Source organism: Larus michahellis, chromosome 6 (genome assembly GCF_964199755.1).
Source record: "Larus michahellis chromosome 6, bLarMic1.1, whole genome shotgun sequence".
Lineage (NCBI taxonomy): Eukaryota > Metazoa > Chordata > Aves > Charadriiformes > Laridae > Larus > Larus michahellis.
Genome location: NC_133901.1, coordinates 32,822,091 through 32,923,974, shown reverse-complemented (window position 1 = coordinate 32,923,974; position 101,884 = coordinate 32,822,091). Strand labels below are relative to the sequence as shown.

The 101,884-nt window shown below is 45.0% G+C and overlaps 1 protein-coding gene and 1 pseudogene across 12 annotated transcripts; one reads left to right on the top strand and one right to left on the bottom strand.

Annotated features, from left to right (window-relative positions):
* Positions 1–6,691: 6,691 nt before the first annotated feature.
* Positions 6,692–83,149, bottom strand: RNLS (renalase, FAD dependent amine oxidase). Of its 12 annotated transcripts, none has more exons than XR_012587613.1 (8): positions 82,960–83,149; positions 82,771–82,876; positions 81,645–81,787; positions 80,282–80,443; positions 24,713–24,886; positions 20,702–20,870; positions 12,003–12,178; positions 6,692–6,974 (listed from the first exon to the last, which is right to left on the bottom strand). XR_012587613.1 is itself a non-coding variant. In XM_074591687.1 (7 exons), exons 1-7 carry the CDS (start codon positions 83,069–83,071, stop codon positions 6,822–6,824), a joined length of 1,026 nt encoding a protein of 341 aa, XP_074447788.1. In that variant the 5' UTR covers positions 83,072–83,149; the 3' UTR covers positions 6,692–6,821. The 12 variants fall into 12 exon arrangements, 5 of the variants coding, with proteins under 5 accessions (XP_074447788.1, XP_074447789.1, XP_074447792.1 ...); XR_012587614.1 differs by having other exon boundaries at positions 80,282–80,440; positions 82,960–83,097; XR_012587608.1 differs by lacking the exon at positions 6,692–6,974 and adding an exon at positions 20,082–20,453 and having other exon boundaries at positions 12,055–12,178.
* Positions 83,150–91,470: 8,321 nt separating this feature from the next.
* Positions 91,471–101,335, top strand: LOC141745364 (lipase member K-like; annotated as a pseudogene).
* Positions 101,336–101,884: the final 549 nt, after the last annotated feature.

The following is a 101,884-nucleotide window of genomic DNA, read 5'->3' as shown; positions in this document are numbered from 1 at the left end:
CATTTGCCCAGGCACTTGCAGAGCCCTTCGGTGCCAGGGCTCAGTCTGCAGGCGAGGTCGTCAGCGATGGCCCAGACACGACTGCGCAATTTGAGTAGTGCGTGGTCAGGTTCCTCTTCTTTGCGCTATTTCAGAGAGGAACGCATCTCAGGGTCGGTATCGCACGCCACGCTGGTGCTGCTGCTCAGCCAAAGTCTGCTTTTCAGCTGGTGCTGTACCAGCATAACGTCGTCCCTCTGTCAAGAAGCCCAGTCACAGTGGAGGATGGGGATGCCCCAACTGGCCCAGACACAGCCTCAAGCAACCGGCTGTAGCTGTGCATTGGCCCTGCTGGGAGCAAGGTTGGACCAGAGACCTCCACGCCCTCCTCCTCAGTCACTCGTGCCTTCTAGAAGAGCAAAATACGACGATGCTGGCACATCCCAAGGGCAGCAAGATCTCCAGCAAATCCTGCCCTCTGGGAAACCACATCTTGCTCCCATGTCTTTGGCCGCAGGGATGTTTCACAGCTTGGTGCTATGGAAACCCACCATGTATTTTCAGCTGGGCAGCACCTCCCATCTGCAGCTGACTTTTACAGTTTTGTTTTTTTTTTTTTTTAAAAAAAAAACAACCCGAAACTAAAATAACTTCTTAATTTATCTTCATACACGTGCACAAAAACATGTCCCAGATCCTGGGGAGACATGTGGCTTGTGAATCGATGTGAGACGAGGAGCTGGGCACCTGTCTCCTCTCCCTAGCGCTTTCTGCAAATGGGCTGAAATTCCTCCAAACGGCACTAAATGCACCAAGAGGTGTGCAGGTGATTTTATAGGTCCGGCAGAGTTATTCCAGCCAACCGCCACAATGTGTTGTGTGCAGGCTGGGCCATAACAAGACATCCTCTCTGCAGCCTGGCCCAGGGGCAGACACAGCCCTGCTGTGGATGAAGAGGTTCAGAAGGGGTTGCCTCCCCTGCAGCAAGTATGACATGGGGACACATCCATTGGACACAGCAGAGTCCTGGCCTTCAGCTACAAAGGACGGCCGCAGCTTCTCACCCCGGAGCTCACCTAGAGGTAGTTCAGCCTAGAGCTGAACGTTTTCCCACATGGCACCACAACTCGTGCGGTGAGCATCTGCTCCCAACACCTTCCTTGCCTTGGGAAGGGAGCGGTCTCTGAAGCCCCTGGGACACAAGACCAGCAGATCTGTCCTTGTTGGGGCTGCAGATGTCACACTGGGGGTGATGAGAGCTATTTTAGCACGTCATTAATAGCACCTTTTGGAGCCAAGCTTTGCGGCTCTGAGGGGCTCCCAGCAGAGTCCTGTGGCTTCCTATGGCACTTGGTTTCTAAAAGGCTTTTCTCCACTTTACAGCACTTTTACTCCATCTCAGGGATCTGCAAACAGGGTCAGATGCCAGGAGTGGACAGAGAGCAGCCAGGATCGGATCCTCACTCACAGGGCTCTAATCCCATGCCAAAGGGATGCCCCTCAGGAGGAGAGGGTGCGCCATGACTTCAAGCCCATCTCCGCCAGGGCCTCCTCCAAAATTTGTAATGGGATAGGATATGATAGGTCTGTCTTAGAACCCGTGGCACGGTGGCAACAGCACAGACACATCCCACCTGCTGGGTGGAAAAGCACCAAACACCTCCTTGCTTATGCCAAGATTTCAGTCGGTACTGCATTCAAAAACACCTCTGCAAGAGCAGCACATGGATGCACACGGTGGTCAGTTCAGGCATCTCCTAGAAGAAGGAATAAAGGGCTGCAAAGATCACCAAGGACGGTCTGCCAGGGGAAGGGGTGGCAGAGTACGGGTCCAACAGCTCGGTACAGCAAGCTTGGCTTTCTCAAATGCATTTGATTGAGGATCACGTGACAGCTGTGAGATGAAAATGGCCTTGCATGGTGCTACTGAGGCAAATGTTGGGTGGATCACACCTGGCTGAGCCACAGGTCTCACAACACTTCTGTTAGCGGGAGATGTCAAAGTGCAGTCGTGACCACCAAGCCTTCCTTCCTGCCAACACCTGGCCTGCTATTTGGTCGATAATATAAAATTCTTCCTGGTGAAACAGGCAGCTGATGCCAGTTGTTGGTGGGACACTAACTAACAAGGAAGAATTGCTGTTAGAGACTTGAAGGTACAGTTAAATGCTCAGAGATCAGCGAAATGCATCTCATGCAGCTGCATCTATTGTAAAAACCGTGACTCCACTAGACGCCATCAGCCAGCCCTGCAGAGTGATGTCCACTGGGTGGAAGTTAGCACAACCGTGAGTCAAAAGGCCTTGTGCGTTTATGGCTTTGTCTTTCTGTGCGATGAGGAAGACAATACTATCACCATCGGAGCACTGAAATGCTTTAATTCAACTTTGGGCATTAGCTGTGGCTCGTGACATATAGGAGATCAAATGCAGCTGTCACCCCTGTCTGGGAACAAGGAGATATGGGTTGTAACTGATGGATCTGCGACTCAATTGAAAATTATGTCACCCAGGGAAAAACCCAGGAAATCGGAAATCAACCAGACAAATATCTTCTGTTGCCATTCTCTTGGATATAGTGGCCTCTCTGAAATATCACCACTCATTACTCGCTTTGCGTGGGAAAGTTAAAACCATCATCTCCAGGCTCACGTCCAGAAAATCAGATATCACCACAGAGACCCTTAAGTGCCCACTGTCTGGAGCACGTCCAGAGAAACACGAACTTTTCTATTCCACCTTAAAAAATAAAGTCTTTTTTGTTTAAATTGTCTTAATCTGGGAGGAAGATATAGGAAAGAGGCATTTTGATAGACTTTCATGATACACGGATGCCCCATCCCTGGAGGTGTTCAAGGCCGGGTTGGACGGGGCTTGGAGCAACCTGGTCCGGTGGGAGGTGTCCCTGCCCAGGGCAGGGGGTTGGCACTGGCTGAACTTTCAGGTCCCTTCCAACCGGAACCATTCTGTGATTCTACAAAATGGGGAAGGACAGGAGCAACTGGAGGCTCACTGTGGTGTATGTTTGAAAACCTCTGAATCAAAAATCTCAGGATTCGAAAAATCTCTGAATCTGTGATTTCCTTATGATTGAGTATTTTGAGGTCTCATAATGACCAAAGCTGTAAGATTGCTGAGAGGACGGGGTCAGAGACATCTCCATTTATCTGTCACTTGTGGTATTGAAGGTTGTTGCTGATCTAAGGCCCCTGTGAGAGTATCAAGACTCTTCGGAGCACGCTTGTTTCCAAGGTGGTGAGAGGAATGACACAGCATTAAGTCAAAAATGCCTCATTTTCAGTCTGTCACACAGTTTCAGGATTTACCTTTATTTGGATGTTTAGTGGTTTGGCTTGCTTCCATTCAAAATTGAAGGAAGGGGGAGGAAATGCAAATTTTAGCATGTTTTAATTCAAAATCCCTCTTTGAAGAAAGGAGCAGAGTGCAAAGAGTGAAGATGAGGAAAACAGCGCAAGCGAAGAATCTGGAAAGATCCCTTAAAGTCACAGCCTGCTCCTTCACCCTTGCGGGAAAAGGACCCACATCCTTCTCTGTGCGCTAAGGCCGAGCTTGGATGAAGGCAGGGATGGGTCCCTGGAAACCATCACCACAGGTGCAGTACCTGTTGACCCACCTGCCATGGTGACATCTTCCACGGGAACCGACAACCCAGCAGGAAACTCTTGTGTACGCTTCAGCAGTCCCTTGGGGACTGACCCCCACAGGACAGCCAAGCCTGGATGGAAGCTGAGGAGTGCATAGGACAAAATGAGGCTTGCTTGGTTTTGTATGCCATCCTCCATGGGGTACAGCTCTTGGATCAAGGTTTTCCAACACTGCGACGTAAAACCTTCTTTCAGCTGTCTCTTTGCTTGCTCTTGAGCTCGGGATAAATAAAGCCAATATTTGCTTGATTTATTCCATGACTGTGCGGCTCTTCATGGCTACCTTGATCCGTGGAAGACCTCGCAAAAGATGCGCGCACGTACATGACCACCAATCTTCCCTGTTTCTGTACAACACAGAGGGATTGAAACCCGAGGGCTGGGAGATGGTTGGTTCAAACACAGTAACAACACCTCGTATTAAACTCAAGGACCTCATGGAAAGAAGAAAAAATTAACCAACAAAGTCCCATGGTATCATGAAATATCCTTCAAAGATGTTTTTTAAAATTAACTTAAGTTCTGAAGTTCTTAGTCTCACTTACAATACTGCATTAGAAACACAACAGTAAATTACAGCATTCAGTTGCTGCGAATACAAGGTGTCAGATTTTTGTGAAATGTAGGGGTATAAGAAAAAGAGACTGAACTGTACTTCTCTAATGGTTAAAATTCTGTGTGCTAAAACCAGCATTTTTTTTATTTTTAGTGCTCTAGTAGAGAGAGGTACTAAACTTGTGACATGTGATTTAAGAGGAAGGGCAAGCTAAAATCAAATTTAGAATAAATAAATGATTTCCCGGTTAATTTCTGAGTAATTTCAAAATTGACTTCACAGAAATACCGTTTACTAGGTTAGAAACACTTGAAACTGTGACAGGTAGTATTTTCAACACAATTAGACTTGCTGTTTATTTTTTTAGTATTTCAAATCAAATTCCTTTTTCATGGGCAGTGGGATTGAGTGCACCCTCAGCAAGTTTGCTGATGACACCAAGCTGCGTGGAACGGTTGACACGCTGGAGGGAAGGGATGCCATCCAGAGGGACCGGGACAGGCTGGAGAGGTGCGCCCGCGCGATCCTCACGAAGTTCAACCAGGTCATGGCAATCCCAGGCACAAATACAGGTTGGGTGGAGAAAGGCTTGAGAGCAGCCCTGAGGAGAAGGACTTGGGGGTGCTGGTGGATGAGAAGCTCAACATGAGCAGGCAATGTGCGCTTGCAGCCCAGAAAGCCAACCACATCCTGGGCTGCATCAAAAGAAGCGTGGCCAGCAGGTCAAGGGAGGTGATTCTGTCCCTCTACTCCGCTCTGGTGAGACCCCACCTGGAGTCCTGCGTCCAGCTCTGGAGTCCTCAGCACAAGAAGGACATGGACATGTTGGAGCGGGACCAGCAGAAGCCAACAAAGACGATCCGAGGGCTGGAGCCCCTCTGCTGCGAGGACAGGCTGAGAGAGTTGGGGTTGTTCAGCCTGGAGAAGAGAAGGCTCCGGGGAGACCTTAGAGCCCCTTCCAGTCCCTAAAAGGGCTACAGGAAAGCTGAGGAGGGACTCTGGATCAGGGAGTGGAGCCATAGGATGAGGGGGAACGGTTTTAAACTGAAAGAGGGGAGATTTAGATTGGATATTAGGAAGAAATTCTTTGCTGTGAAGGTGGTGAGCCCCTGGACCAGGGTGCCCAGAGAAGCTGTGGCTGCCCCATCCCTGGAGGGGTTCAAGGCCAGGTTGGACGGGGCTTGGAGCAACCTGGTCTGGTGGGAGGTGTCCCTGCCCAGGGCAGGGGGTGGCACTGGCTGATCTTTAAGGTCCCTTCCAACCCGAACCATTCTGTGATTCTATGATTCACTCACACTTGTGTTTATATCCTTCCCTGGACCCGCCCCTCTATTTCTAGACCTGTTTTGCCAAAATATACAGCTGTCTAGAACTCACCTCACTTTCAGATTGGCTGTTTACTTTAAATGAGTTTTTATGGTGGTGGTGATGTAACCCTAAGCCTGAAATGTCAGCACAGTTTTCTTACTAACACACTGCCATGGACCTCACTTCAAGAAATTCTTTTCCCTCCTTCATCTTGGCATTTGCCAGGCAAAGCAGCTAAACCACCTTCCGTATTGGCTGCTCCTACCCCAATTCCTCCACCACCTGGAAGGAGGAAAGGGCTGCTCCTTGTTCAGGAGGCCCTGGACGAGCAGAGAGCCATAATGCACCGGTGACTCCCTAACCTGGCACATAATGAACTATTTCAAGTGCATCCACTTTCCTTGCGAATCTGCTTTACTGTGTTAAACTCATGTTACGGCCCAGATGGCGATGTCTACTCCCAAGATGACTTTGGGATAGCAGCCCTATAGCTATGAGAAACACACACACCTTCTCTTTCACCTTCTCTCCATTCTTTCATGAGCACAGCTGGGATGATGCTGCTTAGACCACACCCAGGACAGGCACCATGTTTCAGTGGCACGTTACTGCCAGTAATATCAAGCTCTTAAATGAGCTCTTCCAGCAATGTGCAACCAGGGCTCCAGAAAACTGTGGGCTAAGAAAGCTGATTGGCAGACAACTACTATCTGTCACTTAAAAGTTGTCCGTGACTGGAGACACGGTTAGGCCTTGAGTCGATATGGTTAGACCTCGCATAGGCCATCAACTTGAGAAGCATAGCAAGGTATGCCCCATCACTGATTCCCCATGGCCAACACAATAACCATGACCAGGGCGGATCTGCACCAGAAGAAATGACCACATGTATGCATGAAAGCGCTGGGATCAATTGTGCATGTCCCTTCTGTCACTTCCAGAGCTCCAAATGCTCAGCCAAGGGGCTCTGCAGCTCCGTGGGGTTTTGTGTGGCTTCAAGTCAGGCTCCTCTCGTTGACATAATTTTCATGGGCTGTAAAAGTATCAGGAGACCTGGCAAGACTGCTGGAGCTCAGTGCCTCCGACTAGAGCCAGAAAAAGCTTTACTTCAAGCAAAGTAACCACTCACAGCACAGATCCTGGAAAATTCAATTCAATCCCATCCCAAAAATTATTACAGCACACCAGTAGATCTTCCTTTATTTATTTTTGCAAGATAGAGGCCAGTGAGGATAACACTAAACTAGAATTCAATCCATCATAGTAAAATTCATCATAAATCTCAACTATGTTTAGCAGCTGACTTCGAAATTGCTATAAATGAGACTTCACAGCCTCTGCAAGACTTAGAGCAGAATCTATGCAGCCATCAAAGTTGGAACAAGTAAATCCATCGCCCCCACAAATCAGGAGAGGTTGAGTATGAAGAATCATTTGTCCTGGAGAATTGGGTACAGCTTTTGTAACCTGAAAAAAAAAAAGCATAGGGGCAGATGGCAAAGAACGTGTTTTATTTACCTCAATCTCACACCAGAAAGGTCCGCATTCCTGACAAACATGCCTTCATACGAAGCACCCCTCCCATCCCAAATTGTAGGTCCAAGCATTAATGATCAAAGGTCTTCTGGAGTAAAATAATTAGAATAAACCTTTCCTATATGTGGAAATTTAGAAACTTTACAGCCCCATCTTGTCTCATTCTCAGCCCGCCTCAGCAGGGCTGACCCTGGATAGATGAGGCACGGAGATCTCTAAGCCAAAAGGTATGAAGATACACGATCTCACATCAGCAAAGGTGGGCTTGCAAAAACCCCCCAGATATGCAACCGTTCAACAAAGGAAAGGGAGCTTGCCGTTTCCAAGAACCTGCGACATGATTGAGTTGACCAGGTGACCTTCCTGGATGGGAAGGGAGGTAGACTTCAGAGTAACTACTGGCCTCTTCTCCCAGGTGAATAATGACAGGACCAGAGGAAATGGTCTGAAGTTGCGGCAGGGGAGGTTTAGATTAGACATTAGGAAGAATTACTTTACTGAAAGAGTGGTCAGGCACTGGAACAGCCTGCCCGGGGAGGTGGTTGTGTCACCATCCCTAGAGGTGTTTAAGAAACGTCTAGATGTGGCGCTTCAGGGCATGCTCTAGTGGCAGAGATTGTAGGCATTGTTTTTTGTGTGTGTGTGTGTGTCTGGTTGGACTCGATGATCTCAAAGGTCCTTTCCAACCATGAAGATTCTGTGATTCTATGATTCTATGATGACCTGCCCATGCTTCATGCTGCTGTGCAGGCCTTGGGACAATCCACCCTGTCTCCAGTTCTGCTATGCTGCTCTCCTTTTTCATCTGAATAGCACAACAGGTTTTAGACACTGCTAGAGATACAATCAACACTTTCTCTGTAGAGTAGCATGGGACAAGTTCTGAATAAGGTTGCTTTGATAAATATTTAATGTCATTCTCAATGTACGCATTGTACTAATTTTAAATGCAGTTTTCCTAGCATTATACCCTCAATTAAACTTGTATCTGTGGAGTGGCAGCTCTTGAGCAGTTGTGTGTAACATTTTTAAGAGTGAATGGACTTTGCTTTGGACAGTGCCTGTTAACCTGAAGCTACCTGGTTAGCTTGACAAAGACAAACAAGACAAGACAAACAGCAGAGTAAAAGCACACAGCGTTTGTGTTTTCAACACGCTTGGCTGGGTCACGTGTTCTTCTAGCCGGTTTAAACCCTACGTACAAAGGCTGAGTGTCCATGTGGTACTAAATCAGTGCATCCCAGAGCAGCGCCAGTGAATCTCAGAACAGAGATAAGGCAGCAGCAGCAGCCCTGGCCTAAAGGTAAACACGAGGGCAAGGCAGACTCAGGCAGAAGGCATCAAAAAGACAAGAAGATGCAGGACAGCTCAATGATGAAGTGATCGGAGGGGGAAGGTGGGAAGAAATAGTCTGAGAAAAGGAATGATAAAACAAGACCCGTAAGGATGAAATGTTGAAAACGAGGAAAAAAATATCTAGGAAGCCAGAGAGAGAGAGAGAGAGAGAGAAGAGAAAAGAAAAGCAGAAGCACAGCAGTAGAGCAGTAATCGAGATCACACCAAAAAGATCATAAAGCAGGATACCGAGAGTACAATTTTCTTTCGATCATTTCTTGACTTTCTGCCTTTGGTCCAAAGATATGTTTCGGATTCCTGTGCAGTAAACGGTTACTGCATCCCACTGTGCGACTGTCAGCTTCAGAGAACGAGACCTGAAGTTCAAGGCACCTTGTTCAGTCCAGGGGATTTTTCCATGGACTCAAATGCACATTCAGCTAGCCACCGCTATGCCATTATCTGCCATTTTTAAGTATGGATCAGCTGCAAAACACCCACATTTATGTTTCTGGCTGCATTTTGTGTTACTGGCACGTTAGCATCTCTTTAAAGGAGGTAATTATCTGAAATGAATTTGAAGCCAGTTGCCACCCACTCTCTGTTATTCAACTTAAGAGCAGTCTAGCCGAGTATGGTAAGTCCAGACAGAGATCATCTTTCTCAGACTAATTTTAGGTCAGTACTTAATTTATTCCTAATTTTTTCTTACAGATCAAGGTCACTGAGCATAAAACAATGAAGAAATGTTTAGCAGAACAAGGCTTTTTGAGTGTCCCTCCTTCTTGACCACCCCATGTTTATTTGATGCTGGCTGTACCAAACGGCTTCTGGTTTGTCCTACTGATGGCGGGATCAGTAATCTCACACCTCAGCCTGCATCTTTTCGCCTGTGTCAAGACTGCGTGCTCAGCGTAGTAAAGGCCCTCGCTCTAGACATAGTGACTGAGGAAAGGAATGATCCTGCCCCTTCTTCAAAGTTCTTCTGAAGGGGCTGCCCACCATAAATTCCAAATTACCCTTGGCTATATGGCGCTGCCTGTTGGATCTCCATCCATGAAGGCTTCAAGACTCAGCTAGACAAAGCCGTGGCTGAGGTCACCTAATGCTGGCAACAATTCTGCTTTGAGCAACAGGTTGGACTAGAGACCTGAAGGGGTCCTCTCTGAGGTCCCCTCTGAAGAGGTCCAATTTCTATCATCCTGTCTTTTCCCCGTATCCCTTATACATATGGAGTGACTCTGAGAGAGAGACGTGATGGGTTGTGAAGCTGTTGGCCCCGATTGCTAATAGTGTCTTATCGTAATTAAAGCAGAGGATCCAGAATTGCAGCCCTGCTGCTAAGTAGTATCAGTAGAAGTTTGGAAGTCCTAATCCCTCATCCGCCATGGATAATTGTAATGTCTGCATTTTAATCCCAGGATTGTGTTTGGCCATGTGAAGGATGTTACAGGCAGATTTAATTAACAAGTAGGATAAACCCCGTCTAAAACAGTCAGGGAAAGGATGCGCCCATCTTATCAGTTCCCTTTGCTTCTGCCGCAACAGCTTGTTAGAATTGAAAGTAAAGATAGCTTTAAGAGAAAGAGGGAGCTCTGTCCCAGATATTTAATTTAGGTAGTGATTATTTTATAGGGTGGCAATAGAGATCTCTTTATTGAGATAACGGATCTGACCTACACTGACTTATTTGTAATCTAAGGCATATTGACATTCATCCGCCAAATTAAAGACTGGTGATAATTCCTCCTGTGACACAGCCATGAAGCACAAGCGGCTGCTGAAGTCAGCAGTTTTGGTTAGTAGCAGCACGGTTGATAGCAGGCAACGGAGGCAGGAGAAGAAAGCAGGGAGAGCTGTAAATCGTACAGTGGTTTAAGAAAATAACAGAGCATCATCCAGCAGTATGATGTCTGAATGTAATTTTTAAATAGGGGGAAACAGGAGGCACACCTAGTGATTTAGGAAGACAACCATTTCGAAGCAATTGTGGAAAATAAGAGTTCATTCCTGCAGTCACTGTTCCGGCTACCTCTGAAAGAGGAAGCAATAAGTACAAGGTTATATGAAATCCTGTATGGCCATAATTTTGCCAGGATTCAAAAAGCATAGCTGTTTGATTGAATGCAATTGAGACTTTTTTTTTTTCAATAGTAAGAAATTAACTGCTGTTCTTGTCTTTTCCTTTATTCACGTTTTCTTGGTGAAATAAATCAGAATGGGCCATATACGATGCACATAGTTAAACGTCACCTTCGGCACTATGCTAAAAGTGTGAGTAGTGCAAGGAAAAGGCATACTAAGCCCTTTTCTTGCACACATAAACAAAGCAGCTGAATTTGACAAATTTGATGATAAAGCTCTGTGATAGCAGCAGTATCTAGGGTGTATTAATTCTGTTTAAAAACACTTCTTCCTTTGTTTTGTGAGCCCTTTCCAGAGCTGGCCAACCAGGTGACTGTCTGTTGGAGGCAGATCCAGTTCTTCTCCCTATGACCTGCAGCTCTTCTGCTCGCAAGCAGTTTGAAGCAGAAAGGTAACAGATAATGCAGACGACCAGATAATGCAAAGACCAGAAGTCACAACCAGAAAAGGATGCCTTAACAGTGATAACCGTACAGAGACAGCGTTACCAGCGAAAAAAAAACCCTGAACTGATAAAGAGGAACATATAAAACATACCACGATTTTTGTACAAGTCATCAGAAACATTAAAACCTATGTCAAAGTCATTTTATATACAACAACTGAGAACAAAGACTGTGCCCCGGGAAGTGATTTGCAAACTACCAATACCTAACTCGCAGACAAATAAACTTCCTGCTAATGAGACCAGGTTCCTCAACTGGATGCAGATCAAGGGGTAGGAGCAGACTTCACAACAGTCATCGCCAGTAACTTTTCCAGACTTCATAGAAGGAAAAATTTTTAGGGGACTGGTTCAAGTAAATATTTTGCATCAACTTCCACATTCAATTTCACCAATGTGATTTCACTTAAGAGGCTTTGGGTAAACATGTAGATACACTCCAATACTTTAGGAAATTGCCAACAATTTCCTTGGGTTTTTAAAAGAAGTCTGTAAAATATACACATTGTGCTATTATTACCCTTAGGCAGTTTACTTCAAAATATTTTTCGCATAATATACCGTTAAATAGAACTGGGGCAAATCAAATAATAACAATTAATACGTCTGAGTGCAAGAACTTCTGCTACTCTGTGGTAGGGTGGGAATTTTGCTAATAATATCACAGAGTTTTGGACACAGAAGAGACAGATTGAGTCACATTTTTAAATACCAGTGCAAATCTCACTGAATGTGGGATTTACTTCCTTCCTGTGCGCTGCTCCTGTCCCTACTTACCAAGAGTGCTCACCACTGAGCCAGGTCCGCTATGTAAAAAGATGACTAGAAATAATCTGGCTGCGGTTGACCAGCCTTGGATGCTGCTCACGGCTACGTGGAGGAACGTATTAGGGATATTGAGCAACTATCCTCTTTCCTCTTGCTGCCCGAGGATGAAAACCACTGGGCCATATGATGCCCTGTTTCTTGCGATACATCGCAAGCCTGTACTACGGCATTGCCCCAGCAGCACCCTCCCACCGCAGGCTACCTACCTGAGAGTATCTCCATTTCTGACACTTGATGCTGGCTGGTGTAGGTAGGGATGGCACAATCCTCTCCAGGTGACTGAGAATTAACTGCTGCACCTCTGCGGGGTCTGAATCCAGGTACTCGCTTCCAAACGCCACTGTCGTGTGAACTACAACTGAGGGCCCAATTTCAGGAGACTCTGAAATAAAGAAGAGAGATGCTTCTGAAAGATTACTCATTATTACTTGCCTTCCCTGCATACTGACAATTGTGCCTCTAGCCTAGGAGTCACTAAGAACGAAAATATCTGTGGCACCACCCTGTTCTTCCAGCTGGAAAAAACACAAGGAGTAACAACACAAGTTGTTCACAAGAGGCACAGTGAAGAAATCCAGGCTTTTTGCAAAATTCGTGACAGTTTTCCCATTGCAATAATCCTAGCTCCACACATGTCTCCTAAAGGAACCTCAAGGCATTCCCACACCCCATAAGAAGCAGCTGGAAGGACCAGGGAATATACTGGAAGCAAACTCTTCCCCTTTTTCCTCCCATAAATTTTGACAGGCAACCACCTGGCACTTGCGGCCAACTGGCAAAAGAGAACAAGAAGAAACACGTCAAACTGCTTTGTAGGCATTTTTCCAGACAGGTCTACAAGTAGTAACAATTGGTGTCCCTACAACCACAGGGCACTCGGAGGCATGTGGTCACAGCCACCCACCTGCAAGGTCTCGCTTGGGTGGTGGTTGTGGAAGTGAGGATTCCAAAAGGGCTATGCTTGCAGCTGGGACTCATGTTATTACCACCGACATTGGTGAAGGGGAAACCCTTTACCAAAGGCTGAAGTTCACCCAGCCCCGTGGTAAGATTAAGGTATTGGATGATGCACATTTATTTTTTTGGGATGGAAGACTATTCTTGGCAATGGAACGGCTCTGTCCCTGCTGGCAGGGACTGATCCCCAGGGGCTCGGTGCTCCACTCACAGACGAAGGCACGTGAAGTCCTTCTGAGGGCAGATGCCAGATGTAAAACAAAGAAATTGCAGTCACAGACACCGCAAGCCTGATGCATGCAAGCCACCACACCGACAATGGCACGGCTTTGCCAGCAAGCCACCTCCTCTGTCTGAGCAGCCAGAGGAGCACGGGCAGCCGGGTCACCACAGCCAATTTGCTCACCCACCTACATCACACTAATTTATATTCTTTCTCCCCTGCGCATTCGAAATGTGTGGCCCCTTAAGGGGACCATCTCTGCAACACAGAAATATGAAAGACTTGGGACATGAAATCATCAGGAGATAAAAATCATCTTTAAGGCGAAGGACAAAAAAAGAAGAGTGCTTGTTGCATTACTGTGAAAAACATCTGCTCCCTCTATAATTGGCTGCATATTGGCCACGCAACAGCGTTTACATAGTTGAAAGGCTAGAACAAAACTAATACTTTACATTTCTGGAGGGGAAGAAGGGGAACAGAAGCCAGGGCAGGTTAGCTTGAGAAATCACCACTTCCTTTTGGTCTGCACAAGTGAACTCAACTTAAATTTTGCTGCTCTAGCAACTTCCAGGAAATCAATGTGCAGTCGCCTACATGCATGTTTTGGGGAGCGTGAACCTTCAGTACAACTTCTGTCCTCAGGCAAACATGTGTGAGTGAGCAAAACTCAAAACAAGAGTTTGTCCCTTAAAAATCAACTACGCTGCAGTGCCAGGGGAAGAACTGAAGGCAGCTCAAGTGCTGATGTTCATGCCAGCAGATTTGGAAATGGCCAAGCTTCATTACAGCTAGGGCTGGTTGGAGGTACTCTACAGCAAGGGACTTCTGTCCCCGATGGCATGTTGGCTTGTCACCTTACAGACTTGGTCTGGACAGCCAACAACCAGCAGCCAGAGAATTAGCCTAGAATAGAGAATTTTCAGGCTCAGTGACTGCCCTGTGCCAAGGCGCAATGAGGACCCAGCAGATCCTTGTGTGAGTTGGTCCTGCTAGGGCTGTTCCAGAACGAGCAGGATGCAAGATGCAAGAACACAACCTGGGTACTGCTATATTTCAGCTGAGCGCTCAAACTCACCAAGCTGGTCGTTAAATTAAGCTATTCCCTCTCTCTCCATTAACTAGAAATTCCCTCTTTTGGAGGAAGAAAGCCCTTTCTGGGTAAACTCTTGTTTGAATTAGCACATTTCTAGAAAAATATTTTTGTTTTAGCAAATGAGCAGTTTACGACCAAGGAATCCACAAAGAAAGAGGGAGCTGAACACTTTGTGACCAGTTCTGGCTGTTAGGTACCAAGCTTGATAGAAATCTTTCTCTCTGCTGTGCTGGTGAAGAGATCTCTAGCTCCAGCTCCTCCAGATGGAGATACCCTTTGAGAAGATGACAAATTCCAGCTTTCCAAAGACCACCAAAATGCCTTTCTTTGATAAGCTTTCTGTCCTGGGATGATCACTTCAGAATACGCTACTGAGGTACAGCAATACCAAGTCCTCACACCCACAGCAAGCATGAAAGCAATGGCTTTAACTTTAGTAGGAAGGATGCCTTCACTGAGTCTCTTTCTTGGGTAGGCCAGCTCAGTCAACCCTTGCTCTCGAGAACTGGGAAAATGTGGCAAAAAGGGTGGGAAGATGTTTCCTGCTTGTGATAAGGAACACACCCTGACAGGCCACATCTGAAGGCTGCTGCCTTTTCTTCAAGTTCTCCTTTTCTAAGTAAGGCATTCCTAAGAGCAGAAGATCGCTCACTTCAGTCCCTGGGCTGGGCTCGCAAGCTCTGTTTTCAGCGCTTTTCCCGGGTGATTTCCTGAAGGGTCCAGAAACCTTGAGTTCAGTTCCTATTTCCATCTGAGGTGCTGATTTTGCTTTCTTGTGTCTTGGACTTGAAAGTAAACCTTAGCCATCAGGGATGGACAGGTCCAAGATATCCATCTGACGTTGATCTGGGATTAGGGCAAGGCAGATCTGGGGATGAAGACTGTAGAGTGAAACAACGACCACTCTTGTCTAGAAGCAGAGGCTCAGCCAAAGGGGCTGTCTTCTTCCCTGAGCTCTGATGAACTCATTGCCTGAGTCTAACATCCAGCCTCAGCCCCATCTTCCTGAGATTCCTCCTGCCACCCCCAAGCCTGGTTTCAAAGGCTAGCGCAGGACATATCTCTGTTCACATCAGCTTTCCCAACCGTCTGGAAAAATGTCAGAAACGCTACTCAGTCTCTCCTTCCCATTTTGGGGGAGAAACCAGGTATTCTGACATCTCTACTTAAAGACCGCCAGGGACAGAAGACCAAGTGGGGAAGCCTATTAGGTACCTTGGGATTTACTACAGTTTATGTGGTATTTTGGCAAATTCTTCCACCTAAACTCAGCAAAAAGGCTCATTAAAACACATCTAAGCATTTTAATAAAATAAATATTCATTGCTTGCTCTGACTTGTTATAGCGAATGATTCTTAGACAGGGGCGCCTTCTTTCAAATCTCTCATCTCTTCCATAGCATGTACAAAACAAGTTTCAGGAGAACAGGCAGTTTGTTGAGTTTTTAATTCCTCCTTTGAGCTACTGATAGCTTGGAGAGCTTCCAGAGGCCACTGAGTCACAGCCTTCCAGTACTGAAATATGCAGCCTGCAAGGATCAAGTTTAGCCTCAAGCCCTTTTCTTTCTTCTGCAAAAATACTGGCTAAGAGAGGAGCTTAAAATAGATTTTTCCCTGAAAGCAATGGGGGTATCTCAGCCTTGACGTGCAGTGGATGAACGACAGGAGTAAAACCGTCATTTTCCTCCCAACACGTTTAGATCAGGCTGCAACAGCTATCTTAAAAATGAGGGCTTCTGGCAGGGCTTCTCCTGAGATTTTAACTTCCTTTATTTGTGGCAAGGACGCAAGCCATCCACGGCTGTGCTAGCAGATGACGAAGTAGCACGGGAGATGTGGCGAGCCCGGGAATGCTCAGCAATGCAAAGGGGTAACGATCTGAGGGTGAATGGAAGCAGCATAAAAGCTTTCATCCGCTCCCAGTTCCCCCCCCTCCCCCACCTCTAATCCCAGCTGCACGGCAATTAATCCGATCAGTTGATGTGGTGGAAGGCATAAGATGCTGGGTAGATCAGAGCTGGAATGGGAAGGCAGAGTTGGCTGTAGCTTATACCTACTTAATGAGCAAGGGGCCGCCCTGCCAGGGTTGGCAGCGTCCTCAGCATCCACAGTCGCCGAGGGACCCCGCTGAAAACCTACGAGCAGTGAGCTTGTGCCTGGCTCTCACTCCTCTGGCCAGCCCGTGCCGCAGCGCTGGAGCAGCGACGTGGGCTGCAGGGGCTTGGTGCTTGCCCCCCGTCCCCTCCGGTCTGCCTCCGTTCATTCGCACCAGGAGGAAGGGCAGCTTTTTGTGCCGAGACTCGTTTGAGGCTGCAGCCAGGGAGGGAAGCGCCAGCATCACCTTGTGCAGCAAAGGCAGTTTGGCGGAGGCGGTTTGTGTGCGAGGTTCAGGCTCTCCTCTTCCCCATGGCACAGGGAAGATGCAATACTGTAACTGCAGGTTTCCTTTGCGCCTGTGTTAAGTTTTTCCTTGCTTTACTGTTTATTTCTTTTGCTCTGCTGCATCCCACAGGACCCACACAGGGCCAACACAGGCAGATAGCTGATGCAAAGTGATGAATATGAGGATAAACACACTCCTTTCAAGACTTGTTTTGCTTCCACGTAAACAGAAAAGAACTGCGTGATCTTTGGTGTACCGCCCCATCCAGCCCAGTGTCCCGTCCGTGACAGGGATGGTGTCGCAGGAGCCGCAACATCCCTGCCTGGCTTGGCAGCAGCGGCTGGGGCCGCGCGGACTCTGCAGACCACCCTCCTTGGGATGTCTCGACTAGCATCACTATCTACACGCAGCTGTTCTGAGCAGCCTGCAAGATGAACAAATCCCAGGTTTTTTTGCCTCAAAGACAAAGTACAAAGTTCCACCAGTTCCCCGGAGACAAGTCTACTCCATAAAGACATTATGGGAAACGCTGAAGCGCTTCAGACCAAAGTCTGGCTGCGCTGTCAATCTGATCAGTAGTGTCTTCCCCTCTTAGCGAGTCTGAAACCACACGCGGAAAAAGAAAATGGATGAATTGAAAACACAGGCGATTAAATAACTGCGGAATTACGTAAGTGGGAAATTGAAAAGTGAGGATCTAACTGCATTTTCCACATCCTACAGGGAAGGCGACAGAGATGACAGACCCAGAATCTTTCTTAGAAGTTCAAAGCAACAGGACAAGAGCCAATGGGTACAACTGCAATGAGAGAAAATTCCAGTTGGACACGAGGATACAGCCCCTTCCCATGTCAGCGGGGTGTCCCTAGAACGGGGCCCTGAGTGGTGGGGGTTCTCCATTCTTGGGGACTGCTCCGACTCGCCTGGACACCTGCTGTAGCTGCGACATTTGCTCTGCTGGGAGCTGGGTCAGGCCAGAGACCCCCACCCCAGTGCCTCCAGCTGGAGCCTGGTAGGTTTGTATAAACCCATGAAAACAGACGAGGAAGACCTCCAACACTGAGCAGTGTGAAGTACAAGCTGTCACAGGCAGAGGACACATCAGCTGTCCGGAAGGGCTGTCAAGGACAGAAAGCATGAAAGCAATCAGAGCTCACCATACCCTGCACTTTGGCCAGTTATAACCATAAATTAAGCACTAGCAAAGTCTCCTCATGTTGAATTCTCTGGGGAAACTGGATCTGGACCTACAATCTGGGAATGGGGGGAAAGGCGTTTAGATTGTGAGCAGGAGAAGGCAGCCATCAGTTCCGTAATGTTTCAGGACTGTCTCAACACTCATCGTTAATGCCCAGCTGGAGGAATCACACAGACTGTGTAAAGAAAAAGAAGGACAGACTGCTGTCAGTGAGAATTTGTGCGGGATTAAGCCTCTTAGGAGTATTATCTTCCAGAAAAAGGATGGGGCTAATAAAAGATGCTCCAGAGAAGAACACGGAGAACAGAGACCAGGGCCTGTTCCCCAGCACAGTGGCTTGTGGCTCAAGAGCATCTGGCATCAGAAAGGTGGCTCCTAGCTTTGAATAACACATTGAGTGTGGAATGATAAGATGGAAGAGCAGGGTGTCCTGGGTGAAGCTACTCAGCAAAGCTGCTCAGGCTGCCGTCACTATTATGGTCGGATAAGAAGACTTGAGGGCAAAGTCCTTGACACACTCTGTACTGCAGGACAGTGACAACATGAACAGCCCATGGTGTCAAGTCCTCCTTCTGCCCTGAGAAGTTCTCATTTGATATTAAGGCTGTAAAGCCAGATCCTGTGGTGGCCATGTCCTCCTTACCATCAGCCTCAGGGAAGGAAGGGGACAGAGAGATTACTAAAGTATAAACATCTCAATAAAACAAAATATAACTTCTCAGAGAAAGCCCACAGCGGATTATCTGTCCACCAAAATCTTCTCCCTTGCAAAATGCAAATGCTATTTTTCTCTAGTGATTCTCTGCCAAGGTCAGGGTTCAGAGTCCCTAACTCAAAAGAAATTTTACAGAGTAGCTGCAAACCCTGGGATCCACGGAGGTCTGAAGTTTCCCGAGGAGCGAGAACACCATCGGAGCCTAAAAGTCATGGGATTCGTTTGACAAATGTTCAGGACGGTATCTATCACGTTCCGGGAGGGTGACAAGTTGAAAAGTAACTGTGGGAGGAACTGGCAGGTGATGTGGATTTCAAGGTGCCAGGAAGGGGACAGAGTACAGTGCTCCTGGGACTATACTAATGGCAGAAGGTACCCTAACAAGGACCCATCCACCCTTCAACACTGCCCATGTGGCTGGCAGCGGAGACTTGGCAGAGGTGGGCAGAAGCAGCTATAGCTTCTCCTACTACCCTTGAGAAAGCAGAAGCCAACTGGATTTGCCCAAACAATAATACTCTAGGAGAGAAAAACTTGTCTGAGGGCCATCATGGAGCACACCTTCCAGTTGCTCAGTTGAAAGGCTTTGAAGCAAGAAACTCTGTACTGTGAGGGACACGGTGCCCACTGAGGCGCCAAGGACAGGGTGTTCAGAGAGGCGGATCAGCCTCGGCCTTAGAAGTGGTTGCGCTGGTCTAAGACTGAGGCACATTTGTGGAGAAGCATCGGCTGCAATCTGCACGCCCTGGAAGTGCCCTGTGGATCACAGGCTCTGCCAAGCCTGTAAATCCACCAGCCCTTGGGAGAATGAGATCTACTTTGATAAAGACACCAAAGTAAGTCGCCAAGACCCGCAGATCGGTTTGCAGGCTCCATAGATACGTACACAAAGGGCCCACAAAGGCTGCCGAAAGAGAAGTCAACACGCAGGTCTCATAAAACTGTACCTACAATGAAGAGTGATTCAGTTTACTACACCTAGCAAATGAGCAAGAGAGATGGAGGCTCGCTTTCAAAATGCCACGCTGCTATTTAGCGGTTATCCTCAGAAGTTCCCATGGTTCGTAAGGTCCCGTATTCTCCCTGGAATAAAATCTGCTCTACGTCAAAAGGCACATTTTGGAAGCGTCTGTGTAAAGAACAGCACTAACTTTTTTTATATTCAGAAACTCAGCATTTCATTAGTCTTACAGACAGTTTCTGATCAGTCTTCTACAAGGCAGGCAGGGCAGGTAGGGTATCACAAAGCAACTGGCCACGTAATAAGGCGAAAACCTAAATAACTCTTTAACACTTTCATCTTCCTAAAAATTCTTATTTCGATACCGAGCAGGTAAGGGAACCTATATTTTAAAATTAAAAAGGATCCTCAAGCATTAAACTGACCCTGAAAACCTGTAAAACGAATCTTCTCTTTAAATTATGTAACCTTGCAATCCTGAAGCAAAAGAAGGGAACCACGTCCATTTTTGCGTGTCATCTATCTTTAGTCCTCCAGAATGCAAAGAGAGGCAAAGAAAGCAGCGTTACAGAAATGAGGCTTGAAATAATTTATACTGAAGAATTCCCACCATCCCCCCGACCAGTCATAAATATGGATGGGGTGTTTAAGGCAGCCAATCACACAAATATTTAATATTCAGACATACTGTGCAGGGAATTCAACATACACTTCTTGGGGGCTCTTCCTTACGTAACGTTCAAGCGCATTACCTCCACGGACAGAGATGCAACTTTATGAACGGCAGTTGAGATCCTCAGCTGCTGCAAAAAGCCTTCCTTCTCAGAGGCTCACCATCCTCCAGATTACATTGGTAACGGCAGTATCAAAGAAACAGCTTTATTACTGATTCTTCTGCACAAAGCAGCAGGGAAACAGCCATCGTCCATAGTTACTGGTAAGGAACTAGGCTGTGTCATGATGAAGCCAGCTAATGGTAGCATGTTGTGCCACAGAGAAGAGCTGCCAGGGACTCCCTGGGTGCTGGTGCCTTCCCCAGCAGGCTCAGCCGTGCGTGGCTCAGGCTCGCGACCTCCTCGCCACCACAGTGAGGGTTAGTCCATCGCAGAATAACGTATTCCTCTCTAGCAGTGTAAACAAAGACAAAACTCTGAGAAGTCATGCTGTCTCACCCACCTGGACCACCAGAAAGATGGCACGGTCACCTGGCTTGTTCCCCGTTACAGAAGCACACGGGACATGCCGATGAGAGTTACGTCGAATACAAACTTATGATCTAAAGAATATCATTACACTATAATGTCTGAAGAACCAGCAACCCTTGAGCAGTCTGCATGAAGGGAAAACAAAAGGAGAGAGGACGCTGCCATACCTCCTAGCAAGAAGAGGCTTTACGAGTTTGCACGTGCCGTGTGGCAAGCGCGCTGCAAAGCTTGTCCCGCCACAGCGAAGCGCAAGCCGCCCTTCGGGAAGCGTGCGGCTCCAAGAGCAAGCAAAGGCTGGGATTTCTGGGAATTGCAGACTGCAGCTCACTGGCTCTGCTAACAAACAATACATAATAACGATATTACTCATACAGTATTATATATATAGGTATATATACTATTATAACAAACAATAAATAATAACAAATAATACAACCAGGCCGTTCCAGGTATTTCACTGGTAAAATGTGAAAATTGCATAAGAAAGAGAGTTTTACATCTCTGCTTTACTAAATGAGTCAAAGCAGGGATTACTACCTCTCATACAGAAGGAAAGGACAATTTGGACTTTCAAGACTTTACCTTTTGGCCTTTGAGAGCTCGACTACTTCCTTTTTTTATATAGATGTAGCTATTCTTTGTATAATGACGTGTTTGACAAACAGTCCCTTATCAGAAAGCCAGAGTTATTTCCATTGGATCTCTATAGTTCAGTGCTGTTTACTAAAACGTTACCATCTGAGGTGGTAACAAGGGTTAGATAAACCTCCATTAATCGTGGATATATAAAAGTAGGTGTAGAAACACCAGAAAAATAAATGGCATAGAGGAGGAACGGTGGTAGCAGGACCGTTCAGGTATTAACTGGAGAAGGTGATGGCTTTTGGGGAAGGATGACTGTCCTGAAAGATGTCAGTTGCTTCACTCAGGAGGCCCAACATAAGCCTTAGCCTGAGCATTTCTGCTTTCTCTCTCTGGATGCTTACCATTTTCTTCAGAGGAATCGGGATCAGTCCAGGTGGAAGAATGGAAGAATGAGGAGTGAGCGGAGCATGGTGTTAAAATACCAGCAGTGGCACCCCAAAAAAGCAGACAGCAAACAAGGGACAACGAGGTGTGCTGCTGTGCCTCCCACTGAAATGTTCTGGAGGTCAGTCAGAAGCACAGAAAGGAAAATACAAATGCAAAATACTTACATACATGCTAAAACAAACAAAAAGGAACTTTACATTTGAGTATTTTGGCCACAGTACCGTATACGCACAAATAAATTTCACACTCCAGCCCCCTTGCCTATGTTGTCTTGAAGTATTTCTGTGCACGTGTCTCTGTTATCAGCAGAGCCATCCACGTCCTTGAAGAAAGGTGAATTACTTGGTGGCCACTTTTGATTTTTATACTTCTGCACGCCAGCATTACTGAACACGACACAGGCGTGCTTTCCAACCCTGCTGTGCTCAGCTCGAGCGCTCGCAGCCAGAAACACTGCTCCAGCTAACGCATACTGCTTTCTCCCTAGCGCTGCTTTTCCTGGAACAAAGCGCAAATCCACAAAATGCAAGTTCACCGGCAAAGACGGCGCAGTCAAGGCGGCTGGTTGACCGTTTATGTGTCACAAGGAAGGCCCTACCAGAGAGAAATCATCTTCAGTCGCCTGGCCCGCTGCTTGTTCCAGCCCTAGGAAGGTATACAATTTGTTCTCCTTGGAAAAATCTGCTCATATAAACAGATCTCTCTCACAATATGAGGGGAATTACAGTGAGAAAGGTATGTGTCAACATTGATGCTCTGGTAGTTTCTATGTATTTGTTAACAATATGCCCCAAATTATATGCCTTCCATTTGGTTAAATTGCATTTGGAGACAGCAAAGACACCATGCTTTATTATTTGATAATTCAACGATAAGTCCATATTCATGGTTCTCAGTGCTGGCGCTTTGAGAGCACACACGCAAGCAGGCGAGGAAAGGATGGGTGAACTTCTCCCTCGGGCTACGTCCTCTTCTGCACAGCTAGAATCAGGCAGCTGGGGTGGACAATACCAGTAGGTGCTATTAACTGTCAAGTACTTACCATTAAACACAATGACAGCAGTGCTATCTTAGATGCAAGAAAATCTCCAGCTGCATATTGTCAGTAATGAGGAGACAATGCCAGAGGAAAAAAAAATAATCACTCTGTATTTGGCTTTCCTTACACTCTTTTTTTTACATGTTCACTATTGGTCCCTGCTGGAGGAAGCATATCAGGGTGGATGCATCTTTGTTTTGGCCAGTGCGGTCATTCTTTTGTTTTATTTTCCCTCTTTTCAGACCAACAGGCTAAATACTTAGGAGGAATAACAAAATTTGGCTTCCACAGTGGTGAGTTGATTCATCTCTTCTGCTCCTTTGCTCACAGCATAAACTGCTGTTTCTGGAGGCAATTCAAGAACCATTGCTACCCAGCCGGCTTTTGTAGCAAAGAAGGGTATATTTGAAAGAGCTGACTTGAACTGTACTATCACCACAACGAGGAAGAGCTCAAGGTCCTGTGTCTGACACAGGACGACCCCATGCTTCAGTCTGGCAGAGCAACATACCTTTCCGAAAAGATGCCGCCGGGTTATGGTGGATCCACCATTGAATATAAGCCAGCAGTGCAAAGGTGTCTCACATCACATCGGGGTCTTGAGAACATGATCTAATGTTGCAGCTGGATCTAATGTCAAACCTTGCATGGGGGTAGGACCAGATGACCTCCAGTGGTCCCTTCCAACCGGAATGACTGTGAACCTAATTGGTGAAGGCAGACAATGGAACAGGAGGCAACGTCCACAGGCTGAGCTTTGGGAAGTTCAGACCGTAGATGAAGAAACGCTGCTTCCCCCAGTGGAGGTGCAGCCCTCGGACAGGTCACCAGCGATGTGGGGGTTCTCCATCCTGTTTTTTTAAAAAGCTCAGCTAGACAAGGCCCGGCTGCCCCCGACTTGTGTTAGCACAGCCTGCCGTGAGCAGGAGCTGGAGCAGAGATCTTCAGAGGTCCCGGCCACCAGTGCCACTGTTACACTGGGACAGTCCCTCACGATAGCTTATTAGATTAAACTGCACGTTCGTGGTGTAAGGGAGGGAAGGCACGCCCAACCTTACGGCTGTTTTCTAGCATGGTGATGGCACGTAGATATAAGGGCAAGGTTTGCAATGCCCTGCCCGGCAGGTACTAACATCACTGGTTTCTGCAGACTGCAGGCAGGACACAATGAACCCCAACGGAACAAGGAAGACTAGAAACAGAAGTCTCCCAGGTCTAAATCTGAACGTGCTTTAGCGCAGTGGATTTGGTGTTGCTTTATAATTATGTATTAGGCAGTGGCTGATTACGAAAATCCTTCCTTCTTTTGTGACAGTGAGTCATAGAGCTTTGTAGGTCACCACAAAGGTGGGTAGGTTTTTACCCCCGCTTCATGGATGTGGTTAAACCTGGCCATCGTTGCGACGTGAGCAAGTAACAGAATCAGGAAGCATTTTCAGCCCCTAACGCACTTGATTAAACTCAAATGTGAGCAGTTTTTCTTGAGCTTTTCTATGCCAACGCACTCTTGGTATATGAAATACATTTAATAAATAAAACATCTACTTACTCGACTGCCATCTTCCAGAAACAGATGAGAAGTGTCTGCCTTGCGGGATGTTCTCCAAGCTTTACTGAGCAGCCGTACTATGTGCAGCCATTTCAAGGATTTTCCACGATTATAAAAGCACATTGGCTAACTTTGAATTAGACCGAACAGCCTCAATTATATAACTCATTACTACTTCCAAGCATGCTTAGTGGAAAGAACAGGAGTTGTAAAGTAATGGATGATGGGAGATAAATTGGCATGTGTATGAATCAATGTTTAAACAAAGGAACTCCAGCTCTTTCTTGGAATAGCAACATTTTGATGTCTGAAATCCCCTGACACCAGTTTCATAAATGCAGTAACATAAACCATGTGCTGGGTGGTGATTTTCTGAGGACCGTTCTGCTTTCATTGTGTATTTTATTACAGGCCAAATGTGACATTAAATGCTATCCGCTGCGGCTTGGAGTTAAATACTTGCTCTGTTCAGAATAGCAACACTCAATTAAACAGCATTTTTCATGATCTACACCCTCTATTGTCACTGTGTTTAAGGGAAATAATGGGAGCACTGACCTATATTGCGTTTCTTATTATCGATGGAGATGAAGCGTATGCAGGGATTATCGGTGATGTACTGTGCAGCCCAGGGGACATCAATCCGTGTACCAGCTTCATAGAAAAGTCCCAGAGCGTAGCGGGAGGAGTAGCTCACAGATTCCAGTTGCTGCTTTTGACTTTCATTAATTACTGCAGAAAAAAAAATAAAAAGAAAAGAAAAGAAAAGAAAAGAAAAGAAAAGAAAAAAAGAAAAATCAGACAATCCCTCTTCTCTCAGAACATTAAATGTGTGAATGTTATGGTTAAGCTGATTATTCCTTCCAGAAAATGACCGGACTGCTAAAACTAAGAATTTAATATTGAGCCTCGTGCTTTGTAATATTTTTTTCTGGGACACCTCTTCATGAAGTTTTAATGGTGCATTATGTAGAGTACGTCCTTCACATGCAACCCTCCCCCATCTTGGTTTATCTCCCAGTTCTCCGCTAGTTGCCTCTGACTTGTAACTTCGATGACTGGTGACTTTTTTCCGAATCTTTTCTCAAAGGGTGAATAAACGGGAATAAGAGGCTTGGGTTGCCTCTAATACATCAATTAAATGAATGTACGACTCCAAAATGAAACCCCGAATGACTTCACATATCAACAAAATGAACGTAGGGACTCCGGGCTCTCGGGGAAAATAGCCCTGCAGCTTTCGTATTGCAATTCAAGTGGGTGAAGAAAACTCTGCACTCTGGCACACAAAGGGTTTGTAGTGAAGTTCACCTCCTCCAGCTGAAGGTATTCCAAAGCAGTTTAGAAAATTTCAGAGCAAATATGAATCCATTCCACCCTATGATTAACTCTTCTATCTTCTCATTACAGTGAGATCTGCTTTTTGCCTCGATTCTATAATCTTCATGAAAAGCTGCACAAAGTAGCATTAGCCCCACTATGCATTCAAATACTAATTCATCTCATGCCCAAGAGAATTTCGACAGTTTGACTCATCGTGGAGTTAGGCACCACATCACTCTGCTACCGAATGGATGGCCAACACTTCTGTGAGTTGGAGAAGGATGTGCAAAGACAAAATCACAGCAGTCTCCCGCCTGTATGTGAAACCGCACACTCTGTTGAGCTTGTTTGGAGATCTGATATTGCAAGGCACAGAACGACAATCGAGTTGCTTCATCTTATGCAAGATTCAGCCAGCACAATGAACGTCTTGTATGAAGAAAGGAGCAGCTGATGTCCACCATGGCACTTCCCACAGGCAGCAGGCCAGGTGTCGAGTGGTATCTTCAGGACTTCTGTAGAAGTCCTGTCCCAACACAGACCAGCCCTATGCATGGGGCAGGCGGGGACAGCTCTCCATGTAGGTAAGAGGCCGGGCATCATAGCAATGAAAGCCAACCAGCCTGTCATGAGAGCATCCAGCAGGTCAAAAGAAGGTATTATTCCCCTTGAGTGAGGCCATGTCTGGACACTTTGTGCAGTTTATCGTGTCCCCCCAGTGCAAGAGAGATGACAACAACAAACGGGATAAAGTCCTGTGCAGTGTCACTAACATGGTCAACTAAAGGGGGGTCTCCATTCCCGGTGACTGCCCTGACTGACCCGGACACAGCCTCGAAGAACTTGCTGCAGCTGCAGTGTCGGACCTGCTGGGAGCAGTGTTAGGCTAGAGACCCCCACCCTGGTGCCTCCAGATGGAGTTGGTGGGACTGGGCGATTCTGCGTGCCATACCCACGCCACAGCCAACTCCATGCAACTACAAGTAACATGCTTCAAAGAAAAACGCTGGTGTGATTGACCTCGCTGTCATGACTAATGCTCAGAACTTGCAAGCAGGACGGCTTCATCACACACCCACTCCACCAGCACATGTTCCCTCCCCAGGAGCCAATATTTCCTACTATGCCAACGCAAGACTCTAGGAACCAGGGCTATAAATCAAACCTCTGTGCATGGTGCCATGATGCAGGCACTCCTGAGTCACACAGAGCCGGCCAGGGGCAGGGGTCCAGCAGCACCGGCAGAGCGTTTTCCAGCAGGATGCACATTTGAGAGCATATCCAGCCATGCTGAGAAGTCCTTGCAACAGCTGCCACTAAACCTGTAGAGCCTACATACCACTGGTCTGCATCAAGGTCCATTCCCACCACCACTACTGACATACTCCTCTCTCAAACGGCATCAAGGCTACCTGTGTTCGGAGTCTATTTACATGCAGAGGACAATGAGCAGGGAAGAATGTCATTCTTGAGCCAATCCTGGTGTCACCCCAGCTCTTACCAACCTGTGGGTGACTATTTCAGCAAGTCTGTGCAGGTCTACAGATGCCAAGTTCAAACTCCTTGTCATGACTTGTCCATTCTGGCAACATTTCCATGTGGCCTCCCAAAATGTGCAGGGACACAATTTCATAGAATCATAGAACGGTTCGGGTTGGAAAGGACCTTAAAGATCATCCAGTTCCAACCCCCCTGCCCTGGGCAGGGACACCTCCCACTAGATCAGGTTGCTCAGAGCCCCATCCAGCCTGGCCTTAAAAACTTCCAGGGATGGGGCTTCCACCACCTCTCTGGGCAACCTGTGCCACTGTCTCACCACCCTCATGGTGAAGAACTTCTTTCTAACGTCCAGTCTGAATCGTCCCATCTCTAGCTTTAATCCATTCCCTCTAGTCCTACCATTACCCGACATCCTAAAAAGTCCCTCACCAACTTTCTTGTAGGCCCCCTTAATTTATGTTCCTATTCAGTGCTCTCCTAAGTGAAGTTCCTGGCTGGTCTCCCCCACCCCACCATGACCTCCACACCCACACCAGCCTTCCCTAACCACCAGCACACCAGAGGATCACAAGTCAGATTCCATCTCAAATCACATCAGATAAACCTTGAAATGCCCCCGAGAAAAATCCTCACAAATTTTAACGCAAATATGCTGGGGAACAGAGAAATACGGAGGGCAGAAAGAAACACTGATCAACCCACGAAAACTGGGGAAAGGAAAGGAGGAGAAATAAGGCATCTGGCACTTGGGTGGTAGTGGGGGAGCTGCCTGACAGAGGAAGCCAGAGGACAGAGCTGCCCAGGAGGGTAGGTCTGGCTGAGCACAATGAGGTTTGAAGAAGGTCCCTTTCCCTATGCAGTCCAATGCTCCCTCTGAGAACGTGCTGAGGGGGCCCACCTGCCTCTCACCTTGCCCCTCCACCTAGATCTTTCCAAGGAGGATCCACTCGCTCTCCATGGACCTCAGCAACTTCTCTAAGTGATGGGTAAAAGACCCCTCGACCCTCTGCTGTCACCTTCCTTGGCAAAGCTGCCTCCATGTAAGTTATGGCGCTTTAGGGTTCCCCTTCCTTATACAGCTGGTCTGTGACCAAGACCCTGTAATGAAGAAGGCTGTTGGTATGCTACTGCCTTGAATGGGCTTCTGCAGCACACATACATGGAAGAACATGGAAGATGTCTATGGAAGAACACCCCATACAACGTGCTCCAAGAAAACCAGACAGCAGTGGTTGCAAGAGCTGCTCTTCAAGGTCATTTCTTCTTGCTTCACACTGAGCACATACCAGCTGAGGAACCGGTGGCTCCCATCTTGCCCCAGGACTCCAGACGTGGTGCAGAGCACCTGTCTGCGCGTATGCCGCCTGGCCAGCTGACTCCAAAAGCCACAGTGCGCACAGACCTTGCCTGGGGTCACTCTGCCTTCCTCCGGGCCAGGCTGCTCCCTTGGGGCCCAGGGCTCCTGGGTGCAAAGGCCTCCGTGCTAAACCTCCATCACAGCCTGGCAGGGTGGCTGCCCCAGGCTGCGGCAGGGCGCTTGCTTTCATCCCAGCTTTTCGTGCTGTTGAAAGGTTTTGCGTTGACCTGGGCACTGGCAATGCTCTCTCATCTCTGTGAGTCTCCCGCCGGCTGTCATCTCCATCCTCCTCCATCCTTCCCCTCTTCCACAGCTTCTCTCCAGCTCCAGCTTCTGCAGCCCCCAGGACTGGCAGATTTCGGCAGTGTGGCACAACAGCTTGGCAAAGCCTACAACAAGGAGGGGGAGGGAGGGGATTAAGCAGGGCCACGGGGCAGGCTGGAGGACTGCTCCAGAGGAAAGGATGCCAGCGTGAGAGGACCTCGCGCATCCCACCCTGCTGGAAATGTTCCCTGGCCCGTGCTAACTCCCTGCTCAAGCCGTGAATTTAACAGCACAGGCACACGGTGCCAGCATTCAGGAACTGCCTCGGGGGTTCTTTACTGCCAAGTTGAAACAGCGACATTAGCGATTTCAGTCAGCAGTGCTTGTCCCAGTTCCTCCTCCTGGCAGACCACAAGAGCCCAGACAGGGAACAGAGCTGCTGCTAAACGCACACCGCACGGCAGAGGGGACAGATCTCATCCAGAAACCTCCCTCTGCTCTTTCAGGTAAGGACTCTGCACAGCTGGTTTGTGAGATGCCCGTCACCACCAGACCCCCTTCTTACAGCTATGATAAATCATCACAATGTATTATACATTCCTGCTGTGCTTCAAAAGAATATAAAAGGCCTGTAAACATGCAAATAAATATGAAGCTGGAATATCCCATCCCAACCGCTACTCTCTGTCCAGGTTACTTTGGCAACTCATTTGCCCTTGGGGAAAAATCAGGGCTGGAAGGGAACCTGCAGGGTGGAAGCAGAGGGGCAGCGCGGCCACGCTAGCCACCCCACATGCAAACGCACTGGACCGGTGGCCGGCCTCAAGGCTTGAGGCAGCTGCAACAGGTCACTGGGGGCCGCGTCTGGGCAAGTCAGAGCATCCCCCACCACTCGGGGTCCCCTCCCAGGGATGTTGTTTCCTTGGGGCCGGCCGGAGTTTCCCCGTACTGCAGCTGTACCGGTGTCTCTGGTCTCTTGGTGACCATAACATAAACCAGAAATGACTAATACCCATTGTCCCAAACACTCAGGTCTACAGCTCAAAATTTAAAAGTCTATTAATTCAATTACTGATACACGTTTGCTAACCAATTTGCTTAATTACTGCTTAGGTTTTTTAAAAACAATGTCTAGGGTTCACTGGATTCCAAACTGCTGCAAATTTACAAAACCGAGGAGGTTTTTATAGCTTGAGAAGACAGGCAATAAAGCAATGTCAAGTTTGAACTCCAGCAATAAAAAAGCTGAACTGTATGCAAAAACAATGCTAGGAGTTGTAAGACTGAGGTTTTTCCCCTGCTCCATCCATTATGTGTTTTAGCGAGGCCAACAAGTTGATCTAAGGACATGAAGAGAGCCTTCATTTTGAATTTCCATACTCTTATTGGTTTAAATGAAAACCAGACTGTTGTTTTAATGTTGTGTATGAAACCACAAAATAACTATTAATTTTTCCCCTTCCAACAAAAACGGTTAAGCTGATTTTAATAACATTTTGGAAAAAAAAACCCAGCTTTCAGACCATGGAATTGTCCAGCGTACAAGAAGCAGCCATAGCGATATTTTTAAAGCGACGCACGAAGACATGAAAACCTTGCATTTTCCACTGAAAAACTCAGCTACAGCTGCGCTGTGAACGCTGCTGAAGTAAACGTCCTCTGGAGATTTCATCACATCAAAGCAAGGGGCATGTATACTTTATTTGCTGTTTCTCTAGACACTGACAGCGGAGCGGATTACTTATCTGCAACACTCAATAAATATAGTAAGGGCCTTTTATCTACTGTTCCAGGACTTTAATGTCACCTCGCTGCCTCACTCACGCTGTGGGAAGGAGAGGACCCAGAGATACCATTAGGGCCAGCAAGAGAGAGGAGAGCCAAGGCTTCGGCTGGCAGGCTAGGAGCACAGGCACCACGCCATGCAGGAGTCCAGGACCGAGCCCAGCCTACCATCGCAGAGGCCAGGGAGGCAAAAATAAACCCAGCTGCTCTGACGGCCAAGAACCGACGAGGACAATCGAGGTTTAACCCTGGCTGTTTAGTCATTTGCCAGTCTGCAGAACGGCACCGCAGGAAGACCTGGATCATTCGCCACCAGCTTGTGGCAGTTGTCAGAGGCTCTGGTGAGGACTGGACTTGCAACTGCAATTTTGAGCAAGCCGAGATGACAGAGAGACACAGGTCAGTTTGGCAGATGAGATATTAGGCAGAAATTTTTCACTGTGCGAGTGGTGAGCCCCTGGCCCATGTTGCCCAGAGAAGCTGCGGCTGCCCCATCCCTGGAGGGGTTCAAGGCCAGGTTGGATGGGGCTTGGAGCAGCCTGGTCTGGTGGGAGGTGTCCCTGCCCAGGGCAGGGGGTGGCACTGGATGAGCTTTAAGGTCCCTTCCAACCCAAACCTTCCTACGATTCTGTGGTAACTGAAGCAGATAGGTTACCCGTAACTTCACACAAAGTCCCAGGTCGCAGCTGCTGGGGCAGGGAGAAACCACATTCAGAACTGCAGGGAAAAGCAGACGCTACAACATGAGATGCATTTAAAATAATACCTCTTTTGGAAAGTTTTGCTATTCCTAATTCAGTACTTCTAAAAGCTTGTGGATACTTACCTCCCTATCAAGTCAACACATGATTTCAAAGCTCGGCTGGGATGCTTGTATCCAGCTCTTGCATGCACACAAGGATGTGTGGGCAAACTTGGGTAAACGAATTGAGATCCTAGTTTGGAAGACCCTCAGGGATGAGAGGGAAAACACTCTTATTTTGTTTCACCACCCAGCCTTGCTGGGTGGCACAGAGGATGTTGCGTTCTGACAATGAGAAGCTCCGAAGAAGATAACAAACAGATACAGTTTGTGATATCACACACAGCTATTGCCGGGTACGTTCGAAATCGCTTACTAGGTATGGCCGAGGTAATTGTAAATCTAGAGACATTACCAGCCATCGAAAAATCTAGAAATCAAATCTAGAGACATTACCAGCACTAAGAAAAAAACTACAGCAGTACTTTTAAGGAATGACAGTGCAACTAAAGCAGCAAAATACAAGGACGCTGGACTTCTAGTTTTTTCCTTTTAGGAAAAGATCGCTCTCTTTAGTCTTCACTTCTTTTACTCGAAACTCCTTATTCTCCTAATAATCCAACAGCTTGAGTTTTGGTGGGAATAGTCTGGCTTGAGCTTTGTGAGTTTTCCAGAGTATCCTCCCGATTCAGCGTTAACCCCTGCTCAGTGTGGGCCTGCTTTCAGCACTTTCTTAAGCCATTCGCAGTCAGCAGGTCAGACCCAGGTGTGTCTGATGGGACTAGTGGTTTCTGCTCAGCGCAACAGTCCTGCTGGGGCTGTAAGAAACCGGGAAAAAGGAAAATACTCTGAAGGATGCTGTGATTTGTATCAAGGGATGAAACAGCCCCCTGTATCCATCCACAAGGACTACAGGAAGGAAAAGGTGCTTCTACAGGTACCCTCTGCCCGAGTTTTAGCAAGCAAAAACTGCAGCTGAAGCTTTGCCAGCGACCGTGTCTCATGCAGTGCCTCAGTACCAGCTCCCGCTCTGACCTGTTTGCAAAGAAAATATCCCCTTCATCTCTTGAAAGGCTCAGCAGCAAGGTTGAACAGCGAGATGCTCCCGCATCCCAGGAGGAGAACGGCTACCGTTTGCCACTGCCCAGCCACCCCCAGTTTTCAGGACCTTAGCCTCCTCTCCTGGAAACAAAACCAGTCCTGCCCAGCTCCTAGTCCCCACCTGCCACGGGGTGGCACAAAGAGAAATAAAATGTCCTGCCCGTTTCCTGTTGTTCTCTCTCCCACCTTCCAGAAAATTTTGTCAGACGTATGGATTTAAGAAAACCTGACGAATTTACAGAGGATCTTGGCAGGTGTGGCTTATTTTCCAGCAGATGGATAAGCCGGTGCACAAGCCCCACCGTAATTCCCTTGCACTCAACTCAGCCGTTGACTAGGAAGGTCTCTCTCCACTCTCTTCATTTTTTCCATACTTTATTTCTGTGTCCATGTGCTTCTTCCACAGCTGTGCCCTCAATAACCCTGACACTGACACTATCCCCCAAAAGGTTTTGTTATTTCCTTTGAATTGCTTTGCTTACAATTTTACTTGCAGCATCTGACTTACTGATACACTGGCAGCAAATCTAAATGGCGTCAATCAGAGGTTGTCAGTGACACAGTAATTTTAAGTGGTTCACGATCACCACCGTTTTAAAAGTTAAAAAGGAAACTCTGTGGTCAAACGGCAACAAAGGTATTTTTAGCCCGGGTATCAAGTTAAGAGATTTTAATAAGATGCTCACCCATCAGAATAAGCAGCTCAGCTAAGTACCTGGAAGCACAGTTTATTGTCACAGCTAACAGAGTGCTGCCATAGGTTTGTTCGGGAGATGAATTGTCAGGACGGCAAATTATCAGAACCTTCACACAACGAAGCCTCCTTGCATAGCAACTGCTTCTTCCTCGGCAAGCTTGCAGAAACCTTTCCTACTGCACTCCGGAGCAAGAAGCTGCTGCCCCGAGCTCTCTAGTTGAGCGGTGACAAAGGACAGACGTTTCAGGCAACCTGACCCTGCAGAGTCTTCAACGCTGACACCATGCCATGACGCTGGCCCTCTGCCACCGCGCTGACCGTTTCAAGATGCAGGCTGTTCCTGCTTTTCTGCCTTTGCGTAGGAGGGAGCAGAGGTTATGAGAAAGGCTTCGTTTTTAAGTTCAGCTCCCTTATCAAACAGCTCGAGGTTTTTTTTCAAAAAGGCAGCACTGAAATGCAACCACGCCTATATTTCATTTTCTTATTATGCTCGGCTTTTGTTTGAATAATGCTGTTTGGGTCCCACGCAATGCTCACTCCTGTGTGTATGCAACGTCCACAACAACTTAAATAACTACTTCAAATCCCTGCGGTCCTGGCTGACTTGGCAGAAAGCTTCTTTAGATAGAGTCTGTGGCACGTGAAGGAAAGGCACATTTAGAAATGCAGATGATTAGAGTGGAAAAAAAAAGATGCTGGGGGAAAAAAAGACAGCACAAGTAAGTTTTTATGAAGCTCCTAATGATTTTGAGAACTAAGCTTGAGCACCTGTCTACCAGCTGCTCTTGACAAGATGATCAGCAATCCACTCACTGTTAAACTAAAACCTCCATCAATTTTCACCAGAAACGTTTACGTTAATCTCCTACAGCGCCACACACTGTGTTCAAGGCAACTCTTGCTATCAGCAGAGAAACGAGAACTGTGCTGTTCCTAGGACAAAGCCGGCCCAAGGGCAGAGTACCACCAGCTGCTGTCTCCTGTAGGAAGGGCAGGTGAGAAGAGAGGAGGAATGAGGAACCAGGGGAGATGCTCCACGGGATCGTTGCCAAACATGCAGACCATGCTGGAGCTGCTGCGCGAACATTCATTTCATGCTACGGCAAGGGCTGGACTCAGAGCGCTGATGCATTCGGGTCCGTGCACCCTGGCGCCGTCCCAAAGGCCAAGCCCGGTGCCTGCCTCCTCCAGCCCAAACTGGCAGAGATCTTGTGTTTTTGCTGCAGGAGACTGGTATGGGAGCACGCTGCAAAACTATCTTTGCTTTCTCTCCCTTTCAATTGATCCCTGGTATACCTACTTATACACTCGGGTCATACTTTTTACCAAAAAAAATCCCTGACCCAAAGCAATGATCTTTTTTGTTGCTTTTATTATATAATTCCATTTTTAAATGTAACAACCCCCTAGCCTCCTTCTCCACTTCCATAGCCGATTTGTGACCTGTACGCTGTACTACGCAGAGCTGAGGAGCTCCACACTGTTCTCTTCAGCCTGTAGGCTCAGCGCCTAATTTGCAGGTGGATTTAATGTGGATCTTTACATCAGATTCATCTGCATTAACGGGGATAATAACTTTTCACCCTCGTTACGTGGGTGACTGTGTTGTGAGAGCAGAAGCTGACTCTAACCAAAAATCGAGTCATTTCCTCAGTGATGCCGCTGGAAGCAAGGCAGCCCCTGAAGACGTGTACGATGACAGCACACGGCATTTTAGTCTCCTGGACCTGCAGCATATGGGATGCCCACACACAACACACCACGGGAATGCCGCTCACTGCGGTTTATTGTGTCTACGGTTTTGCTTCAAGATTAATGACATCTTCATTTAAAATACGAACCTCTGCTAAGCTTCCACCCTGGGAAGAACAGGTTATGACATTTATAAGCAAGTAAAAATAAAGGGGAAGACAATAACTGATTTTTTACAATCCAAACTCTTCCTACAGCTACGTCATCACCTGCCTGGGGAAAGAAAGCTAGTCTTGTAATGGTTCAAAGTGCCCATATTTTAGCTGGGTCGTTTCTGCCCGTTTTGCCTGGGAGGGAGCAGTGATAAATACCTCTGTGGAACCGGCAGGACAGACTGACTCCTTCCGGCAAGGAACAAAAGATAGCTAGGATTTTCCAGGAGGTTTTGGACATGCTTGGAAATCAAGAGTCACTTAGGAAGAACCCCAGGAAATCAGTCAATAAAGTCCAAATAAAAAATATAATATATATATGCACTCCAGTTCTACTTTGTAATCATTTTAGGTAATGACATAGAATATACACATGCCATCATGTAACTCTTATTAGCGCAACTGCAAATATGGTTTCCATGCTATAGGCAGAGCAGCATTTATTGTGTGTTATTCTGGCAAAGCCCACTAGTTTTTGTGACTGTCATTAAAGTCGACAGAAGCTGAAGACATCTTTGAGCAAATCTGATTTTATTCAGAGACCTCTCTATAGATTTAAGATCTTATCTTTGAGCTAAGAGACTTGGAAAAGTTTAGCTAAAAAGTAAATAAAGCTCATCATCACGTTTTCTCTGGATTAATTTGCAAATTAATCCAGATTCATCTTCCTGCTGTGCCGTGTCATTACAGAGGACTTAGAAGAGCTTCCTTCCTCCATCAAGTTACAAAGTACCACACACAGTTCGGTTACTCGCTGGTGCCAAAATGTAAAAGCTCATTATTTACATAATCTTCATCATTAAACATTTAGCAAATAAGTTATGCACCTATGGCACACAGCATTGAGCTGAATAATAAAGCTGAGAGGATTTATTTTCTTGAAGTATGACACCAGTTGCCGAAATAGCATTAAAAGCTTTTCAAGGCAACAGAGAAAGATGTTGGCTTACCGCTCTGTGTTTTGACTTGAGCAGAATAAACACATAAATAAATCGAATTAGATCTGCCTGGTGTTTCTGGCTTCTGGGCTGCAGCTCCCCACTGACTACGGTGGGAGACCCTCACGGCGCACAAAGCCGAAGCGCGGCAACTGGAGGCTCATCTGGAAGGTCTCAGTACAGGCGGGCTCCTTGCAATGCTTCCCTATTACGGAACTCAAGTCAATACCTGTAATGCAATACCGGAGAGCGGTCATGCACGCTCACAGAATCAAAATGCAGCTTTACAATAATGGCCAACGAAGTTATTTCAATTTAAGTAAGTACTGGAGAAAATGCTTTCAAGCATCAATTATTGAGGAAGGATTCAGCTGGCTGCTGGAAATCTACACAAAAAAAATTAACATCCTTTCCTCTCTTTTTATAGTAGATGCATGTCGCGTTCACTACCAGGAGGATGCAAAAGGAAAGAATACAGGGTAGAGCTCCGCGCACCAAAAAGATACAAGAACTGGACTCAACTATTACAAGAACCCCCTTGGGGTGATTTTTAGGGGAATTTTTCCCCCATTGAGGTCACACTTGTTAGTAAGTTTCAGTATTACCTCTATGTGGACTTCTTCTCTTTTCATTTTCTGAATCAGTCAGAACAGCTTTATTGGGCTTTCCAGTTCTTGTGCTGGGAGAGAGGTTTATACTTCCAGAGGCTGATAATACAACGCAGCTGTCTCTTCCAGGCTGAAGAATCCTAGGCTAGTTAGTCATCCCTTGCCGAGAAGCCACTCCATGCCTCTGGCCATCCATCCCTGTGGGCACCCCTGAAGCTTTTTGCACGATGGAAACACAACCACATGCAATATTGAAGTTGCAAGCGCAGAAAGGATACATCTAGCAGGATCGTGATATCCCCTGTACTGTTCTCTATTTAATTCATGTTTAACACTCAATTCTCTTTCACAGTCCTAGGGAGAGATGAGCTTATATTTTTATCAGCCTCCAGCTCTCAATGAAGTTGGTCAGATCAGGTCTCTGCATCTGATATATAAACCTAGGGCTGGGTTTTTCAAATGCTTTACATATTTACGTTTCCAATCACAAAATGAAAGGGGGACAGAAGAAACCATTGCCCTTTGCGAAGAGAAACAGAACACGTCTGTACTCATTTAAAACAGTATCTGAATGGAACTGGTGAATCATGGTGAGAGGCGGCTGTGTTGGAAGAATCGGGCTGACATAAATTTTGGAACCGAGTGGAAGAATACATACAGCATTTTACTCGAGTAGGCCAACTACACAACCGCACAATCAAGAGAACAACACTAGAGAAAGAGAGGCGTCCCCGTCCCCAAACCTTCTGCTAATGCTTACCTGGCTTTCTGTCACAAGGAAGACCCGGTGTTAGCTCTGAGCCTGTCACAGCACGCCGTTAGCACTTTTGCCAGCCATTACTCTTGTACTGCAAATTTAGCAAGACTTTGTATTTCCACACATTTTCCAGGTAAGGAGGACACAAACAGGAGGAGCTCGGCCTAATGAAATCCTGAACAGGAGCCTGAGTGGCCACTTCTGGTCTGCCTCTTCACCTTTGTCACTGACCTGCAACATGGCCTTGGGCGAGTCATGTAACCTTCCTATACACAGGTTTTCTAGCGCTAACACAAAAGAAATTACAATGATTTTTCTCATAATGTTGGATGGGAATTAATCAATCAAATTCCTTCCTAAGCAGTAGATGTAGTAGAAGATGGAGCCAAAACGTGGTTTACTGACATCCCCTCCTCCTGTGATAGTACAGCTATAGTTTCCATATGTTTTTTTACTGGTAAGGAAAGATTGTGTTAAACACTGGAGGAGCTGTCTGCTGCTTTAACTATTTAAGAAAAAATGGTTACTGGGGAACTAAATGACCTTATACATCTGTAGGGAATTTTTGGACACCTATTCTAGTGTTAATTCTCAATATTAAGTTTTGTTTTCTCAATTCATCACAAACAGTCTCCTTGCTTTGATATTATTAAACACCGTGAATTTCCATCTGACACATAATTTAGCTTAAAAGTTTCCAAGCCGCTTCTCTTCAGTTCATTAGCTTGGTCTGAAGTTTTTTTCATCCTCAGATGGGTCATCTAACAGATCTGCTAATTTCCATCCTCTTCTACTGGAGTAAACATGGACCTATTGTCCAGGACCTCGCTGACTACTGATACATCTCTTGGACCTAGCAAGAATGGCGTTCTCCCAAGATTACTCTCCTGATGCACGGCTAGGCACATCTCCAATCACACTGGCATTGTGTGGCCACACCACTGAAGAAACGTAAACTGCACTGTATTTACTGATTTTGCAATATCTTGAATTAAGTTGGACACCTGACTTCTCTAAGAGATATAAGCCATGATGGTACAGTCAAACACGTACACGGATAAGAATGTCATTTAGTATCTTGGGGTTTTTTTTAAATCCGCAAAGAATGACGCCCTTACGGAGGGGAGGGGAATCACAGCTGTCTACTCTATTCTGCTTCCAGCATAGCAAAGCTGGGACCAGTATTAAAGCGAAGAAACAAACGATAAGTAGCATAGAACAATCACACAAACAAGTGAAAAGGGTGAAGTGAGCCAAAAGTCAGTGAGTCAAAGCGAACTCAGCCTAGTACGACAAGTCCTGAAACCACTCCGGAGGTAGAGCTGCTGCAAGGAGATGGTTTTCCCTGTTTGATAAAGCTCTGTCCTCTCCCTTGGACTGGTGAGCTGAAAACCCAAGAAATATCGAATCCTACTGTTCGTGTTACCATATGCTGAGAAAAGCATCCACTAATTAAAAGGCAAAAGGATCACGATCAGAAACCACCAGTGAGAAGTGGAGGAACAGCACTGGCACAGAGACATGCCAGTACCGAGGTGCTAGAAAATTCATGGCAAATCACACACAAATATTTGCAGAAAAAAGGACTAAGTAATATTCAGAGGAAGTCTGTGATTTTCTACTGTTGTGAGAAATCTCCTCATCACAAGCTTAAACACTGAATTCATTTAAATGAAATTTAAACTCCCAAGGAGGCTTTCAAGTCGATGTTTTTCAAAGGCATACAAATTATTTCAGAGGATGGGCTTGTATTCCATCTCGACGGAGAGAACGGTGCCTGGTTTGTCGATACACTCAGCTATAAGACAAGCAGCAGGAAGGTGCAATAGGTTTCAAGGGAAGCGAAGAAGATGTAAGGTAGAAAGCGAGAGACATCCAGAGAGATGACACACGGCAAAGACACTTGTTTCTCACCTCGTTGTCACAGAAAACAAATACTTGCTAAATGCAACCCACTGCAAACAGGCACGTGTAAACAACACAATGCCCATGCCAGGGCCTACACTACTGAGCACCAAGTCGTTTTCTGATTATCAGTGTTTTGCCTAATCACTTCTAATTGCTCACTGCCTCAGAGGATTTTTATAAAGCCTTTAATTCATCCCAAATAACACTTTTTTAAAAGCAGCCAGTAAATGCACCTGCCTGCCTTATCAGTATTTTAGGGGGCTGTGGGGAAGGAAGTAAACCCATCAACTTGATTCGTTCAAGAAAATGAAACTTTTCTGAAAAGAAAATTTATTACAGAATATACTATCTAATGGGAAAGTTTATTTTTAGAAGCTGTCTGCACTGTAGTAATTAGTTCAACCAGAATTTGGGACACGCAGTTTCAGGGATCCATATCCTGAGACAAAGCTGCACCACACTGGAGCATCACAGGGCTGATGATCTTTATAAATGTGTCACGAACATCCACAGATCCAAATTTGGACAGAATTTAAAGTTTAATTTTCGCAATGTTGTGTACAAAATGTAAAAAAAAAACCAAACCAACCCAATCAAATCCATTTATTTCCATTTGAGAACTATCTAAGCTGTCTTGAAAGACGAAGCAAATCCCCACTTGCTGGGGAAGAAGAGTCTAATGGACAACGGGAAATGCCAGGACTTCACAACTACCTGCCTGGACAGACGTTTCCTGCAGGAAGAAATTTTCATCCACCATATCTTTTAGAACTTACGTGACTCCCATCTTCTCTAAAAATGCTCAAATAAGCCACTTTCTTTTCATCTCACACCAAGTTATGGTAGTTTTAATACTGATCACCAGAATTGTGAAATGCACAATAATCTCCCTCGCAGAAAGCAAAAAGACCCAGGATATAAAATGCCACTTAGAACTACATACGCCACACTGACACTGTCCATAGGTTGAGCACATATGAGGTTTGCTGCCTTTTTTTTTTTAATCAAATAGGTTGTGGCTATATTTCTTTCTGGGTTTTATTTTGCTTTCATTTTTTTCCCTGCAGCTGAATTAGTTATAGACTTCATGGGGCTTTTCTCCCAGAGGTTACAATAAAGCAAAGACCGAAAAGCTGAAACAAACAATTTTATCCTTTCGCTATTTTTAGAAGCGTATTTGAATTCTTAATGTGCATATTTCAGTAACTAAAAGGGCAGACGAGAAGGGAAAACATCATTTCTGACGTATTCCAGCATTGCAAATAGAAGAATCTGATGCAGTGGATAGAAAGGGATAGGAAGGAGAGAAAAGGGAAGAAACCAGGACTAAAAAAAGAAATGCAAGGGGATAAGCAGAAGGGCAGGTGAGAATTAAGGTACGAGGCGGTATGTACGGAAGAAAGACAACATGAAATGCAAGGTAATAGGGCAGGAGGAAAAGACAACGGAAAACACAGTTGAGGTAACAGATTTACAAACAAAAAAAGTTTAAGGAAAATCACTTTTTAAAAAGAAAGTGAGGGATGAACCAAGAGAAATGTGAACTAAGTGAGGAAAACATAGAACTGAAGCTAAGAGAGAGGCAGACCCGAGTGAAGGCTCACAACCGAGATTAACAGACACTCGTGTGCATCTCCACGGTAGATGTTCTGTCTCCCTGAATTTAGAAGAGACAATGGGATGAATCCTTTTACTGAATTGGCAGGGTACTTTATTTTCAATTACGTGGTTTACGAATTAAAGTTGCCTTGGCCGGCGCTAAATGTCTGAAAGCCTTGACCATATTCCGGTACCTTCACTACGGGCAATGTGGGTTTTGTAGATATTGCTTATGCTAAAATCATTTTTCTATTTTCGCCTTCAACTCCTTTCTCCTTTTCTATTTTCTCCTTCTCCTTCCTCCCAGTGTTTTGCAGCACATGCCAGTTTGAGGGTCTGTCCTCTTTCTTCAGGTCCAGACCTTAGCCACGTAAACAGGCAGGCTCTTCAGGTCCTGATGTTTTCATACTAAAATTTAAACAAATGTTTAATGTTGAAATAAGAGACCCAAAAGATGCACTGGTGGAATAAATCTATTTTGTTGGACACTGCTGAGATTGTTACCGACCAGAGTCCCTCCAAGTGGAGACATTTAAGTGAGGTTCACAGATGTCACTGGCTCCTTAAAAAAAAAAAAAAAAGATGATTGGAATTTATTTTGCTTCCGCAGTGAAGTTAGTCTAAAACACCCATCATCTTTGCTTTTAAAATGTCTCACATACCTCAAGCAAGTTCAGTTGACCACAACGGACTCAAGATTTAACTCAAGATACAGGCTTGTTCTACAGACAGCCTTTGCATGTGTTGCTCCACATTTTAGAGCTCAAAAGGGAAATAAGTTCACGGGGCTCGGTAGTGGATGCCTCCTACCAACCAGAGGTTAGTGGAGCAGTTGTCGTCGTCATCTTTACAGTTCAGGGTTAAAACCGGTGACCACCTTAACAAATTAAACGTCTCTGCTTACTGATGTAAACTTCATAGGAAACCTGCAGTCTGCTGTTACCAACTTTACTGAAGCTAAAACAGTTACCAGTTTAAGTTTTTTAAAAATATTTTGAAATTTAAGATTTTTTGTAATTACTTTCCATAACTTTAGCATTTGGTTAGAAAATATAAATTAATGTTTCCACCCACCCACCCCCAACAGGGAATACCACAGGCTCTAGGAGACGTTGTCAGAACTTAAAAATCTCTTTAAAGATTTCCACTGTAACTGCTCAAAAGAATAATCTAAGGAGCTGCTTTTCTACTCCCAAATATGCTATGCAAGTTGTGATTTACTCTTCTGAACTGTAGAACCATGCCAGAACAGACCTCTCTTTCATAGAGTACCTTAAGAAATGATTATATTTTACAATTGAATGCGCAGCACCACTACCAGTCCCAAACAAGTTGCGAGTTCACTTTACATTTTCAGAAAACAAACCAAAATGCTAGGACAATAAACAAATAAACCTGAATAATGACTCAGGCCCACCAGTAGATGTAATGGTAAAATACACTAACAATACAACTAATACAGAAATGTTCCTACGTACTATTGTCCAAATACAGAACAAAAGAGGACTTACATCACACAAGTATGGGTGAGAAAGCATCTTCAAATACTGAAATACAGTACTCAGAAAGCTGTTACTATTTATAAAGACTTGACTAGTAACAAATAATAGATAGTTTCCACTCAAAAGTACAAAAACAGCTGGCTGATCTCCCTGTGGCCTCTTTGATGCAGATTTTTAACATATTCTGGAATTCTAGGGAAATCACAGAGATGTTGAAGGGTTTGAATATTGTGCCAAAAGGACAAACAGAAGCGACTCAGGTATGGGGAAAAAAGTTGACATCGGTCCCCAAGCACAGTGAGTGGAATATGATGAGGAGCTCCCTTAATAAAAATGACAGAATTAATGGCAACGTGACTCCAAAATAGGTCCTTCCTGAACAAATATAATCTCTCTTCAGAGGGACTGCCCATTTGGTTGATTAAAGTAAATATATACGGGCCACACACGAATCTTTGTCCGGTGTACAACGCGGCCCTGGACAGCATAATGCTTGAAAGAGAGCTTCACACTATGACAATAAAGCACACGCTAAATGGGTTAGGAACCGGTGGGCTAACCGGCCTCGAGGAGCAGCTGTCAGTGGGTATTTCTAGCAGAGACTGGTAAGAAGCTTAAAAGTATGCAAACAATTTAAGTGCTGAAAAATTAATGAAATTTACTAATAGCACAAAGTCTGTCTGGGCGGGCGGTCACGATCTCTATCACCGGGCAGGAAGCTAGAGCAGCAAGCAGGAGGAGAACTCAGATTTGTGTACAACACTTATCAGACGCATACTGACATGCTCTGTCCAGTTTTGATCTTAAAAAGGAGCTGGAAGAAAAAAGATGTCTGAGAGTTGGGATAATTAAAGCAGCTCAGCACTTCTCTAGACAGAGGACTCCTGTCACCAGGAGGATCTTGCAGCCAGCCCCAGAAAAACACTTCAAGAGGCAACAACTAGAAAGAAAAGTTTTCAAAAGCACAGTGGGTTAACTAGCAGGTGCTTCATCTTTGATGGTTTCTGCAAACCCAGAATAAATTTCTCTACTGAAGTGCCAGAGGGAAACCTAAGAAAGCTTTATTGTCATCTAGGTTACTGGGCTTAATACGGAGCGTAGCTGGATGAGAGGTGATACACCAGCAAATAGACACCGACCGAATGATCTGCTCGATCCTTTCAAACTTCACGCAATTTGTGAGGACCCATGCAAACTCTGACCTTTGCAATCAATCCACAGATTTCGATGAGTTTGAGACAATCTCATGCTTACCCGCCAAGGCTTAACCTGCCCCTCATCGAAGCAGGGAATGAGTTATGGGGGGGGGCAAACATTCAAGGCTTGGCTTTCCTTCCAAAGGCTTGGTGGATTCATGCATGGTGAGCATACGGACTGCGCTCTCCTAAGGAAAGGGAACTCACACAGAGACTTTTCAACCGCACCTTTAGACAGGAGTTCTGAAGGAACGAGTGATGCTCCCTCTCTCCCTTGCCCTACTGCATCAGCCCATATGACTCATTAAGTCAAGATCAAAACGCGACTTCCCCACGTATAACAAGCGACCTTGTATCTAAGACAGAAAAGTGATACTCTATTATATGGCTATCAATTATTCCGGTTCTTCATAGTCTCTGCAGTCTGACAGAGGAAACACAGTCCCTCAATTACTGACTAGACACGAGGCCACACAGATAAAAGCTGCTATTATTTAACAAAACAGCCGTCAAGAACAGCTATCAAACAGCCTCTCGTTTCAAGAGAGTAACCGTCTGGCATTAGTGAATAATTCTTAAGGAATGGGCAGGCCAAGGAAACTTCCCATTTTGGCAGTGAAGCCTTAGTTAAAAAGAAATCTCAGATTTTATGCAAACTTCCTAAGAAGGCACGGAAGAAATACCTTTAATTTAAAAAGCCAAACGAACCAAAACCAAACCAAACCACTCAAGTGTATCCCAGGTTGCCTGCTTGGTAAGAAAACGTGTCAGGAACAAGCCTCAGGCTGTGAAAAGAGGAGGTGAACGGCTGTTGGCCTCAACCCGTCGTGGCGCTGCCACTTGCTTCAACACGGCCCCTCTGGCACTACTGCAGCCGTGAAACCCTGATAGCACGTTTCTCCTCCGATTTCCCACAGCCCTTCTGCCTCACCACCTGCGACTTGGATGAGCAGCTACGGGAAAGACAGGAGCCCCCAAGGAACCCAGTGTTTGAGCTCAGGAAGCAGAAGGCAGGATCTGTCCCTCCAGCAGCGCCCAAAGCGCTGGGAGCATTGCCACCTGCTGCAAAAGAGCCGAACGGCAGCCGAGGGCACTGCTGGAATGCAGCGGGACAGACCACCTCAGGTCTTGGGCATGGATGGTCTCGTATAAAGGTATTCAAGGCAACTGCCTTTGCTGCGTGAAGCATTACGTTGCTATACAAACACCAAACCTCAGCGTTTCCAGCTTCGAAAGCAAGCATAGGTCGGTCTCCCATCTGTTTGCCTTCCGAGTTACTGATTATTTTTCTTTTCCTATTTAAAACTTCTCTCCCTAGTTATACAAAGTATAAAATGAATTTTTCAGACGTGGTCAAAGAAGCTTAGAATTTAAGGTGACTCTATCTCTGGATTTAAAAAAACAAACTAAACCCAAACCCACTGTGTGCTGCAGAATAAAACTGATACCGCTGTAACCACATGAAAAAAACTATCATGATAGCTGCAAAAACAGTATTTCTATTTCTGAACAGCTGTATGATATAATCAAAGCTCTCTGCCAAAAACTACCAGAGGAAAAAACCTCCTGCAGCCCCTCCATCCCCCCCCATAACAAACTCATGACGGGGTGGGGGGAAGTACAGACTAATAGAATTATGTTGGCAGATAAAAAACCCTCCTGTGGAACAGAATCACATTTAAAAAAAGACCAAGTTCTTGAGCAAGCACTACAAATTTGGGACCAAATATCTTGATTCACAGCATAAATCCCATCGACGCCCATGGGCTGAACTGATTACTGAAAAAACATCTAGGTTGCAACGTAACCGTGGCAATAAACGCTACTTGCTTGGAAGAGAGAATCCTCATCATTTCCTGGGCAGCGTTTTTACTCTGCCCTTTTATTATGTGTTGCATCATTGCTAATTCATATCTAGTAAGCAACAAAGATTCAAAAGGTCTTCAATTAACACACTTTAAGCTGAAGAAAACCGCCACTACATCTTCAGGCTACCGTTCAGAAGGTTCACTCTCACTCACTAGGATTGGAAATGACTTATTTTCGACAAATCCCTTCATTCTGTGGAACTCGGACTTGTCGCAAAGGCAACAGAAACCCATTAAGTGAGTGGTCCAGGCTTTGCAGAGTATTATGTCTCTTGCCTGGATCAACTCGTGTATATTTAAATATAATCCAGAATAAGCAGCTAAATGTTATCACGTTAATAGTAAATAACAGCAGTGCTTTTCAACTTAAACGGGCAACCCAAAATAGGAATTTTCTTTTGGAGGAATAAAAACCCCAGGAAAACCTTGTTCTATTTCAGGGCATTCTGCTGAAAACCTACTGGCACAGGTTCTCGTCCTACAAGAATTTCGGAACAACCAGGTGCTGAAGGGAAAATCAATTACAACTCAGTCCCTTCTGCAGGAAACTGATTTGATATTTTCTCACCTGGCTAACAAGAAGTCAGAAAAAGAAAACAACCAAACAACAAACAAAAACCAACCAGCACAACAAAACAAAGAAGACCTATCCAGTTATCTGGAAACAATTATTTTCAAAAATCATGTCCTGGACCTTAACAGATGGTCTGCTCTGTTAGTTCATACATAATGGACCTACCTCATTGAAACGTGTTATTTTAATTCTCCTACTTACACCTTTGGCTAAAACCAAAGTGGAGCAAGCGCATTCTAAACACGTGTAAAAATTGCAATTTTACCTCCATTTGCTTGACATTAACACATGCCCCTTCCTACCCTTGTTCTGCTCTGATTTATGGGAAGGGTATTGAAGTGCAGGAACTCTCTCTTCTTGTGTTTGAAATCAATCTAGCACACAAGGTCCCTGTCCTAAATGAGGCTTTTTATATTGTCACACAAACAATAAAAGATCCTTCAGTGTTCAAATTACATCGAATTACGGAATGACCATAATGGATATTTCATGGTTAAAAATATCCTAAGCAGCATAACCAATACTAGCCACTTAAATATGTGTTGTCTGCAAGACTGAAAACTGTCTTCATAAAGATTTTACCTATAGGATTGGAGAAAGATTTCCCTGCAGCCATGCTTTAAAAAAAATAGCTTTTTACATTAAGAAAACACTTTTAAGGTTGAAGCTTTCCTTGTCCAAGTCTCAGCCTGCAGCAGATTTTGCAGTTGAGTAATAAACCCTTTTAAAATATGGTTTATTATGGAAATACTGTCAGAGCCTTAATTAAAGTAGGCGCCACAACAGTACGGCTGCTTACACAACAAATGGATTCCGCAAAGAACACCAGGCACTCGCTAACCTCTGCAGTGAGTGCTTTTATTTCAGCCCGCCGTTTCAAATGGCACGGTCGACAAGTCATCTGAACGAGATCACTCCTACATCCCGCGGCACAGCCTGCCGAGCGCCGGGCGGACGCGAGAGAGATGAAACAGCAGCTAACGTCACCAGCAGCAAGTTTGAAATCACGAGCGCGCATACGTCTCTTACACCAGACCAAGGAATAGCTGCCACCCGGGAAATGAAAAAGCACCTTTAAACCAGACTTTCAGGGCTGAGAATTAATTCAACTTGGGCTCAAACCTGCTGCATAGATCACAATGCTCCCACGCCAACAATATTTCTCTCTTATTAGATCTTCATAAAGGGCGAAATCCTGCCCTCAGTGAAGTCACAGGAAATTCTGCCAATGGCTCCAAAGCCCAAGTTTCACCCAAAGTGAATCAGAGAATCACCTGCTCGTTAGAAAAATCAAGGCTTTTAGAAAAATGATGCTTTATGACAGGAATTCATGATACGCTACTGAAACGGATCAAGACGGAGAGTCTGGTAAATGCAAAAATAACCTCAGTATCCTTCTATCAAAAAAAAAATAATCAGAGTCTGCATGTAAAATGCACTCGGCGTGCCCATCCCAAGCAGGAATGTTCCCAGAGCACAGCGACTCCCATCTCCCTACAGCCTTCATTTCGGCATGCGCGCCATGTGTCTAGGTTTAATCCCACAGTTCCTTATCCTGAGGCAAACAGGATTCTTTCCCAGTCAATTATGTTAATTGCAAAAGAACTTGTCTGTCCCTAGGGAAACTGTGGGAAGATCACTGCATCACCACGCCAGGGATTCTGGCCACATCCTCAATGCCACTGCAAAAACTGCAGGGGAGGACTGAGAAAAAGGGGCTTTTGCCTCCAGGTTTAACGCAGGCTGTCAGCTGTGCACGCAGACTGCTTTGAGCAGGATGCTGAAGGTTGTCTAAACAGACAGCGTTCCCGGACACAGACAGTTTTAAAGTGGTTTTTTTGTGGGCTTTTTTCAGGGCACAACGTAGGCGCGGCCTCCCCTCAATTTTCGCCAATGCCACCTGGGCATCAGCAAACATCCTCACTGCCAACTTCCCTTTGTATACCATGTTCCCTAAAAAAAATGTTCGGAACATATCGGATGCCAGATATTTTGCAACACGAAAACAAGCCATGAAAAGTATGCCTTGACATGCAGGTTCATTCAGCAAAAGAAACGCAGCGCTAGCACATGCAAGGAGCTTTGTTTGGGAATGCATGAAGACACAGGATTGAAAAAGATGTCTCTAAGGAAATGCTCGCAGATTGTGCTCCATCCAGCCCACAAAGGGAAGGCCAAGGAATAACTTAATCTCACTGCGATTGCGTAAGTACAGGAAACAAACATTTGATAGGGGACTTTTCACTTTGGCAGGCTAATAAGACCTAATGGATAGCTAAACCTAGATTCATTTCAAGGCATGACATAAAGGGAGAAATAAAGTAATCAAAAGGAAAGGAATGAAAGACTTGCTCTTCCCAAAAGCCGAAAAATCACAAGCCACAGCAAACCCCACTAAAACATGCCGAGCATCATTTGGATCATCCATCACTGAAAGTGTTTATGCCAAAATTGGATGTTTCTTTCTAGATTGGCCCCAATTAAAACAGTCTTACGGCTGGCAGGGGACTGTTTTATCTGGTCATAGTGGTCCCTCTGGGATTTCTAATCTGTAATCTAATTTTCAATCACAGACTGGCACTGCTATGTACTCTCCTTGGTTCCATCCATGGAAGCGTCATGCAGTGCAGGATGTGGTAAATAAAAGCACATAGCACTTATTTTTAAAGCTGGCTGGGACGAGATAGGGAGGAAAAACTATTTGTGGGTGGTTGAAATGAACATACTATATTTAATTCATGGCATTCAACAGATGACACAGCAAGAGGTGCATAGCAAGGATCAAACAATTAAGATCTACCGAGAAAATGCAGTAATTCTACTTGTTTGGAGGCAGTAAAGACGGCCTGGTCCTCTGCCAGCTACTAGATTTTCCTTTTCCATTCATCAGTTTCCCCTCAAAGCCTGGGAGCGAAATACACACCCACTTGCACTGGATTTAGTGACATCATATTTACGATGGACAGGCTGGATTGATGGTCCGAGGCCAATGGCGTGAGGTTCAACAAGGCCAAGTGCTGGGTCCTGCACTTGGGTCACAACAACCCCATGAACGCTACAGGCCTGGGGCAGAGCGGCTGGAGAGCTGCCCAGCAGAAAAGGACCTGGGGGTGTTGGTCGACAGTGGCTGAATATGAGCCAGCAGTGTGCCCAGGTGGCCAAGAAGGCCAACAGCATCCTGGCCTGTATCAGGAACAGTGTGGCCAGCAGGATTGGGGCAGCGATCGTCCCCCTATGCTGGGCACTGGCGAGGCCCCACCTCGAGGGCTGTGTCCAGTTTTGGGCCCCTCACCACAAAAAAGACACTGAGGGGCTGGAGCGAGTCCAGAGAAGGGCAACGGAGCTGGTGAGGGGTCTGGAGCACAAGTCCTGTGAGGAGCGGCTGAGGGAGCTGGGGGTGTTCAGCCGGGAGAAAAGGGAACCTTATCGCTCCCTACAACTACCTGAAATGAGGGCGTAGAGAGGTCGGGGTCGGTCTCTTCTCCTAAGTAAGAGGCAATGGGACAAGAGAAAACGGCCTCAAGTTGCACCAGGGGAGGTTTAGGATGGATATTAAGAAAAATGCCTTCAATGAAAGCATTATCAAGCATTGGAACAGGCTGCCCAGGGAAGTGGTGGAGTCGTCATCCCTGGAGGTATTTAAAAGGCGGGTAGACATGATGCTTGGGGACATGGTTTAGTGGTGGTTTTGGCAGTGTCAGGTTGATGGTTGGACTCGGTGATCTGAAAGGTCCCTTCCAACCTAGAATAGAACCACAGAATTGTCTATGATTCTAAGAACATACTGGGTCTCTCTGTCCCGCTGACAAATTCTGGTGTGTAAAATGGGGACAGAACTGAAAAATAAACATGTCTGAGCACGGCCTCTTCGTTCAGCGTTTAACCAGCTCCAGCTTGCTTCTGATCACTTTTAATTCTCTGTGGATTTGCCAGAGTGGAGGTGGCCAAGCGGCTCTTCTACCTGCCTAACACTGCTGTGCTGCTCGTGATTTCAACACACTTGACACTTGGCAGAGCAGGGGCCAGGTCTGCCAAAGTCTTGGGTAGATTTTTATAACAAATAATAATAAATCTAGCTGGCCTGGGAATGCATTTTTTTTTTTTTCAGGAATGCCCTAGTCTCTCTCCAGTTCTCCACATGATCAACAGACAAAAAATGCTCACGTTTATCTAATGGTGCTCCAGAAAAGAAACATTAAAGAACATTTTAATAGTACAGTTCACAGCCTAGATAAAAACTGTATGTAAAAAAAATTAAGTCCAAATCTTGAGCAACTCATCGTTTGAATATAAATGAAAACACTCAGCACTGCTCTGAAATGAGCAGTCTTCTACTTCTTCTATGATAAGCAGAGCTCTGTTTATGAAATATCAAGTGGACAATTTTCATTCCACAAGAGTTGTATGTACAATTACTTTAAGTTTTTCTGGAAGGCAGCACTGCAGTGTTCTGGACAGACAGTCATTCTTTTAATCCGTTGATGTTTGTATTTCATGAGCTTAGGAGTGGGAGGTCCTTTAAAATTAACATGAAAGAACTATACAGACATAAAGAGCATATTCACAGCCAGACGAGCAATACATAGCTCAATGAGATCAGATTGTGATATTACAGCAAGGACTTGTATAGCATGTGTGCGTGTTATTTAAAAGTTCAAAAAGTCACATACATTTTTAACAAACCAAAAACACATTATGAGTTTATCACTGTTGAGTCTTCAGAGCAATAGCTTAGCAGACTGGAATAATAACCCAAGTTGAAGTTTATGATGTCCCATGTCTTTTTCTGCATGTTAGATTTAAGGCCCATGCAGCTCTGTAACCAGACAGCAATTCCTGCCCTTTACTCATTCAACCTGGGATTCCCATGCACTACACACTTCCTCCACCAGAACGAAGAGAAATTAAAAACAAAAATTATGCAAATCTCTCCACCAAACATATATCTGTCTGTCTCAGAAAAGGAAAATGAAAATAATTAGACTACTGTAGTTTAAATTCTGCATTATTATTTTCTCACTTCAGTTAGCACAAGAGAAACAGAAACAGTCCGACTGCTTTGTGGTTAAGTCGCAATGCATTTAGCAAATTTCCATGGTCCCTACAGTAGACTTAAGGCTCATGAGCTCTGTTTGTATTAAATTAGAAATTCCACAGTTTTCAAAAAAAAAATAATTAGCAACTCCTTAAAACAGAGAAGGGCAAATGTAGCTGTTTAACCACCCTAAAACCCTGTTTAAAATAAATCTGGTTCGTTAAGTAAGGAAAGGAAGTAAAAATGTCAGCATCACCCCTACCACACTTCCTCCAGAGTGCTGCGTGTGGGGAGCACGTCAACACGAAAACCACGCGGTGTTGGCAGCCCCTGGAGAGAACTCTGGTTATTTGCGCCCCTGAAACCCAGGACCTGGCTCAGCTGGGGAGGGCCTGGCCCTGTGCACCACACAGGGGTGGGTCCTCCTGTCCCCAGCTTCCTAGAAGCCTGACTGGCAAAGGAATTTTTTTTGTTGTTGTTGTTAGATTGTAGGATTTGGGAAAGGCCCTGGAGGAGGATTTCACTGCCAGGCTACACTAAAGCATTGAACGGCCTCCCAGGGGAAACCCAGCTGGTCACTGGGCCAGGCTTTATTTTGTCCCTCCGTCTCACAGGCTTCACCTTTCTGGGATATCTGAGAAAAGCCTCCCAGCACAATCTTGCTAGTGGCCTCACCCTGCCATGTGCAGCCACATCTCTTGTACAGACCCCAGAAGCTGACCCACTAAAGCCCTCCCGAGGGGTAGGTGCCTGGATTTTTTCAGTGGAGGAGGAAGCCTAAAAAAAACCCAAAAAAACCTCTTTTCCCTACATTTGCAAAGTGAAAGACCATCAAAACACCGTACATCACTTCATCCGGGACTTCACGATGGAAGCAAATGGGGAAAAGTGGAAGATAATTCCTTTTGTGCCATCTCTGGGAGCACACTCACAGCTCTACAGACTTGGGCACAAAGGCAGCTACAGCAGTACCTTCTCTGGATGATCAGAGTCGTCGAGATGGAAAAGGCCCAAAAAAGTCCCTGGTACCAGCTCCACAACAAGGGGAAAGTGCTCCCAATTGAACTAAGTACCTCTAATGAACAAGCTTACAAAGACAGCTCACTGGTTTTAAATTGATATAGTTACCAGCATCCAAATCAAAGTTATTAGATCGCCAAAGAAAACAAAATAACTGCTGAATTTTATAAAACCATTCCGAGAAACACCCAGTGATGCCTCTGTATGAGACACAGTTAAGCTGTGGCAGCAGAGGAACCTCTTAAAACCCTGTGTTGCATCCTTCACTTCACCAGTTGGAATCACAGGGAATATAATTTCCAAGGGACCTCATCTGTAACTAAACCTAAATGTGCTGTCCCCTGTCTGCTTCACTGCATAACTTTTAGCTGGTGACACCCCTCAGAGCAGGACAGCGTCAGTCATAAAACCAGTGTGTCTACTTATTCTGGCGCGTTCCCGCCACCACTAGGCTCCTGTGCAGATGGTCGGCGATGTCTCGAGTCCCCTCCGTCAGGCATTTCAGCCCCGTGGGCGTGCAAAGGCCTGTCTGAACAAGCCTCCAGCAGCTCCAGGATGTTTGCCAGACAGAGAAGCTGTCTGTCAAGCCGAACTGCAAACCTCCCTGTCACCTGGAGGCCACGACTTCACTGCTCGCTTAAAACGTGGTGGGTGCATGCGTTTTCTGATTAACTGGTTCAAATGGACCCAGCAATCGAGTATTTTCGCATGCCCCCTGATTTTCCACGCTATACAGAACACCTGCCTAAGGTTTTAATTCAACAAGCCTCCAAACTAAAGCAGGCTACCTTTTCCTAGTTGCTATGAAACACAAAAGGTATATAAAAAGCATTTGAAGAGCTGCAAATTACGTTAAAAACCTGATTTTAAGGTTTTTAATAAAAACTTCCACTGGGCTGAAATTTGAGAAAAAGAGTCAATCTGCCTCCTGATTTGTAAATTGTACTTTCACATAGAGGAAAACAGGGGGAGAAAGTCACAAATATGCATTCATATCAACCCATAACACAAATATGAACACTTACAGAATTCCATTTACTTTAAAGGGGAGGAATTTAAGATACAGTTTTCATGACTGTATCATGACTAATATTCATGACTGACCATGAACAAGACTACAAAAGCACGAAAGCTGACAACTAGGAAGGTGATTCAGACTACCTGAAACACCACGGGCTTCCCCAAACAGTTCTTTGCATGCAACCAATGGTGCTATCATCATCTGAAAATTAAGTTTAAGGCCTGCACTCACAGGTAACATTGCTGCGCCTCAGCTTTGGCACCATCACTTTGACACTTTGACACTGAGCGCGCAGGCTGGCAACATCTCATCTGAAAGACCAGGCACATCGCAGACAATTTTCGAGTTAATACCAAGTTGCATATACATAATGGAGGGAACAGTAAGACAGCTCAAGGTTCTCCTTACTTGCCCAAACAGGCCCGTATTTAAAGGGTACATGAATAAATCTGATGCGGATCTATGAACTGCAGTTAGCTGCTTCTAAAATGAAACCTCCATCCCAATGTGACCTGATCGCTCTATTGTTTTATCCAGTCATGCTGGGTTCATTCCAAAATTTCAGGCAGTCTGTTCAAAATTACCCAAGTTAAAGCTTGCTCTACAATCACATCTGGTTTAGCCTACAGCTGTATTTTACCGACTCAATTAAAAGAATGAAAACAAAGCCCCAGTGAAAACTAAAGCCACAGGTAGACCTCATCTTTAAAATACTGAGCCAGCTTCTCCCCTCTCATCATTCTTGTGCTACCCAGGAAAAGTCACTAACGTTGATCATTGTAATAAGGGTGGACCTTAAGGCAGGACTTCTTTTAAAATGGTCTGCAAGTGATAAGCAATAGCCAATTAGTATCTATCTGATCTGCTGAACAGAAAAAAAATCAAAGCACCATAGACAAAACAGCTATCTCATTTGAAGGTTAAAGACATTCCAAGCCCCAGCTGCAAAAAGGTAGTATTAGTTCTCATATCAAACCACAAAAAACAAAAACAAAAATCACTTCTAGCATGCTCCATGTTTTGGGATGGGCAGAACACAATTTATCCAAGAGTATACAGGATTTCCCCTTGCTATTCCCCATCAATTATGAAAAATAACACCATGCAAATTAAAATAACAGAAAACTTTACAGAAGAGGTTTTGGTTTGCAGGGCAGAGTCCTGACTTGCTTTAATTTGGCTGCCACGAACCTGAACTTCTCCTTGTTACCCTCTAGCTTATATCCTGAAAATATGTCCCACTGGCAACCTTAAATCCCCTCCTAGACAGGGTTCAATCGCTTCTGTTCTCCTTGGAATTCATGCAAAGAAGAGACTGAAACAAACGAGACAAAGGAGGAAGGATGCTACGTATATACCATTAGTGAGGAATCACATCAGGGACAGCTGTCCTAGGAGAAACTACCGACATTCCAGCTTTTTCCATTCAAAAGTGTAAAACTGTGATAACATGCAATTCTCAAAAAATCACCAAAAACCAGTGAACTTTTACCTTTTTAAAGAATATCATACATAAAGCACAATGTGCATTTGTGTGTGTATATATACACACACAATATCTGTATATACATACACATACATACACCTGCACACACACACCTTCAACGCATACGCTCTTCTAAAGCTGTGCAAACCTAAAGCATCCCTGAAACCAGCGCAAATCAACCAGGCGTTAACAGCTGGCTTCAAGTCTTTCCACGTACAGTCATCGTGGCTTAGGTGCTGTCAGAGAAACGGTTTACAGAAGGAGCCTGCTGAGCTAGATCAGATCACTTGGTGTAGACGCAGACTGATCAGTGCAACTGAGGTTCTCTCTGAAATGCCCGGTACGCTCCATTTTGCAGGCGTCATTCCTAATGCTCCGTCTGCGGTTTCCAACAGCCTAAACAGCAAACCTCGGTGGGCAGCTTTCCCACTAGATTGCGGAACTGCACAACTCTTACCAAGGCTCAAGGAATGTCTGAGGAGGTCGAGAGACACTGGAGGTGTCTGCTCCCATGCTGACAAATAAAGCCTGCCGGAGCATTTTCTCCGTTCCTGCGCTGGACGTGAGCTGTCCCATCAGCCATCCAATCCAGATGTTAAGTCCCAACGCACTGCTGCCTGGAATTAAGTACATGCAAACGATCCCTGAAAAAAAAATAAGCCAGAAAAAAAAAAAAAAAGAACCAGAAATTTGGGGTTTGCTCTAGCTTCCAGAGCGTGTAATCTCCTGTTATGGTTGTGCACACAAAGAACATGCAACGCTCACTCCATCATTCTGAAAACACTTAAAGGGAGTTACAAATCGTCTAGCGAACCTCTTAAAATCTTGCACAAGATTTCTAATCCTAACACAACTGATGATTCACAATTTGTAGCCTCAGCAAGTGAAACTGCTGACACCAAAATCATTGCCAACGGTGAGCTGTCAGGGTAATCGTGCCCACTTACTGTCAGCTAGCCAACTGCCTCCCAAAAATAGCACCAGAGATAAGAGGTCTAATTAGGGGCGTCTGAATTACCAGGCTTCCTATATTGAAAAAAACCTTATTGATGAGAACTCAGCAGAAGGCTTCCATTCTATTACAAGCATTCTAGTAAAATATTCTCTCTGCGGTATTCAGAGTATTAAAACTCCAATTAAATGACTGGCCCATGAGAAACTTCCTACCTGGCGGTTTTGTCCTTTGTTCAGAATAGACGATTTACAACTCGCTCCTTAGTTTTTATGAAAAGATGTTTTAGGCGCACTGCAACTAAAGCACATCTCACAAAGGATCACAACCGACAGACACGTGTAAAGAGAAGATCCGTGCTGTAAACTGCATTGAGAGTTTTTGACATACAACCCAGTGTAAGCCTCAACTGGAAATGAACAATTAATTAGTGTGCACTAGTAAAAACATTTAAAATTTAGGGCTGGTCAGATTACATATAACCATCCACATTCTGTGCAGTACTGGTTCACTTCCTACATTATTAGAAAGCACTCTGAGAAAGTGCACAGTTGTATGCGAAATCAGAGCCCATACCTTGATGCATCCTGGACGTCAACACAAGTCCAAGCTAACTCCTTCAGCAAGGACCCCGTCTGGCACCTCTGCTTTGGAGTGTTCCACATTAAAGATGCTGAATTTAATGTCCCTAATTTTCCTACATCCCTAGGGCTCCTGTCGCCGAAAGTCCACGTCCCTTCTGCTATTGCCTTTCTGATTTGGGCAAATAATTAACATGGGCTCACAATGAACTGGACATAAGCTGTCATTTTCAGTGCTTATTGTAGCATCTCAGGATGCTTGAGGATGAGTCGCAGGCTGGGATACAGCATTAAGGAGACCAGCTTCAACTTTGTGCTCTAGATGAGATGTTGCCGTCCAAGCAGGACAATGGCCGCCTGACTCAGAGCTTTGGTCCATCTCTTTGTGGTCTCCCGTGGTCTCCTTGTTCTACGTCCATAGTCCCACACTGCTGATGCTACCCCCATGCTCCGTATCCCATATTCCCATCATGCTTATTTCTCTGAACTTCTCCCACCTTCCTGTCAATTCTCCCACCATACTTCCCATGAAGCAGAAGTAGGATACAGTGAAAGGACTTTGAGACATCACCCAGAAGCAAGGCACGGCACTGGGGATAAGAGAGGCATGAAAGCCTGGCAAGTGCCTGGGATACAGAACAAAGTCTGGCTTCATACAGGAGAATCAATGCTGTTTACATTTACTGGAGGTTCTCCCTCCCCCCAGCCCCTGCTGTACATTTACATGCAAGAGGTGATAGATGGGTCCACACCGCACAACATTTTAAGATGAGAAAGGATCCCAGATTTCTCCTAAAGAGTAATATCATGGCCACACTTCTTCATTTTCATAGAATCGCCTAGGTTGGAAGGGACCTTTAAGATCATCAAGTCCAACCATCAACCTAACACTGCCAAAACCACCACTAAACCATGTCCCTCAGCACCATGTCTACCCATCTTTTAAATACCTCCAGGGATGGCGACTCCACCACTTCCCTGGGCAGCTTCTTCCAATGTTTGATAATGCTTTTGGTGAAGACATTTTTTCCTAATATCCATCCTAAACCTCCCCCGGCAGAACTTGAGACCGTTTCTTCTTGCTGTATCACTTGATATTTGGGAGAAGAGCCCGACCCCCCCTTGCTACCCCCTCCTTTCAGGGAGTTGTAGAGAGCGCTAAGGTCTCCCCTCAGCCCCCTTTTCTCCAGGCTGAACACCCCCAGCTCCCTCAGCCGCTCCTCACAAGACTTGTCCTCCAGACCCCTCACCAGCACTTCTCTGGACTTGCTCCAGCACCTCAATGTCTTTCTCGTCGTGAGGGGCCCAAAACCGAACACAATATTTTACTGCAATGTTGATGAAACTGATGTAACAAAGCCAAAGTATATTCAGCGTGTCCTACTCACCAATCTACCTGCAACTTCCTTTCCTAAATTCTGGTAATGCTCATGTCCATACATAAATCCATCACTGACTCGTGTGATGCTCAGATTTTGTTTCACATGTTGATGGAAACAGAACGTCCACATACAACAGCAAGTGAGAGTCTAAGGAAGCGGTCTGGAGGCTATGCAGTTCGTTTCCCCAACAAACTATGAAAATTATGAAGCTGAGAGGAGTAAAAGCTGTTAGTCAGCATGACAGCCTTCGAGAGCACTGCCCCTTTCAGAAATGCAGCTCCTATTTAAGAAGAAACGTCTGATAAACCGCCTGGCGCTCATCCTGCAGACACCTGTATGCACAGCTTTGTTTTATATGCAGACAGTGGACACAATAAGGGAACAGCAAAATCTTTCCTTTCCTAAATGTACTTGTTACAGCAGCCACTGTGCAAAACTCGCAAAGTTTTTCAGGTACTCCAAACCTCATAGAGTCATTTGATTCAATGGTTCCTTAAAGACCACTGTTCTCTACAGCATAAAATAAAAATTTGAAAAAAATTCTCACAAAGGGCTAAAACATAGTAAAGCCACAGAAAGCAGTATTTGCACCACCCCAAAATCAACATTTTTACATAGCAAAATGAAGCATTTTTGGTACCAACTGTTCCCACAGAAAAGGAACACTCACTCCGATTTCCCCAAACGGAAAAAAAAAGCAAGGAAAGACATTTTTAGATCATACAAAAATACAAAGAACTGATATAACCATCAAGGAAGTGTGGCTTGTGTGTAACGCTATTAATCTATCTTGACTGAACAATATATTTTTTTTTTTTATTTCACTCTTCCGCCTCCCCTTTTTGTTTGCTGTTGAGGACAGATAAGTGCTACTGGCAGTATCTTGGCACAGGCATTTCACTAAACAGTAGGTATTGTAATTGAAAAAAAAAAAAAAAAATCTCAGTCCCTCAGATTTTGCAGAATTTTTACTTCAGGCCCATTTGACTAAAAGATCTCGGTTCCAGGTTCATGTTGCAAAGACAACCGTTTACAGAACAACAAACGTTTCCTCTGTAGTGCCAAGCCAGGCAAATGAGGTATTCTAAAATTCTGATTAAATCTCGTAAGCTTCTGCCAATCACGTTACTATGAAGGCAAATAATAACTGAGACAAAGAATACCGCTTCTGAAGTCACAGGGTATGTACAATCAGAAGTACGGCTGGGTGAGCGAGGCACATGAGGAGGCACAGAGACAAAAGCACCATGGTCAAGTTGAAAGACTGGTGCTGGAGACTGCTCAATGACTGGAAAGAGAAAGCAGTTTTGCTAAAAGCTAGCATTTAGGAGAAACACATTCAGCACAGAGACAGAAAAATGAACCATGATTTTGACACTGAGCAACAAAGCGTTAGCAGCAAAAGTTGATTAAACTTTCTAGTCATGGAATTATTATTTGTCTTCCTTTGGTGGTGGTGTAAAAGCTACCAGAGGACACAAAAAGCTTTACTGAAAGTAAGCTGAAGGGGTTTCTGCATGGAGAGAAAAACAAGGCCTGTGACTGAAAACGCTAAGGCAAGGTTGAAGGAAGAAAAGCGCCATCTCTCTCTATCTTGACGGAAACCTAAGTGCACGAGATGCATCTTCTCATTCCTTGGCTTTGCAAGAGACAACTCAGAGCACACAGCAACCCCATCTCTTGGTGCCAAGGCAACGGTGGCAAAGATGAAGATCAGCAGAACAAGCGTTGTGCTGTGGTGGCAAGACCTGTCAAGTGCCACGCTGCGCTTCCAACATTGCCAGGAGCAGGCAGAAGAGGAGGTGAAAATCTCAGACCATTTTGCAAACAGAAAGTCATGGTTGCTCAGCACTGACAGCATCAAAATAACCCTGGAAGGGAGGGTGCTTTAACAACGACAACCACCCAGCAGTAGATGACTCCCGGAAGAAAGGCAGATGTCTCAATCTTGCAGGGCTCTACTTTAGACCTGACCAGAGCAGTGCCCGAGAAAGCCAGACTGACCAGAGGAGTCCTCAGGGTAGCTTCACAAGCCTGGGAATTCTCCGTCAACTACGACACTCCATAAAGGCAAGAAGACAGCCATCCCGCTGGAGATGTTTTAGTCAGTCTTCCCCAGGGTAGGCTGCACTGGAAATCTAAGGAGGGAATGAGGACAGAAGCTGAGATTATGAAGTGGACGGGGAGTTCTTCCCTCACCAATGTGAAAAATGAAAAAGCCAAATCAGCAGCAGCTGACACGCTAGGAGCTTTCATATGCGGAAAGACAGAAGGGACTTGCTCGTTCTAGTAAATATTCAGAATCGTGGTGTGTACCTTTTCTTTCTTTAAGGGATTTTTCAAAATCAGTTCACAGCTGTGTCATCTTTTGTACCAGTTTTGTCAGGGCTACTAAATTAGCTTTTTTATTTACTCTGGAGTGTCTTTTTAGGGAAGATTTAAAACTGTGCCAAGAAATAAGAGTGCTAAATCTTCTTAGACATGAAGGTATCTTGAATAACTGTGTCACTGTGCCTTTGATCATTTAAGGGCATAAGTTTGGCAGATGCTACTGAGAGGAGTCATTCCCTCTGTAAGTTCAGCAGAAAACAGCATAGAAAAACCAGACACTTTCGGACTCACTAATCTTGTCTGCCTTTATCAAGCCTGAAATAGAAGCAGTAATTGTCAAACTAATTGAGAGCAATTGCTCTGACTGTAACTTGATTATGTTAATCAAGCAACAGTTTGGGGAAAAAAGAAATAAAAGAAAAAAATAAAAGATGGTGGTTGATAGTAATTATCTTTCTCTTCTGCAAGACTAATGCATGCATCGTCTTCCTCTCCGCTAACATCCTTTTACTCCACAGGCTTACGCTACCTTTCCTTTCAAATTGTTTGACTGAAATACGGCTGTGCCTCCACAGGCAGGATGTTCCACGGGAGACATTCAGGTTTGCTTTTAATTTTGCTAGTGTTCTGCCCGTAACAAACACAACCGAGTTCTTCAGGGCAGGCTGGGGATTTCAGACATACTTACCACAGCCAGAGGCGCATTAATGCTGTAAACAGCACCGAGAGCCTCACCCACATCTGAATCTGAATGGGAGGACACAGCCTCTGGACTGTAATTTAGCCACTTGTTTCCTAGGAAAAATCAACACCTTTTTCCATCCCCACCTTCAGCCAGCTTTCTTTATCCCCTTTCTGGTCGCAGTAACTCTGCAAAACTCATTTCCTTCATTTTTTTTTGGTTTTCTTAGATAAAGAGGCAATTGCATCCTTCAGTAGTCAATATGGTTGAAGAATGCAACCAAGGTAAAATCTGGTATATAATACTCTATAAAGAGTCAACAGAAATTCTGCTACCAACTTTGAGCAGGGCGAGTTGAACAAACTGTTGGATCCAGTATCCTGTTTCTTTGCTGGCAATTAATTTGTGACAGTACTATTTTAAAAGCAAATTTAGTTTTTCCTATATATTTTTCCAAGACTCTTTTACCCCTGCTTTAACATGGTTCTGAGAAGGCACACGTTACTGCATATTCATGTAAATATCCAGCATGTGCTGGTAAATCCTTCTGGGTTTTTTCACATGGTCAGATTTTCCATCAGTTTTAATAACCAGCATTTCTTCTGCTGACCGCTTCTCACTTCTTCCTTCTATTCCTGATTTCAGGGATGCCACATTTTATTTCCTCTTTTTCTTGCTGTGGAGACTTTTTTGCGTGTGTGGACAGTTCCTGAATTCTCTATTATTTTTTTAATTTACCAAAGTTCTCCCAAGATAATTACCTAAAACTAGGAATTCATAGTTACTCAGTCAGTATTGTCACCTACCAACTTTTTCTCAAGCGTTCCCTGTGAAGTTAAGGCAACTCAATTTAAAACGGAGTAAAAAAACATAAATACGTACGCATACCTGAATTGCAGCTAAACACATACCAAACCTTGCAGTGCACTTTTTCAGTGAAGGGCGTGCCATTAAGTGTGAAGAAGTGATAAAAAGACAAGGAAGAGACTCAAAATACCTTCCCCACAGGAACACAAATCTGAATTCTTTATTGCAGTCCAAAATACCCCTTGTCTTTCGATTCAAAGAGCTTCAGTCAGCTTAGCCCATCAGTATCATGGAAAGCTAGCAATAATTCATATTAAAATGCACTAATAACGTTAATGGTGCCTAGAGCTAAACATATAATAGTAGAAAGCTGCAAGCAGCGATTGTAACAAAAGGTGAGGTGCCAGAAGTTTCAAGAAGAAGCTGATAAAGCCTTCAAGACCCCATTAAAATCTCCCCTGGGACTAATTTGCAATCTGCTTTACTTCAGGCAGGCATTGGATTAAGTATCCGAGTGCAAAACTTAATCTAGGGTTTTATTTCACTATGGGTTGCCTTCCCTCCCCTCCCCCCATTTCAAGTCATTCAGCAGCCCCATAAGGGAGGATTTACCTGATCACAGCATCACGCAAGTTTCACGTAAGCCTGCGATCCTGTTGCTAGCATCAGTCAGCACTATGGTCTCTAAACCCAAAGTTTGGACTCTGCAGCTTTTAACAGACGGCAGGTTCTCCTATCCCACTGGTATTTGGTGCAAAAGCGAGATGACAGCCACAGGCCCCTTCTTTTTCCCCTTCTTTCCTTTCCACCCCTTTTCACAATACCACATTTACACACTTTTCTAATCCACGGTAATTTTCACTGTCCATAACGCTAGGCTATATCGCAATTTTTAGCGGTGTTGCAAAAGATTCTAACGGTATTTGCTCATGATGGCTCCAGGCATATTATAACATCTATGTTATACTGCCTTTTTCATGGATCATATCCTGTTATTACCATAACACCCTACTGGCTGCAAATCTGCATCCCTCAAATATGTTTCAATGAGTTGTTGGTTGCACTTCAGAGCAATCAAACAATGAATTTAGGCACCTCCGAAATAACAATTTATTATTACTCATCACCTTGGGAGATTATATACTTTGGACTCATGAATGCTGATCATTGTCTTCCACTTCCCTCTTCCATAAAGCAGCTTTATGCAAAGAAGACCGAACCTGCGGAGTGGTGACAGTCAAGGGGATTGCTGCAACCAAAAGGGAGAACTGTAATACCAGAGCTCAGAGAAAATACACGCAGGAACATGCACACTAAATCATACTGCAACTCTAGCATTTTTAAAAAAAAAAAAAAAAAAAAAGGACAAAAAAGGGAGAAGCAAGTACAGGGGAGAACTTCAAAGTCAAAACTGGAACTAGAAACAAAGCGTACCGACTTTTCTGTAGCTGTCTATTGTTCTGGACTGTGACTCAGCAGAACAAAGGCTTTTGTCTTCATTTAGAAATAGAGTCCATATTGCACAGGAAGTGGCAAAAATCCGCTGTCTGGAATGTGACCGTAGTTCCATTTGTTTTCATGGGGACGTACCACAGAAAAGTCCCTAGCTTTATAGAGAGAGTAAATCATGACCCTGTTCCACAGGAGCAAATGAGACCAGGATAAGACTCCAGTTTTCCTGTAAGCATGGAGAAGCAGTCAATGGAAAAATAGAAATTTGTCAGAAAAAGATGAGGGAGATGGTCATAGCTAAAAGCATTCAATTTTTTACTTGCATTTAATGAATCTGCAAAATACCTGTATTTATATATTAAAATAGAAAGAACACTCCTGAGAAGGACATGACAAAGTCTGTACTACCACTACAAACCAACACTGTGTAACAGTCACCGTAAAGATATGCCAGCAGGTTTAAGACTAACATCTACATTTGAAATATTTGTACTTCCCTTTTTATATCATATCTGTCACAGACATAAATGTTACAAGAAGGCTAACAGGGGAAGATGAACATTAAACAGTTTTTAAATTATCGATTTTTTTTAAAAAAATAAATCTTGTTTTAACAGTACCAAGAGATGCTATTAATCACTTGGATGTGACCAGACCAAGAGGCTGTAGTTTATTAGCATTTAAGTTAAACATCATGTAGTAGAAAAAACAAGCAAGCAACGTGTTCATTTAAGGACAGATTTTTCTGTTCATGCACACACCACAACATCTGTGTTTGGACTCGTTTCTGTCACTCTCCCTTCTTCTCCCAGCATTCCAACATCATCAGTGAATGATCTGATGCAAATACAGCGTTATTGTACGTCACACAATTACCTGCTATCATGCAAAGAAGCATACTTTCAGTTAAGACGTTTGTGTTTTTTCTGCTATATACAAGTTAATTTTCTTTATCTTAGTGAAGCAATATTTATTCTTAGTTTGATAAAATAAAGGTCCACCTACTTCCATGCATGGGGGTTTTTTTTGTTTGTTTTTCTTACAAACGTGAGCACACGTATCAGAAGTTTTTGCTTGCTTGCCGAGGGAGTGAGTGGGAGTGTAGTACACAAGTGAGCTCTGTCTATGAATGTCACAGTTGTGAAACACATTATAAATAAAACCGTATGCTCGTAGAAGAAATTGTCATCTCTCCCCTTTTGCCGCACGCTGAAGGAGGTGCTGGGGTAGACCTTGGTGCAGGAGTGAGAGCCTACAAACACTTGCACGTTAAGGTTTGTAGAGAAACCAATACATAACAGATTAATTTCTTTACTTCTTCTGCTGAGTGAATGCAAAAGACACTTCATTTTAACAAGAATGATAAGATTTCATTTCCTCTGGTATTTTCTCCCTCGAAACAGTTGTGAAACGGTGTTCGCTGGTAGCTGTGACAGACGTCTGACATTTTAGCGTCCATCTAATACTTCAATGATTTTCAGAGCACATACCTCATGATGATGGGGAGGAAAAAAAAGCATCAATACACTGTTCTGGTAAAAAATAACTGAATTAATAACAGATTTAATCTAGAGTTGTTTAGAACGTTCTGTAGATTGATCCACCAGTTAAAACATTGATGGTGTACTGTGCAGTACTCCTCAGAAAAGCGAGGAAACCAAACAAGCCATTTTATTAATTCATTGTAACATTTTGTAAAATATGTCTCTCATATGCCACGGTAATAGTTTCTTTTACTGAAACCATGTTCTTCTTTTTCCTTCCGTATTTTCTTTTAAAATATGTGCTTTGTTGGACACAGAATGTGGTGAACAAAGATAAACTACCTCATTTCTCTCCTGTGTCATGACTTCTTTTAGTGATCTAAAACATACCAAAGGGAAGTGCCATAACTGCTCTCAGTGTAACACAAAACTATTTAATTTTCAGTTTGAGTTACGCAACGATCTCTCCAGTGAGCAGTTTTCTTTCTTTGGCTAGTATTGGGTAATGTGCAGACATACAAAGCTGACTGCGTGTCACCATCGCGGTATGTTTCTCCCACCTTTTTGTACGTCACCTGCTACTAAGGTTGCCCTCAATAAAAGGGGCAACAACTAAAGCAATGCTTTCTAAATGCTGAAGTTCTCTAACGATGGAAAAAAATATTGGGAAAGCAAATCAGCAAGCCTAAAAAGTCAGGTTATTCAAATGTGTGAGAAGGGTGGTAGAAAACACCTCAGAGTCTGACAACAGTCATAGCATTATATAGGGAAAAGTGCTTCTGTAGATTAATACAAATATATTTAGCAAACGCTGTATATTTTACTAAACATTATGCTACATCTCCGTGTTCTTTACCATCTATAACCGAGCTTGTTTGCAGAGCCAGAGTGCGGAAAAGCACCAGACACGCTTCCTTGTCTCAAAAATGGAGTCCTAATCAAACCTTCCACCCTGGGCATTTATCTGTGTGGTAAGCACTAACCTCCATTTGCACAGGTTGAGATACTGATAAAGAGAAGTTAAGCTTTCCTCAAAGCCGAAAACGGCACTGGCATAAAAACCACATTTACACTACGGAGTTCACAGGTCCCATGTTCCAACAACGCTTGTTGTTAGACGACTGTTCCATTAATAAAAGGGGTTTTTTGCTTGTTTTTTGAGCAACTTCCTTGCCTGGTATTCAGATATGCCTAAAATATACTCACTAACAGAAAACAGCATGCCTTAAAAAAAAAATAAATTAAAGCTGCGTGCATTTGTAACGCTTCACCCACAGTCGGTACGTTGTTTCATGTGGCTTCAACTGCATCACGTGTTTTAGATGTCTTACCTGTTTTATTTCTTTTGTTTTATCACGCATTCTTTCATTTTGTATCCTGTCTCTCATCTCAGACTTTCCAAAGGACTTAGATACGCAACCAAGTACGCATAGCACGCGTTCTGAAAGCACAGATAAATTTAGGAAGCTGCGCCTGATTGCAAACAGCCTCTCTCTCTGTCTTAATTTATCCAACTTTCATAAATTAGAATGTGCATATCATGTACGCAATTTTAGACACACAATCAAGTATACAACTTAAGAACCTGGTTCCCCAGTCTCCATTTTTACTTGCAACAAAATAAGCCACTGCCACAAAATATTAGTGCTCAAACTGTAACACAGTGGGGAAAAAAAAAAAATAATTCGTTCCTTGAAAGTCATCGGCAGATCAGCTGTAACCTACCAGAGGATGACAGGGAAAAAAAAAAAACACCAAACCAAAACAAAAACAAAACAGATGGGGAAAGAAAAAATACTGCCATTAGTACATCATACCAAATGCTGTATTCCAAAGCCAAACTCTCCCCTCCTCCTGACACAACAAACCATTTCTTGGAAAACTTTTTCAACAATTGATGGTGACTATTGATTCTAATAGCTAAATCTGACATAGCAAAAAAAAAAAAAATAAAAAGGCAGAAATACTGATCTCATAAAACAATACCCACATTTATCTGCCTTGCAAATCCCATTAAAAAACAAAATGCAGGTACTCACTGAAAATTGAACCTTAAACCCCACAAACTGTTATAATACCTAGTACCTTGACATTTGACTTTACAGCAAAATGCAAGTACTGCCAGGGTGACACCAAAAAAAAAAATAAAAAGTAAGGAGACAATGTTTATGGCTAAAGGCAACATGACAGAAAAGGACAAAGGCTACTTTAAAAGAAACAAAGTAAGTATGTATCTCATTGCCTACAAACACACACATACTAGCAGCACAGTTTCACTGCTTTAAAAAAAAAACAACAAAAAAACGCAAAGCCAAAAGCCTTAAGACTGGTATGGATATAAACCCCAGTTCAGGCAAGCAAGCCACCCAAAAATCCTGCTTAGATTGGTTCCAAATCCCCAGGTTACCACAACGTTTTTGAGCTCCTACGAGACCTGAAAGCTAACCATTCTCCACAACGAATCCTCAACTGAAGCTGTTCACAAGGAACCGTCGGAGCTCTTCCCCATGGGATTACTACAGCATTTTACCTCCTCCTAAGGGCTTAAAAAAAAAAAAAAACAAAACACCAAACAAAACCAAAACAAACACACTGAACTGATGTGTTAAACTTATTTTCCAGATATCTGATGGTGTTTCTACTTCTTCCAAAGTATCCGAAGCGGAAAACATGGCATTGTGGCTTATCACCAGAGAGGAGAGCGCTAGAAAAACCACACATACTTCTAAAGAACGAAGTGCTAACAATACAGAGATGAAGAAACGTTAATTCTTATACCCAGGAGACAAATTCTCACTCTCTCTCAAACACGAGATAAACTTTTAAAAGTTTAAGATTCCACACTGCACCACAAAGAGATGATAAGCTCCTGTAAATGCAAAAGAATATTGACGTGTGAAATATGAGATGTTACAATAGATTTGTATTTCTGAAATGTAAGCAAGGATTTACTTGGTAAATTATGCCAGCTGAAATGCAAGCATGGGAAAAGACACTGAGGCCCTAGGAATTTCAGTTCAGTCAGTATTTAATTCTTCCAATGATCCTTTGCAGATAAATTAAAAATATTCAAAACCTAAATTCAAGGCAACTTTACTTGTTTCAGTAAGAATTACACAGCATTTTCTTCAGAGTAGAAAGTTAAACTAGTACTTAGACAATTCTATCTTACAGAAATAACTAACCTTTTCAATACAGTTGGGCACAAATTCTAAAAGCAATTCAGTTATTTGAAAAAAGTGATCATTTCAAAGTTATTTTTTTTGCCCGCTTCTAAGCTGCCTTTGAGCATAATATACATTATAAAATGTGAATGTTAGTTTCAAGCTTACTTTTGCAACAAGCAAAAGTGCTTAATTCAGAACAGAGGAAAGGGGTTTTGATCAACATTCCAAAATATAGTTCCTACTGTGCCGGTGAGAAAAAGGATATGCAAACACCCAGCAAATCTATTTATTTTGTGCTTTACAAAGTCGTACATCACTTTCTTGTTCTGCAATCACTTAATAGTTTGCAAGACACTTAAATGACTTGCTGTCTGCACATAGTTCGTTTAATAAAATCTACTTTCCGAAATTTCCATAGGCAGCTACCCCTTTCTCCTTAAAGTATAAATCCAACGAGAAGGGATTAATAAATCCTTCTTTATGTACAGGTACGCACTAACACTCTCATGCCTGTCTTTACAGAGGAGCACCGATCAGCCACGTTTCCGTCCAGTTGTATTGTTAAAGCATTACTTCTGGGAATAGACTCGGAGGCTACTGGTTCAACGGGACTGACTCTGGAAAGCCTTATTTGCATGTCCCTTCTTCTTTTGAATAGATCAAGTGGAAGGATAGCTTTAATCCCTTTAAATAAGGTAATATGTTCTTTACATTTTCAGTAACTTGTAGCAACCAAGTCCATTGCTATAACATAGGGTACTTCATCAACTAAATCAATAAAGTCGACCAACCACACCTTCACTTCTCACCTAGCCTATTTCATTTCCTAAATTAAATAAGCTTTAGGAGTGTGAGACTGCCTGCCTACCCTGTTGGCCAGCAGTGGAATAGGAAAATAACTATACATGTAGTGCTTCCTGAACCATAACCAACGTTCAGGCCCACCCTGATCACCCTAACAGCAAATCCTGATCAGCGAGATCCAAAAACTTACACCCACCTGACAAGCGCTAAGAAGCTACTAACTAGTGTTTTAAATCATCTTTCCATCAAGTTTTACTTACGTATGTGAGGGATTCTCATCCAGAGTGAGATAATTCGTCATTTCAAAGATTAAAATTTCAGTACTCAGCCAATAAAATAAGGTGCAAGAGCAAAGCCCAAAACACCTCTGGGACAAAAAGGAGATCTTTGAAGTTTACTACGTCCAACTGCTACACTGTTACTAGATAGTCCATCTGTTACAAATGAGACAAAATTAGTAATAAAAGAATAAAAAAATAAAAAATAATTTTAAAAAAGTAACAAAGTAGTGAAGCAGTTCTTAAAGTTGTCTGCAAACCACAAGTGAAAAAGTTCTCAACCCCTCAAAACATCACTAGAAGAAGACCTGATGTTAGATATTAAAACAGCTGCTAAAGAAAGCAGAAATTCAGATGAATGAACTCAAGATCCAGAGAGCTCTGGGAAAGCCTCACATCTGAGTTTTATTACAAAGCTCAGGCAATATTTACAGTTTTCAAACAAACTATTAAGGTACACAGCAAATGCAAGACCTTACCTCCAGGCATGCTATTTGACAGAGCGAGTCTTGGCACGGAGTTAATTCTGTCAAACATACCACCAATGCCTATCAACTCTCAAAGACAACTCATGTTACAAAATACTGGAAATAACAGTAGACCTCGAGAAAGCCGTATTATCAGTAACTTCTGAAATACTGGGTTACAGAGACAGATTCTGTCTTGAAGTGAGGCGAGAACTATACTAGTCACTGAACAAAGTTCATCAGGGCTTTTTTTTTTAAAAAAAAAAAAAAAAAAAAGAAGAATGTCACAGGAGACCCATAGAGTGCTTTGAGTATCTCTGGGAAGGTGGATTCAGCAGCGAATTCAAATCCTAAGGAAAAGCACGGCAGCCAACAGTAAATGCAGGCTTCTAAGGCAATGCAGGTAAATCCAATACAGCTAAAATACTAACAGGATACAATACTACTCCGGATGGAAATTATAGAAGAAAAAGGCCACTGTTCTCAGCTTCTCTGACAATATAAGCCACTGACAGCGCCGTCTGGTCTTCCCTGCTATTCTCCCCCCCAACCTAAGTTCAGTTGGGTTGACGCGGCTGCCTGTTGACCCAGGTTTTAATCTGGGAGGTTCACCTCTCTCAGGTTTGCTTAGCTCTAGAGCCCCCACAACCACAGACTCAACCAGAACAACCTGCTGACACTAACGCAAACCTTTTCGGTTGTGGGATTTTTTTCCCCTCTAGTGTTAGTTTTCAGCCACATCAGTGAGCTGACCTGACCCATCTGACACCGTTAAGGCTGACGGTGTGCACTGCAGTGCTTATACAAAATAAAAATCTCGACCATCGACATCATCTCACCTGATGGCACAGGAAAAGGAACAGAACTTAGTTTCTACAAAAAGCATCTGAGGGTAAGTTATCCCTGAGGGTTTAAGTTCCAAAAATGCACGGTATGCTCCTGTATCATGATGCCAAATGTGAAAAGCTGACTGCAAGCTCCATGCAAATTTTATGTTTGACTCAATGGAGCCAAAATCTCATTAAGTTTAAAATTAGTATTAGTTTTTTCCTGCTCTAATCCAGATGTGGATTGCAAAAATAACTTAAAAGTTTGCAGACATATCCGTGGGAGGTAAAGATAATCTTTATAAAGAACAGTCTCAATTACAGTGGTCTGAGCGGCCAGCAACTATTTAAAAAAAACCCTAGAAATCCACAAAAACCCATGCAGTCTAGAGGCACTGCCTAAGCTATGAGAATATATTAAAATGCATATAGCATTTAAAAAAAAACATGTTCCAGTGAAGACTTCTGTCTGCCTATTTGATTGCAGGACTAATTAAAAAAAATAATAATATCCCAAAGCAAGCAATTAAACGTCAAGACTGCTTGCAAACCTCCACCAGACTTTTCAAAGGTTTTCAACTCTATAAAAGCAACAGTTTGAGTTGTAGGTTTCACATCAAAACGAAGGCTATAAAGTCATCAAAGTCAGCCGATGGTCACCTTCGCACATTTTTCTCCCAAGTACGCTGAGCAAGTGCAGTCACAGGAAAGGAGGGAGAGCTTTTCTAAACATGTTTCCCCCATTCCTCACCAAAATACTTCAAACAAAAAGTGACTTTACTCAAAGGGAGAGGCGAGATGTGCGTTATCACTGTTTCCCAAAATCAAACCGTTTTAGGCTCAGGATCTAAAAATGCAAGTCCGATATAAACGCCTCAACTAGACTTAGTGAAGAATAAGTTCTTAGTAGCACATCCAAGCTTCTTACAACACAGAAACCATCAGCTCATTAAACACACGTCCCACGAGACACAAATAAAGAAGTTTCAGAATTGCTCAGTTTGGTCACATTTTTTGGCAGGGATTTTTTTTTTCCTTTAGGCTCATGGCAAAGAGCAGCTTTGGAAAGATTTCTCTATCTAAACACAACCCCTGGACAGTACCAAAGACTGCCTGCTGTTGGGAAAATCTGAGAGGTATTCGTGTTTATTGTTGAGATAAACAAGTTTTAGAGCATTTATTTGTTCTGTTCCAAGTATGTTCTGTGTTCAAATACCATCACCTTTATTATTTAGAAAAAAACCTAACGTGTGCATAAGCACATTCCTGGGGTCCCATTCTCTAATTTGGGATACATTACTAGAATGACATAAAAAGGTGAAACAAGCATTAAATAAAGCTCTGCGATCAAGGCCCTGGTATTGAAGCACTCTGCCAACCAGCGCAGGCAGTAGGGACAGGAAGAGAAGCACGTCCAGGTTACAGTAGTTACAGATAGCCAGATCAGGGTGAATTAAATGCGTCAACATACAAAAGCAGCAGTGCCTTCTATGTCAGAAGTAATGTTTTTCTAAAAACAGTCGAGCCAAATCAGCACAATCTGTTGCCAGTTCAATCTGCAGGTGCTCTGAATCTCTCCTGGGACTACAGAGGAAACCTAAGCTTAGAATTCAAACCACAGATTCATGAGCATTTCTTTGCTCGTACCACTCAATCACTTGCACAGCCCCTGTGCTGCTCTCCTACCCTTGCTGAAAGCACAGAATGTGCCAGTAAGTCTGTGGGCCACATGGTAAACCGAAGATCACACCACTGATCCTGCTAAAAATAACTCCCCCGCCTTTTGGGGATGGGGAGGAGACAGCCGGGGGGGGGGGACGGGACTGCATTATTGTGGTCCCACAGACAGTTGAGCTGATACAGCTGACTTGCTGGAGGTAGGGTAGAACAAGTAATAGGGACTGCTGGAAGAAATGTGCAATGTTACCAGGCACTGAAAAGAGACGCTGTGACGGAGCGGGATCCTCCCTCTGCAGGGTTTCTGTTTAAGAGCTGTCGTACTGGTCTGGCCAAAGCATCTAATACAGGTTCCCCTGGAGTGGGAAGCAGCTGCCCCCCTACCTCCAAGTCTGAGGACAACAGGCAGCATACTTTCCTCTTCCAGCATTGTATCTTGCTTTTTTCCCTTCATTTTATTCTGAAATCTGTTAAATCAGAGTTTCAGCTTTCTAACAAAGGCAGGCAGTGCTGACTGACAGCAATAAAATGCAAAGTAACCCTTTATCTAATATATTTTCTATTTCATTTTCCTTTTCGAACCTCTCATGCTCACAACACGTAGGGTTTAATCCTCACACTTCTCAGACAAAGAGGGTCACTGCAACCAGTGTCCCAGCGTATTTGACTTTCGATAGGCTTTCAAGGTGTTCAACTAGTAACTGCAGAACAAGTCCATTATAAGCACTCTAGATTCAAAGAAACACCTATAAACAGGCTAAGTCAAACACACACTTAAGAACACACATGGCCTACTTCAATTTTTTTTACTCCCCTGATGCGCAATTCCAGCTGCAGTAGCCTTTTTAAAAAGTACTCTGTGAGAAGGGAGGCTATACCTGAGCTGCAGAAGGCAGAGAACACCTAACAGCTTTGCTCACTTTAAAGGCTGACGTCGTGGTTTCGGTGGCGGCTGAACTGAGAAGTGTGTGCCGCTCCTCCTTAGACCCTTCCCTGCTCCCAGATGTGTAGTCCCACCCTTTCCTTTCTGCCTGCTTTCTCATGCTCGTCAGGCCATTCCACCATTCCAACTCCTTGACCAAGCAAAGACAACCCCATGCTTACGTATCTCTCTCCTCACTGGACCGGGGAGTCAGATCAACTCACAGGAGGGTACAAAATGCTGCAGTGGAAGGCAAGAGGTGGAGCTGGCACCAGCAGTGGGAGGTAGGGACGGGATGCCGTACACTGAATCACAGGTGAGATTCACAGCCAGAAGCGAAACAGAGAACAGCTCATCGTAACGGTTAGGTTACAGCTACGAAGAGCTGTATTCTGTCCAGCTGCATCATGCAAACAGATCTCCCACGGGCAAGGACAGAGGGTTCCACTACAGAGTAGGATACCCTGTGTTTCTGCTGCAGCACCGATAACCCAGACAGCAGCCTCTCGCACTTCTATCAGAGTGTCTTGCCTAATTTTACTAACACGGATCCCCCCACTATCAGAACCTCTGTCAGTACTGGGATGCTTCCATGTCAAACGAGCGACAGGTTTTTAAAGGACCACATCAGTATCAACAGCTAGTCTCATGCTACTTGTATTTCCAGAAAGCACAAATATTTGCACGGTGTGACCTCAGCTCCTAAGGTCTGATAAGTAACTAACAAATCAGCATACATGTTTACACTAGACATTTTAGATATGTTAGGTAATGAGAGCAAACTCAAAGCCTGGATAAGCCCTGCTAAGATTGCTTGGAACTGGAATTACAAAATTCAGAATTTATCATTGTGCTATCCAAAAATAAACACGTTCACTCAGTAAGAACTTGGGAGTCATGAAAAATTTTCAGAGTTGTGCTTTCCTAGTTCACATTATAAAGCCTCCCTGCGTAAATACAGTCCTATTTTACTTCCATCTTCACATCAGCTTGTATTATTTAAAACATGTGGGACATTCACACAGATGCAAAAAAAATAGGTCAGGCTTGAAACAAAAGCCAAGCCATTCCATTTTATTAGCAGATTAAACAGGCGGAACCGTGATTTTAAATTCCAAGTAAAGCAACTTAATGAAAACATTCTGAACACGCAAATAAAAACTACTGCAAATTGTTGCAATCTTTAATGGCCATGGTGCCAAATGTCTTACTAAAAACAGAACTGATGAAAAAGTCTGTCAATCTGATTTGAAAACGCACAGAAAAGGACTATATTGTTTGGTGATCGTATCAAATCTAGTATATAAATCCAGGATTTTTCTAACATCAGCAGCCAATATAACAGTTCAGCATTTCTGAAATACTATTAGATGATGGACATTTGCAAAAATCTATCCCTGTCATTTGCAAAGATCCTGCTTTTAAGCAAATTTATTCCTTTTCTGAAACTGAATTTATAGTACAAAACTCAGAAACATTTATTCATTTTCCTTTTACCTTCTGCATAACCACAGTATTTACTACCAAAATATGTAAAGCCCAAACACAAGTAAGCGCACTAAATTTAGTTATTCAAGCTGAATGTCCTAAACACCATTTGGTTGCTGCCACCTATTGTTGTTCCAAACATGTTGCAAGGAGCTATAACCCTTTTCCCCTTCTGCCCCAACCCCATACTAGTACTCAGCTATTTTAAAAGCTTAGAAAGTTACCAACTCTTCACGTGCCGCATGCTATGTAATGAAAGGAAAGCAAGGGAAAAGTGAAGACATTTCAAAAAGATATTTTTTTTCCCCCTTTTGATTAATTTTGTTTGGTAATTCTACTGTAACCTCAAGTAAACACAGGACACAGAATTTCTGAAACCAACCAAATCACGTCAGAGTAATTTCATCAGACACCAGTATCAAAGAGCCTTAAGAATGCCTGTTTCACAGGCTACCGATTCAACAACTTCGCTAGTTTAAGAGATTTCACAACTTATGACTTCCAGCAGCATTATTACTGCTTCTGTCTCTGCTAACGGCTAAATGTGAAAATGATAAATCTATTTGAGCATGATAGCTGTAGAAGGACTGAATAAAGGTTGAAAATAAAGATGAATAAATCTAGGCAAGTCACTTCCTCTCCTGCCCCCTTTCAGTTAAGGGCTGGTAAAAAAAAAAAAAAAAAAAAAAAAAAAAAAAAGGCTGGTAATACAAACAAACCGAACAAAAGATTCACTTTATGTATATATAAAAATAATATTATATTAATATAACAATATAATAATAAATAAAAATGTATAAATAAAAAAATATATAAAAATAAATAAATAAATAAATAAATTAGTATACACACTAAATTCCCCATTAATCTAAGTTTTGGCTTTACACTCAGAAGAGAAGTAATTCTGGAACAGCGATTTCTCACACAGCCCATTTAAAATGATAATTCTAGGTTGCCAGAGGCCACTTAATTCTGTGCCCTCCTAGATGTATACACCTTCACCATGACATCATGTTCAGGCTCATCTAAAAGGTTAAAGAACAGGAAAAAGACACAAACTCATAACAGAGCCTAACAGAAACTTTAGTCTGCAGAGCTTTGAGTATTAAATGGAAACTTTGCCATGGAACATAAAGTTTGGGAGGGTCATTATTTCAAAAATCTTAATTCTCTGAATGCCCTGTAAATAAATTAAAATGATTTTCAGAAAACCTGTGAGGTGAAAGACGACCTCCCTCGAGTAGGTTGTGATTTCCCCTGTCAGTAGTCTTCATTCTCAAACAAACCCAAGAACTAGCGAGTCATCTTACTGAAGGTAAAATTTTGGTCTGCTTCAAATCGATAAGCTTCATCTCATTTGCTTTCTGCAACAGGATATTAAAGATGTCTAAATAAAGATGTCCTGATAAGGTAATGCGATTGCCAGGTACTGGCCATTCGTGTAGTCCAGCGTAGGCTACACACACCAGCTCTGCAATGAAGAGGAACTCACAACACACCCCCGTGTGGGATGCTTTTGTTGCAGCACATAACTACAAATGCAGGAGCCTAATTTCAGGACGCGTCTCTGAAAACGCAGGCATAGGTGTCAAAACTGTTTTGTTATTAAAGAAACATACTGCATGTTTATGGCAATCATCTATGGGACCACTGCTTAAAAATACGATATTCAGACAGTTAAATATTCTCAAGCAAGGGGAAAATACTGATGTGACAGAGTCAGTCTCAAGGCTCAAACAGGAAAACGGTGAATTCCTGCAAGGGGTGAATTACCAGTTCTGGCTAGTCATTTGAACTCTCCAACTCACATTCTTCTAAACACAAATATCAAAGGCTAATTCCAATGTTTACTAATGGATCAAAGTGTCACCTACTCCACACAGTTGTTCTTTGCATTTCACTTATTTTACAGCCTTTATCTATACATGAATGTTAACAATCCCTCATCAAGTTCCAATTAAAACTTCATTTAGCTTTGAACTGATAGATCCACTTATACCTAAAAGGCTAAAATGGAACACGGCACAGTTCCACAGTTAGCAGTTCAATCTCCAGCGTGCAGTAAAACTGACATGAAAAGGCATGTCAGAGAGCAACCCCAGACAGGAAAAAGAGAGGAAAATTATGAAGGCTACCGAAGATCTTTAAACTAGCTGCCTCTAATTAAGAGGGATGATACACTGAAGCAAAGGAGGGTGTGCAGTAAAGACTAGTTACAATCAAAAACAGGGCTGTTGGGGAAATGGCCAAATCTCACTCCCTTGACGCTGCTCACCACAAATGACAACAGTGACCGAGATTAATATTACCACAAGGCCTCAAGCCACATCTTTCGTTTAGCTTCAGTGTTTGTCTTCTATACAATAAAGGCCTTCAAGACCAGCAATTAAGGTAGCCGTACTCCTAAATTCTGCCCCGCTTTGCTTTAAGCCCCTTGCCTGCAGTCTCAGAGTAGTCACAGGTGAGCTTTGAGCTGGCTGCACAGGCAGCTGCTGCTGGAAGTAGAAAGCCCTCCCCTTCCTCCATCTCTGCACATCCCTCATTTTGGCTGCAGCGTGAGCATGGCCGCAAAATGATTCCTCCCACCCTAAGTGACAGCAAGGTGGAAGTGTGCAACAAGGAGCAGGAAATTCCCCTCCCAGGAGCAGCTAGAACCGCTAGTTTGTATACTGGGAATGCACAAATATGTTTTCCATTAGAATGACCAAATTTTGTCTCTGGATTTGGAAGACCAGAACATACAGATGACTAAACTGCTTTACGGGTAAGGAAGCAGCCTTGGTATATGTGCAAGCTAACGCCAGTGACCAGGCAGTTGCTCAACAAGTCAGATCAGCCTGCACAGACAAGTGAAAACTCATGTATTCATTTGCACCATCAGAGTCTGTTTTGGGTCAAAACAGGGAGTGGATCCAACTTGCCGTGTGGTACCTGCTCGCTAGTGCTGACAGAGGAGGGAAAAGTGGGACAGTGTCGGCGTGGAGGGGAGAGGACAACTATTCCTTTCAGCAGCTGTCCACAGTTAAGCTTAACACGAAATTGCACCTTAAAATCCCAAGAGAGGTGGATCCAGGAAACACCCCTTCTCTGTCCAGCAAAACTCAGTTCTTTTACATGCAATCAATATGAGATTGAGATTTAGAGATACAGTAATGTGCCCTGACCCTCCGTAAGTCAAAAAGGATCTGAAATCTACAGCTGTTCAGGCTCTGAAACACCTTTCTTATATTCCCCTCACCTATATTCTTCTCACCTCTTAGCCCCAAGAAACAGTAGTAAAGATGACAGTAGCTCCGATGCTAAGGAACTCCAGCATATGGTGAGTCAGTCCTGCTGCTGAAGATGAAGAATTAATAATTGGTTGGAAACCTGAAAGCCAGTCTCACACGGGGCACAGGCAGAGAGAGGAAGAGAAATGTAGGTAAAGGGAGGAGAAGACAAAACTTGCTGGGTTCCCTCAGATAAAAGTTGGTCCTACAGTTATACAGAAGTTATACAGAAGATTAAGTAAAGAACGTTGCAGAAAGCATCTGACAGTTCCCTCACTCTAAAAGCAGGTGAAGCGATCTGTTGGCCTTAACTACATCTTCTGAAGGGGACCTGCTCACTTTTTGGACATGAAAGGATTTAATTACCCCAAGAAAAACAATTTGCAAAGACATCAACTCAGACTGAGGAAGGCCTTGAGATGCAGACTAGAGGAACCTCAAGAAGACTCTGAGAACACAGTACTACACACTACCTCTACTTTTCTTCTGTTCCCAGGATACTCACTATCCATGACTGCTAGAAAGGACAAGATGGGCCAGACCTCACCCCCAGTCATTTACCCCAGTAATGACACCATTGAGCAATCAAAAAGCCACCTCGCTATGCCTGTCCCCACATGCTTGTACAGCTCGGGCTGTTGAGGTTTCCCATCTGCTGTGAGCTAAGCTAAGGAAACTGAAGTAGCTTGAGAGTCAGCCACAGCTACAAACATCTCCGAGCAATATTCCATATTACATTGTCATAATAAGCCTAACAAAAAAACCCCAAACCAAAACAAAACAAAAAATAAACAAGATGATGTTTCTCCTTGCAGGGGAACGTCCCAATCCACTGTAGTTGTTATACATTGCTCTCCCCTTACTTTCTAATGCTTGCGGCGTCATGCTTTAGTTAGTGACCAGTCAATGTTTTTAACAGTTTATTGTATCTTTATATAGCAGAACAGTACACACGTGGCTATTAAAAGGAAAATATATAATCATCAAAAGAATGTCTATACATTTACCCTGCTCATATGATTCACAGTATGAAGTGAAAAAGCACACTCAGTGACCAAGAAAATTTAGTGGGGATACCATTACTTTGCATGGTAAAGGGACGGGGAAACGTGAGTGCTTATAAAGCAACGAATAGCAGAGAAGTCCTTTTCTCACAGAATATTTATCTCTGTAGGCACGAAGCTTAAAATAAGAAGTTGTAATGAAAATACTTCTCTTCTTTACCGTGATCAGACATTAATTTTCCTTTTGCTACCGTAAGACACTAAGCTGCAGTTCAACATCCTGCTGCCATCTATCCTTCTCTTCCCCCCCCCCCCATCCTCTTCTTTTTCCTCCTGCACATCCTGGTTACTGTGAAGCAACTTCAGTTAGACCCTGGCAGCTCCAACCACCTTCATCTATTGCTCCAGTATCTTTTAACAGCTTCCAAATCACACTCACGTATTTAAACACGTTGAAATCCAAGATACAGCAGAGCACAAGGAGCCAAGCATTGAAGTCAGCTCTTCATCTTTCAAGCACTGGTGGTTTTTCTACAAACCAGCAAGCAGAAACCCCACGAATTCTAAAGGGCCTACTTCAGGAGCTGGCAGCAGAGAGGCAACAAGCCCTGTCTGACCAGACCCGACTTGAGCCACATGGATGCCCCTGCACTGCTGCCAGCATGCTAGGTTCAAAGAGAGGTTGTCAGCCAGACGTGGCATGTCTTTGGTACAACACTGCAGCTGGGGTGATAAATCCACAGCCCAGTGCACTTCAAAATGGCTCTGCCAGGGTCAGCATAGGCCTGCCCAGGCTTCCTGGCTTCTGCTCAGCATCAGCCCTCAGAGCCATCTCCCATAGAGCTGCATCAAGATCTCTGCCCTGTAAATCCTCACGGTGGCTGTTCCGCAAGGATCAAGGCTCCCAGCAAATACATCAAGTCTGCTCAAAGGCTCAGCAGCACCTCAGCTAACAAGATCCCCCAGAAACCATGCTGCCAGGAGCCCACTGTAGACAGACACTGACTGCGTGCAGAGCTAGCATGGGTGAGCAGGATTCACCAGCCTGACTTCAGAGAAAAGCTGGCTCTGGAAGCCTCACACCTGAGACAAATTACCTAAATGAGTAAACTTGCCCAAACCTGGACTTGCACTTCTTTCTTAGAATCATAGAATCGCTGAGGTTAGAAGGGACCTTTAAGATCATCAAGTCCAACCTTTAACCTACCCTGACAAAAGCCACTTCTAAACCATGTCCCTAAGTGCCCCATCTACCCTTTTTTAAACACCTCCAGGGATGGTGAATCCACCACCTCCCTGGGCAGCCTATTCCAAAGTTTAATAACCCTTTCAGTGAAAAAATGTTTCCTAATATCCAATCTAAACCTCCCCTGATGTAACTTGAACCCGTTTCCTCTCGTCCTATCGCTTGTCACCAGGGAGAAGAGGTCAGCCCCCATCTCTCTACAACCTCCTTTCAGGTAGTTGTAGAGGGTGATGAGGTCTCCCCTCAGCCTCCTCCAGGCTAAACAACCCCAGCTCCCTCGGTCGTTCTTCATAAGGTTTGTCCTCCAGACCCTTCACCAGCTTTGTAGCCCTTCTCTGGACACGCTCCAACACCTCAATGTCCCTCTTGTAGCGAGGGGCCCAAAACTGAACGCAGTACTCAAGGTGGGGCACTCTTAGCACTGAGCTGCTCTTTCTAAGCCTCCACGGCACTGTTAACACACTCACCCCAACAACTCACCAAAGCATAACTGAGATTTACACATGTTTGGGGAATACAACCCCCAGGGGGCAGCCAGAAACAGCAAACAAGCTGGAGGGTCTGAGAGGCCTTCATCTAGTTTATAAACTAGAGACCAAAGAGTTCTGATCTGGACTTTCTCCTCCCTGCATTTCATCTGATTTTAGGCTCACTGAAATGCCTGAGGGATTTTCCCCGTAGCACAGCTGCTATCCAAGTCTTAATCTCTGGGTCATCCCTGCTGCAGACATACCAAGGGCATCACTGAAAAATCAGCACGACACGTCGACAAAGAGATAGCAACGAGGAAACCACCACGTGGGGACCAGCTGAGGCTTTTTTTCCGATACAATAACTATTTTCAAGTTACAGAAAGACAAATCCTGGTTTAGAAGTTGGGAAAAAAATTAAAGATCAGATTAAAAATTGACTCATCTATTTAGATATTTTTGCTATCAAGGTATTACTGCTCATGCGCCACACATACGGCCTTGAAATTACCCACCTCATATCATTTTCAGATTCACCATATTCTGGCGGAAATTAACAGACAGCTCAGACTGTCGAGTGGTTCTTTTGCTATACAAGATGCTCAATTGCCATTTTAGGCTAGATACCTGAGACTTTGAGGTATGAACTTACTGTTTACAATGTCACCTTGCAGCTGAAGAATTTGTGGAACAGGCATTGTGAGAATAACTATATCAAACTGTTCTGGCGGTCCCGTTTTTCTAGAGACTTCCCATTTCCCATCTCGGAGAGAGATGCAAGTCACATGCTGCTCATAGAAGACATCTGCACCTGCTTGGAAAAAGAAGTTAAATACATGTAACAGAGAATTCCACAGAGAAAATGCAGAGTAGCTTCCCTTAGTAACTGGATGACTTGCAAACAGTGAAGCACACAGACAGTCTCAGGGAAAAGTTTCACAAATTAATTTAACAGCCAGCATATGACATGAAAAGAGGGGATCCTCATCAGCTGAAAAGATCCCATCACTCTCCTGTGCTAGGGCTGGTACACATCTGATTCCTCTCTGACATGATTCAACTCAGTGAACAGATGTAAAACTACCAGCTGCTCTCTTTGTCAGGTTAGTTTACTGTGGCTTTAGTGAGTTGAACCAATTCAGACTGAAATCTGATGAGTGCAGGAGGTGGCACAGGGTAAGCAATCAAAGCACACCCCCAGGAGCTGAAAAAGAGGGCGTTGCTCCTGCTCTCATAGATCACAAGACAGGAAGGTAGTTAATTATTTGCAAGATTAGAGTCTAAAAACCAGCTAATTAAAAAAAAAAAAGACAAAAACAATCACATGAAAGGAGCAAAGCTTGACTGCTCATAAAGCTAACATTTTTCAAACCCGAGTTAAATTAGCCACCAAACTGTACAAGTGGTTCTGCCACATTACACCTAATGCAAGTTACACAGTTTAAACTAGCAAATGATGTTCTCTTTCAGCCTTTTCTAAAGGACTTTCAACATGGTAGGCTCACATACCGCATAAGCACTCCTTTCTACAAAATACAGGATATAGCTCACCACTACGTTCCCAGTTGCTCAGTTAAACAGCACTGTTAAGTACGCACGCATGAAAAAACACCTGAACACTCACTTCATTCAAGCTGCAGCTCAAGTCTCTTCTCAACCGTGATCCCACTCCCACCAAGTTATTTTTGTCCTAATTGTGTTATGTCTCACTTCCATATGCTAAAGCCAACGGTGTAAATACAAGCTTAGCCCCTGATCCTACAGACATTATATTTGTATAGAGATTTTCATATGCCAGCAGTGCAGATAAAGTCAGTGAAGCGCTTGCAGGACTTGGAAATTTATAGAGCTCCTGGACATGTTTATCCACCTAAGCAACTTCAAGACATACATAAACAAACAAGGAACTTGAACATTCTCACTGGAGATTTAAAGTTGAAAGACACTTCAAGAACACGATCAAAAACACAATCATTAAAACCTTTCATTTCATACAAAGGCATCTAAAAAATTACCTGACTGGTTTAAATAATACTTGACAACGGAGGAGATGCCCTGGGGTGCCATGTAATTGCACGAGCCTTCTTTCGCTACCATTCCTTCAACGGGTGCCGTCAGCGGTTTCAAGATGCCATGACACAAGAGCTCCTCATAGAAGCTTAAAGGCAGCAAAAAACACAGAGATGAAAATACACTGCATGAAAACCAACAGCAACTGTTGTTATCTTTCGCAAAGTTAAGACTAGCCTAACTTTCAAACTTAGAGAACGGTTTTTAACGACTGCATGAGATTCAACCGGTGTTTCAAGCCAGGCTATGCATGAACAAGAATCATAGGTACCAAACAACAAACTACGTTGCTATTTTATCAGGCGCTGGCCTTTTTTATGAGACCAAGGCTGTGCCGCCGGCGGTTTGACCTGAAGGTTTCAGGACTAACTGTGTCAGGGGCATATACGACAGGTACTTAAAACTCTGAATATCAGTACAAACCGCATCGCCGCCGTGGAGCGCAGGAGCATTCCAGCAGCTGGACACGAGCGAGGGCCTGGAACAAACCTGCCTTTTCCCCGATTTCCACACAAATTTTGCAGTTTTACATCGCTTACCTCATCATCCCCAGCGTATGGCAAACCGCCCTGTGTACCCAGCGAGCCCAAGCAGGCCCACCACGGACACCCTCCCCCATCCCCATCAACCTTCCTGGCGTTTTGGCGACTCTGGGGCGACTCAACTCTGGAAAGCAGAGACCTCCGCGGATTTAAACACCCATCTACGATTTCCTACGATGGGCAGACTTGCGCCACGACTGAAAACCATCCAGCGTCGAGACCCGGAGGCTCGGCTCGCCCGGCCGCTGAGTCGCCAAAGCCCCTCGGCCCCGCGCACCACCTGCTCCAGCCCACCCCCTCGCCTCCCACCTGAGGCGCAAGCAATGGGCGGGAAGAAGCGTGGGGATGGGGGGGGGAAGGCAGTGGGAGGCGGACCGAGGGCGGGCCGGCACCGCAGCGCGGCGACCAACCCCGCCCCCCGACGAGCCCACGGCGACTCCCCTCGGGCTGGCGGGGCTGGGGGCGGGGCTGGGGGCGGGGCTAGCGGCAAAGGGCGGGGGGGGTGGAGCGGCGAGGGGGCGGGGCTCACCTGCAGCACCGCCCCGCGCGCTTCGTCTCGCGCGTGACGTACTGCGCGCCCAGGTCGGCGGTGCAGGCGGCGTCCCAGGCGGCGCGGCTCGTGCTCATGCGGCCCCCTGCGCGACAACCAGCCAGCCAATCAGAGACCGCCACGCCACGCTCCCCCCTTACCCCCCCCTCCATGCCGCGCCCCCCATACCTGCGCCGCGAGCCTTGTCCCAGACGGTGACGCGGCCCGGGGCCGCCCCACGCAGCAGCCACGCGCAGGCACCGCCCGACAGCCCCGCGCCCACCACCAGCACGCGCGACATGGCCGCGACACGGCACGGCGCGGCGACGCACGGCCCCACGGAGGCGGGCCGCGACACGCCACGCCCAGGAGCGCGGGGGACGCGAGAGGGAGGCGGGAGGGCGCGCCCAAACCCGCCCGCGTGTGCGGGGACACCCCTGTGCGTGGGCAGCCGTGATCACACACTCCCCCCGCATGCACAGCCGTGGTCACACACGCACCCCTGCGTGCACAGCTGGGGTTACACACACACCCCTGCATGCACAGCTGGAGTTACACCCCTGCATGCACAGCTGGGGTTACACACACACCCCTGCATGCACAGCTGGAGTTACACCCCTGCATGCACAGCTGGGGTTACACACACACCCCTGCATGCACAGCTGGAGTTACACCCCTGCATGCACAGCTGGAGTTACACACACACCCCTGCACGCACAGCCGTGCTCACACCCTTCCTGTACACCCCGAGGCGCTCCCTGGAGCAGGGGCTGCTGCCGCCCCTGCCACTTTGATGGCCTCTGCTGGTCTCACACTGCTGCGGCCTTGGCACTCCTCCTCCTGTCTCCGAAATGCCCCTGGCTCCACTCTCAGTCCCAGCCCCAACCTCGTCCTCCCAGTGAGGGACGCAAGTTCCAGAGGGCTGAGGTGGAGGTGGGCACGGTAGCACTGGGACCCCCTGCAGAGAGAAAAGTCCAGCCCAGCCACAGTGTCAGCAGCTGCTTGGGATGACACCAAAGAAGCGACTGGTGCCATCTATGGAGTCATCTAAGGGACACCTCCAGGCTTCATGGCACAGCAACCGGCTTTGTGGAGAGGCCAATCCCTTCTGTGCTCCTCTTCTCAAGGACTGTCAGATGCCAAGAGCCAAAGCCACCAGAGATAAAGAAGCCTGTGATAGATGGTGCTCCCCCTTTCCAAGAGAGGGGACAAGCGAGGAGCTGCAAGGAGTAAATAGAGCCGTTAAAATGACAGATCAGACACTGTTAATTGTGAAAACCCAACTGATAATTGTCACAGATGAAAATATTTGACATTGTTATGATTTAACAGCTATTCAAAATTTATTAATGCTGTAAGGCAGATTGAAAGGTTGAATTGGCTTTTGGCTAGCGAGCCAAAAGGTGCTGCTTTTAGGTCCTACACGTTAATGGATGGACAGAAGAGCATCCACATCCGTAAAAATAAGGTGTATCTCAGAACATACAGGTGGATGAGAGGCAGAGAGAGACTAGCCTATAGTTAAAATTTCCCGTTCTCAGATTTAGGGTAAATACTCATGATTCATCGGTGTTCCTCAGTGGGTGATAGTTGAGGCTTGAGAAGGGTCTTCTCCCGCCCTGGCCTTGAGGTGTCAGCCTGAGAGGTATCTCAACCTGGGGGTTACTGGCCACAGCCCGCTGCGATCCAGGAGAGCTCAAAGGGTCCTTACTAGAATCACTACTTAGAGGATACAAGACAATTGACTTTCACGAGGTACTTTTCCACTCTGGTCCAGCTCAGACGATAGTTAGGCAACCCCAGAGCTTGCTAGATCTTGGGGTCCTAGTATTCCCACCTCTGGCCACGATTCGTATGGTGTCAGGAGTGATCGATTATAGTTATTATCTCCATGTGGTAGGAGCCATGGGGACTAAGCACACTATTGTGTTCTTGGTCTGTTGCTCGTCTCTCAGGATGATCAGATGTGGGCAGTGAAACATGTACCTGAAGAATTGATGTCTTGCCAAAAAACCTCTGCCCCCAGCAAGTCTTAAGTGGTGTGCATTTACCTGGCATGTGTTGAGTTTTGAGTGGCATGGGGTGTTGAGTAACAATGCTTGACCAACTCAAGTGGTGAGACACTGGCCAAGGTTGCCCAGAGAGGTGGTGGAGGCCCCATCCCTGGAGACATTCAAGGCCAGGCTTGATGAGGCTCTGAGCAACCTGATCTAGTTGAAGATGTCCCTGCTGACTGCAGGGGGGTTGGACTAGATGGCCTTTAAAGGTCCCTTCCAACCCAACACATTCTATGATTCTAGTAAACTTCTGTGATGACGTGACTGACCTGGTAGATGAAGGGAGAGCAGTGGATATTGTCTACCTGGACAACACTAAGGCCTTTGGCACTGTGTCCTATAAGATCCCCATAGAGAAGCTGTGTTGAAGAGATGTGTGTTGTGGGGCAGTCATGAAGGAGAAGAGGTGTTCTGGGGCTTCCTCATTTATTTATTTTTTTTTAAAGATTGGCCGTGTAACTGACTCTCCAACATGTAAGAGTTTAGAGCTGTGAATTCAGATTTGGTGGGAGGTTTTCTCTTCTTGGCCCCACTGCCCTGGGAAGAAGTGTCAGGAGGTTACGACCCCCTCCTCAGCACCTCCTACGGAGAGTAACAGTTGGCCCTCTGCTCTGCACCCTGTTTGCTGTGGACCCCCTCTGACGCCCCCTCTCTCCATGCACCGTGATGATGGCTCAGGCAGTAGGACACAGATGTGTCAAAGCTGAAGTCCACTGTGGTCCTAGGGCTCGGGGCATCTCTGGCTTTGCATTCAGCCTTGCTCAGGGACATGGGAGGTCCTGAATGGAATTCAGCTGTAGCTGCTGTCTTCTAAAAGACCCGCCAGACTGCACAGTTGTACATCTGCCAGTGGGCTAGGCAGTGGTTTGTCACTACAATTTACTTGTTTCTTCATGAAAAGGGGCTTTCTCAAACCTCATAAATGTTTGGCCTATGACGAAATGGTCTGGCTGCTAAATGTGCTTGGGAATGGTTTATTGTACTGGATGGTTATCTGGATTCTCACTGCCAGCTTAATTTGCAAGAGAGTTCAGTAGAGTTTCTTAAATGTGCATTTTCTTGCTACACTGTGGCCCGGTAAAAGCAGGTAGGATGCCAGTCATAGAAGAGTATTAAGACAGTCAAAGAATTGAGGCCAAAAGAGAAATATCAAGAATTAAGACAGACTCTTTGGCAGTAATTTTATAGAAAACATGATTATTAAACTCGAGCACAATGGGTAGTGAAAGCACCTAAAGAAGAACAATACATTGCCGTGGAAAAAGCTCTGTGCTCACTGGTGAACACGGTGTGTGGACCGCTAGCAAAGAAAGCAAGAGTGCTGCAAGAAAGGGCTGCGGGAATTGGGCGAGAACTCCTGGATGTATGACGTGTTTCTGCTTTGGGGCCACACACCTACTTGAAGTGTGTGCCAGTGGCAGGCAGCCCTGGATGAGGCCAGGGCATGATAACGCTCTGATTAGGAGCTGTGGCGTAGCAGCCTTACTGGAAGGGACCCAGGAGGGGTGGCACATGCCAAGCACAACACAAGCCAACAATGTTCTCTCACTACGAAGATGGAGAACTGCAGTGTGGGCTACAAGAGCAGACAGGTGGCTGCCTGGTCTCCATTAGGTATCACCCCCGCTGTTAGGCGTAAAGGAGGCCACATCTGGATGCTAGGCCCAGTTTTGGTCTGCCTGGTGCAAGGGATGTGGAGACACCAATGAAGCCTTGTAGAGACTGACAAATCGACAGCAACCCTACAGCAGGAGGTGGACGGAGCTCATTTTATTTGGTCTGGCCATGGGGAGGCTGAGAGTGGTCTGAGAGCGGCCTGTGACTCCTTGGAGGGCAAAAGGTGATAGAGCAAAATGCCTCTCTGACTGCAGAGGTGGGGGATCTCCATCCTGGGTGATTTCCAAAACTTTGACAACTGAAAGCCAGCGCCAATCTGATCCAGTACTGGTAATAGTCTAGCTTCTAGTGGAACAGTGGATAAGAATCTCTGGAGAACCTTTTCCACCAACATGTCTTTGATGCCATGGCTATGTAATGAAGCTCAAGGGCTTCTCCTTGATCCCATTTGGCCTCTGTGATGATGCTTCACTATGACCTTTGAGAGGCCTGAACATGTTTTAAGACCTGTGATGATGTCCCACTCTTCAAGTGCTGTGGGACTCTTATGACTATGAGTGCAACTTAGTCGTGCATCTTTCAGGGAGGACGGTGCCTCCAGATTAGTGTGACCAGAGTTGCCCTGCATTTTCCCTGGAATACAGACTTCTATTATGTGTTTCCTCAGAAGGTGAAAGTCAAAGGTGTCTTACCCAGTGAAGTGTGGCTTCTAAAAGGAAGACTCTCTTAACCTCCAAATCTCTAAATGATGAACCAATGTTCTACTACAGTTATGTTTAAAGAATGGGACCAATTGCCAAATCTAGGTGCCTGCCTTGGACAGATCTCAGGTCCACCCCAGGTTGACAGCCAGAAGACAAGTGCAATCCAGAGCCTGCGCTGTGATTTCCAAAGCAAAACAATCCAGGAAGGCAAGACAGAAAACGGCCACGGCCCTGACATGGCTGATGGAGACTGATAACTATCCCTGCTCGCAGTTTGTATGTAGAATAGAGTGCTTAGGCACTCTTCATACTCTCCCGTAAGGGTGTGAAGATCAGGGATGTTGTGGTCGGTTGACCCCAGCCAACAGCTAAGCACCCACACAGCTGCTCACTCACTTCACCACCCATCCCCAAGTGGGACAGGTGGAGGGAATAGGAAGAGCAAAAGTGAGAAAACTGTGTCAAGAGAAGGAGAGTTTACTAAGTGAAGGAAAGAGAATAAAAACAAGCGACGCAAAGACAATCACTCGCCACCTCCCACAAGCAAACCGATGCCCAGCCAGTGTCCAAGCAACTGCTACCTTGGAAGACAACATCCCCCTCCCCAGTTTTTATTGCTGACCGTGACATTGTATGGTATGGAGTATTGCTTTGGCCAATTGACTGTGCCCCGTCCCCATGCTGTGAAGAAAGTTAATTTCATCCCAGCCAGACCTGGTACGGATGCTTTTAGACTGTTGCCTGGGATTTAATCTCCAGCTCACATTTGATAGCTCTGTTTATAATATCGTGTAAAAAGGGATTGTAGAGCTCTGTCTAGCACATCCCCATTTCTAAGACACAAGATCTGCCATTGGAAATCCTTTTTAGACTTCAATTTTCCCTTGCAATAACTTAATTATTTCTCTTGTAATAAATAAAAAAAAATGACATTGAAACACGAAGCTGGAAACTTTCTTCAGTTATCAATTAAATCACTTTATTGATTGAAATCACCTTTAAATGTCCACAGTTATTTCACTCTGCGTAAACGGTATTTAACTGGCCAGCACAAACAAATTCTGGGCAACCGTACTTTCTAAACTGTGGCATTGCCTAATGATTTATATGTTTAATATCTCAGCATGTTTACTTTTAGACTTCTCTGTTCTTGCTACCCCACGCTCCAGACAGTTCAAATAGGGTTGTCTTAAGAGAGATGAAGAGTTCTGCGCCACGCACCAGGGAGAGGTGATGATCAGTCCTCTGCCGCTGCCATGTGCCCCATCTCTATCTCCTCGCACACCGGGCATCACTTCCCCATATTGTCTATCCATCCAAGGGGCTGACGTCTCCCCATCTCCTTCTGCAGGAGCTGTGCCATCCCTCGGCTGGGCTGGTAGCCTCTGCTTTTATAAAGGTGAGTGTGGGAAAAACATCAGTACAGCTGGGTGTCAGTTTCTGAGTGTGGATGTGGATGGTGTTTATGGCTCCAACTAAAGGAGAATAACACCAAACCAACTGCCCGTGTTTCTCTGAGAACAGGGGACCAAAATCTGATCTGCTGGGTCAGAACCAGAGGTTGGTCCAGCCCAGTTTTCTGTGCCCAGTGGTCCATCACCTTGTAGTCACAAACATCTGCAGCTGATGTTGGAGGGACCAACACCGCCTAGTCCTTTCCTAGGTCCGCCTGTTTATGGACCTATTGCCATAACTTTGTGTAAAACCTCCTGCTGTTCCCATTTGCCTTCACCACCTCTTGTGGCAGGTGCACTTGTCAGTGCACAAAGTAGGTTTTTAAACTGCGTTAAACTCAGTATCATTAAGTGACGTCTAGATCTGCTGGGAGATACATTGCTCCCAAGTAAGGTGATACAATTCACACATAGCTTTGCACTTATAAATGTCTTTCTCTGAAAGAAATGTAATCAATTCTTGTCTTTTTTACTATGATCAAGCCATTAGAGATTTTCTTTTCATTATTTTATTTCTATTTAGGGAGTGAATGCAGTGTTTCCTCGTACTCGACTGATCAAAATCAACCTCTTATCCTCCCTCTGCCTCCTGGGTAGACTTGTACAGTTGTCTTAATGGGTGATGCAAATAGCATAGCAATGTTACAAAGCTCTCCCTCTTGGTCATAGGTCCCTGCATCCTGTGATGCAGCTGAGAAGAGCTACGGGAGAAGTGGCTTGCACTCTGTCAACTGATATGACAAGTAACACCCTATGTCCTTTGTGTATCGGTAAGAGAAAGTCTGGCTTGGGATCTGCAGCTTGTGCTGGTGCCTCGGGGGCTCCTGCTGCGCCTGTCTGAGCAGAGTCCGGTCCCAGAGCCTCCGGGACCCCTTTGGGCAGGTGGAGATGCAATTGTATCCCCTTCACCTCCTGGGCTCCAGCGGAGCAAGCCCAGCTCCCCCAGTCTCTCCTGGTCTCCACCCCACCGATGCAGTGGCCCTGCATGCGACTCGATCCAGTTTGTGACAGAGGTCTTGTGTTGAGCTGCCCCTAAAAGTCCCAGTATGCAGCTGTGGCCTCTCCAGTGGCCCAACAGAGGCAATGGCCTCCTCCCTAGACCTGCTGCCTGCACTCTGGCCAGCACAGCCTTCATCACTGCCAGGTTGCAGTCTTGGTAATCTTACCGTCCCCTGCAGTTCCCACCTCCTTCTCCTCGAGCTGATTTTTGTCTGGCATGTTTCTTTTTACCCAGTCTACCCACCTGGTTCTGTAGCATGGGTTTTTTTTTTTCCTCTCATGTGGAGGACTTCACATTTCTCTGGGTATTGGTTGACTGCCAGCTGAATATGAGCCAGCAGTGTGCCCAGGTGGCCAAGAAGGCCAACAGCATTCTGGCCTGTATCAGGAACAGTGTGGCCAGCAGGACTGGGGCAGTGATCGTCCCCCTGTGCTGGGCACTGGCGAGGCCCCACCTCGAGGGCTGTGTCCAGTTTTGGGCCCCTCACCACAAAAAAGACACTGAGGGGCTGGAGCGAGTCCAGAGAAGGGCAACGGAGCTGGTGAGGGGTCTGGAGCACAAGTCCTGTGAGGAGCGGCTGAGGGAGCTGGGGGTGTTCAGCCGGGAGAAAAGGGAACCTTATCGCTCCCTACAACTACCTGAAATGAGGGCGTAGAGAGGTCGGGGTCGGTCTCTTCTCCTAAGTAAGAGGCAATGGGACAAGAGAAAACGGCCTCAAGTTGCACCAGGGGAGGTTTAGGATGGATATTAAGAAAAATGCCTTCAATGAAAGCATTATCAAGCATTGGAACAGGCTGCCCAGGGAAGTGGTGGAGTCGTCATCCCTGGAGGTATTTAAAAGGCAAGTAGACATGATGCTTGGGGACATGGTTTAGTGGTGGTTTTGGCAGTGTCAGGTTGATGGTTGGACTCGGTGATCTGACAGGTCCCTTCTAACCTAGACGGTTCTCTGCCTTGTATGTCTTGCTGAGACTTGAAACCTGTAGCTATTTACCAAAGGTGATGTGGGAGACAGTGTTTGCACAGCTGTCAGTCTGCAGGGGGACCACGCGGTGAACACTGGAATTTACCATTTAAAATGGGAGCCCACAGTAGTGTAATGGATTTTTTTTTAAGGCCGTAATTAAATGCTCAGTGATTTTCTGTTTGACGTGCCTTGCCTTGCAGTCCTGCAATTCCTGTAGAAAGCGTCAAGTTGCCCTTGAGCTCCAGCAGCTACTTGCACTACAGACTAGGGGCCAAAGGTGTTTTCTTTTGGACAGAAGCAGATATATTAGACAAAAATAACAAAAAAACCCCAGATCATGCATGTGATGCTATATTTTAACACACTTGCAATTTCCAGTGGTCTGTAGAGCATTGCAAGGATTGCCGCCTTGCCCCTTACTGAATTCCTGAATTCCTTACAGGAATTCCTGAAAGTCTCTTCCACGTCCCTGAAAATACCCGAGTTGAGATGTGTTTCCTGAGCTGCTGCACATGTATTGAGTGGTCATCTAGGCCACCAGACTAAGTCTGAGCGCTACCTGGGGTGTTTTCCTGCCCATGTCTCTCCTTTTGCTGCTGCAAGTCACCCCGGGTTAGCCTACAGTGAAAGCACAAGTTGTTCTTCCCCATGTGCTGCTGTGTCCGCTGAGCTTTGATCAGTGAGCAGTGTTTCTCTCTGGGTATCAAGTGAGCATCTAAGTGATGTGAAATCAAACCCTGATAAGGGCAGATACGGTTTGAGGCTCCCTTGCTTCCAATGGCACTGACACCATGGAGGTGGTGTTCTAGGCAAAGCGAGGATGTGGCTGGTGCTAGCTCTGATGTCCGTGGTCCATGGGATGGTATCCGGGCAGTGTCTCTTTAATTTTCATTATTCCAAGAATTCAGAAGTGCGGATGAACATCGTAAGTATGATGGCATTGGAGCAGAGGTGTAAGTGTCTGGGAAACAGTCAGTATAAAATACTGATAATTAAATACTATGTTTATGGATTACCCTGAAGGCAAGCATCATAGAGCCTTGAAAATATTATTATTTGCTTTTTATTTCTTGCAGAGTGAAATGGTGTCCCTCTCAGGATACCCCAGCGAGGAGTATGATGTGGTAACAGAAGATGGCTATATCCTTCAGCTAAACAGAATTCCTTACGGGAGAGGAAATGTTGGAAGCCAAGGTAAAAGTGGTATCTGTGCTATATAGGAAACCCATGCCTTATGCTATCTTCTGATTGCAATAACAGGGCTTGTGAAGGAGGCTTTTCAAAGTCCCCCATGGCTTTGGTATCTGTAGCATCTGTTTTGATCAATCAGAATTTGTGGAGAAGGCCGATCCCTTGTGATGTTTTCTCGCCCTGCGTGGAAACCTGAGTGTGGGTGATGCCCCATGCGCCCAGCAGGCTGCATCAATGAGAAGCAGCCCATCCGTCCTACCCACGGGTGCCCCATGCACACCTTGGATTTCCCCTGGGAGCCTCGCCTGTAGTACGTGGTCCCACAGCCATGTGGCAGATCAGCAGACTGGTTTGCTACTCCTTGAGAAGCTTCCAGGTCCTGTGAGGAGTGACAACTGTGAGGCTCTAGATCCGTAAAAAGGTGCATCCTCTCACCTCTCCAGACACCTCCATGTTTGCCTACAGAGCTGGCTGGGAAGCCCAAGTTCTGCTAATGCTCTCAGCGAAGCCTCTCCAACAAAAGCCTGCTGAGATGCAGAACATAGGTACTGCTCTGCTTGTGTCTCTGAAAATACCCAGGCAGGCAGTGTCCCTGAAGACAAAAGCAGATGCCTTGAGATGTCTCTGAAGTAGTAATATCACATTACATATTATACATATTTACGACAGTAATGAAGGACCTGCCGCAGGGTGTGGGAGACAGGGGCTTCAATCCTCTTCCCCATCTCTGCATGTTCAAGCCTTTTCCCTCCCAACCCTGAGACTGTGTCCAAAGTAATACTAGACCATGTGGAAAAATTTATTCTGCCTCTTGGGGAAATCTGTCACTCCAGCAAAGAACGTGCAAGCGCATCTTGGTGGGACACGGCCAGTGGTGGGGAAGAACTTCCCACATTGTTCAGGGGTTTGAGAAAATAAGGAGCATGGGAAGATTTGGTGTTTTTTTATACTGTCCCTGAACTGTAGATATTCACTTTTTTAATGATACATAGTCACCTGCAGAGAAGGTGAGAAGGGGTGTTGGGGATAAAAGGCTCTGAGATATGGTGCACCCGCACCATGGTGCACTGAGATATGGTGCAGCTGCTACGTAGCAACCGTGTTTTACTGAAATCAAGGGGAACAGACCTACCTGACACAAACGTCCATACACTGCAGCTGCCATAACTAAGGAAGAAAAGAGTCCCTAAGGTGTCTCAAATTATGACAGACAGCATTGGAACAAAAAAAAAAAAAAAAAAAAAAAGAAGTCATCATGATGCCTGTGTTCCAGGTCCAAGGCCTGTCGCGTTTCTGCAGCTCGGTTTATTTGGAGAAGGCAGCATATGGGCTACCAGTTTGGCCAACAACAGCCTGGGCTTCATTTTCGCAGATGCTGGCTACGATGTTTGGATAGGCAACAGCAGAGGGAACACTTGGTCCAAGTGACATCTGGTCCTCTCTCCCAGATGGGAGGAATTCCAGGCTTTCAGGTAAACGGGGGTAGCTGGAGGATTTCAGAAAAAAATGACTTCTTTCATCTTCAAAAGGTGATGGGGAGGAACAGAACAGGCTGAACTGAAGCACATCCAAGTTTAGGTGAAACCCCCATGTGCTTACTCAAGGACACACTCAGTATGATGAAGCAGCCTGTGGTGTTGTCCTGCCCTCTCCACTGGTTTTGTGGCTTGTTGGTGATGGTTGTTCAGATGTAGATGCTACACCTCTTGGTAAGAGGCTACTCTTCCTTCTGCAGCTTTGATGAAATGGCTAAATATGACCTCCCGGCAATTATAAACTTTACTGAACAGAAAACAGGAGAGAGACAGTTATATTACGTCGGTCATTCACAAGGCACCGCTATAGGTAAGTGGGTCTTTTTGGCTGATCTTGGTGACAGGATGTTTTTGTTATCTTTGGGATTTGTAAAACAGCTCTTACTAAAGTTAAAATGTATATGTGAATGTCTTGAAAGAGTAAGCTGGTTTTTTCTTTTTTTTTTTTCCCAGCTTTTATAGCATTTTCCACTATGCCTCAGCTGGCTCAGAAAATCAAGATGTACTTTGATTTGGCACCTGTGGCAAAAAGGCAGAATTCTAGAATTCTAGGCAGAATTCTAGGCAGAATTAGAGCCAAGAGTGGTGTGGGCAGACGTGCACACAGAAGGTGGCAAAACGTTGGTGAATAAAACTGATGCGGAGTCTGTGAATTGAGCCCTGCCATTTAATGCAAGCGTGCAATGAATGTAAGAGGTCGCGTGTGTAAAAAACATGGAACAGAAACATTTAACAGGGTGCAAGGAGGGGTCCACTTGTGGGCAACGTCAATATGGGGCTAAAACAGAAGCTGTGAAGTGGTGGCACTTTGAGGAAAAGCATGATCAGTCTTCGTATTTTATGAGTACATTTGCAATTTTGCAGGAGATGTTTGGCACCAAAGAGTTCCTGCCACACACTGCCTTGGGTGAGCTGGTCCCTTCGAAGTTCTGTGCCTGCTCAAAGACCTGCAAAAGCTTCTTGTTCTATGCTCTTTGGATTTAACTGGAAGAACATAAACATGGTATGTAGGAGTAAACCTGCAGAGGGCCCTCAGTGTCCTTCTGAAGGACAAAGCCTTGACTGCCCCATTTCCTGGAGCCCAGTGAAACCTGTTGTGAAATGCCCTCATTTTCTTTCGGAGCCGAGTCGATGTGTACGCGGCACACTCCCCAGCGGGGACTTCAGTGCAAAACGTAATCCACGGGTTGCAGATAAACCTTCCCAGCTACTTTTCTATGCAAAAGAGAGTATGGATTATTTTAATGGTCCTTTACGGTCCGTCTCTTGTGTTGGTTGCTGCAACACATCAATGGTATCTTTGTGGTGGTTTGTTTTTTTTTTTACTCCTTCATAAAATGCTCTGCAGCTTCTTGAGCTGCCTGTATGTTTTCAAGTAGAACAGCCTCAAAGGAGTGGGCCTGCAAAGAGAAACACTTGGAGCTGGGGACCCTGCGTCCACAGCAAGGACATTTCAGGAGTCTTATTTCAGAGCTCCAGTCTTTCCCTGCAGCCTGAGTGCTGTTAGCGGTCGGACCGTGGCAGAAATTCTCCCGGACAGCATCCAATTAAGCATATTACCAATTAATTCTTCCCATTGTGGGCATGGAGAACAGTCACTACCAGAGCCCCTCTGACACAGAAATTGCGCTATGCTGCCCTCATTCTCTCTTCCCTAGGCTGAATGTACCTGGCTGTTTGCATGTTTCTTTGTAGATCATGGATGCAAACCTCTTATTGACCTCTCCTGGACCCTCACCAGTTCATGCATCTTCTCTGTGTGCCACAGGCTGGATGCAGAGCACAGCTTCTTCCTAGTGTGGCACTCCTCCTCAGAGACCCCGAAATAACTGAGTGGCCTGCCCCTTTTTCCAAAGGCCATAAACTCTCCTTTTTTTCCCTGAGTTGTATCCATATCTCTCTGTTCAGCCAGGCTGGTCTTTTCTCACAACGGCTCATTTTATGGCACATGGGGACAGCCTGCTCCTTCGCCTTTAAGACTTCCTTCTTGGAAAATGTCTAGCCTTCCTGGACTCCTTTGCCCTTCAGGACTTTGCCCCTGTCAAGCAGGCTCCTGAAAAGACCAAAGTCTGCCCTCCAGAAGTCCAGTTCTGCTGACCCCCCTCCTTGCTTCTCTGAGAATCAAAAACTGTACCATTTCGTGATCACTATGCCCAAGACGGCCTCCAACTGTCACATCCCGCACAAGTCCTTCTCTATTTACAAACAGCAGGTCCAGCAGGGCTCCTTCCCTAGTTGGTTCCCTCACCAGCTGTGTCAGGAAGTTGTCCCCAACACACTCCAGGAGTCTCCTGGACCGTTCCCTCTCAGCTGCATGGTGTTCCCTGCTGATATCTGGTAGGTTGAAGTCTGCCACCAGCACAAGGGCCAGTGATCTTGAGATTTCTCCCATCTGCTTGTAGAATATTTTATCTACCTCTACATCCTGGTTGGGCAGTCTATAACAGACTCCCACCATGATATCTGCTTTGTTGGCCCTCCCCACGATTCTTACCCATAAATACTCAGCCCTATTGTCACCATCATTGAGCTCTTGACATTCATAACATTCCCTAACATGCAGAGCTACCCCACCTCCTCTCCTTCCTTGCCTGTCCCTTCTGAAGAGTTTCTAGCCATCTAATGCAGCACTCCAGTCGTGCAAGTCATCCCATGAATTTCCATGATGGTGACTACATCATAGTTAGCATATGTAATGTGCCCTTGTGGCCACGAAGGCCAATGGTCTCCTGGGGGGCATTAAAAAGAGCGTGGCCAGCAGGTGGAGGGAGGTTACCCTCCTCCTCTACTCTGCCCTGGTGAGGCCACATCTGCAGTGCTGTGTCCAGTTCTGGGCTCCCTGGTTCAAGAAGGACAGGAGAGAGTCCAGTGAAGGGCTACGAGATGATCAAGGGACTGGAGCAGCTCTCTGATGAGGAAAGGCTGAGAGACCTGGGGCTGTTTAGCCTGGAGAAGAGAAGACTGAGAGGGGACCTCACCAATGCTTATCAATATCTAAAGGGTGGGTGTCAGGAGGATGGGGCCAGACTCTTTTCAGTGGTGCCCAGTGACAGGACAAGGGGCAACAGGCACAAAGGAATACAGGAAATTCCACCTCATCATGAGCAAAAACTTTTTTCTTTTGAGGTTGGCAGAGCACTGGAACAGGTGGCCCAGAGAGGCTGTGGAGTCTCCTTCTCTAGAAATATTCAAAGCCGCCTGGATGTGTTTCTGTCCAACTGCTCTGGGTGACCCTGCTTTGGCAGGGGGGTTGGACTAGGTATCTCCAGAGGTCCCTTCCAACCCCTACGATTTTGTGATTCTGTAATCAGGTTTGAGGTGGGGAATCCTTCTTCCGCTGGAGCAGGGAGCAACCCTAGGAGAAGTCCCCTGCAAGGCAGGGGGTCTCCATCGTGGGGGGGTTCAGGTCCTGGCAGGGCCATGCCATGACCACCCTGACCATTGTATTGCTGATGGTCCTGCTCCAGTTAAGACTAGAGATGTTCAGAGGCTCCTTCCAACCAACACATCTTTGATCATAACATTTCAGGCCAATTCTTCAGTCTACAAGGAATACTTTGAATTCTAATCCCATCTTCTACAACACTTTAAATTCCTCCCATTCTGGTTTCCTCCCATCTACAAACCATATAAAACATAATCTCTGTTAATTTACCCAAATTAATGACAATAATTAGTTGTACTGGGCCTATGGCAGACATGTGAGATACACTTTAAAAATCTTGCCAGTTCAATGATGAAAACCAGCTTCTGAGGTTCGTCTTTTAAACTGATGGCACACCCCCAGAACTATGATTTAATTTAGACCATTTCATTTCTGAATTTGCTGCAGGGAGTTCAAAGCGGTGCACTGAGAGCTTATGATGGGGGAGGCATGTATAACAGTCTTAGCTATAGACAGGTAAGATGTTTCAAATGGCCAAAGTTGTGGTCTTCCTTTTCATTTAGACACAAAATGTTCCCATTTGTGCTTGCTTGCATTAGTCTGGTGCAATTCCTTTGAATTTATTGTCCTCCCTTCACAAATTGGGCCTGCAAATAGCAAGTCAGCAGGACCTCCGCTTGCAACAACAGTATTTTCTATTCTGAACTGTATTTTACAAATACCTTCGAAGTGGAATAAAGTATAAGCTTTCCACTTAACCAGTGTTTTTGTTAGAGTCCATAAGCTGCCATAGAAAAGCAACAGTAATGACTGTGGGACCAGTTACTGTCTGAAACCTATAAAACTGAAGTCTCCATGCTGGTTGTTAATTGTCTAGCCACGATGGAAAGCAAGTTGCGAAGCCCTTCTGCCACCCAGACCTGAAGCCACAAGGTGAATGATGAGCAGTTAACTCTGCATCCCTGGGGAGCTTAGAACAATTCTGTTCCATGGCAAGAAGAGTACCAGAGTCATAGCATGGCTTAGAAAAAAGTTTCTTCCTTCCTTCAGCAAGAAAAGTCAAATTCAGAAAGTGGCATGTGCTTTAACTGGAATAATGACACTGCAGGTAAGGAGATATGATGCTGACAAATCACCTGAAGGCAAGTCCTGGTGGTGTTGAGCCAAATCAACTCTCCAGATGCGTCTTATTTTCAAGAACTTGCTTCCACTTTCCAGCTATTACGAAGCTAAAGGAAAGGATAGTTGCTTGCACAAAGTGTAAGCACAAACCACACTAGAGCTGGCTGGAAGGGACCTCTGAGGTCTTCAGTCCAACCTCCTGCTTGAAGCAGGACGAGCCACCAGCATTAGGTCAAGGCAGCTAAAATTTTCCCGCTTATCAAAGTTGGTCGAATTGTCTGCAGTATCAGAACCAGAATTTCTAACAAGGCAGAACTAATTTGGTAATTACTTTAAATTAAATTTACTAATTTAATTTGCTCATTAAATTGTAGCACGTAATATTACACCATGACTTTTAATAAAATTTCTCTTCTTTCTAGAAGAAAACCTTTCTAGTCGTTCGTTTTCCTTAATTCCCAAAGAACAGCCATTACTCTTGCACCGCACATGTTTTATTGTGTTGCAGCGATGTCTTTCCAGTGTGAAACCCTCATTTTCTGTCCCTTCCGATGTGTCCACCACACTATGACCTGAAAGACGTGAAAGTGCTGACGGCCATTTGGAGCGGTGGAGTAGACTGCCTGTCTGATCCCCGGGAGGTTGCCTCCCTGCTCCCCCAGGCCAGGAACCTGGTCTACCACAAGGTGATTCCCCAGTGGAACCACCTGGATTTCCTACTGGGGCTTGATGCAACCGAGGTTTTGTACCAGGAAATCATTAACATGATGAAGAGGCGTCCGTGAAGCTGCTGTTCTGATTTCTTACGTGTTTTGCTGGTATGTCTTGTAAGAGTAATGCTGTCCTTAAAGGATTTTGAAATTTGTCACTATTTGGACCACCTGAACGTAGCTGACCAAAATGTTCTGCTTTTAACTAGAGCAATGACAGGGTGGGACACTTCCTGACTGGCCCTTCATTTCCTTTCCTCCTCCTTTTTTCCTCCCTTTTTTCTTTTTCTTTCTCTGTTTTGCCCCCTGTTTTTTTTTTCCCTTCATCAGCCATGTTTATTTACAAAGTACAGGAAACATAGATGAGGAAACTGGGTTTTTGGATGTTTCGTTAAGACTGATATCACAGTGATCTGTTCTCTGAGACACAATGGATCCCATGTAGCCTTTCCCACGTAGTTAGCTCTACAGTGCCTGCAATTTCCCTGACAGCTGGGGCTCTGGGCCCCCTTGTAACTCAGTTGATTCCTGGCTTCATCAGAGACACAAAAATCACTGTTGTTCCCTCGGAGCTGTCACTGTTACCCCTGGATCTTTAAAACTACCCAGGTGGCTGAGAAAGGGATTTTACAGGCCTGTGGTGAAAAACCACAGCAGAAATACATCTCCTTAGAGGCAATAGAGCGCTAGTGTTGTTGAAATTCATTAAAAATTGTAATTAATCGTATTTTTAATGTGGGTGGGGGATTTTTCTTTCGACAACTGAGAAGCCAAAAAGGGAGACTCAAGAAAGAAGTAAATCCTGAAAAGTAATTGCAAGAGAGGCAGTCCAGCACGTGATTCTGATATGCAAGCCAAATAAAAATCCAAATAAAGAAGAGGCTTAGGGAATGTACGAAGCGCCTGGGTCTCAGGACTGATCTGAGATGTTTTGATGATAAGATTGAGTCATTCATTTTGTGTTGCGGATTTCCTGACTAAAGTGCTTTCTTCCAGTTCCGTGCGTATACACGTGACCAAGGAGCGCTGCAAAAATCATCCCTGGCCATGCGTCGTTTATGCAGCAGACCAGACATGCAGGTAGCTGCTAACCACGGAGGGTTCAGTCTACTCTCGGCTGAATGTTACTATCAATATCAGCACTTCACAAAGAAATAAGATGAAGTCTGGCTACTTAGAGAAATAAGACTTCTACACATTCATGTCTTTACACATTAGGGACAAAGTGTGTTAAAGATGGCCAGGTTCTAAGCATTTGCTCTGAACAAAACCACAGCAGCATTTCTTTGCATGGGCAAGCATGTAAGAAGACGTTTCTTCATACCAGACTCCCTACGTACATGGAAAATAGAGGGTGAACTGTTACACTGGAGTTCACATGAAACAAAATTTGCAGATCCTCTCCAAAACCCAACTCAGTACATTGACCTTTAGTTAGAAATTGAAGAAGAGTTAGCTTGAATTTCAGTGTTAAACATGGTGATGACCATTTTTACCATTTTTAACAATGCTTTAGATTACTCAAGGCATGTGGGCTGGTATCACATTGACTAGCTGTTGTTTAAAAATAGCTGTTTTTCCTGTGCTGTAGTATAGGAAATGTTTTTAAACCTCCAATGCCGAAAGACGTCATCCTTTAACCTAGCTGATCGCCCCAATACAGCACCTCTTACGATGCGTTGCAGGTCTTGGCTTGACTTTCCCTTGAAGAAGAGAGAGAAGAGGGTCTGTTGTGGTGTGGAAAGCTCCTTGAGGAAGGTTATAGTTCCCTTTTAGGAAGACTTGAAAATTTCTCTCTGACTTTTGTTCCAGCCAGTCCCTTTTGGAATGGATGCGAGCTGTATTACTTTTGGTTGCACTTGCAGATCTGGCCATTTCATTTACCCGCAGTGGTCGGGAGGTCTCTCTTCTTTCTTCAATTCAACGTGCATCTGTAGACCAACCAAATGGGTGGGAATCCAAGTGAGAAGACCCACATGCGGCATCGTGCTGCCTCCCTTGTACCACGGCATTTACAGAGAACGTGTTGATCTCAGAAATTCCATGATGTGTTGATGCCTTTTTCTTTAGCCTGAAGGAAGAACAGTTATTTTATAACAACATCCTTGTTTCTCAGCCAAAATTCGGAGGCTTATCAGAAAAACTCGATAAACATGTTAGTGATGTGACCATCAGAAGACTCGGCGTGTTTCAGGGAGGAAGAATCTAGTTGTGAGGAGAAGCAACATTTCAAGGACAAATTACTCAAAGTGGTGCACTGGGGTACTGCCAAATTTTCAGCATCACCTAAAAGTAGCCATGAAAGACAAAGCAGATTGATGAGAGGTGCGGGGTGGGGGGAACACAGAAAATAATTTTGGGTGGATGGAGAACAGTCTTTCCAAATGCTGTTGTGGGTTATTTTTGATAACAGCATTCGTTACTAGAATTTGCTTGGTAGAAGTGAAAGACGGAGATTCCTCTCTGATGCTGGATGTCCCTGTGCTGGCCTTGCTGAACACTGCAGGGTGCTACTCTTGTGCCAGCTGAAACACTCATCTTACCCTGTAGCGTGCCTCCAGCAGAGCAGAGCAAGTCGGTTGGGAGCCTTCCTGCAAACAACCTCCTGTCCTCCCAAGCCAGCCGTGATGCTACTGAATGCTTTGTGGTGGATATTGCTTGCTCTATCAGTCCATGTAAACTTTTGGCATCGGCAGCATCCTTTGGCGAGAAGCTTCGTGGAGTGAGTCCTAGTGAAAGGCACAAGAGCACACCATGGCCATGGCCCAGGGGTGATGCCCTGTGCTTTATCCTCTGCTGGTTTCTTTACAGGTCCTATCCTAAGCCTTTCGTCTCTGAAGAACAAAGTCAGCAAGCGGAAATGAAAATTTAATTAGAGTTATTTATGAAGAGAAGCTTGCATTCCTTACAGTTTCCTGGTGTATCACAAAGCCATGTTGGTTGCAGTAAATAATTCATGGCTTAATTCTGTTTCCCCCGCTGTTTTCTCCCTAAATATGTTGCCTCTCCTTCTGCCTCATTCCAGGAAGCTTTCTGTAAAATTGTCTTTTGAGGTAATGCTCTTTACCCAATCAGGTTTTTCAGTTTGTTCAAGACAGTCTGTTTACAGCAAATACTTTTGTCCCTTCTAAAAAAATGGCTTGTAAACTTTATCGGATGATCAGGTTATCGGATTAGACAATTGTTTACTTTTCTATCTTTAAGAAATTCTGTAAGCATCTTTCTGTAGTACAAATTCTTGCTTAAGTTAACCCTGTTTAAACACATATTTATTTTTTTTAATTCTCTTTCAGTTCTGCAGAAACAATTTGCCCAAATAAAAAAAAAAGGAACTTTGACTTGGTACTTTGCCCTAGGTGCAAAAGGGCTTTT

Coding starts and splice junctions, on each gene's coding strand:
- RNLS (XM_074591687.1), bottom strand. CDS start 83,071: ATGTCGCGCGTGCTGGTGGTGGGCGCGGGGCTGTCGGGCGGTGCCTGC. Junction 81,788..82,770: donor CGCGCGGGGCGGTGCTGCAG/GTGAGCCCCGCC, acceptor GCTGCCTTTAAG/CTTCTATGAGGAGCTCTTGT. Junction 80,444..81,644: donor GTATTATTTAAACCAGTCAG/GTAATTTTTTAG, acceptor TCTTTTTCCAAG/CAGGTGCAGATGTCTTCTAT.